Source organism: Alnus glutinosa, chromosome 7 (genome assembly GCF_958979055.1).
Source record: "Alnus glutinosa chromosome 7, dhAlnGlut1.1, whole genome shotgun sequence".
NCBI classification, from domain to species: domain Eukaryota; kingdom Viridiplantae; phylum Streptophyta; class Magnoliopsida; order Fagales; family Betulaceae; genus Alnus; species Alnus glutinosa.
Window position 1 is genome coordinate 7,715,957 of NC_084892.1, and position 142,771 is coordinate 7,858,727.

The window sequence follows — 142,771 nt, forward strand, 5'->3', positions numbered from 1 at the left end:
CCCCCTTCAGCGGATTCATCGGGAGGATCATTTCACGGTTCATATTAGATATCACAAATTTAATGGCGTATATGTTGCAACGTCCTTTAAAAATAACATTATATACACCGTTAGAGTCAACAAAACAGATATTTTCTATTTCCGAGAATTCTATTCCCTTCTCGGCCTTACCAATATTAATAACAATATCTCAAACAATGTCATAATAAGGTTATGAGTGAACATCATATGGTGACAACAGATAATGACCTGTTAAGGCTTAGTTGCTGCACAGAGACGTATGTATTGACAAGTGGGTGGTTCATCCAAAGCATCGTGTCAACTTCACAACTTGTGTGATTAAATTAGTACCAAAATGGAAACTTCAGTGATTTGATTATTGGGCACGATATGTTTAGTATGCTTTCACATTATATCACGAGGGTTGAAGAAGCATTTAACGTACTCAGTCTGACCAATAAAAGTAATCATTAATTGTTTAAATATATTTGTGCTGATAATCAACCTCTTAACTATCATCTTACTATATTTCAGGCTCAATCTCGTTGCTTCCTTACCGACAAAGTCTTTGTTACAAAATAAAATTATAGATTGGAGATCAGTTCTTGGATGGGTTCATACTTCATAGTTCATACATTGCTTCATTCTTGCAATAATCATATATATATATATATATATATACACACACACACACACACAAGAATATAAGAATATAAGAATATAAGAATATTTATTGAGCCTTGACTTAAAACCGATCTAAGAGTTGGTTAATTAAAGATCCTGGATTATTAATTACTTCCTTCGATCAGCAAAATACGAACATGTTTTAAATGCATGTATTTTGTTTTCATTCAAAAGTTTCTGTTGTTAAATCACTTTAAATGGGGGCTGTAAAAAGGTTTGATTTTAGGATCTTGACTCTGATTCTATGTTGAATCACCACTTATCACAAAAGTTTAAGCGGATAAAAAATGATGATTAATTTTGTTACAATATATATATATTTCATATGAATAATGTTATTTAATATACTTCTATATGAATGTCATATAGACAGTAGTCTGTTATATAACTGGGATGACGTAGCAGTGAAAATCAACCATTGAATCAACACTTATATGACGTAGCAGTGTTGATTCAATGGTTGATTTTCACTGCTACGTCATCCCAGTTATATAACAGGCTACTGTCTATTAAATAGCATTACTCATTCCATATTAGGTTGATTATGTTTTCTTGTAAGAATATCCTCCGTTTAGGTTTGATTGTAATCAAATCTTAGAGTTTTGATTACCATACTTGTATTCTCCCCTATACCACAATTTTCATTTAAATATAGAAATACTTATTATAAACATCAATCAAGTCAATAAGAGCATAATATATAGCCCTTCGGGCAATTCACAGCGGTAGACTTTGGTGTTTAATATGTCACCCCCAAAATTATTTTCTCTTTATTTTTTCTATTTGCTTCCGTTATAATTAATTCTTTGCATAAGGGTCCATCAGTCTGAGACTTTCTCCAAGATCTTGGGTCCGGATACTAATTTTCTTTCAAGCAAAATTAATGACAAACGAAACCATGCGACACATTGATTCTAGAAACAAATTTAAACTATAAAATAGTCTAAGCTTGCTGTTATTCTCAATGGAAAACTCTGTAGAGATGATGGTTACACGAGTTTGACGAACTGTATGCTTTAAAATTCAAAACAAAAGTTGAAATATGTTTTCAGTTTGTAGGAAATAATTTTCCATTGTGTGTTTTGTTTTTCTTTTCTTTCTTAATGATACAGTAAGGCTTTTATAACTCAATCGAAGAAATAGAGTAGTTGTTCTAACAAAACAATATTAAAGATACATGCAAGAATTTCTTCTATTCACACTTAATTAATCTATGAACTGTATAACGACAGCCTAAGTTAAGCTATGGGCCGCCTTATTAGCGATTCTACTAGTATTATGAATTTGCTAACTAGAAAGAGGCATGAAAACTCCCGCATGCACCACAATACTATTCTTATCTACACGTGTGATTAGTTATTTCAAATGTTTTGGAAAAAATATACTTTGGCCCCTAAAATATGACTACATTTTTATTTGCGCCTCCAAACTTTAAATAGTGACATTGTGGAGTAATGCTACACATCATCCCCTTGTCCTCCTTTTGTCACCCCAAAATTGATGTGGCTCTTAAAATTACTATTGGATCAAAATCCAATGGAGATCTATCATAAATCCAATGGTAATTTTAAGAGCCACATCAATTTTGGGGTGACAAAAGGAGGACAAGGGGATGATGTGTAGTATTACTCGACATTGTGACCCCTAAACTACCACTGCGTGTCAAATTATACACTTTTTCATTATTCTACTCAAAATGTCCGGGAGGTTATTAAAAATTTACCATTTGCAAAAAATTAAAATTATTCAAAAATTAAAAAAAAAAAAAAAAAACTAAAAATACCAATCATAGATGACCTTTTTCATATTAGCTCCCTTAATTTATTTTTTTTTTTTCAAACGGTTATTATTATTTTTAATGTTATTTTTTAATAACTTCAAAGGTATTTTGGGTAGAAAAATGTAAAAATGTTTAATTTAACATGTAGCGGTAGTTCAGGGGGATCAAATATGACTTTTTAAAGTTTGGAGGTGTAAATAAAAATGTAGTAATAATTCGGGAGACTAAAGTGTAATTTTGCCTTTAAATAAATATTGATTTGCACGATTTTGCCTGATTGTTTCGTGTAATCGTGTATATCATATTCCACTCATTGCAACCAAGTAGAAATATTAAATCTTGGAAAGACTTACAATTGTGACACTTCTCCTTCTACCGACACTTAAAAAGCATATTTTGTGGGTCCTTCTAAAGTTTAGATCATAACCATGTTTGTTTAGGATAATGCAATTTCTTTGTATTTATTTTTTTAATTTTGCTTGACACACATTTTATATACAACAAACATTAATTTACTCGTTTGTCTAAACTTAGATTACTAAACCATTGGGCATGACAAACTCACAATTAATTTAATCAATTCATGAGATAGCTAGGGCGAACCAATTTTTTGGTAGCTCAGACGTGCATTTCTAAATAAAATTGTGAAAAGTGTTTCATTTGGCAGTGGTCTTGAAAAAAAATGGGACAGTTTAAAAACGTGAAAATTTTCATATTTTTTCGTGCATCAAACAATGAGGTATGTTTTTTAAAACACATGATTTTAAAGGCAATTATAATTGAATTTTATCCTAAATAACTTTTTTTTTTTTTTTTTATGGAAAAATACACTTTACCCTCTAATGTTTCATCTCTTTTTAAATCTTGCCTCTAAAGTTTTTTTTTTTTATACTTAAAAAAAAAAAAAATATTGAAATGTACCCCAACCAAGTTTTAAAAAATTTCAATGTTACTCATTCGTTACTTTAAGTTCATTCTTTTTTATGAAAATAGACCCATGTGCAATGCATGTGGGTTTTTAAGAGAAGTTCTTCTTGAAATATCTCTTAAAAAAAAACTTTAAAAAAAAAATAAATAAATAACACAAAAAAAAATAAAAATAAAATATTGGGGGGTGGCTCATGGCCATTTGGGGGTGGCCGGCAACCCCCATGTGGCCAAGCCACCCCTATTCAGCTTACCAAGGGTGGCTCAACCACCCCATTAGCCAAATGGAGGTGGCTTAGCCACCCCCAAACCCATTGGGGTGGTTTTGGACACCCCATTTAGCCACATGGGAGTGGCCAAACCACCTCCAGGCCGACCTAATGGGAAGTGGCCGAGCCAACCCTTTGGCCAAATGAGGATGACCCGGCCATCTCTAAAGGGTTTGGGGTGGCTTCGACCACCCCCATTAAGCCATACGGGGGGTGGTTCGCCACCCTCAATCAGGCCAAATGGGGGTGGCTCCCTAAGCCAAATGGGGGTGGTCGAACACCCCAAATGGTTCATTGGGTGGCTCCGGCTACCACCTAATTTTTTTTTTTTTTTCCCTTTTTTCTTTTTTTGTTGTTTTTTCAAAAAAAAAAAATTTAAGGATATTTTGGAGAGATTTTCTCTTACAAACCCACGCGCATCACACATGGGTTTATTTATATCAAAAAAGACAAACTTAAATAACGGATGGGCAACATTGAAAATGTTTAAAACTTAATTGTGGTACATTGCAAAATTTGTTCACTTTGGAGGCAAAACTGAAAAGAAGTGAAACATTATGAGAGTAAAGTGTATTTTTATTTTTCTTTGTTTTTTTTACAAATTTTACCAAAAGCATAATTCTGTTTTTTAAAATGCCATTTGTATTAATTGAGGTTTGAAATCGTTATTTATAAAAACTGCGCCTTTTGAATTTGCTAAACTAAATGAAAGCTAAGGACATGTGTTGCGATCTTTAAGTGTCTTAGTTGGCTTAAATATAATTTAAACTATGTGCATATAAGTTCTTTGACACCCTTCCCTTACAAGCTAGGTTTTAAGGGTTAGTTTTGCTCAAGATTTGTATCATTTGGTATTAGAGTTAGTCATCACGTTAAGTATAGAATTTGATGTAATTCGTTGAGTATAGGATCGAATGGATTGCGACTTTGTGGTCGAGTAATAGATGAGACAACCTGTAGGCTGAATTAAAATGTATTAATATTATATATATTACGATCCTAAGTGCCTCATATAACTTAATAACAATATTAAACGTGTTTATCTTAAGTTCTTTGACACCCTAGTGGGAAAGATGCTTTGTTGGTAAGAGAGTTGTTAAACTTTTGTGAAAAATATACTTTAGCCCCTGAACTATTACTATATTTTTCATTTATGCTTCTAAACTTTAAAAAATGATATCGGAGCCATATACGACCATTGTTGGTCAAATTAGACATTTTTGCATTTTTTTTTATTCTCAAAATACCCTTAAAGTTATTAATAAATCACCATTTGAAAAAATCAAAATTATTAAAAATTAAACAAAAAAGGGAAAAATTGAAAACACCAAAAAAAAAAAAAAAAAAAAAGGTGTTGTTTCCCTTTTCATACTAGTCCCCTTATTTATTTATTTATTTATTTTTGTCAAATGGGTAATTTTTTATTTTTTAATAACTTTAATGGTATTTTAAAAAGAAAGTAAAAAACGTAAAAGTGTCTAATTTGATACACGGTGGTAGTTTAGGTGGCCCCGATGTCATTTTTCAAAGTTTGGTGACGTAAATTAAAATATAATGGTTGTTCAGGGGGCTAAAGTATATTTTACCCAAATTTAAATTTTAGGATTGCTCAAATTACTCATGATATTTTACAAGTGCAATTAAGAATATTACGACTTTTACAATAAGTCTTTTACAAATTGACAGTAATCTATATAAAACTTACTATGTCAACTACTAAAATGTGAACTGCCACGTAATGAATCACACAAATCAATGAATTTACAAAAGTTAAAATTTGGAATTACCCAAAATTCAAATTTCTAACGAATTTTGTTAAGGATTCTATAATGTTTACCACAAATCTTTAATTTACAAACTGTCATAACAGTTCATGAGACACTAATCACGTTTACAAACTAATGTAACACTTATTGTGTCACACACTAAAATATTGACTGCTATGTGAGTTTGTAAGGGATTGTAATAAAATTTGTAAATACCACAAATATTTAAGTATAAGTTAATTAAATGTAAATAAATTCGTGTGGTTCTTTAGAGATATGTTTGTTATGCAGGAATTTAGGATATAAATGATTAATTCTCGAGAATTCATAAAATTATGACTTTTATATGACAAAATACTTGAGAATTAACTTTATAAAACATGAAAATAACTTCAATTTTTCAACTAAGAAATGTTAAAAATTATCACATCTGTTGTATTCATTCGTAACTCCACTTCCATTTAACTTTTCACTTAAAAGGTAATTGCACAGAGATAATTTTAAAAAAAGAAATTTATTTTTTCCCCAAAAATATGTTTATCAATGCATAAAGGTTACTTTATCATTTAAAATTATTGATCATATAGCTAGCTACTATATATATATTATACACAATGCAGAATTGTCTAAAATAAGTCTAAATTCTCAACCTTTTCGAGGAACAAATTTTTTAATTCTTAAGAATTCTAATTCTCTTGAGAGTTAATTCTCGGTATCTCTAGATTTCCCCACAACCGAACACGCCTTAATAAATTTTTGTTTATAAATGAACTAATGCTTTAAAATATCTTGAAAACTGTTTGTAATGTTGACATATAATAATAATCAGAGAACAATTTATTATTATTTAGTGCCTGCAGTCAACCCGGGTCACCACAAAGATTTTTCAAATAGATTGCAAAAAGAAAATTAAAAAAAAAAAATAGAGGAAGAAAAGGAAAAAAAATCTTCAAAGAATCACAAAGCCCAGCAGGATCCAGCTAATGCAAAGAGCAGCGAAGAGACAGATAGAGAGAGAGAGAGTCGTGCGAGCGTGCACCCCAACCACTTTGAGCCACGTCAACGGGGTTCGCTTTTAGTTGGCTCAGCGTAGTGGCCGTTAAGATTCTCTCCTGCGTACTACAGCTTTTTTTTTTAATGTGGGCCGGTCCGGCCCAGCCGGCACGAGGCTCGTGTGCCTCCTTCTGCTTCACGGTTTCACCTTTGGTGACGCAAACACGTAAAAATGATATCTGCGTGGGGGCGTCTGGGCGTCAGATCTGATGGCGTCCCCACTTCACGTGTGGATCTGACGGTTACAATACGATCAGTCACGGACGATCTATACGTATCTCTTATATTCCTTTGCCGGCAATCATGCTCTCCACCCTTTATATTTTGACCTTTTCTTTTTGTTGGTTTTTTTCCAGTGGTTTTCATACTGGCCATTTTATTCTCTAACGGTAAGACTGGGGTTTGTAATCTGGTTTACCAATAGAGGAAGAAAAAAAAATCAATTGTGATTGGACGAAGTTTTTCTTTAAATTAGATTAGAGAATTTTTTTTATTTTTTATTTTTATAATAATTTTCTTTATTAAACTGATATTTATTTTTAGAACAAGTGATCTACTACTAGAAAACCATTCTTATCCTGAAAGTATCTCGTTTTGTTGATATTTTTCACACCTATTTATCACAAAACTTCATACCGCCTTATTCAAAATAAAATAAAATAAACTTCATACTAACTGGTGTGACATGTTTTAAGTAACTGCTTAAAACACGTCACGTATATGAAATTGGTGAAGCATTACTCTAATTATTAGATTGAATTGAAAAAGTTTTCCGACACAATTTGAAGAAAACCTTATTATATATAAATAAGATTAGAGCTTGATAACTATTCCCTTTTGATTTATTTGATCTATACTTTTCAAGTAATCTGTCTCCACCTTTTTCTCCTCCCAAAAGTCATTGTCTTGTTCTCAACGAACGGCCAAATAATAGACCCACTTTTGCAATCACCACAAATGGCGATATGCAATATGTCAACATCTCACTCATGAAAGTTTTTTCTTTATTCTTTCTTTGGTTGTTTATTTGTCTTGTCGTATCAAATATTCATTTTTCTGAATCTTCGCAAAATTTTGTTTAATTCTTATCTTATCATCCTATATAACGTGCTAGTTTAAGAATAATATCCACTCAAAAATAAATAAATAAAAATAGTTTAAGAATAAATAATATATCAGACTGCAACGTCATTAAGTTTCGCCATTAATATCACTTTCATGCTATTAGATTCAAAATATATTCGTCCAAAAACTCAAACATTTGTGCCTATTGAATATTTGTAGAATTACCCGAGAGAGAGAGAGAGAGAGAGAAGAAAAGAGAGAAAAATATGCTTAATTTTATAATCAGGCAAAACCCCATCATATACAAGACTGTATGGATGCTTAATGAAAATATATAATACAACCCAGAGCAATGCATATATTTCAAGTGGGAAGTATCTCAAGTTTCAATCATTTTAATGCGATTTACATGTGAATATTCACTAATAAATTAGGTGATAATATACATTTTTATTCAATTATGAACGTAATTACCGAGGGTCCCTTGGGCCCAACTACTGAAAGCCCACCGAACCCCTCGAGTAAGAAATTCGAGGCATTGAATGTTGCTCAGGCCCATAAGGCCGGAAAGGGCAAAGCAAGAGGACCCATAATCCTCAACCTGAAAGGTGTTATGACTCAACTTACGTTGTACTTAAAGACTATTGTCTTCAAGGGGTAACTCAATTGGTTGGAAACCACGTCTCATGAAGCGGATCGAGGTCACTAGTTCGAATATCTCCTCCCCTCTCTTGTGTGGACATGTCAAAATATATATATATATATATATATATATATATATATATATATTATTGTAGGAAAAAACACGAGATTACCACTATTTCACGTCAAATAACCTCCCTGATATTCTCAGTGGTTCGGTGGAGGTTTATTCATCGTTGCAACCACAAAAGAACGGAAGCCCAATTTCACTACTCCTCAAAAGCTCATCCCCTACTAATAGAAAGGTGGGAAAATGTAGTCTTTAAATAAAAAGAGAAGTCACTTGATAGGAACCGATCCCTTAGGGTTAGGTAGATTATGTTTATCTTTATCTTTCTAGGCTATGTTTATCTTTCAATAATGATTAGAGGGGTGAGAGACCTGTTAGGAGTAGTATACGTAGCTGGTTTAGAGGTGGAGTTGGAATGGAATTCCAACTCATTAGGATTAGAGTTTATTTGAATTTGAATATTAGAATTTATGTATTATCACTTTCGGCTTTATCTTATTGTATTTCTATTTAAAGACCATTGGGTCATTAATGAAAAAGGAAGAAAAGAATTAATATAGACTTTTGTCTTGTGGTTTGATTCCAGCCTTAATTGGATTCACTTGGGGTCTGTCTCCAACCATTAATTGTAGTTCACTATCATCTTTCCATTCCATTTCTACATTCATCCCTATTTTTCATACATCCAATCAGAAAGCGCTTATCAATTGGTATCAGAGCATGTCGACCCAAAAGGACCGAATCGAAAAGCTGGAAACTGAAGTTCAGAAACTTGTGGAAGAAAATACCAAAAGGTTCGCAGATGTGGACAAAGCATTGGAGAGTATTGCAAGTTCAATTAAGGAGTTATCAATTGGCTTTTCGGGGGGCCTAAACAAGAATAATGGGGAAAATTTCCAGAATTCTAGCAAGGAATCCAGGGATACTCACAATTCTTCAGGGCATGGTCATCATCGAGATCGTAAGGAAGATGGGTCCTACGTCCGCCCATTGAAGATGGATTTTCCTCGATTTTTTGGGGAAGAACCCATTATTTGGCTGGATCGTGTGGCTCAATACTTTGAGCTTCAACAAACGCCGAAGGAGCAGAAAGTTACATTGGTGGCCTTTTATCTTGATCGAAGGTGAGGCAAACCAGTGGTGGCCGTGGCTGAAAAAGATTTATGCTCAAGATGCCAAACCTCTCGTTTGGGAGACCTTTGAGCAAGATTTGTTAGCACGTTTTGGACCTACAGATTATGAGGACTTTGATGAAGCTCTATCACACATTGAACAGAAAGGAACGGTGCGAGAATATCAGCGAGAGTTTGAATGTCTTGCAAACCGCGTGGTGGACTGGCCAAAAAAGGCTTTGGTGGGCACTTTTTTGGGTGGATTGCAACCTGACATAGCTAATCCCGTCAAGATGTTCAAGCCTCGGACTCTACGATGGCCAAGCCACCCATTCAGTTTTTTTTTTTTTGAATTTTTTTTTTTTAAAAAAAGTATTTTTATTTATTTTTTAATAAATTTATATTTTTTTATTAAGATGGACACGTGTCGCCATAAGATGGCGACACGTGTCGCTGACGTGGCATTTGACGGAATCTGTTAAAAAATTTAACAGAATTTGACTCCAGGGATCGATTTGTAATTATTATATACCACGAGGACCTCCCAGTAACTTTTTAAACCATAGGGAGTAAAAAATAATTATGGCATATCACAGGGACCAACGGTGTAATTTTCTCCTAAGAATATTAGTAACTAAAAAGGGCAAAAAAAAAAAAAAAAAAAAAAAGGTTAAGGAGGGAGAGTTATGGAAAAATATCTCCTCCAAGGTCTGCAACGCGGATTACGTACGGCTGTCGTTTGTGCAAGCCATGACGTGATTTTTATTCCAACTACGCGGATTTGCGACGATGATTGGTAGTGGTACCTACTACCCAATATTCAGATAAGAGTTTTGTGACCAAAAGTCAAAAATACCCATTTTATTTTACCAAAACTGCTTTATTTATTTATTTTTTTTTCCTATTCAGCAAAACTGCTTCTATAATTGGATAAAGTGATCGTGAGAAAGTTGTGTTGAAGCTCAATTCTGAGCTCCAACTCCATCCCATATTCCCATGATTTTCCATGCTGCGTTTGGCAATTTGTCGTTTTGTGTTTTGATATGGTCGTAAATTTTTGGAAAAAATATATAAAAAATCTCATCAACTAATGGTTAATTTTAAAATAGCTTCATAAATTTTTAAGTGTACTAAAGTAACTAATCAAACTACCAATATATGTCAAAAAAGTCAATTTTTTTTTTCGATAATACCCTTATTATCTTGAAACTAAAATAAAAATTAATAAAAAAATATTTTTTAAACCAAAAATAAAAATAAATCTAAAAATTTAACGAAAGAAGAAAAAAAAAAACAAAAGGGTGGCCCGCTAGTGGTGGACCTAGGGTGGCCCGAGAGGAAGATGGGGGTGATGTTTGGCCACCCTTATGAGTCGGCGACACTCTAGAGTGGAGCACGCCACCCCTAGCTTCCTCTAGGGTGGCCTTCATCCCAACCTAGAGCCACCCTAGAGGTGGCCGGGGGTGGTGCATGGCCACCCCATGGGTTGGGGGTGCATGGCTCGCTTGTCATTCCTCTATTGATAGCCTCCCCCTCATTTTTCTTCTCCTTTTTTTTTTTTTGAATTAACTTAATTATTTTGAATTTTTTATTTCTTTAACTTCTTTTATTTATATATATATATATATATATATATATATATATATATATATATATATATATATATATATATATATATATATATTTATTAACAATGACACGTATTGTCATTTTTTTTTTTTTAAGTTTATTTTGATACTACATATAATTAATTGTAAATCAAGTAAACCACATGAACTAATTTTGCAATTTTTTTTTTAATTTTTTCTACTAAGAGTGACACATGTGATCATTTTATTGGTGCTGACATGAATATTAACGGAATCTGTCAAGTGTTTTGACTGCAGGGACTAAATTGTTATTTTAGCCTACCCTGATGACTTCTGAATTATTTTTATATCCTAGTGGTTGAGACAGTTTTGTGTTTTCCTCCTGGTGCCTTTGTTCCGGCCTCACTCAATGCCCTCCTTGCCATTGTGGTTCTTATCTCGGTGCAATGTTGCAGTGGTCCCCTTGCGGGGGGCATAGGAAGGGTCGTTACACCGTCTTGTGCAATCTTTAATCACCTTAATTGGCGACCAGTTTTCTTGGCTTCTTTTCCAAAAATTCATACGGCTGTATCATTTATCTAACACATTTCTTTTTATTTTTTTGTTTACTTGCACTAAACAGCTTGTTTCGGGGCTTATCGTTGGGTTGCCCACGCACCCTTTTTACGTGTTTGTTTTTGTATTCTTAAGGTGCGTTTGAGATTACGATTTCATAGACAAAAAGTGCTATTTTAAACCAAATTGCAGAAAATGAATCGTTTGTAAATTGCGTTTTCAAAAAATATTTTAAAGGCAAACCTGAGATTTTAAACGCCAAATTACTATTTTGCCAATGGTCCGTTTGGATTTGTGATTTCAAAATATGCGATTTAAAATAATGATTTTAAAATGTGCGATTTGAGAAAAAAAAAATGATTTTTAAAAACGCAATTAAGCGTTTGGCAAAATCGCAGTTTAACCTTTAAAATCGCAAATTAACCTTTAAAATTTTGCGTTTTCAAAAAAGTATCATCTTACCTGCGATTTGAAAAAACAGATTTTCTGCGTTTTCAAATCGCAATTTTTAAAAACGCAGTTCCAAACGATTTATGTTCTGCGATTTGATTTAAAATCGTACTTATTGTCCACAAAATCACAATGACAAACGCACCCTTAGTCTCCTTCCCCAGTCCCTTTTGTAATCTTACCCCAAAAAAAAAAAAAAAAAAAAAAAAAAATCATGATCATAACTTCTTTTTCATTTTGGTTGAGCAGTTAAGAAGATTGATCCTATCATAAAGAGAAAAGCAACATTTTATGCCCAACTTGGCTAAGGAAAAAAATTAAATAAAATAAAGCCCAACTTGAAGCATGGTTTTTGAAGCATCATGATTATCTATTATTAAGCTATCCGAATTTTACAAAATTTGAACAGTCTAAAAAAAAAGAGACTGCAAGACTTATTTACTATGGGCAAGTAGGACTCATATCTTAAGCTGTAGCCCTCCTCTATCTCTTACACAGTCCAAATTTAGAAAATTTAGGTACAATTAATCTAATAACAATAGATGTTCATCCATTTTTGAAAGGCCTAGCTAGCTAGGGGGAAAAACTACAAGGATTTCGCAAATTATGAGCCTAAGCTACAAAAGTAATTAGTCCAAGAGAGAGATAGAGGATCATCGAGAGAGAAAAAATGAAAAAGAAAAAGGGCTCATTCAATTCCGTCATTTAAAGGAGGATCAGATGCAACGCGTTCATGTCCTGGTCTCTCCCTGGCCTCTTGAGTATCATATAATTAACATCTAAATATCTTATTAATTATTATTATTATTATTATTATTATTTAGAGGACAAAGAAAACAGCAACCCCAACTTGGCTCAGAAAAAAATAAAAATAAAAGAAAAAATAAAAAAGAGGAAAGAATTACTACCAACTTGAACCAGGGTTTTTGATTGGCCTAGCTAGGGTTGAAAAACTACAAGAATCTTGCAAATGAGTCAAAACTAAAAAACTAATTAGGTTGCATTTCACATTGCAATTTTAAACTGAATAACAAAAAATTAATCGTTTGGGATTGTATTTTTAAAAAAATCGATTTGAAAACTTAAAAAATTTTTGTTTTCAAATCGCGAATAAGGATGTACTTTTTTGAAAAACACAGTTTTAAAGACTAAACTACGATTTTTTCAAGCGTTTAACTGCACTTTTAAAAATTACATTTTCAAGTCATACATTTCAAAATTCTTATTTTAAAATCGCATTTTTTTAAAAAAATTTTAAAATCGCATATTTTAAAATCACAAACCAAATGAACTCTCCCCTCCTCCATCATCCAACATCATCCAAGAGAGAAAAAAGGGTGACATACATGGCGTTCGCATCCTCGCGTTCACATATATCCTCCCCTCTCTTGCTCCATGTGAATATGTGTGTATGTGTATATTTTTACACACAACAAGTATTATATATTATCCAATCGAAATTTGGAAATTTGGGGACCATTCGATCGATGAGCTCTCTGTTACTTTATTGACTCGCTTGCAATATGTCAGACAAGCATTCAACCAATACTTGCTCCCAAACGAGCTTCTTCTTCTTTTTCTTTTTCTCTTTTTTTATTTTTTCGTTTAAAATATTCTGTATTCTCCTTCCCATTAAACAATCCAAAAACATTTCTTCTCCACCTATATAAGCATCCCCTCCTCTCTTGTAAACAAATACACCAACTTCTCCGCACCTCTCTCTCTCTCTCTCTCTCTCTCTCTCTCTCTGTGTGTTATAGATCAGTCGCCATTTCGATGGATGAGATGACAAAGAAGGAAAGTTGTAGACCCTGTTCAACTTTACCTGGTCTAGCCATGCACCAAGATTCGAAAAAAATATCAAAACCCAAGCCAAAGATACGCATAATTCACATATTCGCACCCGAAATCATCAAAACCGACGTAGCAAACTTCCGTGAATTGGTGCAACAACTCACCGGAAAACCCGCCGAAAAGGGCTGCAAAAAGAAACCAAGAATTCCCAGAAGAGAAGAGCCAAGAAGTGCTTCGTCGACCGACAAGCCGCCGGTGGTCAAGAAAATGGAAGGGATGTGGAATGGCGAGAATTCAGGTGGGTTCTTGGGCGGCTTTGCAGATTTGGAGGGTTTTATTCAAGAGCTTGGCGAATTGCCGTTTCTTCCGTTGGATGCTTCCCACATGCATGGCTTTGGAGAAGCTCAACTTGCCTAGTGAAAGAATTAAAGAAATCAAATGGTTTTTCTTTGTATATCTTTTTCTCTTCTTTTAAGGATGTTTGATCGTTAAGAAATTAAATTCGTTTTGTTGGTTTTAGATGCATGGTTTAACTGAATTTTTATGTTCTAAAATTCCATCTCTCTTTATTTTAATTTCCTGATACTCTGAGATCTCTCTGTGCTGTAAATAGCTAGAAGGGCTATAGTTTAAGGATTTTCCAGAGAATGACTGAATTGAATTCCTCTTACTTTTGTATCATTGCATTTGGATGTAATGGAAGCAACTGAAAATCTTTTATTGACTTTTTTTTTTTTTGTTCTTGGTTTCTTGAGAAAATTCAGCTAATTAGGGTTTTGTCTCTTTCTTTTGGCTGTAGCACTGGTTCTTGTCTTCCCTACGTGGCTCTCTCTCTCTCTCTCTCTCTCTCTCTCTCTCTCTCTCTCATTTAGGATAGTACGTGTTTGGTTCGCCAATTAAACAAGAACGTGCAGAATTATATATATAATTAATAATGTATTACTTTTCTTGCAAGACTTGCTATATTTTTCATTTATATCATGAATTTATTAATTACTAAAGTCGTCTCCCACAAACATGCATCAAACTGAAAACATATGTATATATATATATATATATATATATATATATATATATATATATAGTTGATGTTATTCACAAATTTCTGCCATATATATATCTCCCAAGTTTAGTAAGCCAAGTTGGCTTTGTCAGAGGGGAAAATGTTCTGGAATTGAAGTTTTCAATTTCGTTAATTAATTTAATATTTGAGTTTACAAAGATTTGAATTTAAAATTTCTGGTCATTTTTCTCTATACTAAATAATAAAAATGATATAAAAAGATTATATACCTCATTTTAATTAAAAAAAAGGGGGGGGGGGGGGGGGTGGGGGTGGGGGTGGTCGATCACCTCTGATCTTTTTTATTTATTGTTCTTTTAATTTTTAATTCTCACTATTTTAATTTAAATTTTTTTATGAGAATGGTATAATAGACTTTTCATGTCATTTTTTTTTTATTAAAAAAAAATAGCTAAATAACTTCAGTGGATTTTTTACGGAAAAAAAGGCCTAATTAAAAAAATGTGTCATATTGAATTACATGATTTCTGTGCATGTGATTCTTTTTAGATCCCTTTTAACAGTAAAATATTTTTGTTTTCTTTTAAATTAAAGAATATGGCTATATCTGTAAGATAAGTGTGACAGTACTGCATGTAATTTTGGGTTAATTCTGTCTTACCATAATTAATCGTGGTTAAGAACTTCAGGCTGTGTGTATATATAGCTGAATTTGTTACAATGAGATAACGAAAGATTACAAAATATAAATTCAAATTACCAAGATATACAGATGGAGATCGATAGATATATCTAAACGGTTGTGATGAATGAATTCTATCGTTGATTATCGTGATTCGTTTAAGTCTTAATTAAGTTGATCTTCACTTGAAGATAGGCAGCAGAGGTAACATGCATTTGAATCCAGGATAACTTGGGAAGAGTTATCAAGAGATAATTCTCTAATACGCCCCCTAAGCTCAATGGTAGAGGATCAAGAGTGAGCTTGTGACCTAGAAATGAGAACCGTGAGAAAGAGAAAGGCTTGGTGAAGACATTTGCAATCCAATCTTTGTTGGAAATAAAACAAATGCTAAGAGATTAGAGATATGCGATTCACTGTATCACGAACAAAGTGAAAGTCAACCTCCACATGCTTAGCTTCTAGCATGACAAATGGGGTTAGATGATAGTACGCTAAAAACGACGCTAAAAGCTCTATTTATGTACAGTAACGATGTTAAAAAATAAAATGGAGAAAAATACACATAATCCCATCAAACTACCATTTCATTGTCAATGTCCTCCCAAACTATCAATTATGTCAATCTTCCCCCTAAACTAAGTACTGAAAAATGTCAATGTCCACCCAAACTACCAATTGAACAAAATAAAATAAAGAATCAGTGAAATTCTCACGTCTAAGTAAGTTTGTATCTTTGCTGTTAAACTTGTGAGTAAACTTACGTACAAGACAAATAAATTGTATAATTTATTGAAAAAATATAATATAATTTTATTAATTCGATAGTTTCCTATTACCACTTACCCTTTGGAAAAATGATTAATCTAGACCGGGGGGGGGGGGGGTTAAATTTTTACTTCTTTTTTTTTATTATTTTTTAACAATCTGGTCTTTTGGGTGAGATACAGACATAAGGTTATGTGCTCGCTTATCTGATATAACCGAAACATACAACCATGAGCCACATTCATGCTTGAAATCAAAGACATAACTAAAAAGAAAAAGAAAAAGGAGGAGATGAAAGACATTCACTCGAGCTCATAACTCTAATGATATCTTAAAGGTGTAAAGTCTCGGATCAGAAAGTTTAAAATTAAAAAATTTGCGGATTAAATCGTAATCGCTACTGAGTTTCTTCGGTTTCAAGTTATTTTGGTGGCCCGTAGCACTACACATCATCTTGTGGCTGATCGGCTTGGGCGGCTCTCCAAGCTGTCATATTTATTAAAGAGTTGGGCTTCTTTGATATTTGTCCAGATGGAGATGCGCTGCAAATTGCGCGTAATTGTGAGTTAGATTTGCCAGAGTCAATATGGACATTTAGTAGAAGGAAATTAAGGAATAAAAGCTGGACTGCACTTCTTGAAGTCAGCGAACATTGTACACATTAAGTGTGAGGTGAATATGACAGCACACGGTCTAACTAGAGAGACTGTCACCCACATTGTAGATAAAATTTGGATGAAATAAATTACTCTTCAGATCTATGATATTGTAAGTACGGAATCTGTTATCCATATGTTATGATCTCATTTTGTGCTTTGGGGTTCTCAATAAGAATAAAATTTGTTAAAAAAAAAAAAGTTATTTTGAAAAATTTATTTCTCTTAAAAAAAGAAAAAAAAGGAGCCTAATAAGTTTGCAACCAATTGGTTAACATTAATAATAATAATTGACTCGGAAACAGCGGCATGAGGTCAACGTTTTTGGTAAACTTTATTCACAAATCGCTGTATTGATTTGATTCCTTGGGCGGTGCCTAAATAGGATTAACTCGGGGATTACATATCTGTCACTTGATTAGGATGACATATCGGATGCTGTATTAATACAACTATATATGGTGGCGTAATGTGCTGATTTCACTTGGAACCTCTCAAGGAAAAAATAATAAAAAATTAAAAAAAAAAAAAAAAAACTAATAAAAATGAACGACATAATTTGTCTCTACATAGACATGTTTGATGCATGTTTGTATATATATACAAGTGTTGGATTGCTTTCGATCCAGCTTCTGGGCCTTCTTGACAACATCAATATAACTAACGACAATCAGTTAATGTGGGAGCTGCAGCCTGCAGCTGGCTGCAATCCTTCTTGAACATGAAAGACCTCTTCATATACTACTTTTAGATTGCAGCTTAATAAAATGCTGCCTTTACACTAATAATAGAAAAATAATAGACCTCCCCATCCATATTATTGCATTAAATGTTAGGATGTGTATGGATGCATAACTGAGTAATTCATTGAGTTATGACTTCTTTTTCTTTTTCTTTTTTTTTCCTTTGAATCAAACTTTTATTTTTAAGTCATTTATAATGCTTTTTACTACTAAACAATTAACTTTTGTTAACTACACGAACTTGTAAGAAACTGTAGTAAAAACTTTTAACTCCCCAAATATATATATATTTTTTTTTTAATTTCTTGACTAATCCACTAGCCTTGTGACAATTTAAATATATACACAAAACGAAATGAACATACGCTCCATGTTATTAGTTAAAACTGTTACATCAGCATTATAATATATAACTACAGAATAAAAATGTAATTTCTAACCTTACTTTTTTCACTAAGGTGTTAAGAGGAGATATCCATGAATCAAGCCTTCTAATTTGGATATTTATTATATCGTATTCACTTACCAAATTTTCCTTGTCCGCTTCTGTAGAAGTCAAAGCCACCATTGACAAGGAGACCAAGCCAAAGGTCAGGTCTCGGCACTCAGAAGGGACCGCAAACAAGTGGTTTGGTGATTCTTAAATTATCAGAAAGAGACAGAACAGGAAGAAGAGAAAAAAAAGAAAAATAATAATAATAATAATAATAATACAATTAATAAACAAGTAAACTGTCAGGTGGAGTGATTTATCTCTCCCGTCATCGTGGAGGCGAAAAACACTTTTGTCAAGGTAGCGTCGCACGTGTTAGTCAAGCAAGTTCACACTTCCACAATCAAGAAATGGTTACCCTATCCTTTTCCAGAAAATAAAAAAAAAATCAAGGAATGGACTTTAAACCCAACCACTCCCTGCCTCCCTCTTATCCAGTGAAAGCCTATGAACCACAGCAGTTGAAAGACTACCGACATATCCTCAATCCATTGACAAGGGTTTCACAGTCCAGGATTTTTATAACAAAATCCCACGATTATTCTATGACACGGAAGATATAATGGTCTTTCAACAAGAAGTAATAGAAGCAGCTCAGAGAGAGAGAGAGAGAGAGGAAATGTAATTAATTCTTAACTAAAAATGGTGTGACTGTAGAGAAAATTTTCGGTTCTCATTCATGTACAATTCCTAACTCTCGTATTCTGTCATGGGTTCTGCCAAGGGAGACGGGGGAGATCCCAACCTTGTCAAAACTTCAGGCACTCCAGCAGTATCCCTTATTATCTGTTTTGAAACCAGCAAAAGAATTCAGATTATGAGAAAAATAAACACCTTTTGGTACCCGTTCCCATAAATCAGCCTTTGAGCAAACTAATAAGTCTTCATGGTTATCCTTTGGTGTGATGATAATAAGAGAATATGGTGATTATAAAAGCTACCTCTACTGCAAATCCATCTTTATAACAACCGAGAAAGAAATCGGCACCTTTCAATATGATTTTGGATAGGGCAAAAACAGTTTCATGTTGTAATGTTGTGACTTTGAGCCATTATAACATATCATTAGACATTATTAATTAGATTGAATTTTAAAGACTAAAATAACACGGTTAGTTCACTTGTTAAAAAAAATGCCAAAAAAGTGATGAATTTGTAATTGAATCATTCATTATTATCATGGTAGAACTTGGTTGAGACCTCACCATAAAGACCAAATTCATTCTAAACTGCAATCAACTTCCAATAGTAAAACAGACAAAACATGAAAGCTAATGAGGTTAATTTATACTCCTTATAAAGTAATTAAGTCAAAGATAATTACAAGAGAAATGACAAGATCACCAAGATGTTGTTAGGAATTTACCATTGACTTGATTATGGAGTACCTTTCATATGAAAACTAACTGGTTAGTCAAGGTTGCAATCAATTGAGGATGTAGAGTTTTAGGTTCTTCTTACATTTTTGCTATATCCATCGGAATGTATTAAAGCTTTCTTGAGAAAGCCTTGTTACACTGCACTTGGGGTCATAATCACGTTGCCTGAAGGTAAAGGCCATGAACATGGAAACTAAAGATACATTTGCTTCTACGTAGAAATTGAGTTTAAAGTTTAGCTAGATTATGGACAAGGAATGCAAGAGAAGGAATGTTCAAGTCAAATTGTTTGATGGTGCTGAAAGGATAAGGAAAAGACAGCATCAAGGTATGTAAATGTAGCAAGGGGGAAAAGGGAAAAAATATTTTTATTTTTTATCTTTTTTTTTTATAAAAAATAAATTAAAAAAAAAAAAAAAAAAAAAAAAAAAAAAAAAACTTTTGAGTATTGACTTTATTTTCCCCATCAGCCAAAAAAGAAAAAAGCGCCTCCACTTTTCCTTCAGGAATGCTTCCATAGTAAGGGGTGTTTGGCGCTTCCAAATGCAAGAAAAAGCAAATGAAGCATTTTTTTATCCAAACTTTCCCTGAAAAAAAATCTCGGTTCCACTTCATCAATTAAAGCAAAGGTTATTTAGGAATTAGAACTCTTAACGTATTTTTTAAAGTTGCACTAAGAGCTAATGCCACAATTTTAGATGGCAGATTTATTTTGTCCACGTTGTCATCTATTTCTGCAGCAAAATCAGTGAGACAACCTTTTAAGGGCAACACATCTATAAATATTATTTAAATGGATCCAAGGAGAATATGCTCAGTAAAATACTTACAAGTATTTCGTCATCAAGATAAGAGATCATAAATAGTCTTTGCAAAGTTCCACCTGTCCACGTAAAATATGATTAACTAGTTATTGCATTTCATAAAAATTTGAAATCTTTCCACATATAAATTAATAAATAATTTATCATATTTAAATAAGCATTTGCAGGGAGTACCACCCACTACTACAAAGAACAGTAAAGAAACTGAAACAGCATCATTTCATAGGCCAGAAACAATCTCATTTAAATGTGAAAGCTTCTTAGGACTTTCTAGTGTTGAAACTCCTGAAGAAAAATTTTACGTGACCAAGATCGATCAAGACCAAGAGGAGGCATGCATGGATTAGAAGACCACCAGAGGCTCACGTTAGCGAAAGTCTAATGTTTAGGGTTATCTTATCTTTAAAATATTTTATCACTTTATCTTCTATTAAAACTTGGGTTCTTAAGGGGTGATAAGTTATCTTAGAAGATAATATTACGTTTGTTCTATCTTTATTTATCTTGTACTTTATTTTTTTTTTATAAGAATTTATCTTGTACTTTATTTGAAGAAGTAGAGCCTGAATAAAAAAGGAGACAAATTATTGCCAAATGATTGTCGTTTACAAGGAGGCCTAAGGTTCCTGGAATAACCCTACTACCCTAAAAATCCCTTAGTTTCTTTTTTCTTATCTAGTTTCCTCTTTCATTGCTCATATCATGCGCATCACATGTTCAATTATGCAAACACGTAACCATTAGTATCAGAGCGAGCCATGTTCCAACAGAAGTTAGAACACCTCAAGCAACAACTTGAATAATAAATGGATTCCTTGAATTCAGGGCAACAAAGGATAATGAAGGAGACGCAATAAATGTTTCTTGCGATGAATGTAAGATTTCCTTATTTTGCCCTTGAAGACAATGGCCATATTAAGAGGAGGGAATGTTATGTGACCAAGACCGACCAAGACCAAGAGGAGGCATGCATGGATTAGAAGATCACCAAAGGCTCAATGTTAGTGAAAATCTTATGTTTAGGGTTATCATATCTTTATAATGTTTTACTACGTTATCTTTCATTAGGAATTAAATCCCTAAGGGATAATGAGTCATCTTCGAAGTTAATACTAGGTCTGTTACCCCACGGGATAGCTCAATCAGCTGAAACCAGATCTCGTAAAATGGAAGTCACTAGTTCAAATCTCTCATTTCCCTCCTCTCCTTTGGGCCAATTACTTATCAAAATATACTAGGATTGTTCTACCTTTATTTGTCTTGTACTCTATTTAAAGGCATAGAGCCTAAATAAAAAAGGAAAAGACAGGATTATTGCCAAACGATTGTTGTTTGCAAGAAGACTCAGGGTTCCTCGAATTACCCTATTGTGGAAGCTTATAATTCCTCAACTTACCCTACTAGCCCAAAAATTATTTAATTACTTTATTTTTTTCTTATGTAGGTTCCTCTTTCATTGCCTATATTATGTGTATCGCACGTTTAGTTACGCGAGCAAATAACAAAAAACTGTCAACATGTTTGATTTATTAATAGCGTGCATATGTGTATGTATGTGTCCGTATACGCATATACAACATTTCAAGGGTATATAACACTCTAAATGAAAAGCTCAGTGGATATCTTAAGGGTCTGACACCTCAGGCAGGTTTTGCATATTCAATGAAGTCTATATTTACAACCCCAGGCAAGGTTACTTGTAGCCTCAACGGAAGCATGAAACACATTCACAAACATTTTTCAATCATAGTAATACAAGTATTTAAGTCGATCACTCTAGATAGAAATACCCAATGTATTGGTAACTTAGGACTTGTTTGGTAACGTTTTCGAAAAGTGTTCTCGGTTTTATGTTCTGAAAAGTGTTTTCAAAAAAATGAAAATTGAAAAGTATTTTCTATGGGTGCCACATCTGAAAATTTGTTTAGATAACTAAGTGTTCTGAAAAGCAAAAAGACTTTTTTGATAAGTAAATCAATTTCATTAAAAAGCACAGAGAAGCGCAACCGTGTACATAGGGATACAAGATAGATCCCCTACAACGAAGAAAAAGAAGAACAAAAATCTAAATTCCATAAAACTAGAAAAATGAGGACTACTTGTAAAGACTCAAGGAAAGTCTAGCCACATCTGCGCTATCACTTCAAAAAGACTAGTCAATTTGGAGTTCCCTAGAATCGCTTATAAAGCCCAGTTTCATCTAGTAAGTAACTAATGTAAAACTTAGTACTCATGAATGCCTTTATAATCTACCCTCTATATGCATTGATCATCTTCCCAATGTGGGATTGGAGTGTTACAATCTCCCTCCCTTAAATCTTTAACATATTCGTCAAGGCCATGTCATGCAGTGCTCCAGTACCACATGGCGTTATTAAATTGCTCTGATACTGTTTGTAACGACCCAGGAAAAGCGCTATCACTCCAAAAGGACTAGTCAATTTGGAGTTCTCTACAATTACTTATAAACCCCAGTCTCATCTAATCAGGATTCAATGTGAGACTTAGCACTAATGAATGCCTTTATAATCTACCCACTGCATGGGCTATTCATCTACCGAATGTGGGACTAAAGTGTTACACTACTATCGGCGCCATCTAAGCATAATAGATTTAAGTTGTTCCACCGATCTGCCACAATCTTCAAAGCTCCTAACGTTTCGCTCTCTCCAAATACACCACATTAAGCACAATGGAGCCATCTTCCAAGCTTCTAATATGTTCTGCCTTCCTACTTGACCTCTCCAACTATCCAACAACTCAATCACCTTTCTAGGCATAATCCACTCTAACCCAAAAAAACGTATCGCTACCCATAACTCTCTTGCCACCTCCCAATGAAGAAGAAAATGATTTATGGATTCCCAACTTTTTATACATAGACAACATCAGTTTACCTCTATGACTCTCCTCTTCCTTAGGTTATCCAAAGTTAATCCTCGCAAGAGCCGTAATCCACACAAAAAATGCCACTCTTAAAGAATCTTTACCTCTCCAAATACTCTTCCAAGAAAATGATGAGCCTACCAGACTAGACAATGCATGATAAAAGGATTTTACATCAAACTTTTGCCCTTTTGGAGGGAATCCAACATATTTTATCTTCTTTCCTCCTTGTTTCAGCCTAATAGAATACAAAAGATAGATGAAAGAATGATGTTACCAAATCCACCTCTCAATCCTGCAATAGTCTGGTAAATGATATATTCCACTGAATATATCCATAAGAGAATTGCAAATGATCTACCGCCCACGCCTCCTAACATCACGGAATACTAATAATTCCGAAAAGGTAACCTTCAAAGGCTGGTCCCCACACCACAAATCGTGCCAAAACCTTATTTTTAATCCATTGCCCACTGTATATCTAACAGATCTATAAAAACTCCCCACCCCCTCCTAATATATTTCCACACTTCCACTCCAAAAAGGACCCTACTACCTCCTTGGAAGCACCAACCTCCACAAAGCTTCCCTCTCAATAGCATACCGCCATAATCATTTCCCCAGAAGAGCTCGGTTAAATTGAACCACATTTCTTATTCCCAACCCTTGGAAGACAACTGAGTACAAATCTTCGACCAACTAACTAAATGGAAATTAAATTTGTCACCAACTCCTCCCCACAGAAAATCCCTTTGAAGTTTCACAATCAGGTTAACCACACAGCAAAAAATCACTTTGATTTTATATTTCAAAGCACAAAAGAAAGAAAACAAGGGGGGGGGAGGCCTGTTGGAGGGTGGCCTCCACGGGTGGCGGTCACTAGAGGAGGGAGGAGGGTCCCCTTCTCCCGCCTCTGATTTCCCCATTCGCGGGTGAACCACCTTCGGTGAAGGGGCAGCCTTCACCCTATGGAAGCTAGCCTCCATTTCTTTTTCTTTTTTTAAAAAAATAAATTAACTTCCAATTTTATTATTTTACAAGTAACAAGACCAGCCTCCACATATGAAAAGGTGAGCGTGTGTGTTCAAAACATTCTTATAAAAAGGTGGAGAAAGTTTAGAAAAAGTGTTTTTCGTTTTGTTTTGAAAAGAGTATTAGACGTGGATGCCACATCTGAAAATTCATTTGATCACTATTGTCTAAAAAAGTGTTTTTCACCGTTTAAAAAGCGAAAATATATATATATATATATATATATATATATATATATATATATATATATATATAAAAGTTTGCCAAACAGGGCCTTAGATTTTAGAGGTTCATTTGTTCAACTACAATAGAAATGAATTATTATAAAAAAAAAAAAAAAAAAAAAGCTTACCTAGAGGAATTGTCAGCCCACTGGTAATGGCATCCCGAATTGGCACAGGCAGTTGTTGCATCGTGTTAGATGCCTGACCAAGTGCACCTTTAAGCTGTTCAGGTAGTGTTTCTTCAATAAGTGTTGGAGACTCCAGAATCCCTTCAACATATTCCTCTTTCATTCGAAGCGGTCCCTCCACGGATAACCTGGTGGACAGAACAAATTTGCTTTCTATCTGCATTTCATCAAAAAGCACCCTCGACAATGACAGCTCAAACACTCAAAAATGAGAAAAGTGATACATAATGCAAAAATTTACGATGGAAAGCAATAAAATGCCTGCATTAATTCTATCTCTTAATCAGACTTCTTTTCCAATTTAAGTAATAATAATTTTTCGGAAAAAGGGGAAACCTCTTACACAGGATTTGTGAACAAAAATCTAATAAAGAATTACAACAGAAAAGATCAGGAATCAATAAAATCTACAAAGATATTGTAAAAGCGGCGCCAAGCACACAAGATCACTTGAACAAACTATCGAAAAACATTAATTTCAACTCAACAATAGACAACTTCACACCACTAAAAGTACGATTATTCCTTTCACCTACAAATTGTCAACATTAAGCAAAGGAGGTAGCATTCCAAATGAAAACTCCTGTGCTTTCCAAATCAACCTTTCCACCCAAAGATCACATCAATCACCTTGTTAGATATCATTCATTGGACTCTAGAAACAGAGAAAGCAAAAGACCACAGCTCACTTGCTGCTACAAAATGAATCAACAAATGATCCCCAGTTTCACCACTACACTTACAAATATAGAACCACTTCACTAAAATAATATTTCTTTTAATGAGATTGCCTGGTTTCTCTTCATTAGACATCACCAAAAAAAAAATGTCACTCGAGAAATCAAGACTCTGAATATTGGATTATATACAACCTTGAAAATTTTACAACCAATGAATTGACAGTCTTGTATACATTTAAAGTTTTTCTCTGCGAGCACACAAGAAAATGTGGAAGTGAGCTTCCTAAAGTTAAGAGTGAGGAAAAGATCTTAGCCACATATGACCAACAATCACAAAAGCACTTTTTGCTGATAGTTTCTCAATACTTTTAACAGCTATTTGAACGGAGTGGCAAGCCATTTAGATTTAGTCCTTAAATGACATGAACTGCTCATGTGTGCTCACAAGAAGAAAGGCTAACTAACCAATCCATTTTTTCATTAACCAACCAGTTAAATCTTGTAAAACAATCAAAGAAAGTAAGCCAAAGACTTATTTGGAATATGACCCAATTAAGTTTATTCCTGCTTCACCATGCCAGTCAAACAAGTTTGGCTCCACATATGCATATCAGAAAGCCACTTAAACAAGGACAGAAATAGCTTTTTCTTTTGTTTTTCATGTCTTGTTCTTTTGTAATTAATCACAACAGCCACATTACAGGGCACAAGGGCACTTCTACTTTGTTGGAGACAAAGAAGTATAACCTATATTCTAATTTAGCAGTTATCTACACACACAGAGAAAGAGGAAAAAAAAAGGCTCCCAACTATTGAAACTGTTACTTATTACTTAGCACTGCATGAACCAGTTGTTTGCTCACCAGTGGATATTTGTGCCCCTTCTCATGTAATGGCCTACTAAATAATTTTAATAGCAATAGAGGCCCAAGCAAAGTCTCACTTCAATTTCTAATCTATTTAGTACAAGAAAAAAGTTCGAGTACTTTGCCAATCCCCTCAACTCTAGGAATACAACCTTGAGCCCCCCATCAGGCATTACAAGCATGATTACTTGATACTCACATAGTTCAGAGAACTCAGTACTCATACACTCATATGTTCTACAAATAGTCTCTCTCTCCACATAAATTATTGAGCTCATCTGAATGCCGAGCCACGTTCATATTATTTCACAGCATACTTACTCTTAAAATTTATTAAAGTTTCGAGGCATATCTACTAGAAGCTTAATTTATGCCCATAACCGGAACACACATCAAGAACTGAGAGTACATTATGGCCATAACCTGGATCCACAATTTGTTCACAACTTAGGTGTCTCCAAGCAATTTCAGTAAGGGACTCACTTTAGAACTGCATAGTCACTTATAATACAGTTCGCATAGAATTAGTTTCCTCAGGAGTAGGCACAACTTGCATAAAGTTCAGCAGTCAATTATGAATTAAGCTTGGTATCAGTTTTACAATTGGAAGCAGAAGTTTTTTATTTTTTGGATACTGAATCACAAAGAAACTTGGGAAAAGTACACATACCCCCCTCCCCTCAAACTATCAACCCATTGTCAATGTCCCCCCAAACTACCAATTATGTTAATGTCCCCTCTAAACTACCAAAAAATGTCAATGTCCCCTCTAAGGCTAGCAAAAAAACAAAAATGATGCTAAAAAATTTTCAATAAGACAAAAATATCTCTACAAATTCGAAAAAAATAAATATAAAAGACAAAAACAAAAAATAAAAATAAAAATATATATAAAAAATAAAATAAAAAACCATCGTGGTTTTTCAATTTTTTCGCTTTTTTGTTTAGCTTTCTGCTTTTAGTTTTTTTTTTTAAATAAAAAAAAAAATTTATCAAAGGTATTTTTGTCATTTGGGGGGAGAGACATTTACATTTTTTAGTAATTTAGGGGGAACATTGACATAATTGGTAGTTTGAGGGGAATATTGACAATTTGGTGATAGTTTGAAGGGGTTATGTGCACTTTTCCCAAGAAACTTCCTTGCATGAATAAAACAGTTTTGCAAGTATCTACGGTAAGGACATATAAACATAATCTTAAGTTATTACCGAGTTCAGTAATTTGAACTTCGCTGTAATCTTTGCATATCCATCCTTGATCACCACGTCCAGTTTTGACAAATTAGCCAAAGTTGAAGGAAATCTCCTACAATGATACAAATATTGAACCAGTGCTATTAGCCACATTCAATTTGACTATATTTTAAATGAAAACCCAAGATTTTTATAATCACAATCAATAACACTCCAAGTCCCAGCCAGAAAGGAGGAAAAAGGTTGAAAAATACTAGAAGTGGAACAATAAACAAAATACTCACTCAAAAATAAATCTAGCAGCAGATAGTCCTGGACTCCCAGAGCCAAACCACTCAAAATTCCATCTACCTTCCAGAAAAGGCGACCTGGATAGCTGAGGAAACGGGTTAGCATCTGATAGTAAATAGACACATATGGGAATTCTTTGTTTGAATAGGCACCTACGTTGTCGGTCTAGGAGTTGGATTGAGCCGTTCCAAACCAGTTATCCTCTCATTCACATCAATTCGCTGCATATCGGTTGTCTTCCCAGTTACTAAAGCCTCAAAACCCCCAGAATCTTTAAACTGAAACCATGGCTCCACAAACAAATACCAATGAGCTTGGGCTTGAGAATTTGTAAAACAAAATAAATGCACTACATGAATCAAACCAGAAAATAGAAAATTATACCAATCGAATGTGCGGAGGTTGAAATAGAAGCTATTACACTAAACGCTATGACTTCTTGCTCTCCCACATATCCTAGACTAAAAGCAAGAAGAAACAACTAATGAATCGATTAAATTATATATTATTAGGTCGCAATTCGCAATGTTATACTGTATAGCTTGTACATTTTGTCAAATCAATAGACTAGGACAACCTAAGAAAAGGAAATTAAACATACGACCAAAGTGCTAACTTAAAATGCGTGACATTTTCAAGTGATTTTTCATTTTCCAACATTTTCTCAGCAACCAAGCAGAGCGTAAAGCTAAAAATTCGTCTCTACTGAATGAATTCAAAGTTATAACATATAAAACAACAAATTGCACACAAATCAGCTTGAAGAACAAGAGGAAACTATAACAAAATAAGGGAACATATTGAACAGTAAATTTATTCAAAAAGAAAGTCAAGAAATACAAAAAATAAAAATAAAAGTGAGACTCACGGCGAGAAGAAGGGATTCTTTAGCGGAAAGCCTCTCCATTTCCTTGGCATAAGCCGCCGGAGCTCCGTGTACGGCCTGCTGAACCATTGCTCTGAGTACGGATCTCCCGCCAAGTCCCGGGCGTACGGACCGTTGGCGGTGAGTATCTGGCGACCTAGCGAACGAAACCAGGGGAGTAGCCGTGCCTAGGGAAGAGAACGACGAAGACGACGATTCACGACGCGCGCGGATTGCGGAGAGTGCAGGGACTGAACCTTGTACGGAAGCCATTGAAGGAGGAGTTGAAGAGGGAAGCTAGGGACCGTGGAGCAGCGAAGTGGACGATACTCGTCCGTGGGGGACTGGGGGGGTCAAGGACGATGGGGATACGGCCACGTCGCTCTGAGGGTAGTTTCGTCAGGGAGGAGATTTGTGGCTTCACTGGTTTATGCAAAGATTTTTTTTTAAAAAAATAAATAAATAAAGATATACTTTTTTTGAAATATTTAACAAACAGTTCATTTTATTTTAAAAATAATAAACTTTTTAATTTATTTAAAAATGAGTAATTCAATTTTTTTTTTAAATAGTTACTGAATTTAGAAATGTTGAATGAAATCTTAAATGATTTAAATTGAAACAAAAAAAAAAAATTAAATGTTTTAACTTTTAAACCTTAAAAAAATATATATCTTTGTAAAAAATACGAAAAAATCAGTGTGAAAATAATATCAGATAGTTTTTTTTTTTTTTTTTTTTTTTGAACACAGTCTTCTTCCATTTCATTCCTTAGAAAAACTCCCCAAAGGGGTACAAACCAGAGAAGAAGCAACAATACACGTAGGGCACCCTTTAATATTTTTATTATGGGATAATTGCACTGTTGGTTCTTGTGGTATGCCATCATTATTTTTCACTCCATATGGTTTAAAAAGTTCATGGGAGGTCCATGTGCTATGTAATAATTACAAATCGATCCCTAGCGTCAAATTCTGTTAAATTTTTTAACAGATTCAGTCAAATGCCACGTCAACGCCACGTATCACCAATAAGATGGCGACACGTGTCCATCTTAATAAAAAATATAAATTTATTAAAAAATAAATAAATATACTTATTTTTTTAAAAAAAAAATTTCTAAAAAAACAAAAAAGAAAAACAGCAATGGGTGTCTGGACCACCCCTTTGGGGGTGGCGCGTAGCCACCCCAGTTGCTTGAGGGTGGCCTTCGGGCCACCCCTTTAAGAACTAGGGATGGCCCAATGGCCACCCCCAGCCACCCCCAATGGCCGAGGGTGGCCATCGGCCCACCCCTGGATCTTAACTGGGGGTGGCTGCGCACCACCCCTGGAGGCCACAGGGGGTGGCGCGCGGCCACCCCTTGCTTCACATTTTTTTTTTTTTTTTTTTTTAAAAAAAAAAAAGTAAGTATTTTATTTATTTATTTTTTTTAAAAAAAAAAAAATAAGTATTTTCTTTATTTTTTTTTTTTTAAAAAAAAGTAAGTATTTTATTTATTTTTTATTAAGATGGATACGTGTCGCCATCTTATTGGCGACACGTGGCACTGACGTGTAGAGCTAACAGATTCCGTCAAAATAGTGGACGGAAAATCGACCCAAAAAGTAAAACGTAATTATTGCATAGCACATGGACCTCCCATTAACTTTTTAAACCATAGGGAGTAAAAAATAATTATGGCATACCACAGGGACCAACGGTGCAATTATCCCTTTTATTATACTAAAGGGTTTGTCATTATTTTGTGTTTTCGTAAGAATGTTATCTTTATATCTTAAATTTTGTATTTTTCAATATAATATCAACATAGTGGATTATTGGATTATGATCCACGGATGTTACAAATTTCTAAGAAGAAAAGAAACTGCAAGATGAAAACTAATTAAAAAAAAAATGGTAAAATTAGTATTCAGGGTGAAAATGCGGGCAGATAATAACCGCCCTCATCCACTATCCGCACATGCAAATGTGATTAGCAAAAACTAATATCTGAATATGCGGATGTAGATGTCGATTTTAGAGAATGCAGATACGGTTAATAACTGCATATATATATATATATATATATATATATATATATATATATAAAATCACAAAAAAAATGTCGTTTTGAATTTGGTAAGTTGAGGACCTCTAGGTTATGTTAGGTTTTTTTTACTATCATCTTAAAGTCATACCTAGTTATATCTTTTCAAAAAAAAAAAAAAATTACATTTACATTTACATTTTTTTTTCTTTTATTTTATTTGGTAATCCAAATCCCAATTTTTCTATGAGACAATGACCATCTATAACTGATAATCGCAAATTGTGTATCAAGTTAAATTTTACTTTATTTAAGCTTGACTATAGTAATAATTGTATTATTTAATCTTGCATATAGATTTAAATAGTGATAAAAAATGTTCATAACCTCATATGCGGATAGTAAATAATAACCGCAATAAACGTATTGTTCTGATACTAATCATATAATGTGAATGCGGATGCACATTATATGATTATAAGGAATTTTTTAATAATTTTCTTTTGAATCAAAATAGAGGAAAATGAACATTGTTACTTCAAAGCGTAAAATTTTATTTTTAAGCTGCTCATCAATACACAGCATGAGTTAATTTTATGGTAAATATATGATAAATTTCTGAGTCAACATGCAATTTGTAATCACTTCCTCACATTTTAAAAATCAACTTTCACTTTTTAAGTTTTCTTGCGGATTTGAATTCACTCTTTTCGTGAGTTTTTCATCAAAGTTGTTGACATCAATTAGTGTCACATCACCTTAAAACAATATATTTTTAGTGTTTTATAAATTAAAATTTTAAAAATAAAATCTAAAAAATAAAGAAGAAAAAAGGTCCCTGCTCGAAGGGCATCCCCACCATTTGCCCACCCCCAATAGTAGTTGTACCTCCCCCTCAAGATTTAGCTTCCGAATGGGACGTTGTATAATGGAAATGGGCATGGCAAAGAACAAATTGAACAATGCTTGAAGAACAACATTGTGGCTTTTTTGGGTGGTGAGAAATTGACAACAACGATGCGAAAGAGGCCGTTGATGGACGGCGCAAGAGGGAGCTTGATGGACTGGAGTTTTTCGAGGATTTGCATATGGGAATTTGACGGAGAAGTTGGCGATATTACCTGCGATATAGTTGACAATGTGAAGGACTCCAGGCGTACACGCGCAAGCCACCCTAAGGGGGCACCAGCACCGCTGAGGTTGGCTAGTGGTAAGGATGCCCTTTTTTTTTAAGGAAAGATTAATTTTCATTAATCAAGATAATGGTACATAATAAGCCACCATAAAGATGTACACAATATCCACCTAAAAGGTGTACATAAGCCACAACCATAAAGGTATATACCCAACCTGAGCCAACAAATGACTCAAACCATTACATACATAATGCTACAAATAAAACTAAGTCAACCAAAACGATGCCTATACGGTGACATAAAACTATACTTGTTTAAGGAATTGGTCACACATTTTGGGCTAAAAGCAATGACTAAATTAATAAGCACAAAGCAAACTGCCAACACAAGCATACAGGGACAGGAAAAACCCAATACAGAAACTGCCTTCCAGGAGGATCGCCGCCGGAGGCTGCACGTGGGGCACACGCGCCACCGCAAGAAGACCCTCAACAGCGGCCAGTCACCAAAAGCCTCTGATCTCCACCATACACGGCAAAAACAAACGATTCGTGGTCATCATGTGCAACACAGAACAGAAACCACCCAAATGTGTGATGACCACGTGCCGACCACAGGGATTAAACACGGCCGTGGAAAGCGGCTGCAGCACCAGAAAGGGACGACGAACAAGCCTAGAGGGCGCGTGTCCAACAGAAGACGACAAAAAATCGCAGATCTGACCTCCAAGAAAACTAACGTGTGAAAACTCGGCCAAGATCTCCGCTGTCAGCATGCACGAGACAACCACTTCCCTCCGGTACCTTCTCCAGTGAGTTCACCTGCCAAAACAAACTAAAAAACAAGAAAAAAACAAAAAAACAAAAACACCAAACCTCCATAGTCCAAAAGGACTATAGGGGCCATAACCACCAACGGATCTAGACCGGAGAAAGGAAGGGGGGTGGGAGAAAGGAATCGGCAAAACTGAGGGAGAAAGGGAGGAGGAGGGGGAAAGGAATCGAGGAAGGGGGAGGGGGGCTAGGATTTCGGTGAGGGGTTTCCTACCTCCACACCAGCCCCCGTCGGTAAGGATGCCCTTTGGGTGTGTGACTTCTTTTTCTTTCTTATTTTTTAGATTTTATTTTTAAATTTTAATTTATAAAATACTAAAAAGATATTATTTTAAAGTGATGTGGTAAAAAGACTGATGTGACACTAAAAAATGTCAAAAACTTTTATGAAAAAACTCACGGAATGAGTGATTTCAAATCCACGAAAAAATTTAAGAGTAAAAATTAACTTTTCAAAATTGAATAAATAATTTTAAATCGCACATTTACTCAGAAATTTCTCGTTCATTTACCCTTAATTTTACTATTGAGAGATTTCTCTTGACAACAGCATTAATTTGTTTTATTTGTCTAATCCCTGAGAAGGGTTAAATCAAATTTTTTTTTTTTTTTTCTTGAGAAGAATGTTAATAATAATAGGAAGACATTTTATTGATTCAGTTGGAGTTGCATAAAATAGTAAAATACAACTATAAATGTAGGTTGGAGATGCGGGGTATCGAACCCCGTGCCTCTCGCATGCAAAGCGAGCGCTCTACCGTTTGAGCTACATCCCCACGTTGTTGAGCTTGATCAAATGTTATACCCTTGTTGTAATAAATCTTAGTAAGTACATACAGAGGCTATAGAGCTTTGCTGATGAGCAAGTAGTGAATTTTGGTATACTTTCTGGTTTCCCGCCATGGAGGCCATGGAAATGGAGTCAGAGAGGAGTCTCCGGAGAAAACAAGCTACCTATACCTCCCTAGTAAACACCCTCCTCTTTTTGTTTTACTCAATTTTAACTCCTATCTCAGTACTTCCAACCTTGCCTTCCGTTTGGTTGCTGAGAAACCGTGGAAAAAACAAAAAGAAAATGAAGTCTTACCTAGGCCAACTACAATGGTTCTTAAATCTCCAGCCCCTCGTGGCTATTCTTTGGTTTCAAATAACCCAGACTGTTCCGTAGATTTTCTTATATTCGATGACGGTTTTGACAAATTATTATTATTATTTTGCGATTTTGAGTTTGGCATTGTTGATTACAGGACGAGCAGTTTCAGATTCAGAAGGAGACGTACAGGGGCCAGCAGTACAGCCAGATTTACTTTGCTCGTCTCCACGTGATGCGAACCCTTCTCCGTTCCCTCGTTCCCAATTTGAAACCCCATTTACCCGGTAACTTTTGCTTCTAAATCTTCCGGAAATTTATAATTTTTGTGCAATCAAAGTTGGTTTCTTACCTTTTTGTTCATTTTGGCATTCTGGGTACTCTCTTGTTTTAATTTTTTATTTCAATAACGTACATTGTTACTTTGACTCGGGGTTTTAGGTTTTTATTAAGACTGAAATTTAGGGTTTAGGTTTGGGCATCTTGTGACTTGTGAGGGTTTAGGTTTTGTTTTAATAACCCTTGTTGGGTTTTATTAGTAATAGATGTGTTATGTCATATGTGGTTAATGTCAGCGTATGGAATTTGGGAGTGCTAGTTGGTTCTGAATTTGATATATGATGACTTGGAAGTTACTGTTTAATTGGCACTTTTGTGGCTGATAATTTTGGGTTTTGTAGTTATAAATCATGAAGTTTTGGATTATTTGGTGAAATATTGTGTGTGCGCGCGCGCGTGTGTTTATTTTATTTTATTTTATTAAGTAATAATACCAGTGCCACTAAGCACACATGAAGTATGTAAAATGAGCAACCTAACTAGAAAGAGCAAAACGAAAAAGAAAATCACTAAAACTAATCGACAGAAGAGACACATACGCCGCCGTCCAAGGATACAAAATTTCAAAGAACATAGAAATAATATCCCCTATAAACCTCTCCCTATCCTCAAAATTTCTATCATTTCTTTCCATTAACACCAAAAGAAGCCAAAGAAGCCAAAGAGCTCTATAAGAATTTAACCTTGAATAAACCTCTTTTGGAAGGATTCCACCACAGGTTATCTACACATCCTCTTCTCACTTTACTGGAATGCAATACCTGAAAAAAAGAGGCAAAGCCATCAACCTCCCAATCATGTGCCGCTCTAGTGAAGCTCACATTTCACTGGTTGGAATCCAAAAAATCTAATTTATTTGCAATAGAGGCGTCCTTCTCACATGTAAGACCATCTAAAACCAGAAAAGCTACCTTTAGAGTCATTCCCCACACCACTGGTCCCGCCAGAAGCTAATCCTGGACCCATCCCCCACCTCAAAACTAGTAAAGCTGGAAAGTTTATCCCACCTTTTCGTGATATTCTTCCACAACTCCACCCCAAAGACTCCTGTGGGCTCAAGAGAGCACCACCCTCCTCAAAAATATTGTGTTTTCGAGAGGGGAATTTGTGATTGAAAAATTATTGAAGTCTTAGGGTATTAGGAAATATAGGATCCTAACACCCACTTTTTGCTTACCGGGTTCGTTGGCTCACAGTAGCTAACATTTATCAGGTGAGAATCGAGGCCAAGGGTTTATTGTTCATTTTCTGGGGGCATATGAGAATTTGTTCTTTAGGTTCTGATCTGGTACTAAGTCCATAATCTCAAATTGGTTGTTTGTGAGGTTTGACAAGGTACTAATTAGATAAAACAAGGAGTAATTTAGCTATGTCTTTGGTTTTGTTGGGTTGCAGTTTGCACAGTTTTGGAATTGGAAGAGGGCAAGGAATGTGTCATTGTTGGAACTTTGTACAAGCACATGAAACTCAAACCTTGCGTTCTTGATGAGTACTCCAAGGAGGTATTATGGTTGTCAATAAATTAGTTATATTTTATATCTTTCTTTTTTCATGATTGAGATTGGAGTTTTAGAAGCAAAAGCTTTTAATTGCAATCTGCAGAGATCTGCGGCTCCACTTGTCAAGCCTCATAATTTTATGCACCCAGATGATAAACTGGTTTTAGAAGATGACAGTGGAAGAGTTAAGCTTGCTGGGAGTGTGCTCTTACCATCCATATATGTAACAGGTTTGTGTCATTAAAAACATATTCCACGAAACTAAGAAAATTCTTGTCAGGATCTGATGTTAGTTCACTAGTTTGTTTTTAAGTTGAGAAAAAATGGGAAGAAGAAAACCACATTTTGTATGGAAATGAATTGCTTAAGCTTCTTAGACCCAGTGTGCTTTATTTCATCTTTAGTTGCATTTGGGTCAGTTTTCTAGAATTCAGGTTCGCTTCTTGGTGGAGTCAATCTATGTGGGGCTTAACTTATGAAGTCTATTGTATTTACTACCATTGAATGCTCCTTATTGCTAGCCTAATGAATGCAGCTTCTGTTGAATGTTCTCTGAAATCATCATATACTTCTACTTGATCTAGGAGTACAATGATTGGATGGTTATGATCAAACTATGTGTAATGCATTATCAAGTTCTTAATGCAATTTTGACCTCTCTACTTATTTGTGTTTAGGAATAGCATTGAGGGATCTACTGTTTATTCTCATTTTCTGAACTTTCTATAAAATTTGAGCTTGATTTTTTTTTTTTCTTTAAAAAATACGATGTGTTGGACTAAAAACTTTTACCATCATTATCTTTCTAAAGCATGTTTATTTGCATTAACATGATACATGCGATAGGCATTGTTGTTGCTTTGCATGGAAAGGAAACTGGAGCTGGTGACTTCTTGGTGGAAGATGTCCTAGAAGCTGGCCTAGCACCCCAGATAGAGCTTCCCCTTAAACCAAGTATGATCTGATTTACCTTCCTCCCTTTTTCTTCTTTATATTTCTACCTTTAAGTAAATTATTTGTGTTGGTGACTTGTATGTCGGTCAGACACATCCTTCTGAAATAATAAAAGCAAATAAAATCATGGAACTATTGTGCATTATGCATCAAAGATCAAATATATAAACAGGCATTACTTTGTGTTAGTTATTCGTTATACAAGAAAAATCCACTAAGAATTTGAGGGCAGAAGAGAATGATCGGGGTTTTTAATAGTGATTTTAATCAAACTCATACATTTGTTAATAATAGCCATCATCTATAAAATAAATCATCTAAGTGCACCATCTTGTGGAACTTAAAAGCAATCGTTTAACTTGTATTTTCTTTTCCATCTTAAATTTTCCTATAATGTGTGTTATTTCTGTTTACTTGGAAGTGATATTTAGGCCTTTTGCTCCTTATGTTATATTACGAGAAACTAGTCTCTTTTGACTTTTATCATTATTTGAGTACGTTGCTTGGAATATGTTTTACTATTGGTTACTTCGACGAAATGGGAATTTTGATAGCATTGGCGGAAGTTTGTGCAGGTATATATATAGTTGGAACTTGGAACCCACATATACCTGACTAAATTTGGCTAGTACACGCATGAACATCCCCTTCTATTGTGTTCCTAATTGAAGTTATCTGAATTGTATCTGCAGAGTTAGCACATCCTTTTCTCTAAGCTTTGCATTGATTTCATTAATTTTGAATGTACAGGAGAAGACAAGTATGTCGTCTTTGTGTCGGGGTTAAGTGTTGGGAGCAGCACTTCTAATCCTCTCCAGTTTCAGCTTCTTGTTGATCATATAACAGGACATTTAGGAGATGAGAAGGTTCTTTTTTTTTTTTTGGGGGGGGGGGGGGGTGGGGATTAATAAAGATGAGAAGGTTCATTTTGTATTTTCCTTCAAGCTTTATGCTGGTTGCTTTTTGGTTGATTGTTGCTTGCTTTTTAAGTGACAAACTGTCGTAAATGGCTAATTTCATAGAATTATCAACTGAACAGGAACAAAGCATTGCGGCAGAAATAGTCCATATTGTAGTTGCAGGGAATTCTATTGAAATTCCTAGTGGCCTTCTTAATGGACAGGTAATACGTTTATTATTTTTGGTTTCTTCTATGGGTAAGCTTCAACATTTTCACTTTCTATGATTCTGTTCTGTAATAATCACTTTCTACCGTGCTTTCTGTTAATATCTTTGTTATTGTGATTGTTAGAAACAATAGATTCTAGTATATGTGCTTGAATTATGACTATGATTTTTAATTTAATTGTTTTTGGGAGAAAAATAAACAATGACCTCTTTTCTGGGTTTTTTAAAGTAGCAGTTATCCACCTCATGATTTCTGGTACTGTGGTATTTCTGCAATTTCTGCATAGACTTTCACCTATCTTTCTTCGCAAGGTTTTCATATAATTTTCTATTTTAGTTAAAATTGACTAGTAGGTCCACTAAACAGTTTAGAGGAAAATAAAAATTAGATGGCCATATCATAATAATATGGGTCTTGGTGTCTCGGCTGTTTGTAGGGTTTTATCTTCTGTTTTGTTTTGTTTTTTTTTTTTTTTAATATTTTTTGCTTGCTCGTGTTTGGTTTCCTTTGTATACTTCTTGTATGCTTAGGGGCGCCTTACGCTTTTTATATATTTCTTTGATTACCTATCAAAAAAAAAAATTAATGTTTGTAGCAAGACCTAAAAGCGTGTTAGAATTATATCATAAAAACCTTAGGAAAGGCTGGTTTGATTTGTCCTTTGGCGTTTTTCCTTTTCTCTTTTTTTCTTCTGTCAGTCTTTGCGTGGCTTCTTAAAAAATGTTGAAGTTTAGGACAGGATCTCTCCTCCTAAGACCCTACTTTGACATGTTCATCCCTGGTTATGGCCTTTGTCTTTGTCTGTCATTTTTGTCACCAGAAGTGTTATTCTAGAGATTTAGTTGCTTGATAACTTGCAGAAGAAATGTCTTGCATATGAATTGATAAATTAGTTATGTATCCTTGAAAATGTCTTCTAACTTATTTTGATAAGACTAAAGAACGAAATCCAGGATTTCTCAGTTTTGTTTCTAAAATGGTCAAGAATGAAAGCTCTAATCATTCTAAGATTCTTTGATACACGACAATAATCCATTATTTCATTCTCCTTAATGGTTGTTTTATTCAATATATGCAGAATTTAGCTTCTAAGGATCAATCAAGGCTGTCTGAACCAGTTAAAGAGCTAGATATCTTACTGACACAGGTTCTTATCAGTAGTTTGACTGCTAAGTTAGCTCCTTTTCTGTCACCTCGTTGTGAATGGAGTTTCTTATATATTCACTTATTCCTAGATTGCTGCAAGTTTGCCTTTAGATATCATGCCAGGACCAAATGATCCGGCTAACTTCTCCTTACCTCAGCAGGTTTATTCTATGCCCTTGAAAGCATATATACATTACTATCATCTGCATCAATTGATTTGTTTCTTATGTATTTTCTTTTCAGTCATTGCATAGATGCCTTTTCCCTGGGTCTTCAGCTTATAACACTTTTAGGTCTTGTACCAATCCTCATTGCTTTGAGCTTGACAATATCAGGTATTGGTCATGGTTTGGTAATAAAGCACCCCTTCCCCCAACCACCCACAACCCCCCCCCCCCCCCCCCCCCCCCCCCCCCCCCCACATCCAAAAAAAAAATGACATGCTGTGTTTTCAGATTTCTTGGAACATCAGGTCAGAATGTTGATGATCTTGAGAAGTATTCAGAGGCAAAGGATAAAATTGCATTCATGGAAAGGACATTAAGGTGGAGGCATTTGGCGCCAACAGCACCTAATACTCTTGGTATATCTAGAATACATTCTGCTACATGTTTATTCTTTTACTCGTATAATATGCTTGGTCGTTTGGTTGCTTGGCTCCAATAATTTTTATAGGCTGAACAATGACTAATTTGAAAAAAGACAAAATTATTCACTGAAGAAATCAGGAGAATTGATTGATTGAATTTGAAAATTTGAACTTTTCATGAGATTGTGCATGAGTTTCTGTTTGTATAGCTAAATTAGCATTCATGTTGCTATTATTTTCCAGGGTGTTATCCTTTCACGGACAGGGATCCTTTCTTCATTGAGAGCTGTCCTCATGTTTACTTTGTCGGAAATCAGGATAAATTCAAAACTGACTTAATAAAGGGTAACTTGTATTCAACTCATAATTAACAACTAAATCATTACCATTTACTACTATGTTACTTTTCAAGCCCCTGGGAAAAAAATCCATTAAATATTAACTTTGCTCGTAACTTCCAAGCGCAGGATCAGAAGGGCAGTTGGTAAGACTCATATGCATTCCTAAATTCTGTGAGACTGGAGTTGCTGTTGTGGTAAGCTTTTATATCAGTATCAGGGTGCTGAAAATTTTCAGTGGCCTAGCACTAGACTAGAAGCTTTAAACATGTAGACTCATATGCATGCATGCGCATGTGAATTTGTATTGTCTCTTCTGATCATTCAATGCCTTTAATCCCTTCCATAATGTAAAGATAAAAACACTTCAAAGACAAAAAGAGAAATGGAACTTGTGCTTGATGTCAATCCATTTTGCAAGATAGAAGCATTTTAATAGTTCAACCTATGAGCTAGGTGTGTCTCTTTTTGTCATACATCCATGCTTCTTTGACTGAGCCTATGTTATGCGTGTAATACTGCTTAAAATATTAGAGGGCTGATTAATTGATGTGATCTGAAATTATGCCTTACACTATAGGTATCATCTTCTCCAGGATATTAGTATGTTTAACTAATATTAACAGTATATCAAATGTCAATGAATTATTAGTGGCTTTCAAAATTACGTTGGGAAACCGAGGTTCTTCTTTACTTACAGTTTTGCTTGAATTGCATGATCTCAATTTGTGATTAGAAGGCTTCATATGGTAATATTGTGCATACATGCTTACATCAATAATATTCCCGTTTTGCAGCTGAACTTGAGAAATCTTGAATGCCACACTCTTAGTTTTGGGACTGAATTCTGCTCATAAGCACATGGTATGATGTTTTATTTGTATTTAGAGCTGTAGATGTACTAAAAGTTTAATTTTGATTCATTCTCATAATTATGAATAATGTTGTTACTAGATTTTTATTATCAAAGCACATCGCAATCCTTCATGTTTCTTCTAATATAATGGTTTGATGGAAAATGTCATAAGTGACCTGATAAGGGGCATTGAACCACATGGGCTAGTTTTTTAATGATGATATAAATCAATGTTCTTCTATCCAATTTTGTAATTTGACACATAACTGAAGGTTACCAGACTTATAAAGCTGCTTATAGCTGATTGGGGCTTGTAACCTTGTGGGTGAAAGGAAATCCTACATATCTACAGTAAGCAAGTGTTTGTTTGTGCTTGTCTCACATTATTTTTTCAAAGCATACATGTTAATGACAGTGAGAAACTCAAGAAAAGAAGAAAACTAATTCAGGAATTAGTGAAAATTGACTGGAGTCTAATATATATTTATACAGCCATACATAAAAATGTCTCAGAAAATTTTTGCTTCTTTTTTTAGTTATTCTTCCATATTTGAAGAAGACATTTCTAGAGAACAACAAATTGGTCCTTGCAATTCTCTCAAATTGGGTATGATGAAGTCTAAGGAAAATAGACATTTCTCTCCTGTAAATACCCCCCGTAATCGTGTTTGACTGTCAAGTAGCCGGACAAGGATCCTCCTCGGTGCAAGTGAAATAGAGAAGAGTCATTTTACAGTCAAGATTTTATTTTGTTTTATTTCATGGTTTATATGATGCCACACCATTTAAATTTTTTAAATAACTTAGCAACATATTTTTCATATAACATCATGTACACCGTTGAATAAAATATAATAAAATTTCAACCATAAAAAGGCTTCTCTCCATTTCAATTCTATTCCTAGCCAATGTGGAAATTCTGCCATCTTAAATCTTTTGACCTTCTACCAATTTAAACATTTTGACCTTCTTCCTATCAATCTCCCCTTAATTTGTTAACATGATTACCATGGACAGAAAAAATCTGCAAATCTAAATTGTTTTGTTAGCTGTTAACGTTCTCTATCCAATACCTCACAGGTTCTTACAAGGTTAACTTCTGGATGCAACCATCTTTGTGGAACCCTCACAGTGAAAGCCAAGGAGTTGGATCTCTGAAGTTCATGACCGAACGATTTTCTTCCCCTTACCCATTTCTAATTTCGTTATCTTTTGTAAAATATTGTAGGGTTTCCTTTATATTTTTGGCCTGTTCGTGTATCTTAGTATATACCATCGTACGTTGTAGCATAGGATACATTCATGTTTTTGTCCGCCAATGATTCTAGAAATCTTTTTCATGAATTCTGCATTAATACTTCGTTCGTTTCGTGTAAAATTTTTTATGGAAAATGTTTTTGGCATTTTTTTTGTGTCTGGTGAGGTCGAAAATAATGGTCAATGAAAATTATTTTCAGTTTGACCTTAAAAATCTTTTTAATTTTTAGAAAACGATTTAAAGTTTTAAAAATTGTAAATTGTTTTATGAATTTAAACTCTTCATTCTTGTATGCACATTTGTGGGAATCTGCCACTGCTGGGCATTGAAGTTTGTTGGTAGTTCGAATCTACCGTTGAAGATTCTCGAATTTTGATATTTGATTGTCGGAATTCGGCGGCACAAGCCGGAATCTGAAATTTTTTGCTGGATTTTGGCCAAATTAGGCTAGATTCAGCCGAAATTGGCTGGAATCCGGCCATTTTGGCCAGATTCCGGTCGTAATCTGGTTTGCTGGAATTTGACGATGGCTGCCGAACGTCACCGAATTCCGGCGGCAGTTGTCAGATTTCGTTTTATGCTATTGGTGACTTTTTTTTACGAGGCAAATGTCAAAAAAATATTCTCAAAAAAATTATTTCGTTAAAAATATTTCGCATAGAGACAAACGGGACATAAATGTATTGTTTTTCCAACCATATTCCTCGTACTACACGTGAAAAATAAAACAAATGACTTTCCAAAACCCGTAAACCATCTTGCGGCCCAAAGTCCAAGCAGATCCAGCATGTGTTAGTGTCAGCAACAACATGGGCGGTAGGCGCCATTCGGCGATAATAGCTGTTTAAGTCCTGTGCTCTTCCCAACGGCTATATTTTCCCCATTCTAATTATTCAAATCATTTGCCTTCCCAACGGTCCAATATTTTCCACATAATAAGACGCAAACCCATGGTATTAGTCTTGCTCACTCTCTACACTCGCACTACCATTTCTCTCTCTCTTTCTATAATGGACTCTGCTAGCGCTGCCAACGTTCAACATGTGAACAAGAAGTCCTCAGATGAGTTGCTCAGTAAGTTTGCAGAACTGGGTTCGGATTCCGCCGACGAGGCACCGGCGAGGAAGGAGTTGTTAAGGGTGTCCAAGCGCCAGAAAATTAGGAGCAGGATAGTAAGAGACGGTGATCAATGTGAGAGCCCATCGAATGGTAGCACCAGGTTGTCGGAGAGGAGGTCGCTTCTTCCTCTGGCCGCCACAAGGAGGTCTGCATTGCTTAGGCAACTTGGCATTGGGAGCTCACAGTTCAGGGCAAGGGATATCAAGAACAAGTCCCTCTTGGGAACCATCGAGAAGGTGAGATTATTCTTTAGATGCTATTTTATTTTTTTATTTGTGGTTTGTTTATAATTTTTTAGATGCTATTTTATTTTTATTTAATTGCTCTTAATCCGGATTCTCCGTTATTAGATTGTTCGAATTTTACAAAAGTTGAATAGAAATTGTAGAGCCTACCTATCCCGAAAAGGTGGGTTCTACATCTCAAACAAGTGAGCCTCGACCGTCTAAATTAGGACAACCAAATAACAGAATACATATCCAATTGTGGTTTTAGAAAGTCATTTGTTGATATTCCATGAATTGCTTGGAAGGAATCACATCGGTTTCAATTAAAATGATGAAAGATTGTAGAATTGTCTTGTTAATCAATTAATCCAATAGCATGATTAGGATGTTCGGCCTTTGCACTCAAGCCAATAGCCAAAATTTAACCTTATATTGGGGTTTTAACGAATCTACCTTATGTAAAATATATATAGAAGAACTTTACTTATAACTCCTGATCTTTCGTTACTTTTGAAATGAAGTATCCAAACTTTAAAACGTGTCAATTTAAAGTATTCATCTTTCATTTTTTTTTTTCAATTTTAACTATTCGGTAGAATTTTCCATCAAATTCAGTCAAAATTCTCAAAATACCCCTCATTTTTTTTAGGGAAAAAAAAAATTGTTAGAATTTAGGTGTTGGTAACAATTTAACGGAATTTGCAAAAATACTCATGCCTGAATCTTTTATTTTTTTTTATAATTTTTTTAAAAATAAAAAAATAATGGTATTTTGAGAATTTTGAGAGAATTTAACGAAAAAATTTCTAACGGATAGTTGAAGTTAAAAAAAATTGAAGATGTATACACTAAATTGACACATTTTAAAGTTTAAATACCTTATTTCAAAAGTAATAAAAAATCAAAAATTACAAGTGAAGCCTTATTGTGTTGTCGTAGGTCATTCCTTTCATTTGACCTTCTTTAAAAAATATGCTAAGATTAACTTTGTACCATTATCAATAGACATTTTCTGTGGAAATTTTCGTTTTTGCTGAAAGTTGGTTCCAGCCTAATTAAGCTTTATTATTATAAAGGATTATTTTATGCTGGGAAATCTTGACTACAACCCTTATAAATTCACGCAATAATCTACACGAATGTCACGTAATATAGATGATAATTGGTAAGCTAGATTTTTTATTTAATTATTTCACCAATTAATATGAACCGCCACATTGATTTGTAAATAACTTTATAGTAAAAATTGTACTACCCCTAACAACAATTTAATTGTTCATGGTATAACTACAAGTTTATAGCTGCTAATACTTGCTATAGTTCGGGTAGTAAATATTCAACAAAAGAAGTATTTAAGAAAATTTTCAAAGTTATTGGACATACAAAAGGATGAGAGTTCGATTTCCGAAATGAAAATCCCCAATCTTATTAGTATTAGACGTCTTGGGTTTCACTCATGCCATGATGGAACTTGATCAGATTATGACTTAATTAGACATAAGAGAACACCTGCAGTTCTTACCGTCTAGGTTGTGTCGCTCCGAGCATGTGCTATAGAAGGACATTACCTTGTAGTGATGTCATGTCATTGTTCTTTCCTTTACCTCATTTAACTTCTTTCTTCTTCCTCTCTAAATTTTGCAGACATGGCGTAAAACTATAGAAGGGGCTTCAAAAGTTTTTATTGAGAAGCATTACCACCGGCATAAGCGTCTGATAAATGACATTGTCTAGGTTGAAGCTTTTTGATGTGGCATTGCTGCTGCCTTGGGAAAGGGAAAATGGCCTTTGTACATTGCCATTATATTTACTTATCAGTAGTATATAAGTATTTCTTTTCATCTATAACGAATATTTCTTTTCTAGTCTAGGTCAATTTTTGGTACCGTGTGAACGGCGCATTCTTTGATTTTTTTACGCTTGCCAAGAATATTGCAAAACAATTAAAATAAAGAAATCCTTCCAGATGGTCTTGCTCTGATGCTTATGTCAGTTTCTAAAAAAAAAGTATGCTATATACATAAAATATTCAGTCTTTCGCTTATACTTGGGGTATAGGCCTATTTATAGACAAAGACACGTAGTCAAACCTGAATTAAATTTTTACTCCCACATAATCTAAAACTGTTTGGAGTTTTTGAACTGTTGACTAGATTCTTCAAAGAGTCTTTATCGGATCCGGTTTGAGACAATTACCCTAACTTAACTTGGAATACGATTATTTTCAACGGCCGCAATCGGGATAGGATTATTCCCAAATTTTCCCATCTATAATTGCATGGTTGAAAGATTTGCAGATGATAGTACTATGAAGTGTGAACTGATGTTCAAGAAAACATCAAGTGTGAAAGACAAATGCGACTTGAGAGGTGTCTGTCTAGATTGTCTAGTGGGAATATTCTTTTCCCCATAACTGAGATATCTTCATCGAAATGGATTTCTGCAGACTAAAAGGCTGATGGCCAAGATTTTCACTCTGTTTTGTTGCACTTTTTTGGTACATATCTACTTATTCACACGGTGATCAAGTAAGATCAAGGAAAGAGACGACATTTCAAAAGATTTTGATTGGAAACATTGGCTCGGTTGAATTGAGTATCAAAAGCAAGCATTTTTTTAGGAGTAATTTTTTTTTAATAGTAATAAAATGTGATTTAAAACTTAAAAAAATGTTTGTAATTTTTTGTATGGAAAAGTATTTTTTTTATTTGAATAGTAATAAAAAAAATAATTAATGTGATATAAAAAATGAAAAAAATTTAAATATTTTAAAGTTGATTTTTTTTTTTTTTTTTTTTTTATTTAGAAAAAGTGAAAATAATGGAAGAAAGACGAATTATATATCAAGCGGTGCTAGTGCTGAAATACATGCGTGTATGTTGAGTGGCGAGTGCTTTTGGAAAAGATGACGATACCTTCAACTTTTCACAAAGTCTTTCTCAGACACGGTTGAAGAAAAAACAAAGGACAACTACTTCAAAGTTCCAAAAGTGCTTTTTAGTGAGCATTTTTTTTGTGTTTTTTTTTTAAAAGGAACTTTTTGGTGAGCATTGATTAACACCTTCTGGACCCAAAGAAAAAAAAAAGAAAAAAAAAAAAAAAGGGTCCCATTGTCCATCTTTGACTGTCGCACATAATTGGTAATGTTGCCTCTTCACACTCATTTATTATATTTTCATTTCACATTAATTACGTGACGTATTTTAAGTAAAAACTTCACTTCCACTTTCGGAAGTATAAGTGGTTTTGCAGTGGATTAAGATTCCCTATAATTTTAAAGAAATTTTAAATTCTCAAATTATATGAATTTTTCAGCCGTTTTTTACATTGAACGGTGTAAAAAAATGCATCGAACGGTGTGAAAAATGATACATATTAAAAATATGATATGTTATTAAGGTAACAAAAAATAAATCATTTCAAAAGGCTTTTTTCTTCATTTTTGAATTTACGTTCATAATGTGATATAAAAAAAGAATTGTGAAATTAAAAAGAGTTGAAACATGATATACTGACATTGCAAAATTTTAAATTACAAAACTACTTATACTCCAGGAATTAGGGGTGTAAGTAAAATTTTTTCTAAAATAAATAAAACAAAATAAAAAAAAAAATCAGTTAAAATACTTCACGAGTAGATTTAGACAATAGATGAGAGGGATGAAATGTGGAGAGTGAAGTTCACAATTTATTGGGTTGGCAGCAACAAATCTTTATTGCAACTGTACCATCTGTACCCCCTTTGGGATTAGATTAGATAATGGTAGGTGAAGTGGATAGTGAATGCAATAACAGCAGCCTTGTGACACATCAAAAGTCGATTCACAGGTCGCATGTGTTTTCCCCTTTCGTTTACCAAGGAAAACAACCACTACTAATCCTGCCTTTTTTTTTTTTCTTTTTTTTCTTTTTTTTTTTTAAAAAAATCCTGCCTTTAATTCATACAAAACAGGGTGTGCAATTGCTAGCCACACCTACTCAATCACACGTGTCCTATACACCTAGTTACAACGCTTCCCGCGTGGCTACATCGGGCAAGATAATTTGGTAAGCATATGCACATGATGCATTGCCAAAGAGAAATCACATGTTTACGATTTCTATATAACTCTAACAACTTAACCATTGAATCTATTTTCTACGTTTGCGTATTACATATTCAATTATTGATTTTTTTTTTTAAAAAAAATTGTTTAAGTTATACAAAAGTTATATAGAAATTGTAAACGTATCATATCTCATTACGAAATACTAAAGAGTAATGCTATTGCTCCCCATACCTAGCACTTACGTACTCTTTCCTTACACTCTTATGTTGCATCCTTACTATTCCGCAAACGAATCCTCTCCATTTCATTTGAAATGAAGATGAATCGGTTAGTTATAAAACATTTTGTCCCTTATTTTACAATTAACTAGTTCCCCTTCATTTCATTTGATTCATTCCCTACTCTTTCATAGCTCATGACCCTTTAAAAAGCAATCCAAAAAATAAAGTATGCAAACAAACATGGTCTCATATAACCTATATACAAAATTTTGGTTCCATATGCATTTGGTCTAAATTTACACTAGAATGGATGATATTCGGGTTGTAACCAAGTTTTATCTCTTAGACTTTACCGATCATGAAAACTAACAATTGAAAATAGAATGTAAACATTATGAGCATAATGTAGATCAATATTCATATTTTTAGGGATTGCCAAATATGTTTTTGAATTGTGCCTACGATTTATAAGGACAAGGAGAATAATTGTCTACCAACTTGTTTAACGAATTATTGTATTTGTGCTTACTATTCATTTTTCTATCGTAACAACATAACGAGCATTTTAACTAAAAATATATTCAAAACTAAGCTTCACAACAAAATTCAATATGAGTTTATGACTAATTCTTTGATGTTGTACATCGAAAGATAAATTGCTGCGAGATTTAGTATACATTCAATCATAGATAGTTTTCGGGATTTAAAAGAACGTCCGATTCTATTTTGATAGGTAATTAAATCAAAAATTGAAATATATCAAGAAACAATTATTTTGTTTATAATATTTTGCTTATATTTTCTTAACACTTAATGCATATTAGTTTTATTATTATTATTATTATTATACATTAATTTAATCTTCAATCTTAATATATTTTCCATCCATATTTTGACAATTTATCTTAAAATATTTCACATTCATGTTTTGTCCCAAACAATAAGAATCCTGGCTTTGTCCCTACAATTATACACCGATGTGGCACTGTTATGTCAATCAAAAAACTTGCAGAAATCCTCTCTTGATCGATGCCACCTCAACCACCACGTAAGATTAATCGAGAATACCCCTGGCGTTTGGTGTGGGTGACCAACCACTCCTTTACCTTGAAGGACATAGTTGGCTACCCAAAAAAGAGGTTGGGAATATATATTTTGGATTTGACGTAATACTGCCACGTCGGATTCAGACATAAGCGGGTAAGCAAGCTAGGCGTATTTAAACTGTACTGCTAGCATTTTTCAGTAGTAAACAAGAGAGAGTAGCAGACAATTTCTGTTTTAATATGTCTTATCGAAAGAAGACAATGTTAGGGATACATGAGAACAAGAGGGGTCCATAGCTCAGTGGTAGAGCATTTGACTGCAGATCAAGAGGTCACCGGTTCGAACCCGGTTGGGCCCTCTTCTTGTTTGTTTTTTTATTTTTTATTTTGTGTTCGGACCCACTTAATCTGATACAATATTGGCGTTAGGTGTAATCAAAGAGTGCGTCCCCTGAGCATTTTAATTAACAAAAGCATTTTCCCAAGAAATACTCAGTTAATTGGCATCTGCTCACGCGGTTTCGTCAACTTTCCCTTCTCTTCCATCCATCACTTCCTCTCCTTCCTTTTCCCCTCTGTAAAAACCTCTCTCTCTCTCTCAAACCCGAAACCTAGAATTTCACACTTCCCCTCCACCACAAAGACACTCTACAACCACAGATTTCGCCTTCCGTTTCCGTTTCCACACACACACACACGCACACTCTCTCTCTTTCGTATCATATTTTCCTCATTAACTTTCATCAAATTTGCAGTCTTTAATTTCATTGCCTGTTGTCTCTCTCTTTACGCACTTTGATCCATCACGCACTCTTCTGTACCCATTGTCTCAATTCAAAACAAAACAAAAAAAAAGAGCCTTCTGGGTCTATCCCGTCTTCACAAAATTTCGGACTTTTTTTTTTAACAAAATCTCATACCCATCTGTTTTTTTTCGCAAAATCTAATCTTTGTTTGCTTCTGAATTCTCTGGGCTTTGCTGGTGAGGGAAATGAGGGATGCTCTCGTGGCTGGCAAGGATGGCCTCAGCGTGTTGGAAGCCAGTAAGACGGTATGCCCGTATGAACAAGGATGATAGTAATGACGCTGATTCTTCTCTCGGAGACTCGCTCCTATGGTCCAGGGACCTCGAAAAGCACTCCTTAGGCGAGTTCTCCTTCGCCGTAGTCCAGGCCAACGAGGTAATCGAGGATCAGAGCCAGGTCGAGACCGGCCAAAGTGCCACCTTTGTTGGCGTATACGACGGCCATGGCGGTCCCGAGGCTTCTCGCTATATATGTGACCATCTTTTTCTTCATCTAGTCAGTGAGTTTTTTGGGTTCCTCTAGAATACTTTGTGTTGTTTTAATTTATTTGTTTGTTTAGTATACAGTATATATTTATTCTTATTCTAGTTTATATGTTTGTATTGTGATTTCAGTTATCTTAGTTTTAAACAACTTTGCTGGAGGAATTTGAATATTGGTTGTTTAATAATATGTTGTATTTTTATGGTGGGTCAATGAGTTTTGAATTGGGGTTAGGTCGTTTTGGTAGGAATTTTTAGCAAAGCCAGTGTATGGAATTTATGGTGAATGAACAAATTTGCAGGATGAATCTGAATATTGGTTGTTCGACAACATAAGGTATTTTTGTTGGCAGGTCAGTTGATTTTTGTACTGGGGGTTTGAATGGTTTTGGTAGGAATTTTAATTAAAGCCAATATATGGAATTTATGGTGAATTGTATGTGTTTGCTTGTCTCCCTGCTTGGTGTGTGATGCAAGGTTGTTGCGATTGTAAGACTTAGTTTTTGCGGTTTATTAGTGGTGACTGGAATGGAGGACTTAAGTTGTTGGGGGTTCGTATGGTTGTACAAAAGTAAATCATTAATTGGTTTCCAATTTTGTAAAATTAATAAGATCTTGTTTTCCCTGTAGAATTGTTATAGTTTATTGTGGGGTATTTGGAATTTAATGCTGAGACCCCTTGCTGCTTGGTCCACATACATAAACTGTAGTTCAATTCAATATTTATTGACATTTCTTAAAGTCACTACTGATGGATTCGGAAAATAGCGCGGTTATTTCAATATACTGAAACTCCTTCCATGCATGCTAACACACTTTTAGACTTGTAAAAGTAATGTAAATGCTGAAAATGTTGAAGAAAGCATCTGTTTTCAACCCCATGTGAACACTTCTTTTATTGTGTTGGTATATACGAACCGGAGAAAAAGGAAAGAAAAGAAAATGCTTATCAGGAATTTTAGTCTTTCTTTCCATTCTTTACAGAATTTTTTTTTTTTTCATCATCCAAGTTTTCAGTCTGGCTTTCATGTATCCATTCTAGTCAGGATTTTTTCTGTTATTGAAGGGTCAGATTTAATTTCCTATATAAAAAACTTGGGTTTCCTCATAAATGGCTGTTTGGGATATTAAGATGGTATCGCATTTGCTCTTCCTTTTGGATTGATATGGTTTACAAAATTGAATTTGCCAGTTTTTGATTTTTGTTTTCTTGGTATATCTTTGCTAATGATAGTAACCACTATTTTCTGCTGCCTAGTATTATTGAAACAAGGGATTTCATGTAAACATAGACAGAAATTTTGTCAACCTAGGCAGTTTAGATTGTGTTCCAATGTTCTGTCAGAAACCTTGGGTTGCATTACATGTTTATTTCTTTCATAGTTTCTGGGGGTCACCCTTTGTATCTTTATTAATTTTAGTTTGTTCTGAATGTCCAGTGGTGAATCTGATTTATTGTTTTACAGAGCTTGCTCGAGAAAATGGAACCATATCTGAAGATGTTCTCAGGAGAGCTTTTTCTGCAACTGAGGATGGGTTTCTCACTCTTGTGCGTAGGACATGTGGAATAAAACCACTGATGGCAGCAGTTGGCTCTTGTTGCCTGGTTGGGGTCATCTGGAAAGGAACATTATATGTTGCCAATTTGGGTGATTCTCGAGCTGTTATTGGTTCTTTAGGTAGATTTAATAAGATAATTGCTGAGCAATTGACCAAGGATCACAATGCAAGCATGGAGGAGGTTAGACAAGAACTCAGGTCCAGGCATCCAGATGATTCACATATTGTAGTCATGAAGCATGGAGTATGGCGTATCAAAGGCATCATTCAGGTTTGCTCTTACTTTCTATTGTTACCTTCTTACATGGATTTCTGTTTGCCGCAGTAAATGTACATTACTTGTTGTTTCTGAAGATATTTTATTGGAAGGATTCCTGTTTCTCCCAAGTGACTGCAATTATGATTTTTTATTTTTTTAAGTTGGTAATTTTTCCAGTTACCTTGCCAGGACTGTTTGCATACTTAAACATTGTAGTTCTGTATCACTTGCACACATGCTCCCATAACACACATGTATGTGCTTGTGGATGAATATTAAGATGCACTCCGTCTAAATCGAGCCTTATTATTGACTACCTTGAGTCTCGTGCATTAATTATGGTTCGCAGCAAAATAAACTATGTTGTTGCCTTTAAGACATTAAACTGTAATTATGTTGTTATACTTGTGTTTTAACTAAGGAACAGGACATCATCATTGTGCACCCTGGGCATATCTTCAGTTTGTGGTGATGCAGATTTTATGGAAACCATTGGCATTTTGGTGATGGACATTGATCGGTTCAAATAGATTACAAATTGAACTAGGCTTACAGGAAAAAAAAAAAAACCTCTTTGTCTATTATAGCTTTCTGCCTTTTATGGGTTTCAAAAAGCCAATTTTAGGTTTTATTGCTATCATTATTCCTTTTCTTTTACAAGTCTATATTCTATGACATTTGGACATACATGAATAGCTTTTTAGGATTTTTTTTTTTTTTTTTTTTCCTTCCTGAAGGTTAGTCCGAATGGATTCTATGGTTATTGTAGCCATCAGTCATGTAAACAAAAAATCATTAAAAATTCGCAAAGGCGCAGCCCAGGTTCATAGTAAGATACAAGAGGTACACCCAACTAGAAAAAGAAAAAAGATCAAAAAATTATGAAGTTAAAAATATTAAAATAGTCAAAGGCAGCTATCCAGTAGTAAAGAGTATTGAAGAAAAAAAGTCTTTAGTTCCACCACCGCCCTCTTGCGGTCTTCAAAACTTCGATCATTTATTTCCCTCCAAAGACACCACATTAGGCAGCACGGAACTATCTTCCACACTGCTGCACTCTTAAGACTACCAATTTGCCCTCTCCAACATGCGAAAATGTTACAACTCGTCTAGGAATAATACAAGCTAGCCCAACACGACTGAATATAGTATTCCATAAGGTACTAGCAATTTCACAATGGAGTAAAAGATCATCTATGGTCTCCCCACTCCTCTTGCACCTACAACACCAATCAACCATTATGACATGTCGCTTTTTTAGGTTATCCATGGTGAGGATTTTCCTCAGAGTAGCTGACCAAGCAAAAACGCCACTCTCATGGGACATTATTCTACCAAATACTCTTCCAAAGGAAATGAGGACTATGACACTTGAGTGTTTTGCAATACTTGGTTATGTTGATTGTCTTTTTCTGCTCCAAACATCATTCTACTCCCATTTGAAGTTTTTTTTTTCCTTTTTTTTAAAAAAATAAAAATAAAATAAAATTGGTTTATACTGTTTCAGATGTTATGGGAGCTATGTGAGATTTTTTGTTTTTTGAAATTAATATTCACCTGCATGCGTTGGGGGAATTTTTACCTTTTTTTATTTCTTTGATTAGTGGTCGTTTAGGAAATTATTTGCCTGCAACATTGATAAGTGACAATTACTTTCCTTGTAACTATTTAACTTATTTATTTTTTGTGCCCTCTGCATTGGTATCAGGTATCTAGATCTATAGGTGATGCATACTTGAAGAGGCCAGAGTTCTCTCTCGATCCTTCATTCCCGCGATTCCACCTTCCTGAACCTATCCGTCGACCTGTGCTGACATCAGAACCATCCGTTTGTACAAGAGTTTTGCAACCAAATGATAAATTTATCATATTTGCATCTGACGGACTTTGGGAACACATGACAAATCAGGAAGCTGCTGAGATTGTGTATAAATACCCACGAACGGTATGTTTTTGTTTTTGTTTTGATGAATTGCTTTCATCATATTTTTCCCTTTTCTCTTCGAGACACTGAATTCTCTTTTCCCTTCCCCTCTTCCTGAAATGTCAGGGAATTGCGAGGAGACTTCTCAAAACAGCTTTAAATGTGGCAGCTAGTAAAAGGGAGATGAGATATGACGACCTTAAGAAGGTTGAAAAGGGTGTCAGGCGGTTCTTTCACGATGATATTACAGTTGTAGTCATCTTTATAGACCACGAGTTACTGGGTAAGAAGATATCTGTGCCAGAGCTATCGGTAAGAGGGTTCAGTGACACTGTTGGACCATCAAATTTTAATGTTCTTCAAGGATTGATGTGAATGCATTGCCAGGTCCATTAACTTAAATAAGTTCCTGGTAACTTGAATGGCTCTCGGTATGGTATAAGAAGACAAAGCTCAGCTAGTTCTTTAATTTCTCATTCCACATTTTTGCAACATCTTATCGTTGTTTCTTCAGCCTTCTTCATTTTGTCCTTCCCAAGTTTCTTTTACGGCAAGCTTGAATCTTATTTCCCATAGGATATGCACCCGTTGGATAATATTTATAAGGAAAGCTACTGATTTTTCTTTCTTTTTGTGGGGGTTCTTAAGTTGGGAGTCTGTATACAGTTGTGCAATTATACAAATTGTTTGAATAAGTTTGTTCTTATTGAACATTGATGAGGTCTTCTTCTGTACATGTTGAACATATCTTAATATTTGGGCCCATCTTCGTGTCGTTTTACAATGCATCAAACCAAGGTACTAAAACCTGTTGATAGCAAACAGGTTTAAAGGGTTATTTGAACCAAGTTACTCAATTTTGGCCATCTTATTACATTAGGGGTGACAATTTGGTTTTATGGGTCGGGTTTGTGTCTAGTCGACATCAACGCATATACAGCCTATTTAATTAATCGTGTTAGGCCCATTAATCTTGACATGACATGTTTAAGTAAATGGGTGATACAACACAACTGGTAGAACTCATTTAACCAACAGATGTAAATTGTGTTAATTTAAATTAACACAACTCAATTTAACTATTGCTTTTTCCCGCAACCACCCGACATATTTGGCGTGCTCTAATTGAGATTGTACAATTGGAAGTTGTGGGCGGCGTACAAGGAGAATGAATAAAGGAGGAGGGGAGGGACCTGAGATTGGGATACGTAGTTGCAATTGTCACTTTTTTACGGACACGGCAAAGGTAATCATTTAGAGAAGAGAAGAGGGAAGGGTCCGAAGGGATTGAAGGAAGGCATTTTGAGAAAAATTAGAGGGTTTCAAAAATGGTTAATATACTTGAGAGTTTTTAAGTGTAAAAATGTAATTTAATTATACGTGTTATGCAGGTTGAGTGGGTTGATACGAATTTGACGTGTTTATTAATTGTCTTTTATGGTTTCGTGACGACTTCTAATTGAAACACGTGTTTCTTGAATATTGTGTTTAATAGAATGTAAAAGACAGGACTTCTTCTTCATCTTTCTTCTTTTTGGTCTTTTTTTGGTTGTTCCATCATGCGAAGCTAGGAAAAGGGGTTGTTGTCCTTGTGATATTATTTAAAGTGCAACTTCCCCAACCACCTTAATTTTCTAGCGGCAAAGAAACAACATCAAAACTCTCAAATCAAATTTCCCCGTGAACTGTTCCTTTTCAGGACTTTCTCCTTATTCTTAATATTTTTTGGGACCAAAATTTGTGGTCCTATGTTTGTATTTTGATGTAGTTCTAGTCACTCTCTTTTCTTTTGTCCATCACCACAAAACGGATGCAAGTCTGTTGAAGACCTTGAGGTCAGGATTCGACCGTTACAAACCCTAAAAATATGTAAAGATCATTTTTTTTTTTTCCGAATAGCAAAGAACAATGCACATAAAAGGTATAGAGGTTATTATAATTAATCAAAAGAACCCTCAAACATAATTTATCATGAAAAAGAATTTCTCTGTTTCAACCCAAACCAAATCAGTAACAATACACAACTCTCTCTTCTACAACGTAGTATTGAAAAAATTGAATCTTAAACTTAATTTGCTTGCCTCCATGTTCAATGCCCCAGCAATAACAAAAGAAAGACACAGAAACAAACATGAATGAAAAATGGGAAAGAAATAAAAAAGAAAAAAGAAAAAAGGGAAGTCTGCAACCACTTGATTAGAAGCGCCTCTCTGTAACACAAAATGTATCCTGTAAATTCTTTGCCCACCTCTCTCTTTGCATGACTAAAAGCATTTCCTGTGAACAATTGACGGCCCGGATTCATCATACTCTGCCTTTGCAATCCACATCTGCATTCAGAAGAAAGGAAACTTTTGTTTTCAGTCACAAATACTTGAATAACTATCATGCTAGCAATGTGCCAAAATAACACTATGTTGGCTTCATGGCTTGTTAACAAACAATAATAAGCTGAACACATATTTTTGTGCTCTTGTCTTGCTATCAATTCATACTTTCTTTTTGAAACTTGTTATTAATTATAACTTTTAATCACAGGTACAAGGTTGTATTCGTAGAAAATGCGATGAACACGATGAACACACGCAAGTGAGCGCAAATGCACAATACCTGTTGGAAGGTGCTGAGAGAAGCCAAAATGGAGCCTCCAATCCAGACACTGTACTTCCTCTCTGGTGGTGCCACCACTTTAATTTTCATGCTACTTGGGGCCAATGCTGTAATCTCCTTGCTCATCCTATCAGCAATGCCTGGGAACATAGTGGAACCACCACTGAGGACAATATTACCATAGAGATCCTTCCTAATATCGACGTCGCACTTCATGATAGAATTGTATGTGGTTTCATGTATGCCAGCAGCTTCCATTCCAATCATGGATGGCTGGAAGAGTACTTCAGGACAACGGAATCGCTCAGCGCCGATGGTGATCACCTGACCATCAGGTAGCTCATAGCTCTTCTCCACAGCTGAGCTGGTCTTTGCCGTCTCTAGCTCTTGCTCATAGTCAAGAGCAATGTAGGCTAGTTTCTCCTTCATGTCCCTCACAATTTCACGCTCGGCAGTAGTGGTGAAAGAGTAACCACGTTCGGTCAAGATTTTCATAAGGGCGTCTGTGAGATCACGGCCGGCCAGATCCAAACGCAGGATGGCGTGTGGGAGTGCATAGCCTTCATAGATAGGAACTGTGTGACTCACACCATCCCCTGAGTCCAGAACAATACCTAGAAGACAACAAGCACAACATAAAACATATTGAAAAACTGAAGATTACATGAAGCATTCCTTAAACACACTTCTACATTCATGACTTGGTCTCCCCAAAAATCAATAATCAGCAGAATATGCACACATGTAGTTACCAAGAAAACAGAAAACATTTGATAGATTTGAGTACACATTTAATTAATTTGTGTAAAAGTACTAAAACTGCACTGACATTAACAAGGCAGCCAGAAGAGCAACTTATGACATAGAAGTGCTTGTGATGTATGTTCTTTCCATGAATTTGAGGAACATATTTCTTATAACAATTCATCAGATATCAGAAATGAATGAAATCCATTATCACATATAGCCTTTTACCAAGAGTTTCTCAAAACTGTCTAAAAACTTTCACTGCCAATGGTTTCACATTAAACAAACAAATCAAGTAGATAGTTAATTAAGTACACACCAGTTGTACGGCCGCTAGCATAAAGAGAAAGGACGGCCTGAATAGCAACATACATAGCCGGAGTGTTGAAGGTCTCAAACATAATCTGAGTCATTTTCTCACGATTGGCCTTGGGGTTGAGAGGTGCTTCTGTGAGAAGAACTGGATGCTCTTCTGGAGCCACACGAAGCTCATTGTAGAAGGTGTGGTGCCAGATCTTCTCCATGTCATCCCAATTGCTAACAATCCCATGCTCGATTGGGTATTTCAAAGTCAAAATACCTCTCTTTGACTGTGCCTCATCCCCAACATACGCATCCTTTTGGCCCATACCAACCATCACACCTGTGTGACGAGGGCGACCTACAATACTAGGGAACACAGCCCTTGGAGCATCATCTCCAGCAAATCCAGCCTGACATTTTCAGATCCATCAGAACAATTAGATTAGTTGCAATCTAGGCAGAAACCAATTATCATCAGGTTTGGAGAAAAAAGAACTTAATACATTTCAAAAGAAATGTAATGAAATTGGAAGAAAATGATCAACAGCATGACAGATCTTGGATCAGTACCTTGACCATTCCAGTTCCATTGTCACATACAAGAGGCTGAATATCCTCGGCTTCTGCCATTTCTTCCTATTGCCTGCTCCAGAAAGACCACCATCACATACATACTACGCATTGCACAAAATCTAAAGAGCTTCTAATTCAATCAACCCAAGTAACAACATATGCAGATGTTTGATGCCAATTCATGCTAATAGCTAGTTTCTATAATCCTCCATTACCAGATTCTCTCGCACAGTCAAAATCAAAATATGCATTAGACAACCTGGTCCATTCAGACAACTTAAGCCTATCCAATGCTAATCCATTATAACAAAACTATAACGTATACTAGGAAATTCACAATCTTTACCCCTGCCAATTCGCAAAAACTCAACCTATGATCAAAGGATCCCATAAAACTTTAACTTGATCTAAAATCTGCAAGCCAACAAGGGAAACTGTTGTATATTTACAAAATTTTTGGCTCAATCAAAAGCAATGAACATTCGTAGATCGAAATCAGAACAATGAAAGGAACATAACATCCAATGCTTCCAAAAAGTTGAACTACCGAAACCCACCATGGATCCAACCTCCATCAACCCATTAATCGCATTCCTAATTCATCCACGATCGAATTCATCGAATCGCGTATTCATCAAAATGATAACAAACAACAAACGCAAATCTACCCAACAAAAAACAGACAAGCAAACATGTTTCTAAGATGATCAATCAAAACCCAGCAACGTTGTCAAGAATATGAAACATTAAACTCATCAATGTTCTCTGCCAACAGAAAAATGTTAATCGGATACCTTTGAAATGAAAACCTCTCTTTTGCTCTCTCTCTCTCTCTCTCTCTCTCTCTCTCTCTCTCTCTCTGTCTCTCTGTTTAACGGACTGTTGTGGCTTAGGTACCCGCCCTCTTGTTTAAAAAAAGGAAAGCTTGTGCAAATGAAATTCACGCTAAATGAACCTCAAATGCGCTCTCCCGAAATCCTGGCCGTCAGTTGGGCCCGTTGGGGTATATCAGATTGGACGTACCCCATGGCGTGTCACGTTCGTAGTGGAAACAGCTGGCTCGCTTTCGGTTGCTTCGTGAGGACGAATATACCACCTCACATTTGTGGGAATGACCCCCCAGTCCCTACTGTTTTCTGAGTTTTGACCCGAGGGGTATATTGGGAATGCGATCTTTTTTTCTTTTCTAATTAATGTTATACTCATGACCTTTGAAACAAGATTAGTTAAATAGTTGCATAAACTTAGGTGTTAAAAGGTTTGGCAATGGATAGTGCTTTGAAAAAAAGAATAACTGTTACATACATCTCAATTATTACTTTAAATAAATTATAATTAAATTTTTTTAAAATTATTTATAAAGTTCAGTATCAATTAATAAGAAATTAATATTCATAAACACTTTTATAATCCACATTCAATTTAGAACTAATTTTTTAGGATGTCACACAAAATTTGATACATCTGTTCTATTAAGGAGTTCTTTTTTCTTTTCTTTTTTTTATGACTAATTGTAACAATTATATATTCTTAAAATTTCATAATACAAATAAAATCAAACATTAGTAACATGATAATATTAATCGAACATAAATTTTAAAACAAAATCAATGTTCTACGAAGGTGCTTGTGATTGGTTAGAATTTTACATTTATTAATTCAATCATCTGATATTCCAGAAATGCCCTTGTAATTTGTAGAATCGTCAATTTTCTCAAATGCTTGCATAATGAGGGGCAAATCCGTCTTGGTGGGAGGTCCCTACTGAAAAAGGTAATTTTTTCAATGTTGGATGCCTCTTTTTCTTTTTCGCTTTAAGGCGGGGGGGGGGGGGGTGCTGAGTTGGGTGGGTGCGAGTAATTATATACATTGGGATGGTGCAAAAAGGCCAATATGCCAACTCAGCATTCCGTTTCCAACTGCCGAGAGATCATGTCGGCGTGTTCGTTCACGTGCAGTCACATCCACTCACACCTGTCCACTCCAGCTATGGTTTCGTCGCTGAAACCGTCTCGTGGTTGACCGATGGAACCGGTCAAAGATCTAACGGCGCATGAGGGTGGGACTCGCATCGTGCTATGCATGACCACCAAGAGGCACACAACGTGGTCACCTATTTCGGACATTCATGTCTCTCATGTTCACCAATCTTAAGTCCGATCATCAACACACTACACTAAAATGAAAATCCTGCCTCACTTCCTCCTTTTTTTTTTTTTTTCTTTTTTTTTCTTTTCTTTTAAAATAAATTTCAATTTTTACCCATCAATAAATTAACTATCGGTTTTACTATAATTTTTTTATATACATAAATTTGATAAAGCAGTCCATAATTAGTCAAATAATTAAGCATTTTCATTCTTCATATGAGTTTAAGAGCTTAATTATAAACGCCCACATCAAGTTTGTAAAAAAACTATAAAAATCAAAAGGCTCAAAGCATTTCTCATCTTTTTATTTCTTCGTCTTTGAAGTGAGACCGAGCGGATCTACTTGGTGATAATTGGGTTTTCTAAAACTTTAGTGAATTTGTTTAGATAATCTTTTTATTTGGATTTAGGATGTCTAGATAATCTATTTTGATGATGATGATGCTTTTTGAATTATCTATTAAACTGATATTTAATGTGAAATTACCGGGTTAATTATCCAAACTTCTTTGCAAGAAAAGCCTAACAAGAAGTCAAATTGGGCTTTAATTATGTTGACATGGGTAAACCATGATTAAATTAATGAGCGATGGGATCTAGTTGGGAGGGAATATTTTGCTTTCGGGTGGTGGTCATCATATCAAGTTTGGTCCCGCACGTACGCTAAAAGAAACTTCTTTAGAGTATGGTCGGCTACTGATCCAGCCAGCTATGTCTCCAACGGAATTGCTACTTTTTAGCTACTACTTCTTTAGGCTCCATGACGCTTGTTTCATATGGATCAGGAAGCCATTATACCATCATGTGAAAGAAAGAAAAAAAAAAAGCAATTAGGAAAATAAAGATAATACAAGAAATATAATAAAATCAAGATAATAGTTTTTAAGTGGTTTGGTTTATGATTTATGTCTATATGATAAAGCTCAAATAGGTACATTATGCTCTTATAGGAAATATATTGTCATAATAAATATGATTACCATAAAACGTAATTACGTAATTACCTTACAAAAGTGAAGTAACATACAATATCAATATAATATATTTCTTTTCAATATAAGAAATATATTTTTTAACATTCATCCCTTAAACTCAAGGTGGAAGATTATTAAATTTTTTTTTTTTTTTTTAAAAAAAGGTGGAAGATTATTAAACCTTGAGTTTGATTTTTTTTTTCTTTTTCTTTTTTTTTTTCTCTAAAGATGGCTGAAAGCAGCGAATAATGAAAACTTGTTGGAGATTGCAGTAGCGGTGGCTGGAGTTGGGCCTTTAACAACAATAGGCCAATAATATTCAAAATATGGCCAACTGCAGGCTAAATGGGCATAATTTTTAGGGTTAAATACCCTATTGATACTTGAGTTTTAAGTGTTTTTAAATTTAGTACCTCAGTTTTGTTTTGTATTATAAGTGGTACCTGAATTAGAGGTAAAAACTCATTTAGTACTTCTGTTAAATTTTTCGTCCAAATTTTAACGGCTCGCTACGTGTCAACCATTGAGGTTGACATTTGGCACTATATATATATATAAGAGAAAGAAGAGGCCACCCACTTAGCTGGTTTGGCGTGGCCGAACCACCCCATGGCAGATAAAAAAAAAAAAAGAAAAAGGGTTTTGGCCCTTAGGGGTGGCCGAACCACCCCCATGGGCTAAATTTTGAGGGTTTGCCCATGAGGGTGGCCGAACCACCTTCATGGCCCATAGGGGTGCTTCGGCCACCCCCAAGGGCCAAAACACTTTTTTTTTTCCTGCCATGAGATGGTTCGGCCACCCCATGGGTTCTCTCTCTCTCTCTCTCTCCTTTTTTTTTTTAAAGATTATTATTTTTTTTATATAGTGCCACATGTCAACCTCAGCTGTTGACACGTGGGGAATGGTTAAAATTTGGACGGAAAATCCAACAGAAGTACAAAATAAGTTTTTATCTTTAATTCAGGTACCACCCATATATAAAACAAAATTAAGGTACTAAATTTAAGTAAAACCTTAAAGGCTAAACAAATAATAGGTCATCTATGGGCCAAAAAGAGAGCCAACTTTAGGTTGAAATTGGCATGAGTTTTAGGTCATACCTAAAATGCCAAAAGATGGGAAAAAAAAATAAGCCAACAAATGGCTAAATGGTCCTAGGTTTTAAGTATACCTCAAAGGCCGAAAACAAGACTTTGGTTAATATTTGGATCAACGAGACCAAACAACTTGGCCAACAGGCAACTTGGTTAAAAGTACAATACGAAATTTCATTAGGCAGTAACATAAATGCAGTTTTCAGACCTTTAATCCAAACATAAAAACAAAAAATACGCTACGACTCTCTAATCAGCAAGCGATGAGACACCAAAATGATGATGATTTATTGATGGTAGAAGAACTACTTTCGATCTCAGCCTCCTCGATCATACGCTTCTTCTTCCACTTGGCCTGCATGGTGATTCGGCGCCTTAGTCCTCCTCGCTTCAAAAACCCAAATATGTGCAGTAAGCAAATGGTCTAGACGTTAGACCATATATATATATATAAGCGAATTCAAACCATCAAAACATATTTTTCAATTTTATTTTACTTCGAAATTTGCATAATAAATTATAGTTGAATTTAAATTTTAAAAAATCAGGCACCCAAACGTATAGATGAGAGTTGATGCATTGAATCTTAATGAACAGTAGAGTTGATCCAGAATAAAAAAGCCCATGAAACAGAAGCTTCAAGCTATTAGCTACCGATTCTTTTCGTGAATTTCTCTTGGGGCCAAAAAAAAATCCTTAATAAAGAAAACAAAAGTGTGTTGACTTCATTTGGGTTAGTTGTGCTAAACCCACGTTGTGCCAGTCCAGATTCTGTTAGGTTCTGAATTCCAGCCTCCACCACGGTCCACCTCACCCAATGTTCAAAAGACACCCATTGGTTACATTGACGCGGCAATTCACGTGATATTTATCATTTTAGTCATTAAACTAAAATGATAGTGAGACAACCGCGAATAAGGCAGCCGGATGGACAAAGACATTGTTGTTGACGATTGAGAAACATGAGGTGAACATGGTAAGTTTAATTTTTTAATGATTAACATGATAGTGCTACTTTGATTATTACGTCAATTTGTAAACAAATATGGTAAAATTTTGTGGTACCCTAAATATTTTTCTTTAATTTAATGATAATTAATTATGAATAAGTTGGGTTGGAAAAAGTCACTTTCATTGTATGACGAAATTTAAGTTGTTGGATCCGAAATAATGATTAATGCAATACAACGGAAAATGATTCTCAATTTCTAGCCATTTCATGGTTAAAATTATATTTTATATACTTAGTGATGTATATATTGCCACATCATTACAAATTTTAAATGAGACCGTAAATACAACAAAATAAAATTTCGATAATGAAATGACTCCACTTTACCGTCACTTGAAATGAAGAGGATCATTGTGCCCCTAACAAACCGCTTTTCCTTTGCTTCTTTATCAATGCTCACCACAGCCCAGCCCAAGTACAATCCGTAACCGTCATCGAGCTGGCAGTGACAGTTAACTATGATATTACCCCTCATTAGAAAAAAAAGTCGATAGAATTATTGACTTTTTGAATATGTGCGAGGCAGTAGGCGAAAGAGCTTCTACCGACCCATATCATCCGACTCCCGGCCCTAACTAGATCAACTCAATGGACCATAATGGGGATCGACAAGTACCTAAATTTAGTTCAACAAGCAATAAAGTACATAAAAAATAATTTATCATTTAAATTATTTTTATTAATATATCAGCCAATAATTTAATTTAGCAGACATATTATCAAGTTATAAACAATATTCCATTTTGTCAAAAGGAAATATTTTTAAATGTTGTAATTAGATCATATATTAGTGAACTTTACTTTAAGAAGTATAATTTGCAGTGTTCCTATTTTTATATTTAGCTGCTATGGCGGTCCTTTTTTAAATCACAATATTAAATTCCTTGGAATCTTTATTTTCATACCTTTCTGTCAAGGGGACCTTAAGGCTTATGCGACTTAACAACTATAGCTTTTCGTCTTAACAGCTAGATGCGACTAAAGGAACATAGCGACCAGAAGATTTCAAGGATGTGGTTTAATTAAGACTGCATTATCGCGTTAATTATTTTTCGCCTTAACAAACAAAAGTAATTTACTACACGGTACAAGGTAAGCTTCTGGGTCGCCCTTGCCTCCCCTCCACGGCTCCACCTCTCTTCTCTCTCTGTCTCTCAGGGCATTGATTTGTGAAAATGAATAGCGCCATGAAAGCAGCGCTTATAAGCTCGAAAGCCAGCTGCTTTCATTTGAGGGCAGCTCTTTTTCATTCTACTCCTGTTCTTGAACGTAAAAGACGCAATTACTGGGAATCTGTTAGTCTCTCTCTCTCTCTCTCTCTCTCTCTCTCTCCCGATGCACATAGTTATGTATTTAGATATATGGGTTTTGTTCAATATGGATATATTTGAATGATTTGGAGTCTTTTCTTGTTTTTTTTTTTTTTGTTTGAAAAATTTAGGTGATTTAGGGTATGCCTTATAAGATTTTTTGGATTAAAAATGTAATACATTCATATCTAGCATTTTTTTTTCCTAGTCTTATTTATTGGTCCTTTTTCATTGTTTGGTTCTCGGGGAAATTGGGGTGCGAACTCGTTTTGTCGGGCATAGCTGGTTGGAATGGTTAGTTCTCTGAATTTAAAGTTAAATTTTTTTTCATGTGGATTCTTGCCAACCAAACAGAGCATGGTGGTAAAAATTTAGGGTTTCAGCAAGAAATGAAGCATGCCCGTTACTTTCTCCCTCTCAATTGCTTAATATATGGTGTAACAAGTACAAAGATAAAAACTTTTGATATGTTGTTTAGAACTCATTATGGTTATATGATAGGGTAGTCATTTGTGACAAGAAGTTGGCTTAGTTGGTGCATTACTATTTTTAATCTAAATATGAGTATATTATGAACTATAGTTGGTGCATTACTGCTACCGATAGTAAGTTTCAATATTTACCATGTAAGAAGGGTTGTTAGTGTTTATTGGTTCAAGTATTTGGTGTGATCATGTGCAACAAAGATAATTTAAAGCACTAGATGGATGGCATAAAGTGGCAAAATGGTCATGAGATTTAGGAAAAGGCGTGATGGACTATAATGTGATAGAAGATAACCCTAGATGGTGGCACAAAGTAGCAAAATAGGATTTGTCTTGTTCCTTGTGTCGATAAGACTTTCGGATGAACTTACGTGATGAAGAACAGCATTGGTTATGTTGTGAAAGCATCCATCTTCTTTAGTCAAATAGTGTTTTGCTTCCTCCCAATATTTATATTGAAGGATACTCCCTTTAATAATATTTCACTCTCTATTACCGGGTGACCATTACTTGTGACTTGCTAGATTTTGCATTGTTACATGATTCTCTTTATTAACATATTCTTAACGTGTCCCCGTATCTGTTTCCTTATGGGGAAAATCCAAAGAAATTAACAGTCTCATCAAATGGTGGAAAAGTGGTTATAGTATTAAAGCATTTTACTTACGATATAGTGTCTTGGGGATGAAAAATTCACTATTGTTATGAGTATTTGAAGACATATGGATTCTGTTGGTTTGATGTTGGGCCTTTTGATAAATGAGCCAGTGTGCTGTTCATACTTGCATGAGGTCTCATCCCTAATTTAATTGTTTAAGCACTTGTTGCAATTTTTTTTTTTAGCATATTTTTGTTGTATCATCAAGTTGGCTAAGTGTCCATGTAATGACCCACTCTCAACCACACAATATTGTCCACTTTTGACTTCCCGAACTAGACTTTCCAAGAGATCACCCATCCCGGTACTACTCTCATAGAAGCATGCTTAACTGCGGAGTTTTGATAAGTTTATGGCTATCACGGCTTTAAAACGTGTTGTGTCAAGAAGGGTGCGAATATACATATAAGCACATTCCTATTCCCATACCCAGAAGATGTTGGACGTTACAATTACCCTCTCTTGGGACCCAGTGTCTCCGACCCTCATGGGATCATCCCATTCTTGGCATCCCAATGAGTGCCCACTGACTACACTCATGGGTTTGTGCATGCTCCCCCATCTCAAGCCTGGCAATGGTTTTGATATCATTTGTAATGACCCACTCCCAACGACACAATATTATTCGTTTTTGACTCCCCGAACCTGACTTCCCAGGAGGTCACCTATCTAAGTGCTACTATCGCAAAAGCACGCTTAACTGCGGAGTTCTGATAGGTTCATGGTCATCACGGTTTTAAACCCGTTGTGTTAAGAATTGTGCAAATATATATATAAGCACATACCTATTCCCATACCTAGGCGATGTTGGACGTCACAATCCAACTTGTTGAGCGAACATGGTGTATAAATCTTCAGCTTGTACAAATTTGGTTCTGTTTATTCTTATGTTGTTTCAGCTTTTGCTTGATGTGTTTTCCACTATGTGCACATTTTCTTAACTTTTTCTGTCCTATGTATTTTGTATGTTTTTTATCTCTCTCTCTCTGTCTCACTCTCATAATTTCTTTCTCCTTTCTGATGCTGAATGAAAATTTTCTATGCTGCTTACAATTCTTCATTTGCAGAGATCCAACATTTATTCCAAAAGGTTTAGAAAGAATACAAAAAAACAAACATTATTGCGGAACGTCAGTGATTATGCAGACTTCCTGTTTCAGGTTTCTATTTATCATGTTCTTAACTTGTAATGCATTTTATTATTGGCATTATATTTTCATGGACTTGTTTCCATACTTTATGCTTTGAAACAATTTATTTTTCTGTTTTTATAGTTGATGCTGGATATTTTTGTTCTTTTCTTTCTTCTTCTTTTTAAATTAATTTTTAATGACATTGTGAGAGTGAGGTGGTTATGGAACGCTTCTGCTAGAAATTTGTGGTAGTTTTGTTTTGTTTAATTGTTTATGTCCCTCTAAGAGAATATCTGTTGTTATTATAAGATGAATGGTCTGGGAGGCAAGTGTTTGGGGGAAGGCTAGTAGTTTTGGATGTAGAAGTCAAGAAGACAAGCTGTGGCTTGGTATTATGGCTTCTGCCTTCTGGTTTTTTATACGATAGCATCACATTTAATTTCTTACCGGTGAGTGAGAGCGAGAAAGCTAGAGATATAAATTTTACTTATTTTGGGTATGTGTGAAAAATGAAATTGAAATTTTCTGGTCCTGGTGAATTCAGTTTCACCCTAATGGGCAATTTCTAATTCTCACAAATTGTTCTTATAATCTATATAATGTCATAAACATTGTTAATTTCTGCACAGCTGAAACTTTTCTGTTTTTCTTATTGTTGTGATGTTTTATTTTAGAAAGATTTTTGATTGTTCTGCATTGATTGTTTTTGGATTTCCAGAGCTGGGAGGATGAGGATGATAAGGATGAGCCATCTTCAAGTAGAGGCCCCTCATGGTTTAAAAGGCAATTCTCTGCTAAGGGTTCCAAAAGGGACTCGACTGGCGGTCAGGGACCCAGACGTTGGGGCAGAAGTAAGGACATTTCAAGTACTTTGGTGCTAAAAGAAACATAAAGTCTTTAATTGCAGAACTATATATAAGCACATTTTTAACTTATAATGGGGTGGTGGGAGCATCTTTTAAAATTGTCTCCATCTCGAAAATCTTCTCGCTCCAAATCTTGTTTTGAAAACTTTTATGGCCCTTGGGCGGAAAAAGCCTAATAGATGGGTCTAAATGTGTCTTTTGCTTGTGGATATCATTGCTCTAATTTGGAATGCAATTGTCTTGTTAGCCTTAATGCAAGCTTCCACTTTCCACAAATAATGGGGTGGTGCTCTTCATAGTGGAATCATATGGGCAAAGTAGCTCTCCTTCAAGGCATAACTGACTTACTAATGTATTGAGTGCTGGATTCATTTTTTTGCCCCCTTATGAAGTTGCATTAGATGTTATCCCAACTCTTGTTCAGGAGGTTTCCAGTTTTGTGAAGAGGATGATGTCGATGTTGAGACCATTTTCCGAAAAGCATTTGGTGGGAATCAATTCTTCTATTGGTCCTTCATTAATGAAGAGAATCCTCAATGGAGGAGGAGCTCATCAAGCTACAATTACCATGGGAAGTCCTGGAATTGGCGACATCGGAATGAAGAAACGTATGATTCTTCATCTGAGTCAGAGTTTTCTGAGTCAGATATGGTTTCAGACAGGCTGGCCCTTGGATTAAATGCTTCTGGTCCTCTAAAACTTGAAGATGTTAAACATGCGTAAGTTCTCACTAGGTTTTGTCTCACTTCCCGAAACATGTCCTTGTCTGTTTTCGGGTTGTCTGATTTCATCTGAATGTACAATTGCAGATATCGAGCCTGTGCACTAAAATGGCACCCGGATCGTCATCAGGGCTCTTCCAAGGTATTAAAACATGCTCCAACCTTTGATTAGTATTCTCCATTTATTGAATCTTTCCTCTGGAGAGGTATGAAGAAGTCTTTGAGTCTTTTGCCAGGCTCATGAATCTTTCCACGTTGACATCAATGGCCATCATTGCTCGTGCTGATTCACAGCTAACTGGTACTGACCGACTGACTAATTTATATTCCTGAACAGGCTGTTGCGGAGGAAAAGTTCAAGCTTTGCAGCGCAGCATATCAATCTATATGTGATAAGCTGGCCTTGATTTAAGCATGCTTCAATGCCTGCGTTCTTGGTAAACAGTCAGCCAAAGGATGCCAATCTGGTAGCTGTGATTATTTTTTTTATTTTCAGAAGACAGAGTTGGAGTAGCCACTATGGTTTCTTCCCAGGGGCATAGTCGTTAGTCTGCAATAGCTATGATGGCATTGGCTTGTGATTCAGCGTTGCCAGAAGTATTAATTCATGTTCTTAATTTATATCTTTACAAGGATGTAATCTATCCCCTTTTTTGTGCTGTAACTTGTATATTTGCTTTAAGCTTGAAGGCATCAATAATTCATTTAGGAGAATAAAATTGATTATTTACAGTTATATTCAAAGCACTACTACAAGTCCAAGGGTGATTTTAAAATTCACGTCATTATTAGAGAGACACAAGAGAGATTTGGGTATGATGTCTAGAATTACTCATCATTTCGTCTATATTTCTGGCAATTTTGGAACATTACATGAGTTGTGAAATTTTAATTATAACTTAAAAATTATCAATAAATAATAAAGAAAGCAAAAAAAGAAAAAGAAAAGGTAAGAGAGCTGAGAGGTTGTTGCCTTTTATTTATTTATTTATTATTATTATTTTTATTCTTGCCTATGAAAACAATGGTATATAATTTCTTTACCTTATTTGGATGGTTGGAGCTATCTGCACTCCTCTATACAACGTTAAAGCCTATCAAAATCAAAGTACAAGATTCGACTAAATTTGATGAAGGTATATCATATGAGACATGTCTTCACCAACATCCGACTGTCTTCAATAAACTCAATCCACTGTGTGGGTTCTAATTATGTCGCGCTGAAGTGTTGAGATTTGATAGGTTATGAGGATTCCCTACAAAACAGTGGACCAAACAAAACGATTGACAAGTGGGCACCAATGCCACCAACACCAGGAATCAAGATTAGAAGCCCATTTGTCATCAAATTTTTGTAAAGAATAATGTTATTTTAGTAGAGTTTCCGTATAATTGTGATAAAAAAAGAAGAAAAGAAAAGAATTTTTTTTTACTGCCGCATAATTCTATGGCCGTTGTACAGCAGACAGCAGTAAAATGGATCAAGATCCACGGCAAAAGATCAGGCTGTTAAATAGAAAACCCGTCTGTACAGAGTTGGCGGGGTTAACTCTGTGTAGCATAGGAGTATCGTAATACCACAATCCGAGCTCATCATCGTTCTCAACGCTCCGAATTCTTTTCCTCTGTTGTAGTTTTGGCTGGAACAAGTTTTGTGGGGGGATAGAATAATATGCTCAAAGCTATACAGATTCTGGGTTGTTGTTCATCTGGGTTTGTCTGGAAACCCCGAAGCAGTGGTGGGCTTTCCTTCATTTCAGTCTCTGCTAAACCATTAACATATTCTTTATCTTCAGGAAGAGCAACAAGAATGGATTCTTCGTTCTTGCCCGAGTTTTCACCGCGCAGGACTCGTTCTCTAAGGGCATTTCGTGCGTCCTCAGCTCGCTCCGAGTCAAACCCAGATGGCCGTAACGCTTCATCATCGTCGGTTGCAGTTCAGTCTTCAGCAGTGAGTTTTTCTGGTAGCTCGTTTCTTTCTATTTAACGGGTTTCATTGGGATGTGTTCGTTGATATAGTGGAATTTGAGTTATGTCGGTAATGCGGGGATTGCATAATTTGTTTCTATTTTGCATAATTTAGGAAACTTTGGTTGGAGAATGGAATGTGATAGAGATTCTTGATGATTCTTTACGTTGAGACTGTCTGAGTTTTCACGTCTGATGAAATTTTAATGGGCAAGGATGAAATTGCAGTTGTAATTTGCAAGGTGTTTTTATTATTTATCTATTTTTTAAATCCTTGATGATTGAATTTTGTTGAACAATCGCTAGGGACTTGAGTACATTTGCCGTTTCTTTCTTTCTTTCTTTTTTTTTTTTTTTAAAAGAAAACTTAAATTCAGATAATAGATGTGTTGAATTATCTTTGACTCAAATGGGAGTAAGAAAAGGTGCCAACTTGAGTTTAGGCACTCTTTAGAACTCTTTGTAGAGCCTCAATAGATAATATATTCTCTCCGCTTGCCAACTTTCTCTATATTCTAGTTTGTTCTTTCTCATTATATTGATGTATACGTTTAGTTTCTTTAGCTTTTCTGCCTTGAATTCTTCTCTGCTCTCGATTTTTGAGGCAGTCTTTGTTGGTTGTTTTAAGAGAGAAAAATTGATAAATCTAATACATGTAGAAAAAGATGGCTTGTATCTTCTTGATCCCATCTTAACTTGATAGAGGAGGGGGAGAGAGATAAGAATTTAATTTATTTTATCTGTTGGTAGAACTTTTCTGCTTAGTTTCTTAGTAACATAGTCTTCAGGGTCAGATGGTTGTGAGTGTGGTTCTAGGTGTGAGGTTTGCTTTACTTTTGAAGGTTAGGATACAGGAATGGCAAAATTATCGAAGTGGCCAATTTTTCTTCTTTGCTACACATCATATACTGATATATTTCAGCTATAATATGACAGGTGCAATAGAAAAGTTCTCAAAATACAAACCAGAAATCCCGAATTGTTGATGCACTATATCTGTTTAATTTTATTTTCAGTAAGTTATTCTGTACTATTCCCATCCTTGTAGTTTCTATTATGCAGGGAAACGTCCGTAAGATCAATTTCTGTCAGTGGTGTGGTGGCCCAACAAAGCATGAGATACCTGATGGAGAGGAGAAGATGAGACCTATTTGCACAGTTTGTGGGAAAATTGCCTATCAGAACCCAAAAATGGTAATACTATATAGGAACAGAACTTTCTTTTTATTTCTGCAAGTACCAATCCAGAAATTAAGGGACTTTGTATTTGTTTTATAAGTTTTCTTTCTTAGGTATGCAGGATTACTGAAATCATATGGACTCATGTTGTTTTTAAATTGCATTCAAAATGAAGTAGTACATGGCTTTTTTATAGCATAACAATGACCCTGTTTTCTTGCTTTAGTAAAGGGCATATTTAAGGATATATGTGAAAATATCATAAATGCATTAATTGTTGTTGTCTATATAAGACTACTAATGTTTTTGTATTAAATGTAAAAGATTGTGGATTGGTTTCCTCTGTCTATTATGATGTCCAGGTACCTAACGATTTTCCAGCAACTTTGATAACTTTCCCAAATGCTATGGGTTTTTCCTTTCACTTTAAGTTTTAACCATAATATCATTGTTGCATGACTAGTTACATAAATTGTGCCTATCAGAGAGAAATAAATATAATATCATGATTACTTTGCAAGATTTTAGAAAGCATACTACTGTATGCTGCGTGCTAACACAGGGAGCAGTGGAAGAGAATATTGTCTTTCATTTCCAGATTGTTGTCATTTATTCCACCATCTGGGAAACAACGGTTCGGTTTGTCGTTTTCAGGATTCAATCTAGAGAGCAACAAATAAGTATCAATAGAATTGGATAAGGATGTTGAGGTTGCCTACATTGTAAATTTGGTGCAACTCTCTCTCTCTCTCACTTTTAAATTTAACACGCTCACCTTATTCATGTTTTATATCTATCCTTTGTAAAACAACTACCTTAGCTTTTAATAACATTTATCTATCTATCTATCTATCTATCTATATGATGCATGAAGTTTTTGCTTTTCAAAATTTTGCTGCTAATGCATTTGTCATCGATGTTTAGTCCTTATTCTTATTTGTGCCAATATGGCTTCATTTCTACTAATAATTGTTCAATTGATGGTTATATAGGTTGTGGGTTGCCTCGTTGAGCATGATAACAAGGTCCTACTTTGCAAGCGGAATATTCAACCATCTTTTGGTCTTTGGTATGTATGTAGCTTTAACTGGAGAGGGTCCAACTGTTTATTCATTTTAGTTCCTCTCCACAATTGTTTCCTAGATGAAAAAAAGGACAAAAATTTCCTCCAACCCAGTCTAATAAATTGTCATGTGTCCTTGTAACATTTTGGTCCCATATTAGGAAGATGAGTAATCCACATAGAGTAGGTGGTTTATAAAGATAGTCATGAGTGTTAAGTGCCACATTACCTAGTTATTAGGTGAAACTGGGCTTTATAAGGAATTATAGAGAAACTCCAAATTAACTAGTCATTTTGGGGTAATAGCGCAGATTTGACTAGTGCTTTTCTCTGAGTCGTTACAGTCCCATTAGCATGTGAGAGACACATGGTTTTTTAATATGATTAACAGGTTACCTTCACCATTAACTCATTTGCTAACATCTAAAATTCTGTCACTCAAACTAATAGAGGAGAGTCCAAGCGTGCACTATCGGAGATGTCAGCTGTTCATCTCCCTTTTGTCTCTAGACGGTCTAAAAATGCCGCTGGAGTTGGGCTCATATCAGAGCGATGACACATATCTAGTATGTGGGTGATTCAAAAAGCCAATTTTCTGATGATGAGTCTAGTTTTGGATCGAACCCCGGCCTTTCAAATTGCTCCGTGCTTTTGGGTGGGTGCAGATCTTGCACTGCTCTGTAATTAAATCACTGAAGCCTGGTAGTCTTGGTCATGTGCCAAAGCTGAAACTACTTTCTAATCAATTATTTTATGACATTTCTATTCTATTGTTGCTGAGAGTCAGTCTTATTTATTTTTCTTTCAATTTTAGTTGTGGTTGGATTAAAAAGATAGATACTCTTTGTTTTGAAACTTTCTCTTAAGATGTAATGGCGATGCACTACAGGTGCTTAGCTGTGAGTCCAACAATCGTCAAATGGGGAAGAGTGCTGCCTAATCTGCTTTAGTAGTTTGTTAACAGTCCTATCATCAGCAGAGAGAGCATGTGCACACAACCCCAGTAGAGTTCTCAAAATCACAACATCGTTCTTATTGCTTTGTTTCTTTACATGAGTCTTTGAAACACTAGATACATTGGATTGTTTATTCTGCTGCAAGAAGTGACCCTTGATATATTGGATTGCCCATTCTTATTGGATTGTCCAAACAGTTCTTGTTTTCTCCATTCTTTAAGCCTTCATTAACAGTACACACTAAAGGCTCATTTTTTTTTTTCCCAGCACAGAGCAACACCTTAATGAACATCTCCAATAGCTTACTCTTGGACTCCTCCGTAAGTTAGCACACACATTTACATTTGATTCTATTGCCATGGCTCTGATATGTGCCCAGCTTCAGCGGCAATTTTCAGACTGTATCTGAGAAGGAAGGTAGATGAATGGCTGAGGGAGAAAGACTTTGGACTGCTCTGTGTTCAAGAGAAGGGATTTAGACGTGCCCAACCCAATGTTTGAATGAGAATGAATTTTAGAGGTCAGAAGAGGAGTTAATGTTAAAAGAGAAGGAGTTAGCGGTGGAGGCAGTCTGTTAATCCTATTAAAAAGTCATGTGCCTTTCACATGATAGAGGGACCCATGGCAATTTATTAGACTGGGTTAGAGGGAATTCTTCCAACCCAGTTTGGAAGAAATTTTTGTCCCAAAAAAAAAAAAAAAAAAAAAAAAAAATTCAAAACACAGTCTGAGTAAAGCACATTTTCTATTATGATGAAGGTTGCTTCTATTATCGTTGTTTGCTCACCATTCGATGTTTTTTGTCATTGAGTAGGACTCTTCCTGCTGGTTACATGGAAATAGGGGAGTCTGCTGCAGAAGGGGCAATCAGGGAAACCTGGGAAGAAGCAAATGCAGAAGTAGAAGTGCTGTCTCCTTTTGCTCAATTGGATATTCCTCTTATTGGCCAGGTGAGGGAGAAACAACTTTTCATTTAGCTCATATTGAATTTCTGTGTACTTGCTAAAGATGCTTGTAAGATTCATTATGCCTTGTTTGGAGCAGACTTATATAATCTTCTTGGCAAATCTCAAGAAGCCACAGTTCTCACCAGGCCCAGAATCATCAGAATGCCAGCTTTTTGCCCTTGATGATATACCTTTTAATTCCCTGGCATTTTCATCGATGCTGGTTACCTTAAATTTGGTATGAGCCAGTTTTGAACTGTAAAACTGTATAATTACTGTTAACTTCCCTGTCAGACATGAAATTTATGTCATGGTGTCATATATCTTTTTGCTGCAGTATGTTGAAGATGTTAAGGCTGGAAAACCCAAGTTCCACTATGGTACAATCAATAAGAGGTAAATCCATTTTATATGTGGGAAATTTACGGTAGATTCCACAGGAAAATATTGACTCTCCTACCTTAATGCATGATCTGGTTCTGAAAGATGATTAACAAGAATAAGAGTAATGTTACAATTTGTTGTATTTGGTAAGGGATAAGACATAAAATGCAACTTAATTATGTACTATTAGGTCTATGCTATAGTGATTAGTGTAAATCCATTTGCTTTGTGCCAAAATCAAGTTTAAGGATCGATCTCCATGTCCATTTTTAGTTGCATTTGCTCGTTCGCCAATGTTATAGCATAGCGGGAAAGTTACATAGTTAAAAAGAGGCTTCTTGCTCAATGCTATACTATGAACCCTTTCCCATCTTTCTATCCACATTTCTAAAACACATAATTGTTTATAGGGTTATCAGTAGAGCTATTCTGGTTGCTTAGTCCTATATATATGGATGTCCAATCATCTTCTTATAGTGCCAATAGAAGCAACCTGTTATTTCTAGTTGTCTAATCCAGTCCCTCAACCCCAACCCCTATAAGGCTATAATAGGAAAATTTAATGGAAATGAAGTTCAGGCCAAGGTTTTCTATTATGGTAGATATCATTGTAACTATTGACTATTGATTACCTTTTCTTTTTTCCCTTCTCTCTCTCAATTTTGATGTATGACTCTACGATATGATAAAAACTGAATGACTCTATGATGTGATAAAAACTGATATGGTAAAATCTTTAGGCCATTTAATTTGAAAACAATATTGGTCGAGATTTGAAAAAAATGTACTTAATTAGTAGAATACCCTAGGAATTTTAGAGAATCTTGATCCGTTGGTTGGAGGTTAATTCTTATGAATTTTTCAAACATGGAATACCTTGTGTTTCTGAATGATGTTATTAATGTTCCTGGTATATGATTCTTTGCTGATGGTTGTTGTCAGGCCTGGCACAAGTCCTTCTGATATTCATGCCTTTACTCTTGATTATCATCTTCAGTCTTGACAAGATGTGGTGAGTCCTCTACGATGCCCTTTGAAGTGGATAAATAGAATAAACAGTGATATACACAATACTCAATACTCAGGCTTGAAATTCCTTTTATTTTTTCTCCATGTGTCACATAATTGGTGTCTGAGGTCATCAACTGATTGGTCATTGTGTTCTTTCTAGTGAAATTGAAGATGGGGCCTCGAGTTAGTTTGTATGTGCTCTGTCTTCCATGTAATAAATTTGTACAACTTGAGGTATATTCACCTAAACTATAGGGTCCCCCCCCCACAAAAAAAAAAATCTTTGCATATTTAATCCCCTAAAATATGATATTAGTTGCAACTGATCCAATAGTTTAAGAGGGCGATTCTTCAATATTAAAGTCTAGTGATGATGTGATGTATTGCAATTGACCTTATAGTTTGCGCGTAACGAGTCTTTTGTGCAATGAATCCCCCCCAATCTTTGCCTAAATTTTAAATTTGCATATTTGATCCCCTAAAATACGATATGATCAGTTTTGCAACTGATCCAATAGTTTAAGTCTAGTGATGACATTGGAATTGACCTTTGTAGTTTGTGCGTGCCATGACTCCTGTGCAATGAATATAAAAAACTTTTGAGATATATTCACCTAAAAAACTATAGGGTTTCCCCCCTAATCTTCCCCTTAATTAGTTTTAAAATGTGAATATTTAATCCTCTAAAATATAGTATTAGTTGTAACTGATCCTATAGTTTAAGAGGTTATTTATTTATTTTATATAATGAATCCTTATTAATTAATCTGTGTCTTGGATTATATGATTTCTTGTTTTGGTGGGGTGCAGGCTGGGGCCTGGTTGTCATTTGAAAATGGGAACCAAGAGAAACTGAAAGCACATTAATTTGGTCAAGTTGGAAAATGTTTGTGCATGCGTAGAGAATCAAATAGAAGCTTCACTGACTTTGAAATCCGTTCATCTCATCTGAATTCAACACCAAATCCGTACGTGACATATCTATTTGAGGAGGTGAGATCCAATTCAGAGTATATATATATATTCCAGAAGCAAATGCAATTCAATGAGGTTGGAGTACTGGGGTGATGGCGCCAGCTTGTCTTGTCTTTCCCAAGAAGATTCAAACAAACTATTATTATTCGAATATATGGACATCCTCCCGTGGAAAACTTGTAAACATTGAACAGAAATTCAAAATTGGCATCTAATTGGTGCAAGTAATTAATGAGGAATGTTTTCCGGCCTTGTCAAACTGTTACTTTGCGTACGATTTTGAGTACGGCATGGCAAAGTCGTTATTCTCCGTTTGGTAGCACGTTTGTCCTTTCCGATGAAGTTGAGAGGACTTAGAGCACTCCCAATGAATTATCTATTTGCAACTTTAAGTTAGAATAGATAATAAAAGTGTTAAAAAGAGATTTCATCAGCTTATGTATTCCAACTCTATAATAGATTTTCCTTAATTCTATAAATAGTGGAACTCTACATGTAGAGTTATACTATTCACTTATCTATTTTTTTTTATTATTTATCTCCACTTTTTTAGCTTTGCTTTTTTCCTTTTTCCCTCCACCACTTCACGTTCTTCTTTTTTTTTTCTTCCTTTATAGTGGAAATTTAAGAGAAAATGTGCAAAGTAGTGGAGTTATAAAGCGGGACCAACGTGAAAAAAAAATAATATAGAGTTAAAAATAATAATGAAATAAATAAATTAAAAATAATAAAAAAATAATATAGAGTTAAAAATAGATAATCGAATGTATAGTGCATTTAAAATTCATTAGCTAAAGTAGATAAAATAAATTTTGGTTAGTTATTCTAGATTGAAAAATAGATAAACTATTTGGAATGATCTTACAAATGCAAGGAAATTGCCTTCAAACCTTGACAAACCGCCTGTTGGAAAAAGACAAACCCATCACACAATGCTGACATTCAGCCGGCTGTTTGGTCTTCACGAGAAAAGTCGAATTGCGTGGCTTTTAAGTTTTAATTTAGAAAAATGATGCACGTTTTTTTATTTTTATTTTTAAAGAGGAATGTTAGAGTTGCTTATAGAATTCTTATAGTGTGTCCATCTGAAAATACATAAATTTTATAAAAAAAATTATATTTATTTCCTGTTAAAAGACATGTATGCAATTTTTTAATTTTTTTTATTATATTTATATTCTTTCAAATAATTAAACACCAAAAGAACACTAAACCGAATTCGAGAAAATGCTGAAAATATAACTAGTGTATAACCTCAAGATACATTGGGAAATCTACGTGTGTAGGTTCTACCCCAATGTATCTTAAAGTTGTGCACTAATTGTTCATGTATGACAACCATTTTCCTCTTTTAAATGCTTATTATCATGGCGATGATAACAAGAATTACTATTAAATTTAAATAAGTTAATTTGTATGTTTTACCTAAATAATATTTTTCACTCTACCATTAAAATATATTTTATATATATATATATGGCAGGTGGCGCGAGGGTAGGTGAGTCTTGTTCAAAGTCTCACTAAATTATTTGTCCGGGAATCAAGTTGCACTTAATTGTCAAACCCTTACACGTACAACCCATAATATTCGGAACATTCCAATAAAGTGTCGAATAGATATGAGAAGAGTGGCTGTCTTTTATTTTTATTTTTTATATAGATATACTTTAGGCTGTCTTTGTTAATTAATTAAGAGGTGGTTTTTTTTTTTTTTTTTTTTTTTAAAAATAAAAATAAAAATAAAAACTAATGTTATATACCTCAAAATTATTTTACATTGTCCATGTGTCATTGTTAATCGATTCTTACATTTTTTTTATTTTTAAAAAAAAATAATTAAATCAAAGATTGATTTACAATGTTGCATAGACAAAATATAATAAAAGTATTATTTTAGAAAGGGACTTAAAGCTTTAAGAGCGAAGGGTACGAGTTGGTGCAGTTACAGGCAATTGGCCGGTGGCATTTGCACAAGTTGTCTTTACGTAGACCATGACCTTGCTAAGACAACCGTAGAGCAAATCATGAATAAAATGTGGATCAAAGAAATTCTTAAGGGTCTCCGTGATGTTGTAATTTTAGAGCAACCTCTTTTTGCTGCACAGAGCTTTAGCATTTATCTTTCTCTGCTATATATTATTATAATATACGTGTGGTAATTAATAAGATAGTGCTTGTAATTTATCTTATATCTGCGAAGCAGTTTCTATTTTTAGGAGGTTTTTGAAAAGCAACAAGCACGGATAGAACATTAACTAGCAAAGAGTTTCCTTGTTTGCAAAACTCCATGTAAGTATTTATGTAATGGGCTTCGGAGGAAGAAAATCACGCAAAAATAACCTTCCAAACTAATTTGGAAGTCAAAAAGTTACTTTTTTCTCAGTCAAAAAGTTTTTACTTAATTTTTTTCTCTGAGAAAAAATTGTTCTTTTTAAAAGGTTAGCTCCATACGTGGTTTTTGACCAGAAACGATGAAACAAGGTACTAATTAAGGGCTCGTACCTAGCTTGATTATTAAAGTCTCTTGCCTTGCAATTTCTTCATACTAATTAAAAAGAGAGAAACAAAGACTTCATTTGTAATAAAAATAAAATAAAATAATGTAATTAAACAAAAAGATGAGAAAGATTAAGATAAAGAATTGAATTTTGATCGATCAAAAACGTGTATGTTTCAATTTCTCACAATTTTGTAGGCTACGCATTGGCTTAATTCCACGAAACAATTTGGTCGTAGAATGCCATCAAATAATGAATTGCTTACTGCGTCGTCTAATGTCAGACGCAAACATATATGCTTTATCCAGTTTACTACTCAATCAAATGAATATATGTACCTTTACATGTTGCTCTGAGCTTTTGCTTACACATAAGAAAATAACAAAGAAAAAAAGAGTCATAATTAAACATGTGTACGTACAAGGCATAAACAATCGTTTATTACCGGAGGAAAACATCAGAATAATTTGCATTAAGCGATAACAACTTGCTATAATTTACGTATACTGCACCTACAGTAGTTTTACTATTTAGTGCGATTACAATGTTCAAACTAGCTAGTACTGAAACAAACGGTGTATAAATTAACAAGTTCACCATCTACAAATTAATAAAATTAAACAATATTGATCATACTGAGATTCTGGAGTACTTCGGCATGCATGACTCATCTCCCGCTGAGTTCTGTGAACGGAGTAAGTTGGCTTTTGATAAAAGCGTTGTCTGTGTCTTCTTTGAATGATGGAGGCATGGCCGGCCATATAAAAGAAGGTCTCTCTGTGGGCAACTGCAGCGGAGGCGCCTCCCCAGTAAGTACTTGCAAAACTGTATTCATGGAGGGTCTTTGGTGTGGGTTTGGGTGGCAACATGCCAACCCCAAAACAAGCATGCTCACCATTTCCTCCTCATCGAATTGTCCGTTCAATTTGGAGTCAACTGCATCAAGGATCCTTTCCTTCCTACGAAGCTCCCATAGCCAATACACAATGCCGTTGTTGTAGTCGTTATGCTCACCCTGATTTCCGGGCTTCCTTCCGCAGATAACTTCCAAGACAAGAACACCAAACGCATAAACATCTGTTTCAACAGTTGCCCGACCAACAAGAAAAGTTTCTGGCGCCATGTAACCGGGTGTTCCTGCAATCTCTTTTGTTGAGTGGTGAGTTACGTCGCTTTGTTGAATGGTACGAGCCAGTCCAAAATCTCCCAGCCTTGCGTTGAAGTCTGAGTCCAACATTATGTTGCTGGATTTTATGTCGCGATGAAGCACCCTCTTTTCACACCCATTATGGAGATAATTCAGTGCCTGAGCCACCCCATGAATTATGGTGCACCTTCTTTCCCAGCTGAGCGTTGCTTCCTCCGAGCCAAATATGAACTTGTCTAGGCTACTATTCGGCATGTACTCGTACACAATAAGGAGCTCGCGCTTTTCATAGCACCATCCAATCAATTTCACAAGATTTTTGTGGCGAAGGCTGCCGATTGTTGTGACTTCTGCTATAAATTCTTGCTTGCCTTGACGCGAATCCTTTGAGACTCTCTTGACAGCTACCTCCTTATTCGCCAACAATCCCTTATAGACCGTTCCAAAGCCACCTTTTCCGAGCTTGCTCTTGGGGTTGAAGTTGCCTGTTGCTTTTCTGAGCTCTCTCAGGTTGAACTTTCGGGGAGCCATAGAAGACCCTCGAATCTGGTCTTCTATCCTCGGATATGCATCTTCTGGCTGCTCTCTGTGTTTTATTACCCAATACAAGTAAAACGCAATCCCACTAATAATCAACACAAGCACCGCTGGAACTGTGATCCATACCCATAACAGCTCTAGATCTTCACCAATATCTGAACCCTCGAATGTCCATGATCTTACGCAGTTTAGTTCCACGTAATTACTTGTTGAGGCAGAGAACCCCAAGAAAACCTTCTCTGGAAGATAGTCAGAGAGATTAAGACGCCGAGACATTACCGGCGTGTACTCTCCCGTTCCATTAGCCATGTCAACAGAGACAGTGAGATTTTTGCCATCATACTGAACCCTTACCGATGTATCATTGCCTGCAGAAATATTAGAAAGATTGATCCCATAGTAACGTAAAGATACCTGTTCGATAGAGTAGATGCTATTTACATCCAAGCCAACATGGTAATCTTCGAGATCTTCTGGATAGCTCTTTCTCGTGTCAAATTCTACGGCCACCACATTAGCTTGACGGGATCCATTTGTAGTCGCGTTTACAATCCCAAGCCATTGCCCATCGCTGCCCCCTGGAAGAGTGGTATCTGCGGCTAATATGAAGGCCAAGCCTTCGCCGCCCGGATCTGTCTCGTTTTTGATATTAAGTAAAAAGGTGGTATTGAAAGATGCTGAGACGCCTTTCCTCTTACTCCACAATCTGAATGGCTTCTTGTAAAAGGCGCGTCCGGATTTATTTTTCATATAGTCGATGGCATTACGACTATCGGGTGTAACTTGGATAGCATTCGAGTAAATATCTGAATTTAAAATTTGTTTGGTAATTACTTCAGACTTGGCTTGATCAGTGAAGTTTGGAAAATTGAAACTAGTAAAGCACCCTACTTGAGTAAGAACTCCACCCAAGAGGAGTGCTAGAAAAAGGGACTCAAATGGCCGAGAAAAGCTCATTCTGCCTTCGGAAAATACAGAATGGCGGCCTTAATAGGTTGCAGTGTTGCTATATCTGGCAAGGTAATTAAGACAGCAATTCAGAAGAGGGAAAGCTTATAACTTTCAGATTAATTTTATGGAAGGCATATATGATCTCATCGGAAATAGCGAAGATAAATAATGTTTAAGACTTGTATCAGGGAAATTTCCCTGCACTTTCTGGTATGCTATTTTAATGTTGGTCAATGGTTGTATGGTCAAATGCCCATGATTTAATTATCTGGAATGTGTTTTTTAATTTTTCTTCTTTTGTGTGGGATGGAGAAGGGGTAATACCGTAATAGTATTTGAATTTGACTAAGTGTCATAAAATAATAATAATAATAATAATAATAATAAAAATAAAAATCATATGTACCGTTTAATAGGGGTGTACAAACGGTTATAATCGACGATTATTGACTAAAACTGCTAACCGCTTAGGTGGTTATTGCATTTTACCAACCATAACAGCTAATCGCCTCCGTGTTTGTATAACCACTTTTCAGTTTGAGTTTTGGGCCGATTTTGGGTCCTTTTTAGCCACTTTTAGGCCGGTTTTAAATCCAAAATCCAAATAACAAAATACAAACAAATCCAAAACCCAAACATTACAAATTCAAAATTATATATATAAGCGGTTAGCGGTTATTAATCACTTTTTCCAAACCCTATAACTGCTTTTAAAAGCAATTATGCGATTAGCAGTTAGTTGTTTTAAAGCGGTTATAACCGCTCTGTTTATACACCCATACTATTTAAGGTTGGTAGTCTTTTCTTTAAGGGATGGAAGAAATGCTTTGGTGGTTAATTTCTTGAGGTTCCACTACGTTACTACGTATATACTTTTATTATTATTATTATTATTATTTTTTATACAGGGTATCGTGGTTCACTTATAATCAGACAGTACGACTAGTTTACACACAGTGATAACATTATCGAGCGTAAAGGCCTAGCTAAAATTCGCAGACTAATCCATGGCCCCATCCCTAATGCCACTTTAGGAATGGAGCATTGAATCACGGGCTATGCCTGGGTGGTTGGCCCCAAGGGGAGGTAGCACCCTCAAGATTCGAATTTTGGATCAGAAAGGAGAAATACCCTATCGTCCCAGGCCCTTACCATCATGCCACCCCTTGAGATTACTACAACGAATATACTTTGATGCAAGCTCTTGATGGGAGTATACGGTAAGGATAGAAATCCTTATTATAAATAGCAATTGAATTATCTTTAATTTAGAGATTTGATTAGGATTGAAATATGCCTTTTTCAAATTGCAGACAATAGGGTATTTTTTTTGAAAATGCAAAATTTTAAACGCTAACCAGCGATTTTAAAAGTCAAACTGCGATTTTATCAAACGCTTAACTACGTTTTTTTGAAATTACTTTCAAATCGCACATTTTTAATTAAATCGCACTTTTTAAAATCGCAAACCCAAACATACCTTAGTTCTACCACCTTATTTGGTCGTAGAATCTAATAAGAATAGAATATATAGTTCATGGTTCACAAAGTCCAGGAAGAATGAGTTTGGTTCTTTGTTTTCAATAAATGTGAAATTTTCCATTCAACTATCAAGGAGGCACTGCATGTGAGTAATTACAAAGACCATAAATATTTAATCATCAATTTTGATTTGGTCATATATACTTCAATTCACTTGCGGAATCTACCTGGAAAAGCACATTGATAGCAATGCCACGAAGGTTAGTTCCCATCTCTTATCTTCAAAGTTCTAGGCTTTTTAGCTGCGTTGACAAATGACAAGTAGAGGACGAAATTGGAATTTGCACATGCATGTGACGAAATTGGAATTTGCACATGCATGTGACGAAATTGGAATTTGCACGGCACGAAGATAATGCTGGCACAGCTGAAGTCTTGGGCTATTATGGGAAAGGACCAGGACCAGGACAGCTACCAACTTCAATGCCGTCGTCAGCGTGATCAACGGCTGATATATACCTTAGCAAAAATTCCAAGAAATTACGCATGGCAGACTACTGACCGTGGCGGTTTTGTGGTCAGACCGATCCGATCCATTGATAATTTGACTATTAATTTTAGAAACTATCACGATGAGGTTTGCAGGCCTCTTTGGACCAACAAAAATATTAAACTACTATTAGTTTGAATGCTTCTGAATAACATTATTCTATCACCAACTTGAAATGTAAGAACAATTCAAAGACAGAATTTTAATTATTCTATACACATGCACTACTCTTTAACCAATTTTATTAATTAAACTTGCTTTCTTCATCATTTTTGAACATGACCTTGACCCCCCCCCCCCCCCCCCCTTTTTTGATTGATTGAATTCCTTAATTTCTAACCAATGATTAAAAAAAAAAAAAAAAAAAAAAAAAAAATTGTCCTACATATATACTCATACTCGATACATGGGCAGAACTAAAATTGTGGCCCCGTTTGAAATCCCCTTTCCCTTTCCCTTACCTTTGGAATTTTTTTTAATAATTGAAAAATAGGATTGATGTGATATAAAGTTGAAATAATTTATATGAAAAAGTGAGAAAAATTTGTATTGTAGTGAGTTTTTTATTTAAAAAGTAATAAAAAAAGTGTTGATGTGATATAAAAAGTAAAAAAAGTAAGAATGTTTTGAATTGATATTTTTTTAGAGAAGTGAAGGGAAGGGGAGGGAAGGGGAAGGGGGATTTCAAACTATCAACTATGCATGTACTTATGTACTCACCTCTAAATAAATGAAAAGATCATAAATTAATAATCTATTTTGATTTGGTCATACTTCTCTTATGGAATCTACTTAGAAAAGCACATTGATAGATGAGGATACCGAATTTTGCACGTCCAAAATTGATTGCGGATCACTTGTAAAACAAGAAAGAGAACCACCGAAGTGGTGCTGAGTCGTGGCTAGCAGGAGAGCCTCTGACGGTCAAGTTAGTATTTTTAATTCAAGGAGAGAAAAAGAGTGAAGAAAATTCTTCCGATAAAGGAGGCACACCTAAGTTTCTGAGAGGGGCATGTCTTTTTGTTTTAGGTTCTCTAAACCTTTTTTGGGCTTTATGGGTTCTTATGAGAGTGAGCTTTTAATTTGGCTAGGTATATGGCCTTGAGCCCTAGGCTAATTTTCTATCTATATTAGTATAGCCCCATTCTTATAGTCAACTTGTCCATCTGGTTGGGTGTTAGCAATGTTTTCTTTATTCGTATGTGAGGTTACCTTTGGCCTTGAATTCTGAGGGCGAAGGGCTTCCCAACAATTAAAAACCTATATGGTATTAGATTACTTTTGGTTTCTAAAAAAGATTATGATTCCTACTTAACCTAAGAGGGGTGAAGAATGAGGTTTGAAGGGCGTGAATGGTGCTTTTATAGGCGTGGGTAGTGGATAAGGCTGGATGATGTGGAGAGTAAGTTAAAATTGCTTTTTAGGCAGGGTCGAACATTTAATATACTGCTTCAAACGTTCGGTGTACTGTTGGATAACGGTCTTAGGGTTATCCTCAAACGTTTCAAACTTCGAACGTTCAGCCAAAGTTAAAAATTTAAAAATATTTAACTTTTTGGATTTTTATTGGGAAATTATTTTAGGCCGCTTGGTGGATGAAACGTGATTTAAAATGGACATTTACTCTTTTTTTAATATTTTATTTTTATTTCGAGGTATTACACCAATACATTATAAATCTTAGTCTGAGGATATAACATCATTCTATCAGACTATCGATTGTTCGTTTATCGGGTCGTTCAATCATTACTAATCATTCGATTGGACCACCAAACGTTCAGTGCTTAGCCAGACTGTTACATCCAACTCCAACCAATCTAACCTATTCTAACCACAATCTAATGTCCAAACATGCATACTAATATTGTCTTAATTAGGAACACATCATCCGTGCATAACAAACCAAACAAAACTCCAATCTAATACTAAACAATCAAATATTCAAGTCCAAGCGTATAGATTCATTTCCCCACTTATAAACAAAACAGAATTACTCCCAATAACCCAATATCACATGATAATTGTTCTCCGAGATCATCTAACTGCTAAAACATACATAACTCAATCGAAAACAATCTAGATATCACAATTTACTAAATCTTATGAAATTCTATGATCAATAGACTAATACAGTAAGTAAAACAAGTATAAACATACTAGAAATAGTAATTAGAACAAAATGAAAAAAAAAAAGCCTCCTCTCCTCCTTCCAGTGAGAGAGAGAGAGAGAGAGAGAGAGAGAGAGAGAGTTATGTGAAAAAATAGAAATAAAAAAAAAAATCCTCCTCGTGGTTCTGCGTTTTCTAGCATAAATAAGAAGAAAAAATTTTAATCTTTCTTCTTTACGAAAAAAAGAATCTCACGCCGCTTCTGCTTTTCTTCTTTTAAAAAACACTCTGACTTTCCGTTGTAGTTTTGCATTTCAGCGCCTCAAAATACACTCGAGCGCACATGCGCTCTAGCCCACCATGCTGGCTGGTTGGATTCCTACGCTCGATCGTTTGGCTGTGTGCTCGATCCCTTTTGGTTTGCACTCGAGCACGTTGCCTTGGTAAGAAACAGGAATTGCCCTATTTAATCTCAAAATTGATGGCTTTACTTGTCATTTTCCTTTATAACTTGAAAATGCTTAAAACACAAAAACAATAAAAAAATATTATATTACAAAGAAGCTATGGGGTTAATTAAGCTTCTTAGTGTCTCCTCTCCAATAGACATTGAGGTTAAGCTAAGATGAACAATATTACCAGAAGTATTGTCTTGTTTTACGATTGACTTCTTAATCGGAATATTATTAGTGTCTTTTTGTTGTGATTAATGAACTTTAATGCTTCTTGTTGTGTGATGTGTTTCTGATGATCATGTGAGGATGAATTCTGACCTTGAAAGTTTCTGAAGTTTCCATTGCTTATAGCGTAATGAACATATATATATATATATATATATATATATATATATATATATATATATATATATATATATATATATATATATATATATATATATTGTGTATTCTTAATTCTACTAGTAAATTAATGTATTAACAAGTTATAAACAAATTTGGTTATCAGCATAACCAAAAATTTTAAATAGTAAACGAAATTACCGGCATTTGAATTAAAGAAACAAATTTTTAAATAGAATGTATTATGCAAACAAAAGAAACAAATTCCAATTGATCGATCACAATCTTCAACCCAGCGTTATAAACAAGTACACCATCTATTACAAATATATATATATATTAAAAAAAGAAAAAAGAAAAAAGAAAAAAGAAAAAGAGTACACCCATATCTATTAATAAAAACAAAATCGTATTGAGATTCTATATATATATATATAAATAGATAATTGAGATTCTATTGTTACTTGGCTATGACTCATCTCCCGGAGAGTTCTGTGAATGGAGTAAGTTGACTTTTAATAAAAGCGTTTTCCGTGTCTTCTTTGAATGACGGAGGCATGGCCGGCCACTCAAAAGCAGGTCTCTCCGTGGGCACCAGCGGCGGAGGCGCTTCCCCTGTAAGGACTTGCAAAACTGTTCTCATGGAGGGTCTTTGGTGTGGATTTGGGTGGCAACATGCCAATCCCAAAACAAGCATGCCCACCATTTCGTCCTCGTCAAATTGCCCAATAATTTTGGAGTCCACTGCATCAAGCATCCTATCCGTCCTACGAAGCTCCCATAACCAATACACAATGCCGTTGTTGTAGTCGTTATGCTCACCTTGATTTCCAGGCCTCCTTCCGCAGATAACTTCCAAGACAAGAACACCAAACGCATAAACATCTGTTTCAACAGTTGCCCGACCAACAAGAAAAGATTCTGGCGCCATGTAACCGGGTGTTCCTGCAATTTCTTTTGTTGAGTGGTGAGTTACGTCGCTTTGTTGAATGGTACGAGCCAGTCCGAAATCTCCCAGCCTTGCGTTGAAGTCTGAGTCCAACATTATGTTGCTGGCTTTTATGTCGCGATGAAGCACCCTCTTTTCACACCCATTGTGGAGATAATCCAGCGCCTGAGCCACCCCATGAATTATGATGTGCCTTCTTTCCCAGCTGAGCGGTGCTTCCTCCAAGCCAAATATGAACTTATCTAGGCTACTATTCGGCATGTACTCGTACACAATAAGGAGCTCGCGCTTTTCATAGCACCATCCAATCAATTTCACAAGATTTCTGTGGCGGAGGCTGCCGATTGTTGTGACTTCTGCTATAAATTCTTGCTTCCCTTGACTTGAATCCTTTGAGACTCTCTTGACAGCTACCACCTTATTTGCCAACAATCCCTTATAGACTGTTCCAAAGCCACCTTTTCCGAGCTTGCTCTTGGGGTTGAAGTTGCCTGTAGCTTTTCTGAGCTCTCTCAGGCTGAACTTCCGTGGAGCCATAGAAGACCTTCGAATCTGGTCCTCTATCATTGGATATGCATCTTCGGACTGCTCTCTGTGTTTTCTTTCCCAATACAAGTAAAACACAATCCCGCTAATGAACACAAACACCACTGGAACTGTGATCCATACCCATAACAGCTCTGGATCTTCACCAATATCTGAACCCTCGAATTCCCACGAGTTTATGCGGTTTAGTTGGGTGTAATTACTTGTTGAAGCAGAGAACCCCAAGAAAACCTTCTCTGGAAGATAGTCAGAGAGATTAAGAGGCAGAGAGATCACTGGCGTGTACTCCCCTGTTCCACCAGTTATGGGAACAGAGACAGTCATATTTTTGCCATCATACTGAACCCTTACCGTTACATCAACGGCTGCAGAAAGATTGATCCCATAGTCACCTAAAGATACCTGTTTGATTGAGTAGATGCTGTTTACATCCAACCCAACATGGTTATCATCGAGATCTTCTGGATAGCTCTGTCTCGTGTCAAATTCTACGGCCACCACATTAGCTTGAGAGGATCCATTTGTAGGCTCCGCGTTTACAATCCCAAGCCATTGCCCATCGCTGCTCTGTGGAAGAGTAGTGGGATCTGCAGCTAATATGAAGGCCAAGCCTTCGCCGCCTGGAGTTGTCAAGGGACTGATATTAAGCACAAAGGTGGTATTGAAAGATGCCTGGACGTCTTTTCTCTTCCTCCACAACCTGAATGGCTTCCGGTAAAAGGCGCGTCCGGATCTATTTACGACATAGCTGTCAGTATTGACATCGGGTGTAATTTGGATAGCCTGCAACACCCTGTCAATACGTGAATGCAAATTTTGCGTAATTACTTCAGACTCAGCTTGATCAGAGAAGTTTGGAAAGTTGAAACTAAAGCACCCTACTTGAGTAAGAACTCCACCCAAGAGGAGTGCTAGAAAAAGGGACTCGGATGCCCGATAAAAGCTCATTCTGCCTTTGGAATATACAGAATGGCCTCAACAGGCCGGTTGCAGTGTTGCAATATCTGACACCGATTCAGAACAAGGAAAGCTAACTTTCAGGTTAATTTTATGGAAGGCATATATTTTCTCATCGGAAATACCGAAGATAAATATATATTGTCTTAGACTTGTATCAGGGGAATTTCCCTGCACTTTCTGCTAACGCGCTATATATTCTAATGTTGGTCAAGGGTTGAATATCATGTACGTATAGTCAGATGCAAATAATTATCTAGGTGTTTATTATTATAATTTATTATTTTCATTTATTTTATGTAAAAGATTTTGGTGGTGTTTTGAGGATTTCTTTTCTCGGGGATGTTTTGGTGGTTTCTTGAGGTTCCACTACGTTACTAGGCATTTACTTTGATGCGACCTCTGAGCTTGTTGTATCTGTTTTAGCCTTTGCTTTTGTTGCCTAAGTCGGCCATCTTATATGGTGCAATAATTTTACAAGTTCTTTCGTGTGTTATTATTGTGTCCTTCAAAAAAGAAGGTAATTTTTAAAATTATAAATTGATTAAAATTTAATAGTGATCAATTCCAAGTTCAATGGCGATTTTAAAAACTACTTCGTTTTTTAAAAGACAAAAGTGATACAAGAGGGACTTATAGCATTACCAGAACCCATCATAACAAAGCCCACCGTGGGGGTAAGATAACCAATTCGAGTAACTACTCCACATATCACACGATGCGTGCCTCGCCATATACAGTTCGAATCAATCTATTTTTGCCTAGAATATCCTATACCTCTCGGGCTGGGGCATAATTGTATGTTGCTTTGAGGGGCTAATATCTTCATAAAATTTATGGGTTTTTATGAAATGTTTTCCCAAAACTAAATTTTTACTCCCAAATTTTTGTTTTTTAAAATTTTGTATCCCTACCCTTAAATGTCGGGTTTCGCTCCTAGTCTCAGAATAGAAGGGCATGAGTGATCAACCAAGAATCCTACTATATAAGGGCATGAATTGCGGCTATGGTTCTTAAGTCAAATACAACTCGATTGAGCCGGTTTCGAAGGCAATAAAGAGTTAGCCTGAATCAAGTATGAGAATCTCTCTCTATTCTCTCAATAAATACATGTTGATCGCTTCCATATGTTTTATCTTTTTAGAGAATCTATCGCTACTTTAAGCATTAGAGCTATCTTCTGCCCATTCACACCAGCAAGCCCTTGTGCTCCGGCCGAAAAACTGCATCTAACATAGTTAAAGGTTCATAAAGCCATGAAAGAATGAGTCTTGTTCTTTGTTTTCAACATATGCGAAATTTTCCATTCGACTATCAGCGAGGCACTGTAAATAATTACAAAGACCATAAATTAATCATCAATTTTGATTTGGTCATACTTCTCTTGCGGAAAAAGGAACATGCTAGGAAGATTAAAATATTTCCTATTTCTTATCTTCAAAGTTTTAGCTGTGTTGACAAATGGCAAGTAGAGGACAAAATTGGAATTTGAACATGTGAAGTTTTGATGGTGCTAAAAAAGTCCAATTATCAATGGATCTGACCACAAAACCGCCGCCACGGTCTAGTCTGCCATGCGTAATTTCTTCGAATTTTTTTTTTTATTTTAATGTTTTTATTTCTTTTGGTATCTGAAATTCTGAATTCTGAACCTAGCTGTTGCTTTATCATTGCGTGTAGTTGGACTATGAGGAACTTTGTTGGGTAATGGACTGCAGGCCCACACCTTAAGGCCCGCAATCAGCTCATTAACTCGGGTGCATCTTTTACATGTGTAATGCATAGCAGGTAATCAACTCCCAAACCATTATTGCGCTACATGGATATTAATTGTCATTTTGGCCCCGATGTAAGATCAATATATATGTTCCTAATTTAGAGGATAAATTATGATTAAATTAAGGCCAACGTGAGATTAATTGCACGTGAAAGATGGATCATGGCATGCAAATATATAGTTGCATGCATACTATTGTAAAAGGTAACTCGCGATCAGGTAATAGGGACTTCTAATCAGTGTTCAAAACTATAATTTTTAAGAACTTTCTAATTTTCATTTTTCTAAACACTTATTAACTTAAGCATCAAAATTAATTTCTATTAGTATGATAGTATCTTTAACCGGGTTTATTGTTAATATTTTCTCACTTAAGTAGGTATTAATTGGTTAGTGTTCGACATAAGAATAACTATTCTAATAAACTTAATGCTTTTAAATTCCATTTGATTCATAAATGGTACAAAACCAGTGGCCTATTGCTTCTTCTTTTTGGATGAATGACAAAGAACCCTCTATCTATTTTTCCCTCAAGTAAATAACAAAAATAACATAAAAATACCTCATAATATTATTATTTTAAAAACAATGGGCCACAACTATATATAGAGGCCTTTGCCCCATGATCGACCGAGATGGCTGTGAGCTAACCCTCTGTCCACTCGGGGGTTGCCACGTACTCCTCTACAGCCACCCCCTATGTTACGTTAGGGGATGGCTATCATGCAACCGCTCTTAGTTTTCATTTTATTTTTATTTTTTTCTCTGTTTTCAATTTTTAATATGAAGGGCATAATAGTATTTGTATGCTATTTTTGTTATTTATTAGAGGAGAAAACAAATGAAAGTCTTAGACTTAAAATATTTGTAAATTCGGGTCTTAAATTTGTAAAATTAAAAACTGAGGTCTTAATCTTTTTACTTTTTACAGGCAGTGAATTTAACTCTGATATATAACTTCTTCAATATATTTCACAATAACTTTCACAGAAAATAGAAAGTATTCCAGCAAAGAAACAGGTTCACCATCTAGTAAATATAAACAAAATTGTACTGAGATTACATTATACTTCGGCATCACTCATCTCCCGGTGAGTTCTGTGAATGTAACTTGACTATTAATAGAAGCGTTTTCCGTGTCTTCTTTGAATGATGGAGGCATGGCCGCCGGCCACATAAAAGCAGGCCTCTCCGTGGGCAACATCGGCGGAGGCGCCTCCCCTGTAATTACTTGCAAAACTGTTTTCATGGAGGGTCTTTGGAGTGGATTTGGGTGGCAACATGCCAATCCCAAAATAAGCATGCCAGCCATTTCGTCCTTGTCAAATTGCCCAATAATTTTGGAGTCCACTGCATCAAGCATCCTATCCTTCGTACGAAGCTCCCATAACCAATACACAATGCCGTTGTTGTAGTCGTTTTGCTGATCACCCTTTATTCCACCAGGCTTCCTTCCGCAGATAACTTCCAAGACAAGAACACCAAATGCATAAACATCTGTTTCAACCGTTGCCCGACCAACAAGAAAAGTTTCTGGCGCCATGTAACCGGGTGTTCCTGCAATCTCTTTTGTTGAGTGGTGAGTTACGTCGCTTTGTTGAATGGTACGAGCCAGTCCGAAATCTCCCAGCCTTGCGTTGAAGTCTGTGTCCAACATTATGTTGCTGGCTTTTATGTCGCGATGAAGCACCCTCTTTTCACACCCATTATGGAGATAATCCAGTGCCTGAGCCACCCCATGAATTATGATGTGCCTTCTTTCCCAGCTGAGTGGTTCTTCCTCCAAGCCTAGTTTCTCATCGCCAAATATGAACTTATCTAGGCTACCATGCGGCATGTACTCGTACACAATAAGGAGCTCTCGCTTTTCATAGCACCATCCAATCAATTTCACAAGATTTCTGTGACGGAGGCTGCCAATTGTTGTGACTTCTGCTATAAATTCTTGCTTCCCTTGACGAGAATCCTTTGAGACTCTCTTGACAGCTACCACCTTATTTGGCAACACTCCCTTATAGACTGTTCCAAAGCCACCTTTTCCGAGCTTGTTTTTGAGGTTGAAGTTGCCTGTTGCTTTTCTCAGCTCTCTCAGGTTGAACTTCTGCGGAGCCATAGAAGACCCTTGAATCTGGTCTTCTATTCCTGTATATGTATCTTCTGGCCGCTCTCTGTGTTTTCTTTCCCAATACAAGCAAAACACAATCCCGCTAATTAACACAAGCACAGCTGGAACTGTGATCCATACCCATAACAGATTTCGATCTTCACCAATATCTGAACCCTCAAATTCCCATGATCTTACGCAGTTTAGTTCGGTGTAATTACCTGTTGAAGCAGAGAACCCCAAGAAAACCTTCTCTGGAAGATAGTCAGAGAGAATAAGAGGCAGAGAAATCACTGGCGTGAACTCTCCCGTTCCATTAGTCATAACAGAGACAGTCATATTTTTGCCATCATACTGAACCCTTACCGTTACATCAACGGCTTCAGAAAGATTGACCCCATAGTCACCCAAAGATACCTGTTTGATTGAGAAGATGCTGTTTACATCCAAGCCAACATGGTTATCATCGATATCTTCTGGATAGCTCTTTCTCGTGTCAAGTTCTACGGCCACTACTTTAGCTTCCGAGGATCCATTTGTGGCCGCGTTTACAATCCCAAGCCATTGCCCATCGCTGCTCTGTGGAAGAGTAGTAGCATCTGCAGCTAATATGAATGCCATGCCTTCGGCGCCAGGAATTGTCTGGGGAACGATATTAAGCACAAAGGTGGTATTGAAAGAAGCCTGGACGTCTTTGCTCTTCCTCCACAACCTGAATTGCTTGCTGTAAAAGGCGCGCCCGGATTTATTCTGCAAATCGCTGTCAACACGAACATTGGGTGTAACTTGGATAGCCCCCACGTCAACACGTGAATTTAAATTTTGCATGATTAGTGAAGATGAATCTGTATCGGTGAAGTTTGGAAAATTAAAACTAAAGCACCCTACTTGAGTAAGAACTCCACCCAAGAGGAGTGCTAGAAAAAGGGACTCAGCTGCCCGAGAAAAGCTCATTCTGCCTTTGGAATACACAGAATGAACAAAAGCTAACTTTCAGATGGTTAGGAGAAAAAAGAAAGCTGACTTTCAGATATGTTCTCTCATCGGAAATACTGAAGATAAATACGTAAAGCTTTAGACTTGCATCAGGGAAATTTCCGTCCTTTCTGGTGTGCTATTTATTTTATCATTTTTATGTTGGTCAAATGCTCATGTTCTAATATATTTTTCCGACACCTTTTGTTGCCCAAGTCTCCCACCTTATCAAGGTTCACAAAGTCCCGGAAGAATGAGTCTGGTTCTTTGTTTTCAAGGAAAAATGACATCAGAATTGATCATGGTATGACTAATATGTCAGGGAGAAAAGATCCTTTGTTGCCAACTGGCAAGTACAGGACGAAAATGGAATGTGAACATGTGAGGTGAGGGGAGACATGAAGTTAAGCAAACTAAAATTGGCAAGCATTGACCCAATATAACATTATTTGCGCATGTCAGAGGGTCAATGCTTGCCAATTTGAGCAATCTAAAACTAATGATCGGTCGTGGTGGTTTGGTGGTCAGATCCAATATAATGGTAATTGGACTTTTTAGCACAATCACGATGACTTTTTAGGATGCTACTATTGGTTTGAATGCTTCTGAATAACATTAATTATTCTATCAACATCTTGAAAACTTTAGATTTATCACCATCTCCAAAACTTTGGAAATAAATTTGCTACCGACTTTTTATAAATTAGTATAATAAAGTTACATGCGTTTATAAAATATGTGAAAAATATATATATTTATTTTATTAATGGTATTAAAAAAAATATGTGAGAATTACAAAAAATAGCATGTGAGAAATATTTGACAACTTATTCGATTGATTTGTAGGAATTAGCTATAAATTAGGTTGTAGCTAATTTCTGTTCGAAAAGGGAATAAATTAATTCCAAAATCATAATTTTATTCTATATAGTGTATTATGAGTTTTTTTTTTTTTTTTTTTTTTTTTTTTTTTGTAAGTAAGTATATTATGAGATTTGATTTTAGAGATTTGATTATAATTGATTGTAATCTCCTATAATTAGATTGGATTATAATCATATTTATCTATTTCAACTCTTTTATAAATAAGAGTCTTTTGTATTGTAAAAGTATCAAGTAAATGAGAGCAAAATGTAACCCTTAAAACTTTATACTATAGAGATAGATCATATACTAAACAATATAAAATATCTTATTTTTATTTTCTTTTTATTATGTTATTTATTTATTTTTCTATTTCATTTTTAATTTCTTCAATACACTCTTAAATAATTGAGGTAATTACCTTTTCCCCCCATGAACTACCGGCCAATGTCATTTTGCCCCCACGAACTACCACTTCGACCAAAAGAGAGCATCAAACTACCATTTTTACACACTTTGCCCCCCTTCTGTCAGTCTAATTCATGCAAAGACGTAAATGCCCTAACTCAATTTTAAAAATGATTGAAATACCCTCATTTAAAAAAAGAAAAAAAAAAAGAAAAAAGAAAGACTGAATGAAAGGGGTGGCTTGCGGCCACCCCGGAAGCTGGGTGGCCTCACGGCCACCCTAGAAATGACCTAGGGTGGCCGCGCGGCCCCCCCAGAGGTCGCTCCGGCCACCTCTGGGGTGGCTCGCGGCCCACCCCGAAAGCTGGGTGGCCGCGCGGCCACCTTAGAAATGACCTAGGGTGGCCGCGCGGCCACCCTAGAAATGACCTAGGGTGGCCGCGCGGCCCCCCCAGGTTCTGGGGAGGCCGTGTGGCCACCCCTTAGGTCAGGGTGGGCCGCGAGGCCACCCTAGAAATGACCTAGGGTGGCCGCGCGGCCCCCCCAGGTTCTGGGGAGGCCGTGCGGCCACCCCTTAGGCCGGGGTGGGCCGCGAGCCACCCCAGAGGTGGCCGGAGCCACCTCTGGGGGTGGCTCGCAGGCCACCCGGCCACCTAAAGGGGTGGCTGCCGCCACCCCTTTTACTTCAGGTTTTTGGTTTTTTTTTTTGGTTTTTTTTTTTTTTCAAATATATTAATTTTAATATTTTTTATTAATTACTGTAGATGGTATTTTGGTCTTTAAGTCAAAATTAACGGTAAAAAATGGCATATTCCATCCAAAATTAACGGAATTCCTGACGCGGCCACCTCTGGGGTGGCTTGCGGCCACCCCGGAAGCTGGGTGGCCTCGCGGCCACCCTAGAAATGACCTAGGGTGGCCGCGCGGCCCCCCCAGAGGTCGCTCCGGCCACCTCTGGGGTGGCTCGCGGCCCACCCCGAAAGCTGGGTGGCCGCGCGGCCACCTTAGAAATGACCTAGGGTGGCCGCGCGGCCCCCCCAGGTTCTGGGGAGGCCGTGTGGCCACCCCTTAGGTCAGGGTGGGCCGCGAGGCCACCCTAGAAATGACCTAGGGTGGCCGCGCGGCCCCCATAGGTTCTGGGGAGGCCGTGCGGCCACCCCTTAGGCCGGGGTGGGCCGCGAGCCACCCCAGAGGTGGCCGAGAGCCACCTCTGGGGGTGGCTCGCAGGCCACCCCAGAGGTGGCCGGAGCCACCTCTGGGGGTGGCTCGCAGGCCACCCGGCCACCTAAAGGGGTGGTGGCAGCCACCCCTTTTACTTCAGGTTTTTGGTTTTTTTTTTTGTTTTTTTTTTTTTTTCAAATATATTAATTTTAATATTTTTTTATTAATTACTGTAGATGGTATTTTGGTCTTTAAGTCAAAATTAACGGTAAAAAATGGCATATTTCATCCAAAATTAACGGAATTCCTGACGGAAGGGGGCAACGTGTATAAAAATGGTAGTTTGATGCTCTCTTTTGATCGAAGTGGTAGTTCGTGGGGGCAAAATGACATTGGCCGGTAGTTCATGGGAGGAAAAGGTAATTACCCCTAAATAATTTTATTAATTTGCTTTATTCACCATTTGAATATGACCCCCTTTTCATTGATTGAATTCCTTTCTAACCAATGACAAAAAACATAAAAATAAAAGAGAAAATTTCACTTACAACTCTTAATCTTTCATCACTTTGGTAATATATAATAATTTCAAACTTTAAAAAGTATCAGTTTAGGGTATTCATATTTCAATTTTTTTCAATTTCAACATTTCATTAGAATTTTCCGTTAAATTCTCATAGAATTCCCAGTACGTACACTCATGTACGTGTGTGTGTGTGTGTGTTTTTTTTTTTTTTTTTAAATAAAATTATAAAATTGTTCAAAGATTCAAACATGAGTATTTTTGTAAATTTCGTTAAATTCTGACCAACATCTAAATCCTTGTAATTTTTTTTTCTTTTTTTCCTAAAAAAATGAGGGGTATTTTGAAAATTTTGATAGAATTTGATTGAAAATTTTAATGAATGGTTGAAATTAGAAAAAATTGAAAGATAGATACCCTAAATATAATTGACACTTTTTAAAGTTTGAGATTATGATTGCAAAAAAATAAAAAAAATGAAAGATAAAAAATTATAAGTGATTTTTTTTTTTTTTTTTTTTTTTTTTTTTTTTTTTTTTTTTTAAAAAAAAAAAAAAACATTGTCGGAGATACTCGTACTCGATATATAGAATAGAGGTGGAACTAAAATTTTCTGTGTGGGGTCAAAACTTGAGAAAATTGTTTGAAAGGGGTTGGAACTTAGCTTTGGAGAGCCGTTTCATACAATTTGGCTTTACCTTATACAAAATTATCGTCAGTTATAGAAGGCTTAAAAAATTTCGCCCCTAACCAAATAGGTCAATCATCATTGTTTTAATATTTCGTTCGAACAACCTATTAAAATTGATTTGCATGTACATTTTGATGCGGATGTTCTTACATGTGAGGAGGGTTTAGATATGAATTTTGATGCGATGGATCGGAGCGGTGAAAGGTGAACAACTTCAAAATATCGAATTTTGTCTAAGATGACACGTGGTATTGATAACTCTTAATTATTACTATAATAGAGTTCGAGCCAATATTTAGTGCTGATGTGAAAATAATTGATGCATATAGGATATCATTATTAATTATCAAAATTTGTTTAAGATGACACGTGATATTGATCACTTCTATTGCTATAATGATTTTCAAATCAACATTTAGTGCTGATGTTAAGATAATTGATGCATATAGAATATCATTATCAATTGAAGCAGTATAGCGCTTTATAGATTTTAGAAAACATCAAGTCTAATTGTTAGTGTTTTTTTTTTTTTTTTTTTTTTTGACATGTTCACGTAAGTGGGGGAGAGGCGATTCGAACTAGTGACTTCCACTTCATGAGACGTGGTCTCCGGCCGATTAAATTAATCCTGGAGGACATCTAATTGTTACTTTTATGAATGTGTTCATTGATTCTAGGTTGTCATGAGAATTCGACCGTTAAATAAAGCTATATATGTTGCAGATGGGGGTTCAACGTTCGAGATCGTTTGTTGTTTAGTAATAGGATGCTTATTCATTAAATAAATAAATAAATAACGGAAAAAAAAAAGGAAAAGATTTTTGATGTTTTTTTAGCCGGCGTTTGGGCGCGACATTTTGATCTAAAACTAGCAGTTTTGCGACGACTCCCCACTCGTTTACTTGACTTGCGTCTTCGCCCCGAGCTACACTTTCGTAGTTCCATCTGCGTAGAACTTTGCATTTCTTTCATGTCAGATTCGTTTTTTTTGTTTCAATCTACGATCTCATAGCTCTGCTAAAAAATAAAACAAAATTTTCACTTCTCTTTTCCTTTTTCTTTTGGACGAGAATTAAAGAATAAATCAGATTCATTCTTCACGAGCTTCGATTTCAAAATCACTGTGTGAAACTAGGGTATTTTTAATTTTTTTAATTTTTATTCTTCTAGTGTGTTATCCGAGTCTGATCATTCGAACTTCTACGATTTTTTATTAGAGCTTTCTCTTTTTTATTTTTCCAATATAATTTGAAATCAGGCGGGGAATTAGGGTTTTGAGTCTGAGAATTGGATTTGGGGATTCGGATTGAAATGGAGAAGAGCGATTCATTCAAATTTTATACTCCATCGGAAACCGAGCACCAGAATTCGTGGAACGCGGGTTTCGGTATCGGCGCGAGCGACCGGAGATTGGCGTTTTCGCGCCAAGCTTCTTTCGATCAATCGCGAGAGCCTCACACGCCTATTTCGATCAATCTGAACGACCCGGCGAAGCCTCTACTTTCGCGGAGCGTCTCGAGCATTGACATTCCGCCCGGGTTCTTCTACTCTTTAGACGAAAATGATACGTTTTCCGGGGAGGGAAATGGATCGGCCGATAAATTCTCGGTTTTGTTGTTTGTTTCTTCGGTTTTCCGGATCTTGAGGTCCGGAAATAGGTACATGAAGAGGTTGTTCGTGATGATTTCGCTTAACGTGGCGTATTCGACCGCAGAGTTAACTATCGGCCTGTTTACAGGGCGTGTGGGTAAGCACAGTGATCTCTCTTTGCCTTTATTCAGCAATTCCTGCATGCTGACTCTGTTAGCTTGCGAATTATATATATGATAGCTTCCTATAAGCTATGATTGTGTGTTTTGTAGTTGTAATTGGTTGCAACTGATTGGTGATAATCCCAGCACTGAAATTGATTTGCGGAGTAAAATACTTTGTATGTGTTTGGGCTATACAGTAGCTTGATTCAAAACTAACTCCTCTGCATAGTCTTGTAAGGGTAGTTTTTACTTTAGAGCGTTAAGTGGTTTAACTCTATTTCTGTTTTGCAAAAAAATTTGATGACATTCTAATTCTATTGTAAATGCTGTTTGGTAAACACCTCCCATAGTCTTTTTTGTGGTTATTGCTATGAGGAAGTGAAGGAAGATTATTTAGTGGCGATTTTCAGTTATCATGTTGTAATTTTCAAAAGAAAATGGGAAGAATCTGAATGTCTTCTTCATGGAAACAGAACTGCCAAGGAAACAACCCAGTAGATGTATATGGATTATGGGTTTTGAACGTAGGTCGCAGAGCAGGAGTTAGTCTCATGCTAGACTTTTTTTTTTTTTTTTTTTTGGCGGGGGGGTTATTCAAATCTAGAGAGATAGAAGAAAGAGAAGTGGAAGAAAACCACACATAAGGTTTTACTGTCACTACTTGCCATTTCACGACTTCTGTTTCCTTCAGTTGCCTTCATCATGCCTTCAGTTGCCTTCATCATTATTTCTGGGACGTACTTGGTCCAGTTTTTAGCCCTAAATTAGAATAAGTAGAACTAGTTAGTAGGCTTTATTAGGATTGCAAAACTTGCCTAAACTGGCCCATTTCAATCATAGCTGTGGTTGGTCTGTTTTGGGTTTTTCCAAAGTGCCCCCTAAGTTTTACAAAATGCTTGTTGCTTCAGTCATTTTCTAACCGTTTTTCTTTTCTGTCAATTTTATTTTTGCCTTTGTGTTTCGAAATTTATTCATTGTCTGTAAGTGCTCACTTTTTATTCATTTTCGGGAACTCTGTACAAGATGGGACTATAAATTGAAGCTAGGCTATTTAAAATCACCTGGGTTCAAAAGAGAAGTCTCTGCTGATTTTAATTTTCATCCTCTCTTTTAGTTTATGATTTAATCCCTAAGTTTTCATTTTATTTTCTTTATTAACCTTTTCTGTTTTGATTGCCGGTGTCTTTTCAGGTTTGGTTTCCGACGCCTTTCATTTAACTTTTGGCTGTGGCCTATTGACATTTTCGTTGTTTGCAATGGATGCTTCAAGAAAAAGGCCTGATAGAGTTTACACTTACGGGTGAGATAAGAAACTATCGTCTTAGCAAGAAATTCAACCTGGATTGATATTTTGTGTATTGTTGAATAAATCCATTTGTCACTTTGTTGATATTGCTTTAGTTTTTCTTGAATTTGATAGTGTCATCTCTCATAAGTGTTCCCTGCCAAGTACTGCTTGATTGTAAATTGTTGTTTTGATAAAACCCCTTCTCTCTTTTTCATCCCAACTTCCCTCAAATAATTATTATCTGGAAATGAATCATATTTTGTTCCTATGATCACATCTAGACTAATAATGGATTTGATAGGAATGAGTTTGATTAATTGCAGTTCTTCTCTATATCAGGTACAAGAGGCTAGAAGTTTTGTCTGCTTTCACAAATGCTGTAAGTATTTGACATCGCCCACTTGATAGTATTTTTAACCATTATTGCATAAGCAGACCAGAAAAATGTTCTTCAAAATGACATCATGATGCTTTCATTAGCTTAAAATATTAAGGACACTTCTATTGCAATATCTTTTTCTGTGTTGTGCACACGAGCAGATATGTTGACACTGTTTTGGGCACTGATACTGGTTTTATTTTAGGTTATGGTCCGAAGCCACGGTGTTTTAATACTTCCTATCTATGTTATATCCTATGCATATAAAATATGTCGTTTGTGTTTGACATGTTTACATTGTTTTGTTAATAATATAAGTCAGGGTACTCTGGAACCACAACATCTAGGAAAAGATGGACAGACTAAATCAAAGTTCCCACCCTAACTCGAATACCAAAATAGACCTCTATGGGACTACCCAGGCTCAAAAAATCATTAAAAGACCCCATGATCTTTGCAGTCTCTGATTTTCTTAAAATGGTGTAAAACCATGAAGGTTATTACATGTAATCCTTATCTAATACATTATATTACGAAATACATTAGGACATCCCTAGTTGTATCCTTAATGGTTTTTGTGTTTCTTTCCCTCCAAATTGTATAAATGGTAGCAGCAAGTATAAGTATGCATATCTTGTTCATGAGGGACTAACCTTTTAAATTTTGAATCATCCAACCAATTGTCTCCTGCCATCCTCTGTGAATTCATGGGAGATTATACCTATCATATAGCAGATACTGCATGTGCTTAGGGAAGGGGCAGGAGAAGAAAAAATGGTCTACATCTTCTACCCCTTGCCCACAAAGGTTATACTTAACGTTCTAGGCTATGTAATTGACATGCAGTTTGGCTTGAGTATTGAACCTATCAGGACCGTTAACCAAAGAATTATTGCATGGCGGAAAATAGCTTTTTTATGCCAAACGATTTTGTGCTACTCCACCTCTGGGTCTGGAGATTGAATGCTCTGTCCATGCACCTCTTACAGAAAATTTTCCAGGTGGATCCCATTCCCATTGCACTTGATCATCTCTCATAGGTTGGGCTTAATTCCTTAGGAGTAGCATTCTTAGTTTCCTTCCATTCCAAGGACTGAGCAGCAGGCCACTTCTACTCGACTCCATTAGTGGTTACGTTGCATTTTTTTCTCAATGTAAAATATTTTTGGAGGGAAAATGTTTTCCCTCAAAAATATTTTTGGGGAAAATAACTGATTTTTCATTATTTAATTGAGACCTTGAAAATAATGTCGAAATTTTTTTCTATTGTTTGATTGATACAAAATATTTTCCTTCAATAAGAAGCTAATTGGAAACCGCTCAAAACCGTGGGGTACTGCCAAATTCTGCCGCCATCAATTAAGAAAAGACCACATACGCTGGGAGAGGGGTGGTGATTACGGTAGTTTGGGGGTCTGTGATGGGGTGGGAGCACTGTGATGCAGGGGACAGAGGTTGCAACATTGGGGGAGAGTTGTAGGGGAGGAAGAGTTGTTGAGGGACTGTAATGAAAGGGGGGACAAGGGTAGTTGCAAGGGGTGGGGAGGGGTTGTGACTGAGCAAGGGGGATGATGGGCGACAAGCGGAGGAGAGTAGTGCCAAGGGGAGGGAGTGGCTAGGTTCCTTTGTAGAGTGGGGTTTGCGACTGGTCAAGGGTTGGTGTGCGAGAGGTGGAAGGGGGTGGCATGGAGGGAGGGTGGCAATTGAGTTTCTCTGGGAGGGTGGGTCGTGCTGCGATTTAGGAAGAGGGGAGAGAGTGGTGACATGTTCCATAAAATGGTTTACACCTTGAGATGCATAAACCATTCCCCCTACAGAGCCAAATTTGTTTTTGGCTCGGAAACCATTTTTCATTGACCACGGACCAGTATTTTTCACCTACACCGAATACCAGAAAATTAAGGAGACGTTTTCTGAACAATGTTTTTTTATCAAAGCAAAGCAACCGCCGTAGTTCTGATCAGGCATGTGTGAACCCAACTTGAGCATGCTGATTGGTTATTGTCAGCGCATATGTGCTAGAGATGTTTATTATAGCCGCCTTATTCCTTTGTTTCAGGCTCCTAGTACCCAGGTTCCCTTCTTAGGAAGACATATTCCCAAGCAACTTTAGCACCTTTGGTGCTCAAGTTAGTGCCCTTCCGCAAGAATGATCTAAGGTTTGTTCAACGTGCTTGATCACTATCTTAGGAAGGATAGATAAGGAAGCTCAATAAACTTGGACGGTGAAGAGTCGTCTTCACCAGTTCTAATTTCCCAGCATAGAAAGGGTTCTACACATCCAACTTTTAGGCTTAACATGATTTTATCCACTAGAGTTCTACATCTGAACCTTTGAGTGAGGAAGAGATCAATGGCACTCTAACATATCTAACTGGGAGAGTATGAACACTGTAACCTAGGGTTCTCAATGTTTATTCTCCTGCATTCACTGGCAGACCACACATGAGGACATGAGAAAGGCGTGATAGTTCCTTGAATAGATTAAGGCACTGAGTGACTTGGGAGATAGAGTTGACTTCAGCCTACAGAAGATGAAGAGGCCATCTGCCAAATATAAGTGTGATATTTTCTCCTTCTCACATCTCCAGTGAAACTTATACTTTCTTTCAACCACCATGTCATTCATCAAGCCCGAGAAAACTTTCATTGCTAGCCCAAAAAGGTAGGGCGACATAGGGTTCTCTTGCCTCGACATAGGGTTTCCTATTGATACTGATAGAGAACCTGGTAGAGGAAATGGACTCCTTTATCCACCTAACCGCATTTTTTTTTAGGAAACCAACAGTTTCTCAATGCGCTATTGGGAAATGCCATTAGCTGTATCATAAGCCTTTATCAAGTCGGCCTTGAGAGCACACTTGGTTGCTCATTGGTCACTATGGTAATTATTTAATAACTGTTCAGATTCTTCAATTCCACCTTTAAGTCTCTGAGTTTGGGAATTAGTTAATAGTAAAATTGTATACCTTTTTTATTTTTTATTTTTATCTGGGCTAACAAGTGGATTTTTTTTTATTCTGTTGCATGTGTAGACAGCTGTTTCTTATGTTTTTGTCGTTCTCCCTAGCTGTGGAAGCACTTCATGCATTCATCCAAGATGAATCCGAGCACAAGTAAGTTGATCTGCAGATTTTGATGAGCCAGATGGTCTATTGTATTTAAGAGAGGATTCATTAATCTGTGCCTATGGTTGCGTATCAGCTCCTGTGCTCTATGATTACTAGGTTCTGACTATCTAGCATGTCTTCTCTTTTTTTTTTCCCCTTAAATTTTCTGGTGTAAACCCATGTATTTCAAGATCATTTAGTTTTGCTGTCTTTTATGGCTCTTTAGTTAAATATACGAGGCATGTAAGAGCCTCTTTAGTCTTATTCATGTTCTAGCCAGGATATCCTCACTTAAAATGTTTGCTTTATAATTTTGTTAAACTGTTATGCGATATTGTAAGTAACTTCTTATGTAGAATTTTTAAATCTATTATCTTCTCGTCCCTTTTAGGGGCTCTCTTGTATACTTTCTGTGTATAAGGTTGCGCCCCTCTGTGCTTTCAATGAATTGAGTTGCAATTACTTATAAAAAAAATTATTGTAAGTAACTAAGTATGATACCTAGCTTGTCTTAGATACAGCTATTATTATTTTTATCATTGTCATCATCATTGTTTTATTATTATTGTTATTTGCTGTGAACTTACCACCCAATGCTAGCTTACTGCGTATTTATCCTACCTTCCTTTCTCCTAATTCTGTGTTTGTGTTTTATTTGGGTATGATTTTATTTTTATTTTTTATTAATCTCTGCTAACCACCAATGATTATAGGCATTACTCGATTGTTTCGGCGGTGACAAATTTATTGGTGAATCTTATTGGTGTTTTGTTCTTCCGAAATTATGCTCGCAGAAATCTTGGTAAGTGTTGCTGCAGTTTAAGATTTTAATTGAGGTCACTGTGATTTAGTTTCTTTTAAGTTGCATGAGAGTGCATGTCTCCCTATAAGTATTTATATGCTTAAATTATATTTACCTTTGTATCAATGCATTTTGTTCAAGAACATGGTAATTCCCTTGCTTTTTGAAAAGGGAAAAATCATTTGATAATCGAGCCTACTTGTTTGTGTGAGCAAAGCCATGAAATCAAACTTTATAAATGTCACTTTTGGAACCATTCCTCATAGCCTCAGTATTTGCTTATATTTCCCTCCTCTTTTATTTCATTTTTGGCCAATTGAGAAGCGTACTGCAATTACACCCTGATTCTCTTGGGGCACCATGTACTTACTAGAAGAATACATGGCATGCATTGCTCTGGATGCTTTCATGTTCTGTTTAGTGAATTGGTTTTAGTACATTCCTTGATGTTCCTTATTTCAACTTGACATGTAAGACAACCAGAGGCACATCTACGTTTACTGGCTGAACTCAATTGCTGTTTATCCAGGGAAAAAATTCTTGATGCTATGAGTATTGTGGTTTAAGACTGTTACAACTTGTCTAACATGGTTGTTTAAATGAACCAAGCATTTACCCTAGGCATGCATCAGTGTCTCAGTGTCTGTGATAGGACCTGCTTATGTTGTTCAACTGTCTATTTGATTCTCATGGATGCTTGCTCATTGATATCTAGATAGCAAACCCCAAGGGGTTGGCTTAAGTGGTAAGGGTATTGGTCTTTATGGTAGTCCCATGAGGTTTAAGGTTTGAATCCCCTTGGGTGTAAACAATTCATTAAGGCTAGCCTGTCGGCGAAGCCGGAGTATTACTAGATCTGTGTGGAGGGGGCGCTTTATACAGATCCAAAGTTTACTTAACAAGGGTGGGTACATGAAGTGGTTCTGCCTTGGAGGGGTTCATCGTCATATAAAAAAAAAAAAAAAAAAATTCTAGATAACAATGTTAATATTTCCACATAGGCTCCTTTAATTTGATTTAACCTTTATGAGATACTTCTCAAGGCAATGGGGAAGATATTGGGAGGGGTGAGCTGAAAGTTTTATGGTGAATTCATATTGCCTCCCTCTTCTTGTAAATCTATGTTTATGCTGAAAGTGTCTCGCGTGCACGGCGTCTCTAGTACTATAATGATAACTACCATTGTAGGGTTTAAATTCTTGAGTGTTAGGACTGGACGCCATGTCACCAATGTATATAGGAACCTTTTCTCCTGAATATTCTTATCATATCACTTGCAGTCTACAGAAATGCAGAAGATATGAATTACCATTCAGTTTGCCTACATGTTCTTGCAGATTCCATTCGCAGGTAGGATGTGCTCTCTCTCTCTCTCTCTCTCTCTCTCTCCTGCGTGTGCTATAAGTATACATGGTTGCATGTCTGTGCTCCTTTTCTCTTCCTTTTATGTCCATCCTTCTTAAGCTGGTGTACTCTGCTTGTTTCTCAGTGCAGGTTTAATATTGGCATCTTGGTTTTTGTCCCTCGGGTAATTGCTACTTAATATTAAGTTTTTTTACTGTTTTGCCAATTCCCAGCGCTTATCCCTGACTTCAAAATGAAAATTCCCCAAAGGCGCCATCTCCCCTCTTCCCTTTGAATCCTTTTCTTTCCCTTGTAATTTGCGTTTTATACTTTTCAGGGTTCAGAATGCTGAAGTATTGTGCTTGGGGCTAGTTTCAGTTGCAATCTTTATGCTTGTCATGCCCCTGTTTAGAGCGACTGGAGGCATCTTGCTTCAACAGGCACCACCCAGCATTCCAACTTCAGCATTAAGCAAATGCTGGAGACAGGTGATTTTCTTTCCTTTTAGTTTATAGGTTTTTAGCTAAATACACGGCCACAAGAGAAAAAGGGTGGAAGATGTTTTTCATTGATGTTGTATAACCTTTTTGACATTAGATTACTGCCCGCGAAGATGTGTCAGAAGTTACACAGGCTCGTTTCTGGGAATCGTTCCCTGGTCATGTTGTTGGCTCTGTCTCAATACAGGTGAGTTTTTGAATGTAGTCAATCTTCTTGCACCAAAATTTTCCCCGCAGTATAGTAAGATTTTGTTTACATTCTGGTTGGAGACGTGGTAGCTTTTTGTCTAAATGCTTGAAAGATCTGTAATTTAGTGATTTCTTTTGGTGGTTGAAAAACTTACAGGTGAAGAAAGGGATAGATGATAGTGCAATTCTCCACTTTGTGCATGGTTTGTGCCATGATCTGGGCATACAGAACTTGACAGTTGAAACAAATGATGTCTGAGCTTTCTTGTCTTCTCATTTGTGGTTTTATAACATGCTGGTACGTGATAATTATTTTAGATTGAGGCCCGTGATTTGTACATGTTGCCATGTCATAGCAGAGGGATCGTAAATGATGACTCTTGGTAGCATAACTGGTTCTTGTTATTCATTTACTTTCAATTAATTGGAAATAATTAGTCAAGTTTCTCTGTGAGTTTGATGTTCTTTTCATCTTGCTTTCATATATGCAGGGCTATCTTGTAGGTCTGATCTTTAGATCGTTCGGTTAAGTAACTTGGGTCAATAAAACCAATAAAGTTCTAGGAAGAGGTCAAAGATGTAATTTGACTGAATTTACTCTCAAAAATTGTCCCTGTCTAGCAGCTACAATGTCTTCTTTATATAGGAAAACGAACAGGATGATTTCCATTTTAAATAAATTAAATTTAGACTATATATTTTTTGGTCAAGATTTAAAGTTGATGTATCTATCGGTGTATATAAAATTAATGCTAACACGTATTTTAAAAAAATTAAATAATATAATATCATTTATATCGTTAGATGTATTAATTTTAAATTTAAAATGGAGAAGATGCGGATTTAATTGGCTGGATCTTCTTAGATCCGGTAATTAATTGCTTGATTTAATTTCGAGGTTGTGTGATAAATGGCTTGATTTAATTCTTTGATAAATAAATCCGATTATGATCATTTTCAAATTATCTGTTCAAATTTGAGAGAATTTAGGCATGTGATTGTGAGAGACAATTTATGAGACCTACTTGATTAGATAAGTGATTTTTTTATTACTTGTCTATTAAAATTGAGGAATGTTAGAGCATCTTCTTGTGTTCTCCTGGTGTTCTCCTGAAATGGCATAGATGTAATTTTTTTAATTGAAAAATTACTACTATGCCATTCAAAAGGACATAAATGTAATTTTTTAATTATATCAATGTCATTCTAGGAAAACACCAGAGGATGCTCTAGCATTTCTCATTAAAATTAGTCCAAGCAAAACCACAAGGTCATCACAAGCACATACTCAAAGGCCCCAATAAATAATCGTTTTAAGAATAAAAATAATCACAAGCACATACTCAAAGGCCCCAATAAATAATCGTTTTAAGACTAAAAATAATCACTTTGGCCTTTAGCTTTTTCAAAGAAGATTTCTTTTTCTTTTTCTTCTTCACTTTGCATCTTTTAGTGGAAGTAGTGAGTTTGATTGCTCTACATCCCCCTTTGGTGAATTTTCCATAGAATAGTGAGTTTTAATGGAGAATACATCCGGATGAATTGATTGGCTTAATAGTGTAGGCTGGGAGGATTTCTTATTATAAACCGTGACATGAGAAAAGATGATAAATGAGCTCAAGAAGAAGTAATTTCAAAGAAAATTCAATAAATAAATAAATAAAATAATGTACAGTGCAATTACATTCTTATTCCACCTAAAATAATATTTGTAAGCTTGTCATCATCGTCTAAAAGATATTCTGCCCTGTTCTTGTTGTTGCCGGAAAAAACCACCTGAGGCTGCCCCGTGTACATTGAGCACAAGCCAAGATCCTACACAGGGATGAAGAGATCATGCATTTGCCTTCATTGCCACATGCAAATGCTTCACAGGTGAAGTGGATCTGCTTGATAATTTCAAGGCATCTCCATCACTTTTGAAAGTTCGGGAGGTTGGGCTAATATTGTGGGCGGAGGAGCTACGCCTAAACTGGAAGATTTTGAGCTTACTCCGACAAGCTTAGACAGCCATTAATGTTTGGGTAATTTTGTTGACCAAAATGATTCGGTTGTTTCGGTAGAGAGAGAAAGAATGGTTGCTCATTGTGAATTTCCTCTCGTCCTTTTTTTTTTTTTCGTCGAAATTCAAACCCTAAAAATATGCAGAGAGAGAGAGAGAGAGAGAGAGAGATAATTCCCTCAAATCTCACCGATTTCATTCCAGCCTCTTAATCTTTTTAAGGCCAATTTGGTTTTTGTTGTAGGTTTTATTTTTTTATTTTTATTTTTATTTTTTAATTTTTTGAATAGTAATAAGAAATGGTAGATATGATATAAAAGTGAAATGAAATTTGAATTTTTTTGTGAGAGAAGAGTGAAGAAAGTTGTTTGGTAATAAAAAAAAATGTTGACTTTTATTTTATTTTATTGGAGAAATAAAAAAAAAATAAAAAATTGGGAGTAGTTTGTTGCCAAACACACCCTTAGCCTTAGCCTTAGGGTTTCACTCCGATCAACCGGTCTCTGCCTCTTTTTCTCACAGTATTTTGGGGTTTAATTATATGAAGGAAAATTTTATTTAATTGTTGGGATCAGATCTAGGAAAGCAGATTTGATTTGGAAGACTTTGGGGGTCTTTTAGCTTGGTTGTGGCCGATTGAGAGGGAGTTTTGGTTGGTGATCTTCAGCTTAATGAGTGGGAAGTTTTTAGTTGTTTGGTTTGGTTCTATGTTTTGGCCGGTGTGGAGGGTGAGCTAATTTTTGGGTTAATTGAGGAAGATATTAAGATAAAACTTTTAAGTTGTTTGCAAGAATATAATAAAAAAAAAATGAAAAATAATATCTAAAAGTAAATAGAGAAGATAATAAAGAATCTATTCTACTATATATGTATAGAAAAAGTAATAGGTAAAATAAAGAGTTTCACTTTTTTACTAAGCTATTCTAACTATTGTTGCTAAAGAGCAGAAATGTTAAAGAACACTTATGGTTCGTTTGAGTGTTGAATTTTTGAAATCGGAATTGAATTTTTATTTAGTTTGCGAATTTTGAGGTTTAACTTTTTCTCTGAATAAAATATGATTTATTTAAAAAAAGTTGAATAAAATATAATTTGTTTTTGAAAAAAGTTAAGTAAAATATAATTTATTTTTTTAAAAAATAGAATCAAAATCATATTCTGTTTCCAAAATTATGTTGCCAAACAAACCATTAAAAAACCTAAATTATTTTTTAGAAGGTGGGTAGGATAGGAAAAAGTTGAAAATCATACCCATTTTAGGACATGACTATTTTTTATTTTTATTCTTTTTTTTTTTTTAAAAAAAAAATCAAAATCCAACCTGCCTAGCGAATGCATAAAAAGGGAAAAGGTGGGGGCTGTGAGCCATGATTGGCAGATGGACAAGAATTAGGTACAAATTAGTTTGTAGTAATTAGCTACAAATTAATCTAATAAAATGATATGTGCTTTAAAAGTATATGAGAAATACATGCTTTTTTTTTATTAATACTATTAAAAAATACTTGTTAAAATCACATGCTATTTAAAAATATATATATATATCACATGTTAAAGAACACTTATCACTTTATTAAACTAATTTATAACTAATTGTTACCAATTTATGTTAATTTTATGAGAAATTAATAATGTGACGATTGTGAGGGTGCAGGTGAGTTACAAAAGTCATTTGGCTTTGAAATGTGGAAAACAAATTTCTGACAAGTGACAGCAGCATGTCGACCAATGGATGAAAGCTGACCAGTCTAATTATCTGACAGCCATTTTCAGATAGAGAAGATTAAGGAAATCTCTGTCAGACAGAACAATGAAAGTCGACAGAGGTCCGGCCAACAAGTCGATAACTTTTTTCCGGCTACTTCTCAACCCAATCCTTGGCCTTCTGAATCAAATCAAACCCCGTTTGAAGCACTCTCTTTTGCAAAATAGACTTTTATTCATTTTGAAAAACAGAGAAACCTAAAGAAGAAAGAAGAAGAAAGAATAATCAATAATATTAATTACAATCCCAAGTATTAAGCCGCCATTGAATAGAAAGAATTATTATCGGATTAGTGTTAATAAAGTAGACCGCTGGAGACGTCAGGTCGTATGCTTACAATCTTAAGTATCTTACATCGTTTATGTAATTAATATAATCTTAACCATATATGTGTATATAAACTTTTGGATACCCTTCTTTTACGAGTCCGCTATCAAAAACATAAATGATGTGGGCCATGAACTCACGAAGGACGGCAAGAAATAATCTAATTTAACGTTAATAATTAAATGTGTTTATGTTAAGAAAAAAGATACAAACAAACAGCTAATTGACAGCTCCACCTGCAGTAATAATCATTCTTTAGCGTTACGTTTTGGCATTTGCAATGTCGAGTTGCTAAAATAATTCGATCTGTGCATATATACTATACTATCTCCATCGTCAACAGATCGACGCACTTACTGTAATTATATATATAAGACGACACCGACCTTAATTAAGCTATATATATAAAGGTAACGCTAAGGAATGATTAATCAAAGACAAATTTTGAGTTAAAACACAGTTGATCATGAGGAATAGTAGTAATAATGAACACAGTTGAGTTAAACAACATGCGATCGAGGATGACAAAAAGTTGAAAATGTAAAGTTCAATCTGATCAATCGATGTTGGCAAAAACTTGGGGTTTGTGATGCTGAAATATTTCAGACTCTAAACAATTAAATAAACGTGTAATGTGGGTCTTATAAAAAACAAAAAACATTTAAGAAAATATGTTACGGGTCTACATTCTATGGAAGAAGTAAGCTTGTACATAGTAGCAAGACTCGCTCTTAATTTATATAGAATAAGAATGTATATATAATTTCATTAGGAGTTTAAGACTAGAATAACTTAGAGATAATAAGTTATCTTTATTGATAACATTAGAATTAGGATTTAAATGTTATAGATATATAATATGTTTTCATTATTGATAACATTAGAAGTGGTTTATTCTAGTTAGTCTTTTAATTTACTTATACTTTGCATTGTAAGTGTCTATTTAATGACACCGTAAGTTATTTAATTAATAAAATTAAGCAAATATTAATATTATTCAGCTCTAGAGTTGATTTGGGAAGTGTTAGGATTTCTTGAACTACCCTTATTTTATCCATTATGTGCTTGAAAAATTAAGCCCATAACAAGAAAAGTTTCCAAAACTAGTTTTAATCACGTATTTACTTTACTGTTAATATGCTTTAATTTTGAATGCCTATAACACACTAATCATGTATCTTGTATGAGATGATCAGGACAGCCGGGGGCAGAGCTAGCATTTGGGATTTGGGGGGGCAAAATTGATAAAAAAAAAATTGGGAGGACAAAACTATAAATAAAAAATTAAAAAAAATTTAGGGGTACAATTTTAATTTTAATTTTTTTTTTAAGAAAAACCTTGAGGCTTGGGGCCGAGCTTGGGGCTAGCTCCGCCCCTAAGGACAACTAGTGGAGAAAGGGGGAGATGCTCGATCAAGTTTCATACTGATGCAAATTATACACCATTTTGGCCAACAACATTAACTGTGAAACTTTTGAATATTCAACCTTAAACCGCAAACGAAGATTGATCATCTAGCTGCAGGGGAGCAAATGAGAAGCCCCAGATGATGAATCAATTCCTTAAAGTTGTGGTACCTGCTACGGGTGAAAAGGCAGTTAGTAAAATTTGATAACCGATTCCGCACCGCGTTAAGAGGTTGGGGGTTATTAATCCGATAACCACCCGGTTATAATCGCTTTTCAAAGTGGGAACTCAAATGAGCACACAAAAATAATAATAGCTAAGATCCATGCACAAACCAAAATTCAAAGAAGATGAATTCAAAAGATTCTTCAACTTTGATTTTACAAAATTTTAACACAAGAAAAGAGAAACAAACAAATCCCCACTACAAGAAATTCGCCCATTAGGAGTGACATTATCCGCGTCCACTAAAAGTCGACGCTAATAGTCGACTATTAGCGTCAACTTTGGCAGTTGACACTGATAATTGACTATTAGTGTCAACTATTAACACTATTAGCGTCGACCCCTTAGTCGATGCTAATTGTTCAAAAAAATGCACTATTAGCGTCAACTTTGGTGTCGACGCTAATGTGTCGTTGCTAATAACCTGAGGGAAAATTTTGCCTCGCGCGGGTTGAGAAATAGCAATAACATTTCAATATTAGCGTCCACTTTCGTCGACGCTAATAAATAACTATCAGCGTCGACATTGGGGTCGACGCTGATGTGGTATCTAAAGAACCACATCAACGTCGACACTAAATGTAGACGCTGATAACCTATTATCAGCGTCGACTTAAATGTGTCGATGCTAATAATAGATCATTAGCGTCGACTCTGGGGTCGACGCTAATGATCCTATATAAAAATTTAATTTTTTTTGAAAAAATTATAAAGCATTAGCGTCAACCAAAAAGTGGACGCTGATAATAGGTTATTAGCGTCAACTTATTAGAGTCCAAAAGTCGACGCTAATGAGTGTTAGCGTCAACTTTTGGACTTTTTGCGTCCACTAAGGGTCGACGCTAATGAGCGAATTTCTTGTAGTGCCCCTAAATCAATCCTCATCCAAAAGACCTTTCATTCAATCCCACAATGACATGTTCATCACTTGTGCAACAAACAATAATCACACCTGTTTATGCACCACAAAACAAGCACACAACAATAAACCATTGATAGTGCGGGAATGAGAGGAGGAAGAGAAGAAGTGCCATGACTTGCAGGCGATCTAGGATGATGAAAATGAGGAGGGTCAGAAGCAGCATAAGGAGTAGGGCACCGACAATGAGTGAATATGTGAATGATTCAGAGAGAGAGAGATGCAGAGATGAGAGAGTGTGGAGCAATGAGTGAATCTATGAATGATTACTATATTTAAGTTGAAACCCTAAGGTAAAACGATATTGTTTTGTGTGTGTGTATATATATAGGCGGTTATAATCCCTACCTGCTTATCCCTAAATAAAACCGCTAACTATCTCACCATAGGCAGTTAACGATTTTTTTCAATCGGCTTAAGAGCGATTATGCGATTAGCAATTGGCTGTTATGGGCGGTTAGTGGACAGTTATTAACCGCCGACCTTTTCAACTCTTGTACCTGCAACTTTTCAGCCCCCTAAATTTGAACCACCAAATCGACCCATAACGCACTTGAAGATGCAATGCATGTACGTGGAAGGTAGCTCCGAACATGCTTTTGCTACCATTGAAGAGATCTAGTGGGGACTTGATCTGATCTACGGACAGCACATCTTGGTGGTTTCATGCCTTCAGTAGTACTACTCAACCATTACGCTGACTTGATCTGTACTATTCAAGGATATATTTCCTATGTTATTGAGGATTTCAATGTTATACGCGAACTGGTTCTGATTCGAACAGGTATTCTGGGATTCAACAAAGACAACCGAACCCTTTGTCAAGTCTTCAAGTGCTTCGGTTCTCTACGACATGTACAGCCCCTTCAAATGATTTTTCGGTCGGGTTGGACTCAGATAGAACTCCAGTTTTCACCACCACAAACAAACGCCTCCCGCAGGAACACATGAGGAATAACCCATGCATATATGCATGCATGCAAACCCAAAATCCAATTCGTGGTGTTAGATCGATTCACATATATTGAGCTTAATGCTTCGCCTGGTCTTGATCATGATCAGTATATGCCCAGCCTTCAAGCTAAGTGATCAAGTTGATCGAGATTGGTGATAACAATCTGGCCTGGTATATATGTGGCTCAAGGAATAGCGGTTTGAGAAATGCTTCATTTATTTGTTAAAGAATTTTCAAATTAGAATGTACATTTATTACTTTGTGGTTTGAGAGAATTAAAGGGGGAATTTTTGGACAATTTAGAATGTATTTTGGATAAATTAGAATGTATTTGTCATTTCATTTTTGGACAATTTTGCCACTCTAGTGCTTTGTACAGGATGCACATGCGCATGTGTGTGGTAGGGTGCTAGTGGTGCCTTGATGGAGTACTTGGCACTTAGCTTGGAGCGATCAGATCATGATCGAATCATACGATCTGGTGGTTTGATCTGGACCATAAAATGCTTCTAAGGTAGATCAACAGCTGGATTTATTGGACTTTTAGTAAAGTCAACAATAAAATCAAATTAAGTTTGATCTAACGGTTGAAATTAAGTGATTGTTACTAACAATTATGATCTAATCGTTATAATAAAATAATCATTAATAATAATGTAATTTAACGGTCAAGATTAAGTGTCGGTTAAGATTTGATGATCAGATTTTAATGACTATTTAAATAGCAGTTTATTATTGTTAATTTCAAAATTAAGTGTTTGGTAGTAAACAAACATAAATAATTACTATTTTAACGGTATAAATAGTCCACTGCATACTAGTTTTAAGAAACAAAAAAATTCTTTTTTTTTCAGTCTCTCTTAAAACCTTATGTACTTTAAAAATTCGAGTCTCGCTCTCTTGCTAGGATAAAAAAATCTAAGAGTACCTATTTCATGTTTGGTTTCGTTTGTGCAAATCGAAACCAAACAACAGATGTTTTTTTTGGGCTTCTTTGTATGCATGGAGAAATATTTGTTGTAATATTTTTCATACTAATTCATCAAAATTTGGTGGGGACAAATAATTTATTAAGGAAAGTGACACAGTAAAGCACCTTAGGAGCATTTTGTTTTGTGTCTTATTATCTTATTTTTCTAACATTATCTCCAAATGCTTACTCCCCGGTTATTATTCCTCGATATGGTAGTGACAAACACTAGTAAATTTTGGACGAGTTAATTTGTATATGTTATATCAATAGTAATTTTGAGTAACACAAGAAAATAAGAACTAGCTTGAAAGTACGTTTATCATTTCTAACTTTCTATTTGGCTCGTCTATATTAGCTTTTAGCCCTGACATCTTGTTCTAGATGGTATTGGTGCGCTTTATCTTCTCTCTTTTGCAATTTCGTCCTTGTATATGAACCTTTGATTTAATTAGATGAGTGCTACATATACTTCTAAGTGTTTATTTTCTGACATGACAATGAAAATTACAATCGGACGAAATAACAAATGGAAGTACATATAACATCCAATGATAATTTTTACTGCCACGTCAAAGAGTGGGCACTCGAAAAAATATATATGTGTAGCATATCTCTTGATTTAAACATTCCATGAGTTGTATAAACATGATGGCCAGGCAATTCCGAGAGGTGATATGCATGGGACGGGAAACCGTCCCCTTGCAGGCCCTTTATTATAAAAAATTTAAATATAATAAAAAAGTGTCATTTGATATCATATCAAAGGATACTTTTTTTATTATATTTGAATTTTTTACTAAAAAGGGCCTGATGGGAGGCGGTTTTTCGTCCCCCAAAAATTATTTCCCGGCAATTCCTCCTTTGTGCAGACCAATTACCTAGGAGCTAGTTTGGTGATCACATGCATGTGCTTTCCTTGTCACCACCGTTTTCATTAACAATATATTGGCGCTTATTTATGTTGTTAATGATGGTTGCTTTGCTTTAAGGAAGAAAAAGAGAGTAAACATTTCTTCCAAAAACGATCAAATTAAATATCAAGTTATTATAATTACAGGGGTATATCCGAGCTGGATTCCCAAAGGATGACACCCACCCCCATCTTAATTAAGGCTATTGTATATGCAGTTCACCCTGTTCGATCTGCTTATAAAACCTCATATACCGCTGCAATAAAAGACAGCTTTTCAGCCTCAGACTCCACCTTGGGCCAAAGCTGAAATAATTATCAAATGATTGTGATTTCCATCATCATCATCATCATCATCACAGGCTTCATGGATCTCATATGCTGCACCAGCCTGTAAGATCTTCTTTCCATGGCTGCCATTTTTCTAATTGATTGTACCTAGCTTCTGCCGGCTGCAGATCGATAGCTTTAACTCTATATCAAATTGCAAAGGTATAAAAATATTTGTGTAAAGAGGGTGGTCTTTTATATAAGAAGGAAAAGATAACCTAGAAACTCATAGCTATTTCAGCCTTTTGGCTATGGTTTTTTTATTTATTCTCAGGATAACGAACTGTTGGGGCCCTACAGTACTCTTGCATATAAACTACACCCGGCCCAACCAGAACATAGTTAATTTGGTCATTGAAATGATCAAGAACAAGACACTAGTGCATGTGCTTAATTAGATGCTTTTTACATGTTAAAACCAGAAAAGTCGAACACTAGTATATCTATGGAAGCTTGCTAGCTAGTAGATAATTAATTAAGGTTGTACAGATTCACTCCTACCTACCAAAAACCAGCTCGGCTTACTGTCATTTCATGAGTTTCAAATAAAACATTTTACGGTCGAAACAAACTGAGTTGGATTTTGTACTTCTTGATTAGCAAGTTAATTAAGCTGAGAAGAATTTGCTTAAAATGCATGGGTACCATATGAGGAGCTCATGCAGATCTTAATTACTACACTCAGATCGAGTGATTTCTACTGGAATCTCCTATCAATGCCATTATATTTTCACTTGAATTTGTTGAAAAGGTTTTGGCTATAATTGTCTCCATCGATCCCAAAACAATCTCTTTGTCACATTTAATGCTTCGGCAGAAGAAAAGCTTTGACAAGAGAGGTCCAAATTAATTAACAACGAAAATAAGTGAACATTAATTATACAAAACAATTCATCCAACTATGAAGAAAAGAACAAAATATAAAAAGAGTATGCATAATTGAAAAGGCATTGAGTAGGGCATGAAAGTCGTTTTTGTGGGTCAAGGAGGCATGCAATTCACATTCATCATACTGGCCAGTGGCCAGCTATCCTTGTGCTACAAGCCTAAATCTTATGGAATGAGAAAACAACACTTCAACTGCAACAGTGACTTCTAGGCAATATTGGCACATATTTGAGATAATGAAATATTCAAACAACTTCTAACCATACAGAGCTATTTTCCTTTAACAATAGCAATAATGAATAGACCCAAAAACAAATTATGCTTTCTTTATTTTGTAAGATTAAATCCAAGACCTACTCTTCCTCATCCTCTCCCTTACAGTCAAAACTACCCTTACTTGTCAAGGTCCAAAACAAATTGCAAACCCCAAAATTCTATCTAATAGTTTGCGAATCATGAATCTCTCATATGTATACGTCAACCCATTTATTTGATTGATTTGATTGTAATCAGATTTGATATTACTTATCTACCACAATTCTCCTATAAATAGAAGTTTCATGCATTGTAAATATATGATAAAGAGAAATATGAGCAAAATGTAGTCATTTGAATTTTATCATGTGAAAATAGGTCATAAATCGAACCACGTAAAATATATTATTTTCATTTTATTATTCCGCTTTAATTTATCTTTTATTTCCTTCCTAACAGCACTCTTGTATATTGAAAAGACGACAGCATATAAGGCCTTTGAGGAAAAAACTCACGACAATCAAATCTTTTGCTGTCAATTCCCCAAAGTCTACCCCATCTCTACCCAACAGTTCCTGACATCGGGCTCCATGACAACCATGGTTGATAAGCTTAATTTAGGCCATTTCAGATATATATATATATATATATATATATATATATATATATATATATATATATATATATATATATATGAGGTGGGATTAAACAGAAAAGGCCGTAAATTAATTAAGCTTGTAATTTACTTTTGCTAATTGGCTGCATAATAAATTTAGAAAGGGTATAAAACACTACTGGGTTCAAATATGTCCTAGATTTTTCGTAGTTTTTACTCCACTAATAACAAATTAAGGAAGACAATCTCATATCATTGTCTGGTCAACCTTAATGAATTAAGATTAATTATGACATAAAATTGTGTCGGAAGCAATCTAGGGCATCATTATTCCATTAATCAAAGTGCTATATATATAGCTTGATCGATCGGCTTGGTGTAATCCTTGCTTTTAGCCGGCCGGCTGATCGATCGAGCATGATCACCTTCTACAATTTTGAACCTGATTTTGTGCTTTTTAGCCGTCAGTGCCATTTTTGGGGGTCTACATGCACTCACCTTTTTCAGTTGTGAGTCTGCTGATCGCAGGTGAACTATATAAATTGTGTGGCAATGTGTATTATTTAATTTGTAAAATTTAATTTGACCACCAAAAGAAACCCCATTTAATTTCTCTCCTTCATTCCCATTTACTTTCTCCAATATAAATATGCTAAAATTTGTAGAGCATTACTCTTAACGAGAGTCAAATTAAACAAAAGAATGCTTTGAAATTCCAATGAATTATGAAGATAGTCAAGAAGAAACATCCTAAAAAGAAAATTAATGTTTTGACGAGTCTTAAAAAATCCAAGATTAATCGATCTTTAAATCCAAGATTAATTAATCCAACGTAAAAAACCTTACATTAATGTGTATCAAACTTAATTAGCCAGCTGGATTAATTTGTTTAGGAATAAAACGTTTTTTAGAAAATAGTTTTCTCATTTTTTGGGAGTTTAGTGTGAGTAGAAAATATTGTTTAACAGTTTTAAGATCATTTATCATTATAGGAAGAAATTAAATTAATTGCTTCCGCTCATTATAGTTGGCAATTTTGAGTGCAGTTTCCAGTTAATTTTTAACTATGGTGAGATACATTATAATTTTTGCACCAACTAAACAATAAAAAATATTTTTAATAATATCTCCAGGATATCAATCAAATAATGAAAAATTAATTGGAAATTTTTTCTCAAAAATATTATTCTTCGGAAACCTATTTATGTCCAAACAATATAATTGAAGTAAACTTCAGCTAGTACAATCTAATAGATGCATCGTGGTCCTGAGCATACTTTTCATGCTAACTTGGATGTGTACTCTAGAGGAACCTTACGACCTGTCGTACTGCTGGAATCATATATATATGCAAGTCCTTGTTAGAGAGAGAGAGAGAGAGTTGATTTATTCAAATGTTTTTCTTTAATTACGACTTAATTATCAGTAATTGTTTTCAAGCTCAAATTTATTAAGCAGAAACTTAATTGGCAAAAGAAATTAACTGAAACGATACAGGAAAATTTAAAGCATCATTGTGAAGGGATTTTAACAAATGGATCTCAACCTATCATACTGCAGGTCATACCCCAGTAACCCCACGCACCCACCCTATGAACCAAGGGAAACCAACCTTTTGCCAGCTATCTACAAAGTGCTTCTGTTTTCAGAGGACCCTTCTCCTTAAAATGGCCTCCCACCCACTTTTTCTCTTTTTTTTTTTTTTTTCATATTGTATTTTTGCAACATTTATACACATCAAACTTGCACTTGTAAAATGACAACTTTCTTATACTTATTTTCTGTGGCCTTAATTTAAAGAATTTTGTATTTTCGGAAACAGATTTGGCATAGGCAACGTAAAAAAAATTACAACATTTTTTCTTTTTCTTTTTCTTTTTTTCAACTGTTTAGATTTAATTTCAAGTTTTTAATGAGAAAGAAAAAGGAAAGCTGCTCTCTAATTTTCTTTACAGCACCTAAGCTAAATCCGAAGATTAAAAAATCCTTATGGAATTAATGCATGAGAAGAGAGAGATGAACAATAAATCTAATTCCCAGAAATAATGAACTTCTCAAAATGAATAATTACAGTACTTTTTCTTCTTCTTAATCTTCTTCTTCCCTATATATTTATGGAGTACTGACTGTTTTAGAACCATAAAATTAACCTTTGAACCTTCACTGGTTCCTTTCATATAATTCGATTTACACCAGGCTTCAAAGTTCAATATACTTAAGTACTTTTAAATATGATTAACAAAAGAATTAACAGTTAACAACTATTTATCTGACTAAAAAAATAGTTAAACAGAACTGGCATGGGAGGAAAGTTGCACATCGTAATTGAGATATTGACAAAATATATATAAAACGAATACTTAGTCAAAAGATATACAGTAAGCATCCAAACTAGTGTCTGCTGGGGTGGTTCCCTACTTAGTATAAAATTAATTAGTTGTTAAAAAGTATATTTATTTGCAAGAAAATCTAAACTCTAGCTCATGTTCTTCTGATCTTCAATATATATATCAAAACCATCAGTACTAAACAAAAGATTAAAGCAAGAAGAAGCTGATGATCATAACTAAAAATACCTTAAAATTACTCAAGCATTAATTGTTATTAATAATAATGTCAAACACAAAATAGCTAGGCCAGATTTGAAAGAAGTTGCACCATGTTGTAAAGCATAACGTCAAACCTTAACCTTCGTAATTGTTATTTTTTCGCTCAAGACACGGAACAATGGTTTGGCCGAGCAAGCTGCTTATGGAACGCGCTTTCACCATCCCAAGCTTCATTCTTTTCTTTGTGACCATCAACGGCTTCTTGTCATCTTCATCATCTTCACCATCACCGTGATCATCATGATTATCTAACACAGAATGCTTTGCTTTGTTTTCCTGCAGTAACGGCGACGAAGGTGCCGATAGTAGCTGATGATCAGATGGCTCATCGTCGTCCATCTTTGGCGCACTGCTAGCCAATGATCGGCTTCGAACGCTAGTCATGCTCCGAAGCCTTCCCTTGCCCAAGTGATGCTCGCACAGAGAATACCCAACAAGTGTCTGTTGGCAACACCTCCATCCTCTCCCATTCACACGACTACACCTAGATCCCTCCATAAGTGCACCACCTCTAGCCCTCTTTTTGGTACTCTCCACACCCTCCTTTGTTTCTTTCTCTCCATCTTCTTCGTTGTCGTTTTGTTGGGCACATTTTTTGTTCATTTTTGTCTTCATCTTAGTCTTCATTTTCTTGTCTTTCTCCATTATCGCGTCCTCGTTTGCTCTCCTCTCAAATGTACTTCTTCTCTTCTTTGGTGGGAATGCTTTCTCTCCATCAAACCATCTCACAGATGCTACATTATTGCAGCCACGTACACAACAACAGGCAACAGCCACATTCATTGAATACTATATATCTAACAGTAGAGATTAATTCTGTGGCTAAATTGCTTTAGCAAATATAATTACCTTGATGGGTGGCAGTTGATTCTGGAAGAACCCAAGTGACTGTTTGTGCGCCCAGGATGCCTCCCTTCCTAAAAGATCCACAACCACATACATAAAATTTTACAGCCTAAGGAAGAACCAAACAAAACCCATAAAAGAAGAGGTGCAATATAGAGCAAAATGCAGTGTAGATGGGGACCAGCAAACCCATGCTAACGTGCACCTCATGGGCATATTAGTTAGCCAAGATAGAGATAAAAAAGAGTAGCTAGATTAGATTAGATGGGAAGGTATGGTGGCTAGTGGCTAGCCAAAGCTCATATAAAAACGCCTTAAACAGTATTTTCTTTTTCCCTTCTTTATTTTATTTTATTTTTTTTGAAAAAATAAAAATAAAAATTCTTATGGGTAAAATCAAGTTATGGGTCTCCGTCTTTTCACCTTTTTTACTACAAGATTTCATGAAAGATGAGAAGAACATGGGTTGGCTTTTTTGGCCTTTCTTTCTTACCTGATATCATTACTCTTCTCTCCCTCGCCCCCTCTCTCATCTTCCCCTTGCAACAACTCCTGAAAAATCACAAGAAATACATGATCCACTCGCCTTAAGGTGCCCCCCATCAGGGAAATTCCTACACTTGCCTCTTTAGGGCACATTGAACCAAAGTGCACCGGACCCCCCACAAAACACACATAAAACTAACAAGAGTAAAAATTAATGAGAAGAGGTTGTTTCACTGACCAAACAATCTTTCTTCATCTTCTTGTCCGCCTTGTGTGCCCCACCAGCGCCATCAGAGCCATCCAAGCCGCTGCCTCCTCCTCCGATCGGCGAGGGACGCTGATTGGGCTGATCAGACGGCTGATTATCAAAGTGGGCGTGTCTATCGGTCGGGTGGGTGAGATTTCCAACTGGGTGTGCGGGTCTTGGGTGTGTGGCGTCGTGGAGTTGGAGTTGCACCACCGGAGACCGGTTCAGGAGGGGATCTGAGAGAGGAACCGGAGATAGAGACGAGAGAGGGAAGGGCACCTGTCTCTTCCGGATCCTCATCGGTGCAAAAGATAAGATTTTGATCTCTCTGAAAGATTTTTTTGGCTGGCTTAAAAGCAAGACCACTCACGCACTCAGACCCAGAAGTGATCTTTCACAGGTCAGATTTCACAGAGGGAAGGAAAGAAAGGAAGAAAGAGAGAGAGAGTGCAAGACCATACACTAGTTCTACTACCACCCCCAAGACCAAGAAATTTTTTTTTTTTTTTTTTTTTATGCTTTTTAATATATTGGGTTCCCTTTCTCTCTCTAACTTTTATTTGTTGCACCAATTGCACCACAGAAAGAAGGGAGGCGTTTCTAAAGGAGGGGGGAGTAGGCACGTGTGGAGGGGCGGCACGTGTGGACGGTGACGGGTGGTGACCGGTTGAGAAGGTAGCCGGTGAGGTGGGGGTGGGGGAGGGGCGAGGGAATCGGGACGAAGAAGGGGACAGGGTACGGACGAGGATGCCAGGGTGGAAGGTGGGAAGAGGAATACAAAATGATGGGAGTTGGGTGGTTTTATCGTTTATACTTTTAAGGAGAGGGGGGGGGGGGGAGAGGAAGCGTGGGTCCCACTCCCACTCCCTCTCTCTCTTAACAACAACAACAACGACCGAGATGCTCTCCGACTGTGCGTTAGCTCTCGCCTCATTTTCTATCCATCAAATAGGATGAGATTTCAGAGATTCCTCTCTAAAGCCCTTTGGCTTTCATCATAATTTCAAATTAGATTAGATTTTCTACCATTTTTATTTTTTATATGAGATTAATTTTAGAAGAAAATTATATATCGTAACAAATAAATTAGCAAAAGTTTAATCGTGATTCATGACCACCCATCTTCTATAATCTCAAGATAATTAACCTAATTTTACATCACAGCTCTATGTGTGAATTGATTAGCACAAGTGTTTAATCAATTTTTTGTTTCATTTAAAATGGTTTAGTATGATATATAACTTAAAAATAAAAAATAAAAAGAATATTACGTTCTAGCCATTAAAAAAATTCAAACATTAAATTTGACAATATCAGAAAATGATTAGTTTCTAATTTTGGTAAATGAGTGGATGAAAATTATATATATAAATTCCAAATTCATTCCCCAAAAAAAATACTCTTTTTAAAAAAGAGTTTTTTCTTTTGAAAAATATAACAAAGAAAGTTTCAAGCCTAGTCGTAACCATGAATTTGAACAATAAAATTAAATAGCAAGGTCAATTATAAATCAAATATATACTACCATAAATAAAGTTCAAACAATATTACATGAAAGAAAAAGTTTCTAACAAGACTCGTTATATTTTAATATTTCCTTACAACTAAAAAGAATTAGTATACAACTAAGGCACACTTTCATCATATTATTGGTAGACTTTTTGTGCCTACGTGGCAGATGGTGTGGTGAGATGATATCATGTGCCATGTAGGCACAAAAGTATATCAATAATATGATGAAAGTGTGCCTTATAGTACTACTCGATAAATATATATACAAAAAAATACACGATTTAATATAATTAAATTTTTATGCAAAGATCTTTTTTTCCTGTTTAATCTATACTTTCCAATTAAACCAAATCTTTGAAAAGTTCTGCTTAATATAAATATAAATGTAATAAAACTCCTTTGTCTTAGAGTATCTATAGTAGATTATGAGGCTTTCTTCACCTCCACTAGATTATTTTCAGCTAATGTAAAATACATATATATATTTTTTTAATTACAGTAATTCTCAAAATTATGGTACCAAAATGTTGTTTATTCATCAAATTTTTTAATCTTTTCTCTCTCATTTCTATCCGTTGCTCATCTTTCTCATGCGGATGATCATCTCTGGTGGTGGAGCGCTACAAATGCTTAGCAACTCCATCTCTGAGTCATCGTCCTCTACCACCGCTCTCCATAACCAAAAACACTAAGAAAATTCAAAGCATCCTTAAAACCAAATTACCGCCAAAATATGCAAAGCATCCCCGGAACCGTCATCTAATCGTTGTTAACCCTTATGTACGTAAAAATTATACTCATACCTTGGTAGGGACCAAAACCAGGCATTAAAGTGCGGAGGAAAAATATTTTTAAAAAATTAAAAAATTAAAAGAAAAAATTTGAGGGAATATTTCATAAAATACCATAAACTTTAGGGGCAATTTTAAAACTTTGAGGGACTAATGCCCCCAAAGCTATATATACCTAGTTCTGCCTCGGTACCTTGGGTTCTGATCATCTACATCTGGGCTTTTTCCAAGTGAAGAGGTCCATTTAGAGAATTGCAACAATTCGATTGTAATCAAACCATCTTGATGCTGTACAGGACAAAAACCCCAAACTGAAGAGGGATACACAGTAAGGGCCCAAGACCGCTTCACATCTTGCATGGGCTCGTCTAGTCAAGGTTTAGGCTTTCTTTACGACCAGAGAAATAATATTGTTTTCTAAAAAAAATAGTAGGGGAGAAAATAGAAGACTCATTTTCAATGCAATGTCTGAAGTTATATGAGAATCGTGTAGCAGTCTATTAAATAATATTAATTGTTTATATTTGTTAACATACGAAGATAAACTCAGGAGTAATTTTATTTAAGAGATTGTTATACGACTGTCATATAATTTGATGATGTATTTATTTAGGTAGCTCTATGTTACTATGGCATGTTCTTAGAGAAAGGACTTTCCCCTGAGATGGAATTGGCACAGTGAAAATCAGTTATTAGATCAACACTTAAAAAAAAATAAAAAATAAAATTAATAGCTGATTTTCATTATCAAGTCATTCCAATTGTATGGCAGTTAGTCTTTTAACAGTCTATTATAAAAGGGATAAATAAATAATTGTGTTTCTCACATGCTAAAGACATATGTCACTTTTAGAGATTGAATTTTCAATCCCTACTCTGGAACAGTACTCAATATAAAATGTAAAAATAATAATAAAAATAAATAAATAAATGTAATAAGAGTAATTTCCCAGAGAAGGCATTCCAAATTATGTAAGAGAGGAAGACTTCCACCAACAAAGACAGAAGTATTCAAAGTCCAGGCCCAGCTACTTACTGTACACCGAGATTTAGATGAGACCAACTTAGTTGTCTTCTATGTGTTGACCAGACTAGATGTACAGCCCATGAGCAGACGGTCCAGAGATCTAAGCTTAAAAATTTTGTTCTTGGGCAAAAAAGACGAGATCTGCTATACATCCTCGGACCTCTCACGGTCATTCTTTCATCTTTTCACTTTTCAAAATTACCAATAAATAACGTAAAAAAAAAAAAAAAAAAGCATTGTAAAATGTGTTTCTCTAGCCCACCTTGTGTTGAGAATCTCGGACATAGGACATGTATATACGTCGCAGTTAAAGTCCCCTGCATTAATAGAATTCTCTCCATTTTAATTGAAGTGAATACTATTTATTTTATGGTTTAAATTACCAATAAATATATTTAACCGTGTACATAATTTCACATTATATACCTGTTTGAGAAAACATCTAAGATGCCAATGTACACCATAGATATGATTAGATTCTAAAGTTCCCGTTATGACTATGTCGTTAATGTGTTTTGGAATGTATTTTTTTTTTTTTTTTTGGGAAAAAATATTGAGATGTGAAATAAAGATGAAAATTGTTTTTATATTTTGATTATTTTTTTTTTCAAAACAGTAAACAGACAACAAAAATTTATCAAACAGAGCCTATTAACTTGTTTTTCTCTTATGGTAGTATCAGATATCAAGTTTTTTTTTTTTTTTTTTTTTTTTTTTTTTTTTTTTTTTTTTTTTTTTTTCTTTTTCATTGTTTTCTCTGTCATTATAATGAAGATGGTCAATAGCTACTAAATTACAGAAATAAATAAATAAATAAATAATCAATCTCTACTTTGTGCGAGCAGGGAATTGAAGATTAAATTTGAACAAATATATGTCGTGCCCGTGTTACCAAACCGTAGCTATCGATATTTTTAAAATTATCTTTTACCATTTTAACTATTTACTTTTATTATTTTACATAAATATTTATTTTTCAATTTTTTTTTTTTTTTATCTAGCATTTATAGTTTTGAATATTTATCTTTTTCTAACAGTTATATTTTTTAATATCTATCTTATTCTAACGATCATATTTTTAAAAATTTGTCTTTCTGAATAGTTATTTTTTTGAATATTTATCTTATTCTAATAGTTATATTTTTGAAAATTTATCTTTTTCTAACAGTAATATTTTTCAGAAAAGGTCATATGCTTTTAATATAAATAAATGTTGGGATAAAAAATAAAAAAGGGAATAGAGAAATGAATGTTTGCTTTAAGTGTGAAAAAAAAAGGAGAGGAGTTTTTTTTTTTTTTTTTTTAGGTAATTACCTTTTCCCTTATGAATTATCAAAAAATACGTGATGCTCCCATGAACTGCCAAGTCGACCAAAAAAGAACATTCAACTACCATAGTTACATGTTTTGCCCCAATCTGTTACCTCCGGCAGCCACCCCCTATTCTTTTTTTCTTTTTCTTTTTTGCTTTTTTATGCTCTTTTTTTTTTAAAAAAAAAAAAATAAAATTAGTTTTAATATTTTTTATTAATAAATTTAAACCAAATTAATAAACCATTTTTTTAATTATTATTTTTTATATCAATTGAGGGCATTCTTGTCTTTTAATCAAAATTAACGTCCAAAATCGACATATTCCGTCCATGTTAATGGATCTGACTAACGGAATGGGGCAAAATGTGTAAAGCTGATAGTTGGATGCTCTGTTTTTGGTCGAGTTGGTAGTTCATGGAGACATCACACATTTTTTGGTAGTTCATGGAGGGAAAAGGTAATTACCTTTTTTTTTTTTTTTTTTTTTTTTGGGTAAATGAACAGTTTGGTGAGTATTGTTTACCCACCAAACAAAAATTACCATTTTTGTGAGACTATTACGGAGAGATTTTTGTGATTTTTAGTGATTTTGATCACTACAATAGCTAAATTTTGATGAGTTTATTAAGAATGTTGTAGTAATTGTGATTACATAGTACTCGATCTACTATAGTTAATGCGCGCCCAAGCAACACGGCCGCCCTTCAAAGCAAATTAGAATTAAGAGTAAAAATAATATTATGAGGACAGAAATTTTTTACAAACCACCAAAAACTGATTTGTAGAAAATTTCATACAAACTATATCTAAGATTGACATGTGTCCCTTAGTATGTGATAAGCATTGACATGCGTCATTTGGTATGTGAGAAGTATATATTGTTTAATAACATGTGTTTTTCACATTCTTTTTTAATAGCATTAAAAAAAATATATGTACTTCTCACTTAAAGGACAAATATCACTTTTATATGTGGGTTATAGAAAATTTCCTACGTATTAATTTATAGGAAATTTCTATCCATATTATTATTAGTCATACTATTAAATGTTCCCAATGATGATATACCTTCTTTCTTGAAAATGAATAAGGAATTATCTACTTTGGATCTAATAAATTAAAGTTGTATAAGAGATGAGCTTAAGCATTAAAACCAAGTTAAAAGAGCTTGTTTCGATGCATAAAGTAGGGGATATATATATATATATATATATATATATATATATATATATATATATATATATATATATATATATGAATGCGGTTATTTGTAATATATGTAACTGCATATGTTTAATGCGAATATCATTTTAGATATTTACATTTTCATTCATATTCGCATTATGATTTTACTAATAGCATCCGTGCGGTTATTAAATGCAACTAATTTATCGAGTTCTCACATATTGTAGTAAGACCATTGCAAATGCCAAAAGGGTACGCTAAAGTATATATAATTATTAGCGAATGCTATTATCGGATGCAGTTATTAAATGCAACTAATTTATCGAGTTCTCACATATTGTAGTAAGACCATTGTAAATGCCAAAAGGGTACGCTAAAGTATATATAATTATTAGCGAATGCTATTATTGAAATCATAATGCAAAAACGAATGTAAATATTTAAAATATATATATATATATTTGCATTTTGAGAATGCGGTTGCGGATGCCAAAAGGGAGCGTTAAAGTGTGTGTATACATATATATATATATATATATATATATATATATATGATAATTACATGTGGAGCTTTCATTATTAATTAGATGTTTGTTCGTATCTTTTTACAACATTCAATTATTATTGATAAATTAGATTAATTCTAGCCGTCCTTGCTGGCCCACATCATTTATGTTTTATTGAGTTCTGATCACTTATCTATAATCTTTCATATTTTTTTCTCTAAAAATAAAAAATAAAAATTATAAGGCATATATTCGCTGTTTGTATTATGATTTAAGAATATTCTAATGAACCTTGAGAAAACTTCATAAACCTAAGACTCTCACAATGGTGACACGTTTGGTCTTTCAAGATCAAAACCAGGCTTCAGAGAGTAGAGATCCACCACGGGGAATCACTGCAAATACAAAGAAAGTATGACAAAAGAGGTTGTCGGAATGGGTCGCCAAATCCTTTCTATGATGCAGCAAGAGCTTCCCACATGACCGAGCGATGCCCGGTCCTGGTCCAACACCGATCCACCGGCGGGTAGCAGGCAGGGCTTGCCGCTTAGGTGGGCTTCTGGATGTGGGCTGTACCTGTTAGGCCCATGTCTTAGTACCATTTAAATAGGTTTCTGGATAAGGGCCGTACTTGCCAGGCCCATGTACTAATTACAATCTTGGTGAACAAATTTATCAGGTCCTGCAGATGAAAAGTGATGTAGCTGCTTGATCATTTCTCCATCCACGAGCATCCATTAGCCTTCAGTAGTACTGAAGAGCAGAAAATTGAAGGACAAACTATTTGATGTGGGTGCGAGGAGCCAGTAGTATTTGGTCAATGCTACAATATTTGCTTTGAATGCAACTTTGTCCTGCATCAATCATGCGCCCAGCTACCCAGCCAAACGGACCACCCGCTGCATCGCAGACACGCCCACATTCTCCGTGCAAAGCCGCCGCCTGAAGTGTCCACTCGCTTTACCTGCGAAGCGTGTGGCGAACAAGGCAAATGCATCTCTTCCCTGTGTAGCATCTGCCAACTATGGGTCCACCGAGACTGTGCTGATTTTCCAATAGCCCTCAAAATAAGAGGACGCAGTCGCCTGCTCAAGCTGATGATCTATTCTCTTCAAACTATGTATTCTGCATGGCGCATGCGAACTCTGCCACAGAAAGAAGAAAAAAAAAAATAACTGGTTCTTTCTCAGCCTCATGTATTCTTCTGCTGTTGAAGATGTTTCTGATGATTATTATTGTCTTATTTGTGAAGAAGAAATATATTTGCTTCTCTGGTTCTATTACTGTGCAAATTGCATATTTTTTGCCCATAGTAAATGTGTTCTTGTAGACTATCTGTTTATCAAGTTTGGAGCCACCTACATACAAATATGAGACTGATCACCACCATAGCCTCGCTTTTGTCCAAAAGACCAAGAAATACCTACCCTCCATGTGACGCGCAGGATCAATGCACATGCGCGGGGCATCAGCAAGAACATGGTAGAAAAACGTAGATGAGGATCCCTTCAAATCCCCTTTGACAATTTGAGATCTCAAATTGTTAAATCTCAGCCATTCTTTAAATCTAATAGGCCATATTATATCAGAGTGAAATAAATGCGAAATAAATGTTAAAAGAATTCAAAAAAAAAAAAAAAAAAACTCATGAATATAGAGACGAAAATACCTTTCACCATAAAAATTTCAAAAACAGCCAGATCCCCGGCCAGAACTGCCAAATTCTTGCCGGCTGGCCAGGATCTGACCTTTCCCTGGCCAGAATGACCCGATTCTGATCGGCTGGTCAGGATCTAGCCATTCCCCAGCTAGAACGGCCGGATCCCAGCTTGTCCCTTCCCCGGCCAGAACGGTCGGATTCCGGCTGGCAAGCCGGGGAAGGGGTCGCCGGTTGATGTCGCAGTAGAGGGCCCCGGAGAGGGCATTTTTCGTCTTTATTTTCATGAGTTTTTTTTTTTTTTTTTTAATTTCTTTAGCATTTATTTCATATTGACAGCTGACACAATATGGGCTTTTAGATTCAAAGAAGGGCTGGGATTTAACAATTTGTGATCTCAAATTATCAAAGGGAATTTGAGAGGATCCTGATCCGAAAAACTTTTAGAGGATGATGAGAGGCCCCAAAAGACTCTTGTAACTTAAATTTCGATAAAACATCTTGCCTATACTTTATTGAATTTTTATCAAAGCTAATTTTGCTTCTTCTTCTTCTTTTTTTTTTTTTTTTTTCAAAGTTGTTTTAGTAGTTCTTTGAATGAGGTTTATTTATTATGAAATAAACTATAAGAATAAAATTTTCTTCTTAATGACATCTAAGCTAAATTATATATACATAATTAGAAAAAAAAGAAAAAGGAAAGAAAGAAAAGAAGGAAACATGATAGTGGTTTAACTTTGGTGGTGGGAAATACTCCCCCACTTTTGGGGCTCACGAGGGGCCCATTGAGGCCTCTTTCCTAGACCTATTGAGGTCTGCTAGTGTCAATGTCACCTACTAAGGACAGAGTTCTAATTGAGGGACCCTATGGATTCGGTAGACCGAGAAACCCCTAGGGATTCGAAAGGTTGAAGGCCCTAACCCCTGCCAGAGGACTACCTCTGATGGGACATATCCCCTCGGGCAACCTAGTGTAGGTCAACCTTCTCTAACCAAGGGGGCCAATTCAAGAGCCCTCAACCCAACAACAGTCCGAAAGAGGGCGATTCTTCCACTTAACTAAAAATTTCTGATAGCCACCCCGTATGGTAGAAACAATCTGATATTCAAATATAGCTTCAATCTCATCTCGAGGCTTGACATAAGAAGGAAGTCGAATTGGAGGAGAAGGAATAGGTTCTAAAGGATCCTCATGATGACCCACATATTTGGTAAGATCTTCGACATTGAAAATTGGACTTAGTTGCAAAGGAGATGGTAATTCAATATGATATGCAGTGAACCCAACCTCTTGAGAATTTTGAAAGGACCAACAGATCTATGATGTAACTTGTGATATGTCCCCTTAGCAAACCCGTCTGGCCGTATCCGAATCATAACAAGATCCCCTTCTTGAAACTCCACGTGACGTCTGTGAATATTAGCATCTTTTTTGTAGGATTCGGCACTCAGTGTTAATTTGCGACGCACTTCCATATGAATATTTTGCAAATGGGTGAGGAAGTCAATAGCAGCCTCACTTGACCGGGAAGGACTAGGTAGTGGAATAAGATCAATGGGGACCTTAGGTTTAATACCTGTTACTACCTCGAAAGGTGAAAGACTAGTGCTTCTATTGACGGAACTGTTAAAAGCAAATTCTGCGTGGGGAAGAAGTAAATCCCATGAAGTGGAATGATCCGTCACTAGGCAACGTAGGAGATTGCCAAGACTGCGGTTGATAGCTTCAGTTTGGCCATCCATTTGAGGATGAAATGCACTAGAAATTTAAGTTTAATGCCCGTCTTTGCCCATAAAGTCTCCCAAAAATAGCTAACAAATTTAACATTGCGATCAGAAACGATGGTTTTGGGCAACCTATGTAGTTGAACAACTTATGCGAAAAAAGGAGTAGCTACCTTAGAAGCATCATAGGTTTTAGAACATGGTAAAAAATGAGCCATCTTGGAAAACCTGTCAACAACGACAAAGATTGAATCATGACCACGTATAGTTTAGGGAAGACCAAGCACAAAGTCCATGCTGAGATCAATCCATGGTTGCTTTGGGATCGGCAAAGGGCAATATAAGCTAGCATTGGTGCGGTTTCCTTTGGAGAGTTGGCAAGTGCGGCACCTCTTGATAATTGTGAACACGTCCTTTCGAAGATGGGGACAGTGAAAATGGTCTTCCACAAGAGCGATGGTTTTGTCTCTCCCAAAATGTCTAGCTGTCCCTGGATGTAACTCTCAGACTATGAACTCCTGTAGAGACATTTGAGGTATGCATAACCGTGTCCCTTTAAAGAGGTAATCATCCAGAATGGTGAAAGTGCCATTCGACTTATTGGGTAAGGACTGATGCTTGCCATAGGTGGCACCAAAATCCGAATCAGAATTGTAAGAACTTTTTAGAACTTCAAAGCAGGTGAAGTCGTGAGTAAGAGTGTGCAACAAGAACGACTTTTGGCTAAGGGCATCTGCTACTTTATTGTCTACATCAGATTTATGTCGTAAAACAAATGTAAATTGTTGAAGCAAAGTAACCCATTTAGCATGCCTAGCATTTAACTTCTTCTGTGAATTAAGATGCCGAAGGGAATCATGATCAGTGAAGAGAAGAAATTCCCGGTGGATCAAATAATGACGACAATGCTTGAGGGATTGTACAAGAGCATAAAGCTCTAAATCATAGGTTGAATACTGCTTCTGTGTTTCATTCAACTTTTCACTGAAATAAGCAATCGGGTGCCTGTTTTGGCTAAGGACCCCTCCTATGCCAGCATGTGATGCATCACACGCTATTTCAAAGGGCGCCTCAAAATTAGGGAGCTGTAGAATAGGAGCTTCTGTGAGTAAGCGTTTGACAACCTCAAATGCCTTCTGAGCTGCTATAGTCCACAAGAATGGGCTTTTCTTCGTGCATTCAGTTATAAGAGCCATCACTGAACTGAAACCACGTACAAATCGCCTATAAAATGAGGCTAGACCATGGAAACTATGGACTTCATGGATGTTATTAGGAGATGGCCAATCGGCAATAGCAGGTATCTTCTCAGGGTCCGCTGCCACGCCTCTTGAAGATACAATAAAACCCAGGAATACGACCCGTTCTTGCGCAAAAGCACTCTTTTTGAGATTAACAAAAAAACTATCAAAACGGAGGGTTTGTAGTACCTGCCATAGGTGAAGAGGATGCTCTGACAAATTGCGGCTGAAGATGAGAATGTCGTCGGAGTAAACGACAACAAACTTGTCAATAAAGGGCTTGAGAACTTGATTCATGACACGCATGAATGTGCTAGGGGCGTTTGTTAGCCCGGAAGGCATGACAAACCATTCAAAAAGACCATCTTATGTCTTGAAAGCAGTTTTCCACTCATCACCTGGACGGACACGAATTTGATGGTACCCGCTACGGAGATCTATTTTGGAGAAAACTGGGGACCCATGTAATACATCAAGCATATCATCGAGACGCGGTATTGGAAACCGATACTTCACAGTAATTTTGTTGGTTGCTCGATTGTCGATGCACTTTCACCAAGTTCCATCTTTATTAAGAGTTAACAATGTGGGGACGGCACATGGACTCAAACTTTCTTGAATAAAACCGTGATCAATTAAGTCTTGAACTTGACATTGGAGTTTTTGATGTTTAGATGGACTCATTCTGTATGCGGGAAGATTTGGTAGAGATGAGCTGGGTACCAAATCAATTGCATGTTGGATAGTCCTTATGGGAGGTAATGCGTGAGGTAGCTCTTTTAGGGTAATATCCTTAAATTCCTGTAATAAAGCGTGGACTTCATTTGGTAAAGAGGAGCAACTTCCACTAGGTGCTGTTGGGCAAGCTACCAATGCAAGAACAAAACCACGTTCATGACTTGCTGCAGTAAATTTCCTCATTGTCAACACCCAGTTGTCTGTCACCACCGCGCTGTCTCTTTTTGGTTGCTCAAATTTGTGTACCTTCATAGGCTTAAGCACAAGTTTCTTTCCCTCGTATAAGAATGAGTATGAGTTATTGAACCCATTATATTGTACCCGTCTATCAATATAACCATGGCCTTCCTGAGAGAAGATGACAAACTCTCATAGGAATTACATCACACCACACAACTTCCTTATAACGTTGCCCCAAGGAAAAATTCACCAAGCATCGATGTTTGACAGGAATGGAGGTATCATTTACCCAACTGACTTCATACGGTTTCGAGTGTTTCTCTGTGGGAATTTTGAGCTTTTGCACAGCTTCTTGGGAAATTACATCCATCCCACTTCCATTGTCAATGATTAGGTTGAGGGACTTGCCATCACGCTCCACTCAAGTATGATAAATATTAGTTCGTAAAATACCATATGGGGTATCTTCAGCTCGCTGTCCAGCCAGAATTCTTCGTATAACACATATGGGAAGGGTAGATCCTTCTAAATTCTCCTCTGCTTCCTCTTCATGATAAAAGGGTTGTTCACGTTCAGTTGTGGCTTCTTCCTATATGGTATTCTCTTCACACAGCAGTGTTAGTCGTTGTTCTCAGGTTGGGCATGTGATTGCAAAGTGACCACGCCCTCCACATTTGTAACACTCATCATTATTCCTATCCCCCTTGTTTCCTGTTGCCATCCGTCCATGTCGATCAGTATTGTAACGATCCACCCCCAATGACACAATACTGTCCGCTTTTGGCTCCCCATACCAGACTTCCCAGGAGGTCACCCATCCTGAGATTGCTCTCGCAGCGGCTCGCTTAAGTGCGGAGTTCTGATAGGTTCATTGTCATCACGGCTTTAAAACGCGTTGTGTCATATAGGGTGCATTTATACATATAAGCACATCCTCATTCCCAGGCGATGTGGGACGTCACAAGTATAATCGGGGACAACTTTGTTGGATGGAAGAGGAGACTTGGTATTCGACTTATCTCCCATTGGGCCTGTTGTCTTGTTGGCACTCATATAATTGTGTGCAGTTGCGTTACCCCATCCAGTTGTGGGTCGACGCATGACTAGACTCTTGAGTTGTTGCTCCAGGCATAATGCAAATTGATATGCATCATCGATATTGACCAAACACACAGTAATCAATTCCCTCCGGATATCTTCACGAAGGCCCTCCTTGTATCTTGTAATGGATTGTCGTTCTGTTTCAGCGACCCCGCTACATATGCTCAGTTCATGAAAAAGATGCGTGTATTCATCCACTGTGGAGTTCCCTTGCCTTAGTGAAAGGAGCTCTTCAAACACAGAATCCTTATAATCAAGGGTAGATATTTTTCCTGCAACTTCATCTTCATCTCTCCCCAATCAGAGATAGGCGGTTATCTAAGGCGATGAAGACGTTCTTCAACGCTGAGCCACCAGACTCTTGCTTGCCCCTTTAACTTCATCTTCACAAAGCGAACCTGTTAGTTAGAGGATAAGTTGAACCACTCAAAATAGTCCTCTAGTGAGGTGAGCCAATCTTGAAAAGCATGAGGATCTAATGCACCATGGAAATCAGCGACATCTACTCGTACTCCCTTTGGGAAGTCATCACTACGGGCCTCAAAGATCGGTGCTCGTTCCATATGGTTGTAATTCCAATATGGGATTTGGAGTATAATCATGCAGGTGAGTTTGTAGTGTGTGCCGAGCCTCTTGGTGGGGAGTTAGATTGCGTTGCCAATCATCCTCCTTGCGCGGAGTGTTAGCATCCACATTGCCTTTCTTCTCCTCTATTTCATGCTCGCCTTCTTTAGTTCCATCAGTAGAACCTTCGGGTTTATTAAACAGATGTGCCCACATCACATCACTTCGCCTAGTTTGCTCTCCAACGTAGCTGACTAGGTCCAACAAAGTTTCTTCAATTTGTTGTTGAGTAAGGCAACTGGCACCATAGTTCTTCCCACTACGGGTAAACATTGTTGACAGAGAAGTAAGGGTTGGCTTGTATTGGTAGTGGGTGGATATAAATTTGTAAGGAACACGATGTTGCTGTGTCGTTTGGAAGGATTTCTTTGAAGGTGGATATCGCGGATTGCTCATGGAAAAACAATCGGATAGGCTCTGATACCACTTTGACGCAACCCCACTTGAAATTACTAGAACAGAGGATACAAACACACCAAGCTATGGAGTCTCACCAAAGCTTTTAAAGAAGTCTCATCTCAAAAGTATTATAAAACTTGAATTCTTTTCATTGATATCAAAAACCATCGATACATCTCCTTTTATAAGGCTCTACCGACTTAGTACAAAGCAAAACCTATATAGGACATAACTACTAGGGAAAACTTTAATTTACCCCCATGAAGTTGTCAACGATTTGCAATTCTACCACCAATGTTTCAATTTTGTTAATTGCACCCAATTAAGTTTTAGAAATTTTCAATTTAGGGAATCTGTCCAAATCAACCGTCTGACTTAACCCTATTAGTAATGTAAACGGATGAGAATGCCCTCATTTTTTTAGCCGTTGTTTTTTCTCAAATATCAACAGAACCCAACCCCGCTCGTGCCCATATTTCATACTGGTTCAGATTTCTTGAGAGATTAAGAGAGGAGAGAAGAGAAAAGAAGAAGAGAAAAAATCAGGGAAAAGGGTAGGGTTTCGCCCACAGCTAGTTGAAGGAGACTATGGATGGCTTAAATCAGGGCTCGTCCGGTGACCCGACAGCCAACTCCATTGGGCACTCGAAGAAGAGGATGGATGAAAGCTCGAAGTCCACCCAGACTGTTGCATTGTTTTCACGGCAACGAAAATGCTATTGCCAACGGCCTATGAAAGTGAAAACGACACACACTAGAAAAATTTTCGGAAGAAGGTTTATGGGTTGTGAAAATTGGAAGGCAAGTGGCAATTATTCTCTTTGATTTTAGGTTTTCATTATATATTTGGGTGATAAAAAAAATTGTAGGGTTTTATATGTGTGTTTTTCCAAGTATATAGTATGATTTTGTTTAGGGTTTCGTCTCTGTTGAAATTTTTAAAGTGTCCATAGAAATAATTAAAAAATGTGATTTGGTTTTTTAATACTGCAATGGTATTGGCTTTGTCATCCCAATCCTATTTCACTTGTGCTGAAATATTGAACCTTTTGATATGTAGATGGACCCGGTATGTCAACTTTTGAAATTTGATTTGTGTTGTTTTTTGGCAGATTAATAGGGATTGTGGTTTCTTTGAGTGGGTTGATCCTAAAATGTGTGAACACGGAAAGAGAGTTGTCGATCGATTGTTTGAGTGGCATGAAGGTTTGGTGGCAGAAGCTAAACGATGTGAAGGCATGGTTGAAGTAGAAGTTGGGAAGGTGAAGGCCGAAATAGACAAAGAAATTGAGGTTGTGAAGACCGAAAATCTTCAATATCGTAAAGAAATCGAGAATTGGGATATCAAACATGGAGCAATGAAGAAGAATTACCATACAATGCTTATGTGTTCATGGATTATGTTTGCACTGTGCTTTTTCTTCGAATCTGTAACCCAAAACTAGCATGACAGTACAATTGGCCGTTTGAGGTTACCATGATGGATGCAAGCGTGGGTGGATCAATGAATGTTTTTTGTTGAAAGTTTGTTTTGTGTTGTGGTGTATTAAGTTGTTTTGTGTTGTGGTATCAAACACTCACAAAATTTTTAAGTGATGTATCAAGTTGTTTTGCGATGTGCTTTATGTCAACTGAATTATTTTGAAAGAAATCCGATTGTGCTCTATTAAACCTGGAATGCACAAATACACAAGCTACCAAATTTAACCAAATCATTCCAAGCCAAACGTTCCAAGCATGTCACTTTCAAAGCACACAAACTGTGCACATAAACTGCTGTACATTCCAAGTGCACAAAAACATTACAAGCATGTCACTTTCAAAGCAAACAAACTGTCCACATAAATGGACTATGTTACACAAACTATGCACAGAAATTGCTGTACATTCCAAGTGCACAAAAACGTTCCAACTGCATGTGAAAAGACCAACATTCCAACTACATTTAAAGTGCACAAAAACAATCCAACTGCATGTCAAAAGACCAACATTCCAACTACATTTAAAGTGCAAAAACATTCCAATTGCACATATACATTAAACAAAAGACCAACTGCCAACTGCACAGTAGACCAAATTCAACTACCTGACATATACATTAAACAAAAGACCAACTACACAGTAGACCAAATTCAACTACATGACATGTGCATTAAACAAAAGACCAATTGCACAGTAGATGTGTATCAAATACATGACAAACATTTAAAGTGTTGTCCATCAAAAAACTTCCAAAGGACTGTCTATGAAATTATATCTTCCAATTTGGCTTCATTCTCTTCCTCTTTTCTTCAGCAATTTGAATTGCTTTTTCAACAGTTACAACTACACGTTTGCCCTGGTTGCCGTATCAACTGCTGGATTTGCAACAGTTCCAACTTTGTTTGGATTTGCACCACCTATGGTTGCAGGGTCACCTTCTCTTGATGCTGACCCACTGGTTCCACCACCTCTGATTGCATGTCCACCTCGTGTTGCTGCACCTCCTCTTGTTGCTGCCCCACAATCTGACCCACTCTCAGTTAGATCAATATGTATGGTGGGTTTGGATGCACTAGTCTGAAAAATACTCTTGACCTTTTCGGATTTTCGCCAATCGCAAGTGTTGGGATCGGATTTGTTCTTGCACCCTTACACCAATAACAAAACACAATAGCATTTATGTAAGCATAATATACAAAGGAAAAAACCAAAAAAAAAAAAAAAAACACCTCAGAAATCAATGATAATAACAGTGCTAGTACCTTTTGACTAGCACCACCTCTAGTTTTGGGATGTGTGCTAATGCTGTAGCTAGTACTTTGTGTCTGCATAAAATAAATAAAAAAAAGGTGTGAGCCAATCAAACTAAACACCACACAAATCAATGATAATAATAGTGCTGATACCTTTTGACTGGCACCACCTCTGGTTTTGGGATGTGTACGAATGTTGGAACTAGTACTTTGTGTCTACACAGAATAAATAACAAAAGGTGTGAGCCAATCAGTTTGCATGTAGTACACAATAACAACAAAGACAATAAGACTAAAAACAAAACTCACACTTACTGGAGGTGGGGTAGGTAACTCTTGACTTAATTGACTCCTATTCATTGGACATGCCCTTTTATTGTGCCATTTTCCCTTACATTTGGAACATTTCATCCTTGCTCCAAACTTCCTAATTCTGAATTTATTTTGCGGACCTCTACTTTCATCAACTCCCATTTTTCTTAACTTCTTTGGTCTACCCGGGGTCGCTTTAGCCACTAGGGGTTCCAACATGTCATGCTGGGTTTTTATCCATTGCTCCTCACTGGGCATTGGATATATAATTGGCTCGTATGCTTTCTTGTACATCTCCAAAGAATAGAAGTCATCAACATAATCCGCTGCATCCTTACAACTATGTCGTATAGCAGCACATGCATGCACACATGGGATTCCAGTCATTTGCCAAACCCTACAACCATATGTTCTTCTCCTCATGTTTACCACAAATTGTTTGCCAGTTGGACCAGTCCCTTCAAAAATGTCATCACCAGCATATAGGGCAACACAGTCCATTGATTCATACACTAATGCCTCCAACGTCTTTGCAATTTTAGGAGTTATCTTTCTAGTTAGCTTTTGAATGCCCTCCCTCTTAGCCTGATATCTCTGCATCAGTTTTCTCCTTATCATCTTCAGCATGGTCAAGATAGGCTTATCACGAGCCTTTAAAATGTAAGAGTTAAAACACTCACAAATGTTGTTCTGCAAAAGGTCAGACTTTGTATCCTCAGTAAACATGCTTTCGACCATGCACTTGGGTCAATTTTGTTCAAGCACTCAAAGGCATCACTGTTCATATTCTTCAGCTCATCCATTACACTCATAATATCCCCTTCAATGTATGCAGAAGCTGCATCCCATAACTTCTCCTTCAAGGCCAGTCCTCAATGCCCCCCGATGTCCCTGAAGTTGGCATACAAGTGCCTGACACAAATCCTGTGGTCTACATTTGGAATGACCTTGTCAAATGTTGGCATCAGCCCCTACAAAAATGATAACAATATATTACATTAAGATTGTACAACAATGTAAATAAAAAATGAATGAAGTGTAAGCATGTACCATAACTTACCTTCTGTCGATCTGAAATAAATGTTAGCCTGCTATGTAGCTCATGGTGTCCAAGATCGGACATTAGGGTTACCAAAAACTAGATCCAAATGTCATTTGTCTTAGCTTCGGCTACAGCATAGGCAATTGGATACATATTATCATTGCCATCTCATCCAACCGCAGTTAGAAGTTGTCCCTTAAATGGTCCTTTAAGGAAACACCCATCTACCCCTATAACAGGTCTAGATCTTTCCAAAAAGCCCTTCATCATGATTTCCAGGGAACAATACATTCTTAGAAACTTTTGATTGACCTCAGGCGCATTAGCCTATCCACTTTCATCACAACACAACTTCCTGGGTTGGTTAATCTCAATGTCTCACAATAGTCCCACAACTTCACGTACTGAAGCTTATGCTTTCCAAAAATCTTTCTATTAGCCTTTGTTCTTGCCCTATATATCATGCTTGGATTTACATTCACCCTTCATCTTTCTTTCACTTCAAGCTGAATCACACCTAATGGCATGTCGGGTTGAACTCTAAACTTGTCTATGAGTTTGTTAGCAATCCAGGTTGATGTCACAATTGAGTTCTTAAATTGCCTGCAACACAGATGTTCACTTTGCATAGACCTTATCTGAAATGTCTCTTCATCAAGCAGCTGTTTGGCATACACTCTATAATTACAATTTGGTTCCTTACACACAACTATACACTTTTATCTCTCATTCCTTTGAAATGTGATGTCATTCCCCCTTTTAAGATTGTACATCCTAACAACCTCCCTGAATGTCCGTATATTTGAGAATTTCATATCTAGTTCCAAAATTGGATCCCTCATGTCAACTACATGAAACCCAGACCCTCTGGCAGAGGTTATTTCACATTCTTCATCACTAGGTACTAGTGAGACAAGAATGTCACTTCTACCCATATCAGAGTTATAGTCATCATCAACATCTTTATATGTCATTTAACCAGCTTTATTGTGGTCCCCATCATCTTCACTATCATTATCACTACCCTCTTTACTACTCTCAACCCTAGGATTATCAGGTTGTACATTAAAGGGTCCAACACCCGCACCAACATCAACATCAAATAAGTCTTCATCATCACTAAACTTATCTGCCCACGAAGGATCATCGAAATTAACCCTCCTTCCGTATTCGTCGTCCTCTTCACTACCCTCTTCTTCACCCCCTTCATTCCCAAAAGACACAATGTATAATTCCAATATTACATGCCTCGTATGGCAAGCAGACAATGAAAGCACATCATGGTCTGAAGTAATTAAATACAAGCCATCAACAAGACTCTTCCCAGGATCTTTAAAATACATTAAATCCCTTGACCTATACCCATATTCCTTACATATACCTTCAATTTCAAAATATGATAATTTATCAAGGTTAACCTTCTCGTGATGCATTGCAACTTCACCACCTACATATACACAACCAAACCTCCGGTCGAACCTACCCTTATAATGAACCTCAACCACCAGTTCGCTACTTCCCATCCTATGAGGTCAATGATGTAAAACACAATAAGTCACATATGTAGTGGAATTAAATAAAAGGGAAGAGTATTGATAACATCAACCAATATATATGCATATCAAATCCTTTGGGGATCACCTATGATTTTTACACCCACATTTCACCAACCAACAAAGCACAAAGTATTATATTTTGAAGCAGCCAAAACAAAAGTCTAAAGCAAGAGTCTTAATAGCATCAACCAATATATATAGGCATATCAAATCCTTTGGGGACCACCTACGGTTTTTACACCCATATGTCACCAACCAACAAAACACAAAGCATCATATTTTGAAGCAGCCAAAACAAAAGTCTAAAACATGAGTCTTGATAACATCAACCAATATATATGCATATCAAATCCTATGGGGACCACCTACAGTTTTTACACCCACATGTCACCAACCAAAGCAAAACACAAA

The 142,771-nt window shown here is 35.9% G+C and overlaps 13 protein-coding genes and 2 non-coding genes across 19 annotated transcripts; 8 read left to right on the forward strand and 7 right to left on the reverse strand.

The window, feature by feature from the left end:
- Positions 1-13,662: 13,662 nt before the first annotated feature.
- Positions 13,663-14,480, forward strand: LOC133873684 (VQ motif-containing protein 17). Its single transcript, XM_062311429.1, has one exon. It carries the CDS (start codon positions 13,739-13,741, stop codon positions 14,171-14,173), a length of 435 nt encoding a protein of 144 aa, XP_062167413.1. The 5' UTR covers positions 13,663-13,738; the 3' UTR covers positions 14,174-14,480.
- A 4,251-nt stretch (positions 14,481-18,731) lies between these two features.
- LOC133873925 (probable plastid-lipid-associated protein 13, chloroplastic) lies at positions 18,732-28,943 on the reverse strand. The gene is made up of 7 exons (XM_062311729.1): positions 28,555-28,943; positions 27,843-27,964; positions 27,680-27,763; positions 27,411-27,507; positions 24,596-24,812; positions 20,332-20,384; positions 18,732-18,908 (listed from the first exon to the last, which is right to left on the reverse strand). Exons 1-7 carry the CDS (start codon positions 28,822-28,824, stop codon positions 18,813-18,815), a joined length of 939 nt encoding a protein of 312 aa, XP_062167713.1. The 5' UTR covers positions 28,825-28,943; the 3' UTR covers positions 18,732-18,812.
- Positions 28,944-33,252: 4,309 nt separating this feature from the next.
- Positions 33,253-33,325, reverse strand: TRNAA-UGC (transfer RNA alanine (anticodon UGC)). Its single transcript has one exon. It is a non-coding gene; the product is annotated as a tRNA-Ala (tRNA).
- Positions 33,326-33,359: 34 nt separating this feature from the next.
- LOC133873481 (DNA polymerase delta small subunit) lies at positions 33,360-41,892 on the forward strand. Its single transcript, XM_062311180.1, has 15 exons — positions 33,360-33,516; positions 33,797-33,926; positions 35,374-35,480; positions 35,581-35,707; positions 36,324-36,431; positions 37,182-37,297; positions 37,471-37,554; positions 38,639-38,707; positions 38,796-38,867; positions 38,950-39,041; positions 39,162-39,289; positions 39,539-39,640; positions 39,763-39,830; positions 40,431-40,497; positions 41,570-41,892. Exons 1-14 carry the CDS (start codon positions 33,451-33,453, stop codon positions 40,488-40,490), a joined length of 1,329 nt encoding a protein of 442 aa, XP_062167164.1. The 5' UTR covers positions 33,360-33,450; the 3' UTR covers positions 40,491-40,497; positions 41,570-41,892.
- An 801-nt stretch (positions 41,893-42,693) lies between these two features.
- On the forward strand, positions 42,694-44,958 carry LOC133874166 (uncharacterized). The gene is made up of 2 exons (XM_062312014.1): positions 42,694-43,102; positions 44,738-44,958. Exons 1-2 carry the CDS (start codon positions 42,698-42,700, stop codon positions 44,825-44,827), a joined length of 495 nt encoding a protein of 164 aa, XP_062167998.1. The 5' UTR covers positions 42,694-42,697; the 3' UTR covers positions 44,828-44,958.
- A 3,738-nt stretch (positions 44,959-48,696) lies between these two features.
- TRNAC-GCA (transfer RNA cysteine (anticodon GCA)) lies at positions 48,697-48,768 on the forward strand. The gene has a single exon. It is a non-coding gene; the product is annotated as a tRNA-Cys (tRNA).
- A 75-nt stretch (positions 48,769-48,843) lies between these two features.
- On the forward strand, positions 48,844-54,176 carry LOC133872896 (probable protein phosphatase 2C 68). The gene is made up of 4 exons (XM_062310539.1): positions 48,844-49,714; positions 51,164-51,528; positions 53,225-53,461; positions 53,567-54,176. Exons 1-4 carry the CDS (start codon positions 49,408-49,410, stop codon positions 53,813-53,815), a joined length of 1,158 nt encoding a protein of 385 aa, XP_062166523.1. The 5' UTR covers positions 48,844-49,407; the 3' UTR covers positions 53,816-54,176.
- Positions 54,177-55,379: 1,203 nt separating this feature from the next.
- Positions 55,380-58,582, reverse strand: LOC133872790 (actin-1). Its single transcript, XM_062310395.1, has 5 exons — positions 58,468-58,582; positions 57,671-57,743; positions 57,117-57,510; positions 56,051-56,664; positions 55,380-55,770 (listed from the first exon to the last, which is right to left on the reverse strand). The coding sequence occupies exons 2-5, from the start codon at positions 57,728-57,730 to the stop codon at positions 55,705-55,707; spliced, it is 1,134 nt and encodes a 377-aa protein (XP_062166379.1). The 5' UTR covers positions 57,731-57,743; positions 58,468-58,582; the 3' UTR covers positions 55,380-55,704.
- Positions 58,583-63,983: 5,401 nt separating this feature from the next.
- LOC133873159 (uncharacterized) lies at positions 63,984-68,824 on the forward strand. 2 transcript variants are annotated; one of them, XM_062310892.1, is made up of 6 exons: positions 63,984-64,198; positions 66,424-66,516; positions 67,208-67,340; positions 67,780-68,074; positions 68,165-68,219; positions 68,314-68,451. In XM_062310892.1, the coding sequence occupies exons 1-6, from the start codon at positions 64,079-64,081 to the stop codon at positions 68,362-68,364; spliced, it is 747 nt and encodes a 248-aa protein (XP_062166876.1). In that variant the 5' UTR covers positions 63,984-64,078; the 3' UTR covers positions 68,365-68,451. The 2 variants fall into 2 exon arrangements, with proteins under 2 accessions (XP_062166876.1, XP_062166875.1); XM_062310891.1 differs by having other exon boundaries at positions 63,986-64,198; positions 68,415-68,824.
- A 567-nt stretch (positions 68,825-69,391) lies between these two features.
- LOC133874213 (nudix hydrolase 23, chloroplastic) lies at positions 69,392-76,820 on the forward strand. 4 transcript variants are annotated; one of them, XM_062312081.1, is made up of 8 exons: positions 69,422-70,041; positions 71,094-71,239; positions 72,217-72,293; positions 74,058-74,193; positions 74,288-74,428; positions 74,528-74,586; positions 75,517-75,586; positions 75,746-75,851. In XM_062312081.1, exons 1-7 carry the CDS (start codon positions 69,750-69,752, stop codon positions 75,575-75,577), a joined length of 912 nt encoding a protein of 303 aa, XP_062168065.1. In that variant the 5' UTR covers positions 69,422-69,749; the 3' UTR covers positions 75,578-75,586; positions 75,746-75,851. The 4 variants fall into 4 exon arrangements, with proteins under 4 accessions (XP_062168067.1, XP_062168065.1, XP_062168063.1 ...); XM_062312079.1 differs by lacking the exon at positions 75,746-75,851 and adding an exon at positions 76,396-76,820 and having other exon boundaries at positions 69,423-70,041; XM_062312082.1 differs by lacking the exon at positions 75,746-75,851 and adding an exon at positions 76,396-76,820 and having other exon boundaries at positions 69,441-70,028; positions 71,108-71,239.
- Positions 76,821-79,472: 2,652 nt separating this feature from the next.
- Positions 79,473-81,835, reverse strand: LOC133873101 (probable L-type lectin-domain containing receptor kinase S.5). Its single transcript, XM_062310823.1, has one exon. It carries the CDS (start codon positions 81,700-81,702, stop codon positions 79,726-79,728), a length of 1,977 nt encoding a protein of 658 aa, XP_062166807.1. The 5' UTR covers positions 81,703-81,835; the 3' UTR covers positions 79,473-79,725.
- Positions 81,836-86,839: 5,004 nt separating this feature from the next.
- Positions 86,840-89,214, reverse strand: LOC133872745 (probable L-type lectin-domain containing receptor kinase S.5). The gene has a single exon (XM_062310337.1). The coding sequence runs from the start codon at positions 89,074-89,076 to the stop codon at positions 87,109-87,111; it is 1,968 nt and encodes a 655-aa protein (XP_062166321.1). The 5' UTR covers positions 89,077-89,214; the 3' UTR covers positions 86,840-87,108.
- A 2,649-nt stretch (positions 89,215-91,863) lies between these two features.
- LOC133873808 (probable L-type lectin-domain containing receptor kinase S.5) lies at positions 91,864-94,035 on the reverse strand. Its single transcript, XM_062311579.1, has one exon. It carries the CDS (start codon positions 93,918-93,920, stop codon positions 91,944-91,946), a length of 1,977 nt encoding a protein of 658 aa, XP_062167563.1. The 5' UTR covers positions 93,921-94,035; the 3' UTR covers positions 91,864-91,943.
- Positions 94,036-98,438: 4,403 nt separating this feature from the next.
- On the forward strand, positions 98,439-107,408 carry LOC133874190 (metal tolerance protein C2). Its single transcript, XM_062312042.1, has 10 exons — positions 98,439-99,335; positions 100,534-100,642; positions 100,970-101,009; positions 104,049-104,125; positions 104,833-104,921; positions 106,202-106,271; positions 106,411-106,449; positions 106,603-106,753; positions 106,863-106,952; positions 107,112-107,408. Exons 1-10 carry the CDS (start codon positions 98,900-98,902, stop codon positions 107,211-107,213), a joined length of 1,203 nt encoding a protein of 400 aa, XP_062168026.1. The 5' UTR covers positions 98,439-98,899; the 3' UTR covers positions 107,214-107,408.
- A 13,676-nt stretch (positions 107,409-121,084) lies between these two features.
- LOC133873025 (uncharacterized) lies at positions 121,085-123,260 on the reverse strand. Its single transcript, XM_062310737.1, has 4 exons — positions 122,707-123,260; positions 122,476-122,534; positions 121,986-122,053; positions 121,085-121,870 (listed from the first exon to the last, which is right to left on the reverse strand). Exons 1-4 carry the CDS (start codon positions 123,013-123,015, stop codon positions 121,212-121,214), a joined length of 1,095 nt encoding a protein of 364 aa, XP_062166721.1. The 5' UTR covers positions 123,016-123,260; the 3' UTR covers positions 121,085-121,211.
- Positions 123,261-142,771: the final 19,511 nt, after the last annotated feature.

Excerpts from the sequence above, each read along its gene's own strand:
- LOC133873684 (XM_062311429.1), top strand. The coding sequence starts at position 13,739 with ATGGATGAGATGACAAAGAAGGAAAGTTGTAGACCCTGTTCAACTTTA.
- LOC133873925 (XM_062311729.1), bottom strand. The coding sequence starts at position 28,824 with ATGGCTTCCGTACAAGGTTCAGTCCCTGCACTCTCCGCAATCCGCGCG. Across the intron at positions 27,764-27,842 it reads CCAACTCCTAGACCGACAAC|GTCGCCTTTTCTGGAAGGTA; the intron begins GTAGGTGCCTAT and ends TCAGCTATCCAG. Across the intron at positions 24,813-27,410 it reads AGTTCAAATTACTGAACTCG|ATAGAAAGCAAATTTGTTCT; the intron begins GTAATAACTTAA and ends GATGAAATGCAG.
- LOC133873481 (XM_062311180.1), top strand. The coding sequence starts at position 33,451 with ATGGAGGCCATGGAAATGGAGTCAGAGAGGAGTCTCCGGAGAAAACAA. Across the intron at positions 37,298-37,470 it reads GACATTTAGGAGATGAGAAG|GAACAAAGCATTGCGGCAGA; the intron begins GTTCTTTTTTTT and ends TCAACTGAACAG. Across the intron at positions 39,290-39,538 it reads AACAGCACCTAATACTCTTG|GGTGTTATCCTTTCACGGAC; the intron begins GTATATCTAGAA and ends ATTATTTTCCAG.
- LOC133874166 (XM_062312014.1), top strand. The coding sequence starts at position 42,698 with ATGGTATTAGTCTTGCTCACTCTCTACACTCGCACTACCATTTCTCTC. Across the intron at positions 43,103-44,737 it reads TCTTGGGAACCATCGAGAAG|ACATGGCGTAAAACTATAGA; the intron begins GTGAGATTATTC and ends TAAATTTTGCAG.
- LOC133872896 (XM_062310539.1), top strand. The coding sequence starts at position 49,408 with ATGCTCTCGTGGCTGGCAAGGATGGCCTCAGCGTGTTGGAAGCCAGTA. Across the intron at positions 49,715-51,163 it reads TCTTTTTCTTCATCTAGTCA|AGCTTGCTCGAGAAAATGGA; the intron begins GTGAGTTTTTTG and ends ATTGTTTTACAG. Across the intron at positions 51,529-53,224 it reads GTATCAAAGGCATCATTCAG|GTATCTAGATCTATAGGTGA; the intron begins GTTTGCTCTTAC and ends CATTGGTATCAG.
- LOC133872790 (XM_062310395.1), bottom strand. The coding sequence starts at position 57,730 with ATGGCAGAAGCCGAGGATATTCAGCCTCTTGTATGTGACAATGGAACT. Across the intron at positions 56,665-57,116 it reads TGCTAGCGGCCGTACAACTG|GTATTGTTCTGGACTCAGGG; the intron begins GTGTGTACTTAA and ends GTTGTCTTCTAG. Across the intron at positions 55,771-56,050 it reads CTCTCAGCACCTTCCAACAG|ATGTGGATTGCAAAGGCAGA; the intron begins GTATTGTGCATT and ends TTCTGAATGCAG.
- LOC133873159 (XM_062310891.1), top strand. The coding sequence starts at position 64,079 with ATGAATAGCGCCATGAAAGCAGCGCTTATAAGCTCGAAAGCCAGCTGC. Across the intron at positions 67,341-67,779 it reads ACCCAGACGTTGGGGCAGAA|GAGGTTTCCAGTTTTGTGAA; the intron begins GTAAGGACATTT and ends ACTCTTGTTCAG. Across the intron at positions 68,075-68,164 it reads CTTGAAGATGTTAAACATGC|ATATCGAGCCTGTGCACTAA; the intron begins GTAAGTTCTCAC and ends GTACAATTGCAG.
- LOC133874213 (XM_062312081.1), top strand. The coding sequence starts at position 69,750 with ATGCTCAAAGCTATACAGATTCTGGGTTGTTGTTCATCTGGGTTTGTC. Across the intron at positions 72,294-74,057 it reads CAACCATCTTTTGGTCTTTG|GACTCTTCCTGCTGGTTACA; the intron begins GTATGTATGTAG and ends GTCATTGAGTAG. Across the intron at positions 74,194-74,287 it reads ATATTCCTCTTATTGGCCAG|ACTTATATAATCTTCTTGGC; the intron begins GTGAGGGAGAAA and ends TGTTTGGAGCAG.
- LOC133873101 (XM_062310823.1), bottom strand. The coding sequence starts at position 81,702 with ATGAGCTTTTCTCGGCCATTTGAGTCCCTTTTTCTAGCACTCCTCTTG.
- LOC133872745 (XM_062310337.1), bottom strand. The coding sequence starts at position 89,076 with ATGAGCTTTTATCGGGCATCCGAGTCCCTTTTTCTAGCACTCCTCTTG.
- LOC133873808 (XM_062311579.1), bottom strand. The coding sequence starts at position 93,920 with ATGAGCTTTTCTCGGGCAGCTGAGTCCCTTTTTCTAGCACTCCTCTTG.
- LOC133874190 (XM_062312042.1), top strand. The coding sequence starts at position 98,900 with ATGGAGAAGAGCGATTCATTCAAATTTTATACTCCATCGGAAACCGAG. Across the intron at positions 104,126-104,832 it reads CAAGATGAATCCGAGCACAA|GCATTACTCGATTGTTTCGG; the intron begins GTAAGTTGATCT and ends CAATGATTATAG. Across the intron at positions 106,450-106,602 it reads TCTTGGTTTTTGTCCCTCGG|GGTTCAGAATGCTGAAGTAT; the intron begins GTAATTGCTACT and ends TATACTTTTCAG.
- LOC133873025 (XM_062310737.1), bottom strand. The coding sequence starts at position 123,015 with ATGAGGATCCGGAAGAGACAGGTGCCCTTCCCTCTCTCGTCTCTATCT. Across the intron at positions 122,535-122,706 it reads AGATGAAGAAAGATTGTTTG|GAGTTGTTGCAAGGGGAAGA; the intron begins GTCAGTGAAACA and ends GTGATTTTTCAG. Across the intron at positions 122,054-122,475 it reads GAGAAGAGTAATGATATCAG|GAAGGGAGGCATCCTGGGCG; the intron begins GTAAGAAAGAAA and ends TGGATCTTTTAG.